Source organism: the organism of the source record quoted next, unplaced genomic scaffold, assembly GCF_019419815.1.
Source record: "Pyrus x bretschneideri cultivar Hongxiangsu unplaced genomic scaffold, Pyrus_bretschneideri_v1 Contig9, whole genome shotgun sequence".
In the NCBI taxonomy this organism is placed as follows: Eukaryota; Viridiplantae; Streptophyta; class Magnoliopsida; order Rosales; family Rosaceae; genus Pyrus; species Pyrus x bretschneideri.
The window spans coordinates 2043335-2150852 of record NW_025999831.1 but is presented as its reverse complement, the minus strand read 5'-3'; the positions used below and the strand labels follow the sequence as shown (position 1 = coordinate 2150852).

Here is a 107518-nt window from a genome sequence, read left to right as displayed (position 1 = left end):
AATATTAAGAAAAAATATGCACTTATTAAGAGAAATTGTTCACACACATAAAGTGTGTGCTCTCTGCTAGTATTAATATATACTAAGAGATAGGGAAGAATTTGGACTCAAAACACATAAACCGAATAAGAATACTCTAACCACTAGAGCAGTCCATCACTTACAAGATTTAATATAATCGGACTAATTAAAATTTGGACTCATATCCAGTTACAAATTAGGGTATTTTGGTTCCACAAAAGTTGAAGGCATATTATCGGACTTCCACCTTATCGGAAGTTTTATCATAAACAATAGACATTGAATGAAAACAGAAGCTGCTTAATTAATTAACTAATTAGTAAACGGGGAATCTTGTCATGCAACTGGCTGTACATCTTTTTCTAAAAAAATAAAAAATAAAAAATAAAAAAAATAAAATAAAATTTCTCATCTCATGACTTGAAGAGAGAGATAAAAATGTTCTACCAATTTACATCCCGATACTTTGCTCAGTAAAAGATAATAATTGAAATTTGAAACAAATCAAGCCGAAAAATAAACGGATAAGAACTGTTTATGAGCATATACAGAATCAAGCATCAGCCAAATCACCAACTGGAAAGAGAGCATGGCCATCAGTGCCGATCGACTTTAATTTGTAGAAACCTGTAACACAGACATACAATATGCCTTCAACTTTTGTGGAACCAAAATACCCTAATTTGTAACTGGATATGACAATTATATGAGTCCCCTTGGGTACTTTTTTAGGCCAATAGATTGGAACATTTTGATTTGAAGCACCACAATGTGAGCCTGACATGTAAAGAGGGGTACATGGTGGAACAATGAGCATGGGAAAAAAAAAATGGGGAAATGACTTGACATGTGTCATTGCTCCACACTGACTGTTAGAACCCTACTGCTCCAATCCTGTCTCTTAAAGACATGCCCCTTAAGTGGACCTCTCTTGAAAAGTTTAATCTCTTAATCTTGCTTTTTAAGACATTTTAGGGTTTAAGTAACTCTAGGAATGCCGAAATTCCAATTATTAGTGACTTTTTGTAACCTAGAAGGTTGTCCTTTGGTACAATATCTAGGGTGCACAGTGTGGGGATATAAGTTTGCCATTCTTACATTAGAAGTTGAAAGATTATCAAATGCTAATCTATGTATACGTTTATGATTGATCCAATCGGTTTAGGGTGCTACTAGCTACCATTTTTAAAGTTCCGATCTGAGTTTAATAGGAAAATGTGCCCTTATTTATATCGGATAATGCTAGAGAGACCTAAATTTAGTCTAGTTATTAGAGCATTGTAGTTTTCCATTTGCGTGCGAAGTTTAGTTCTCACTTCCCATAGTTTAAAATAAGAATCTTCAATGAGAGATCTAAACTACTGTGGAATGAGCACCTTACATTCTTTTTCGATGAACAAAATTTAAGAATATTCATCTTGACCGAAAAATATAATACAAATGTAAATTTACATATTGTTTACTTCTAAAGATGGGCTCTTCTAGTTAAAGAGATAATAGTAAATAAGATCTCAGATTAACCTCGAAATGAAACTCGCATTTACTTCCCATAGAAATGTAAATAAAATAGGAAACTTAAATGAAAAGCTCTCGATACTATTCACTTTAACGAAAAACTACATTTTAACACTAAAAAGTCAATTTTGGTACTATCTACTTTAGTCTTTATTTTGTTCTTTTCGTTAAAACTCAAAGTTTTCAAACCCTTTTCATTAGTTTTCCTAATAAAATATTGTGGTTTTACATCTCAACATTACATATTTCTATTAAATGAAATCATAAATACACACATTTTTAGCCTCTCACACCCTATATAATCATGTTCGTTGTTTTCGTTCGATTTGTTCAATCTTATGACTAAAAAATTAAAAAAGATTGTGTGAAAAATCATCTCACTTCTTAAAAACGTTCTAAATTATTGCTTGTACTACAAAAATTAAAACAAAGTTATCTTGTAGTGTCATCCCAAGGACGTTTCTCTGACCCTATAACATAATAAATTTGGAATAATACTCGCATCCTCTCATGACGGGAATGCACATATTCCACCATTTGAAGATCATTGAATTTGGAATAATACTCGCATCCTCTCTGACCCTACAACATATTAAATTGAAACCGTTCAATTTCTTAAGCTTTATTTGAAGATCATTCTTACATAAAAAATAAAAAAAAAATCTATTGAATCAGAGATCATTTATGCATTCAAATGTGTGGAACAAATTGATGGTGTGAGTATCCAGCAACATATTCATATTGAACTATCCATTTATTTAATATATTTGGATGATTAAACCGCATCTCCGATTTGAATGATTTTTTTGTCATGATTTTCAAACGAATATTAAGAAATTGAACGATTCCGTTATAAAATTTGTAGTAGAACAAAAATACATTATTTGTAAATAATGGAATGTGTGCATTCTCCCCATGGGAGAATGCAAGTATTATTGCCACCTAAGCTTGGGCCCGATCAAACATAATCCTTCATAGAGTGATATTGCAAAGTATCCTAGTTTACTAGTTGAAAAAAATTTGGTTTCTCTGCATATTTATTTCTTCTTGTTTCCAAGTAAAATCCTACAGTACTGTGATTTTTTTCTTTTTAGGGTAGTATTTTGTTTCATTGTCATTTTGTTGATTTTAAATAGTGACTAATAAGTCCAAGGCTTTTGAAACAATTGTCTGCAAAACAATACACCAGTGAAGTGGCTGATTTAGGGTTTAGCTAGGGTTTCAATTACTGTTGAATGCTGGAGTAGTCTCAAGAGGACGTAGCTAGTGTTCTAACACTACCATCTAGATGTATTTCTCTTTATTTATATACGGAAGACCTTAGGTTTGATTCTCATAGATTGTGGCTCTGATACGTAATTATCATTGACCTATTTTGTAGCTTAACTCATGTCCCTTCCCCCACAACGTTGTATCAAAAAGTGGACGAAGCGACTTGAATGAGTTACCCTTCTTTTTTCTATTGTTCTCTCCTATACATATATTTACCAAGCGTGTCTGCTGTTTATGTCCTCCTTCACATATCCTTCTTGCTCATGGTTACTGTTTCCTCCTCCTCTACCCAACACAGTGCAATTAGGGTTTGAATGTTCTTCTGCATGAACGTAATGAAAAGTCATGATGCAGGTGAGTATTGAATCCTTGATTGGACCTCAGTTGGTGTCAGGGCGTGTTTATGTGACAAAAGCTTTACATGGTTTTTTAAATAGCAAAGATAAAAGCCCAAATAAATGCAAATGCCGGTACGTAAATGGATTGATATGGGCCGTGGTTGGTAGTTGGGGTAAATAAAGCCTGTCCTCAATTACATCATGCTCCATTTAAGGTGCCTTAAATTGACTTGAATAACTAGGCCCTTCAAACACGAAAAGCAACTCATTGGTACCTCAATTTTTATTTTATTTTTTATTATTATAAACGATATTACTACAGTCCCATTCTCCTAGGCTATATGGTATAATGAAATTATACTCCCCTTTCGATTTTAATTCATCTATAAATGGTCATTTAACTTTGTTGTTGTACTTTCTTGTTCATTGTTGGACTAAGATAGAACAATGATTGACCATAACGTTCTTGCACCGAAAGGGTCTAGAAAAAAATGTCATTGTAAAGGAAAGGGTCTAAACAATAGACGTAGTGGTTTGAAGAGACTCATATCCATTAGGGTAATTCAACACTTGCAAATGATGTCTTTAGTATGAAATGAATAAATTACTCTCATTGTAATATAATAGAAAATAATAATCACATATCATTTTTCTCAATGAACAAACCAACAGAAACAACAAATAAAATTAAACAAGAGTGCATTAAAAAGATAAAAAGGGAAGTGGTTATTATTTTCACTAATGAACTACAATAAGGGTATTAAGTTTCGTTTTTCATAACATGAACATGTAATTTCTTGCTACTCAATTTAGCGATAAAAGTTAAAGAACAATCGCTCACACACATGTTGGTTCAGTTAGTTGTATATATGCTTGAACTTTGTCCAAAACGTGGCATAGAACAAATGTTCTATTCCAGCTTGCGCGTACTAAACGTTTCACGGAACTTCCATTTCATCCCATTCCATATCGTCTCACTGTCCCTTCTAAAGCCAAACGCTATCCTATTCCTTTGGCCTTTTTATGCTTTGTTTCCCTTGTTTATATTGGAATTCTGTATAATATTTGGATTGGCCTAATATGCATAGATAATGGAACCGAGCTATATACTACGTCAACTTTCAAGGTATATAATTTCTTCTCAGTCCTCGCCTCCCTCTTAGATCCACCTATCTCAACTTTTGTACCGTTTTCTCTTTTTAATGAAATTTAATTTTTCGGGAAAAAAGAAGAAGCAGGAAAATACGACAGGCACCAAATTCTATACTAATTTTTTTGTCCCAATTTTCGTGTAAAAATTAAATGTCCTCGGAAAATGAGGGTATTCGCGTGGTGGTTGTGTTTTTCTGTTGGGTGTTGGTTGGGTCATAATTTCACTAATTACCAAACTAATCATTAATTAGTTTCTGGGCAAACATGTGTTGATATTGATTTTCTCCAAATTTGACAAGTTAACGCCTGCAGGCTGTCTGTTTCTTTGTCTGCATGAACACTAAAAAATATGTTCCAGTGCAGCTATGAGCATTCTTACCCAGTGAGACATATTTCCTGATGTTGTTATGTGCCATCCACTTACTTGATCCTCTGAACATAACGCAGGGAGTTTATTTTATTTACACTCCACAACCAACCTAAATTCATCTTGCACAATTTGTTAACACCTAAAAATCGCAAACTCTGCACTCCGTCACCCTTCCTCCACCACCACTGTATGCTCCATCACATTGCTTTTAATTTCATTGAAATCGTTTTAGTTTGATCTCATTCAAATCCATTTTGATCCGACGAGGAGGAGGAGGAAGAAGAAAGTAAGACTGTAAGATAGTGGTGGTGAAAGAGCCGAAAGGGAGGACGATAGCTGGGGTGGTAGGTTTTTGTAAAGTTTAAGGGTAATATTGGATCTTTAGGTGTTAAAATTTTTTTGTCGGGTGAACTTAAATTAGTAGCGGAATGTAACTAGAAAAACTCCTATCGCATGGCTGATGCCGCCTTAAGTATATTGAAAACTCTCGGAGTTTTTAAATTTGGTCATTATATTTTTAACAAAGATTCTAATGAGTCTAGAATAAACTGAAGTATATTAGAAAATTCCTCAAATCAAATGCCATTAGTAATGTGCAACTTGGGCAGATTGGACGAGTTAGATGGTCAACCTAACCCTAACCTACATTCATAATTCGGTTTTGGATTGAGTTCGGGTTCATGCGGGTTATTTAAGTTCGGGTTTAAATCGGATTTGGGTTTACTTGGGTTGAATTCGAGTTTGCCCAATTTTATCAAGTTTAATCTTAAAACAACTTATTTTGCAAGATTTTCAAAATTTGTACCAAAAAACACCTATACTAGTCAAAATTTAATTTTACACATCATCTTTCACAACGAAAACTAAACCAAACAGTGTGGATACCATTTCTAATTTTTCAAGCATGCGAAGTTCAAAATAAAATAATAAGAGAATACCAAAGTTTTAACCAAAAGAAATGTAAAAAGCAACATTATCACTATAAAAACCAACAAAATTCAATTATAGTCCTAAAACTTGTATCTAATATGAAACATGATGGGCATGAGAGAATTCAAGCTAGATATCGAGTTGAGTTTGGATTGACATGGATGGGTAAGGCATCAACCCAACCCAACCTAATAAATAATTCGGTTAAGGTCACGTTGAGTTTGGGCGGATTTTTACTTCATTATATAACCTCCCAATTAAGTTTGAAAGCATATTTGGATTGGAGTTGACCAAATCCAAATTGCACCCCTAGCCAGTAAGAGATATAATGAGAAAGTGGGTAAACTGCCACACACCGTCTTGTATATGTTAGAGTTCTGCTGTTGGTGTTGTCTCTTTTCATTGTACCCAATAAAATGGGTAAACTTATTTTAGATTTTGTTTGTTAAGAGGTAAACTTTAGATTTAAATCGTGGGCGTATGCTAAAAATTAAGATAAAATATAAACTCACAAAAGTTGGATTTTTTAAGAAAAACTCTCAAAATTGTGCTATATTTAAATGTCATAAGACTATCAATAATGTTATTAATTGGACACATAAAACTGACTACACTACTTCAATATGATTAATTTTGTGTGTTTAAATAACTCTAATGTCATACTATATTATGAGGTGGACTAAAAATATTAGTGAAAATATCGTATTAAGTTACTATCTATATTTAATTCTAATTAATCAGAGCTAGAGAAGGCAACCACGCAGCTCAAATTACTCTAAGATTTAAAATTTTGAAATATGATCATTTTAAATATATCAACACTCAACTTAATTTGCTAATATATATAATCAGCAGTCATTATAAATTAAACATTATATTCATCATCCATCGTTTATTGAGATTGAGCTACGAAAAAGAGAAGTGATTTTGACACATTCTTTTTAGCTTCTTACACATCTGTGTATAATCATAGTCATTAATTTTGTTTAATTTATTTAATTCGATGATCATAAATAAATAAATAAAGTGTGTAAAAAAAAAAAAAAACAACGTTTGAAAATCACTTTAAAAAATTGAATGGCACAAGGTTTAGAATCTTCGTTGTAAGAGCAAGAATATTGAAGAGGCATCTATATGCTGATTGTTGAGCCAAAAGACTCGAACTTTGGAGCATTGACTAATTTTATACTTATTGGTAAATCACATAAAATTACTTCAACTATTGGGTTATTAACAGTTTCATATCTTATTCCTTCGTTAAATGCTGATGTGGCTTGTGATGTGGCACACTTTCTATTAAAAAACTAATAAAATATTATTAAAAATCATTTAATATTTTTTAATTATTAAAATAATAATTTATTAAAGAAAAGTTATTAAAAATTAAAATTAAAAAAAAAAAAACCATCCATGTTCGTCTTCGCCCCCCCCCCCCCCGCGCCCCCCGCGGGCGCAGGCTAAACCCGTGCAACCGATAAAGAAAGAAGAACCCCTTCTTCTCCCCCAACCCCCTGCAACTCAGAAAGAAAGAAGAAGAAGAAGAAAAAAAAAAACTCATCTTCATCTTTCCCGACCCCCTTCCTTGTAACTCACCCATTTCTTCCTCCTCCCGTCTTCCCATTCCCTCCTCCTCCGCACCCACTACTTGCAACCCAGAAAAAAAAAAAAAAAAAAAAAAAAACCATCTGCATCTTCCCTGATCCCCCGTTCCCTGTAACCTAGATCCCGTCTTCTGTCGATTCCACAGGTGGAGAAATTGGGCACAGAGAAAATGGGGGCAATGGGCGTGGATTTAAGGAGAGGGAAGAGGGTGTGTGCGGAGGAGGAGGAGGAAAGGGGAAGACGGGAGGGGGAAGAAAGGGGTGGGTTGCATGGAAGGGGGGTCGGGGAAGAAGAAGATCTTCTTCTTCTTCTTCTTCTCCTCCTTCTTCTTCTTTCTTTGGGTTGCAGGGGGTTGGGGGGGGGGGGGGAGGAGAAGGGGGTGGAGGGGGGGTGGAAGACAAACATGCGTGGGTTTTATTTATTTATTTTTATTATTTTAATATTTAAAAAATATTAAATGATTTTTTTTTTAGTTTTTAATAATATTTTTTTAGTTTTTTTTAATAGAAAGTGTGTCACGTTAGCATTTAACGGAGGAATTGACAGACAACTGACGGAAGGTATGAAATTGTAACAAATTCGTAGATGAGGTATGACATTGAAACTTTTTTAAGACAAGGTATGAAACTGTTCATGATCAATAGTTGAGGTAGTTCTGTGTAATTTACCCTATTTTTAATTAAGGTTAACTGCCTTTACACCACAAGATTTTGAAAACTATTTGTAAAATGAGCTACTAAGTTTTATTTTTGTATTTTACACCATATGATTTCTGGATTGCATTAAATTAATTTCTTCGTCAATGTTATTGTCTAATTAAATGTTATGTGCTGACATTGCATAGACTTGACTCACATTTTAAGCACTCATCGACAGTCAATTTCAATGTTTAGTGCTTTACTCTTTTACTTTTTTAATCTTTTTATAAAGTTGACAGTCATGTATGCTTAAAATGTGAGTGCAATATCTGCCACATTAGCACTTAACGTCTAATTTGACAATAAAATTGACAGAAAGGTTAAATTAGTGCAATTAAAAAATCACATGATGTAAAAGGCAAAAACTGAATCTCGTGACTTATTGCAAATGACCCGCAAACCTTATGTGTAAAATGCAGTTAACCCTTTTAATTACTATAATGTCGTTAATTTTCTTTTCTTTTTCGTTTTTACCTTCATATGTTTGCTATTAGTTAAGGTATACAATGCAAGCATTTTGAGTAGTAGGTTATCTACTCCAGCGTTACCTCACTTACAAGATATAAACACTATTATAATCAACTGACTTAATCAATATTTGTCTTTATATAGTTAATCTAGTCTAGCTCTTTCCCCTTTAAAATAAGGAGCTTTAACGAAAAGCTCATGGTACTGTTCACTTTAACGAGAAAACCACATTTTTACACTAAAAAGTCAATCCTGGTACTATTTCACTTTACCCTTTATTTTATCCTTATTGTTAAAACTCAAAGTTTTCAAACATTTTTCATTAGTTTTTCTTTTAAAATAAACCAGCTAAGGTGAGTTTAAGACTTGTTTACTTTGTTGAATAAAGTAAAAGATTAATGTCTTATCAGCAAGGTAATTAAACAAAGATTTTCATACTACCATCTATTCTTTTTTGTAATTAGTTTCTAGCGAGTGTAGTGGGATATATATTTATTGTTTGTACAACTCCATATTCGCAACGATGAGAACAAGAAGATAACATAAATCAACATGATAATTGGTAGGAATCAATAATTTTTTTTCAAATCAGACAATCAAACATATTATGTTATTAAAAAAAATAAATCGGTACGAGCAATTTAAACAAATACTATGTAAACGACGTTTAGAGTAACAATCCTTTTTCATAGTTAATTAGGTATGCCACAACATGAAAAATTGTAACTTCCTCATCTGCTTATTTGTTCTATATAATTAGCACTAGATTTATGGTTGCCTTGCCTAAGATACGAAGCAAAAGTGTTACTTGATAGTTGGTAGGACAATTTTTCTTTTAAAAGACATTTAATCATATTATGAACTGTTTGTTTTTAAAATAATTGAAAATACTTTTTGTAAAAGTGATTTTCGGTTACAAAAACACTATAGACATTTTTTTGGAAGAAGCACCATATATGTGTTCTTGCATGGAACACTTAAAGTACTTTCCTATGATCCACTTGGATTTTTACTAAGGTTGATTTCAAAAACATTTTCACCAAAAGCTTCTCAATCATTCTTAAAACACTTCTAAATGAGCCATATGTTATCAAAATACGATCATTATAAGCCACGTATATACATAATTAAATAAGAGTATAGTTAATTAATGACTCAGATTAACAATCTCACATTTGATTAGGTACCACAACATGGGAAATTGCACCTTCATATGTCCTTGCCTAACTGTTGACTCTAAAAATTACAGAACCTACGTGGCGCGCAGGCCGAATAACTAATGAGCTAACTACTGTCATTCGGTTGAATGCAGGGCGTGCCAACTCGTCGGCCGAGCTCGGCCGAGGAGTAAAATTTGATGCGGTCGCGTTGAGCGCGCTGTTGACTTCTGTATCTTGCGATTGCGACCGAGGAAGGAACGCTCTCGGTCTCTGGATTCTATAGCCTGAAGACAAGGCTACTAATTCTGCGGAGTTCACAACTCGTCGAAGCCTGATTCGGCCACTGTGATTATATTCGTAAGAGTATAAGCACGCCGAATTGAGACCAAACTATACGGGCACAGGTACTCGAATGTGATGTATGTCTTGATGGTACACGTAGTTCGGCCGTCGGAATGCCGAACCCTGAAACTTACTTGTGAGTATCCAATCATAAACTCACTCGGCCTCCAATGCGCCGAGCAAGGCAACTCGTAACACCCAACTATGCCGAAACGGCTTAGTAAGATGACCTCTACCAACAAAGGTTCGAAAACCTTCCTCGGCCGAGACTTAGATAGATAATCGATCGACCTCGACGCAGTGCTGTTTATCCAAACTGAAGGTGTGTCTCGGTCGGCTGATTCTGCGGCAGCAGTGCTGTTTATCCAAACTGAAGGTGCTCACCGGTTGCTTCCACAGTGCTGTTTATCCAAACTGAAGGTGTGTCGGCGGGAAAAGAAAAGGAAAAATCTCAAGGTGTTTGAGAGAATTTGCGCAGGGCAATTGTATGCTGAATTGAAGGGGTCCTTTCTATTGAGTAATTTCTTGTATTTATAGCACCTCGCTCCTTGATTCCCATTCTGATTTGGATTGGGAGTCCTTGTCCCATCTCACCTTTAACTCAAACAATCCCAGTCCTATTGGGATTCTGAATTCTCCTACTTTTGAGGTTTTATCCCTTGCCGGTCGAGAATCCTGGTTGCGTCAGGATCTCCTCGACCTTTCCTCGTTTATCTGGACTACTTAAGATAGGATCTGGCCGACCCTGCCAGCTGGTCCGAATCTCATTATTTGGCCCATAACATGCGTTATTACCTTGGGCCGAGCACATCCTGCTGCTCGGCCCAATCCTAATATTTTGGGCCCAAACACTAACATACAAAAAGTGTCACTTGAAAGATTTTAACAACAAGACATACATGCAAATACAAGTTATGGAGTATGGAGAAGATCAAGCATCGGATTTAGCATGAGTTGTTCCTATCCAGCATTAGATTTAACTTGGTGAGAGCTTCTTCTTTGCACCACTCAAAAACTGACATTCTTATATCACACCTCCAAAGAATATATATCCCGCCTTCTTGTTTTTTCCCGCAACACCTAGCTATTTGCATGACAGTCAGAAATTCAAATTATTATATGGGCAGGGATGTGATGATAAGGTTACCAAAACAAGAAAACACAAAACAAAATAAAACTGAAAACAAGCATACAAGACATATTCTCCGTCTGAAATTATATAAAGCTGAAGAAGGCAAATGCAGGTGGGTTTGTTTTCCTTTATTAAGCTTGTAGACTCTCAAACGGGTTCGTAATAATCCATCATGTTCGTGTCAATACCATGACTGATCAATTTTTCAGCATACTCGAACAATACCTTTTTTGAGAAGAAAATCTCAACGATATCAGAGGAATTTTATTGATAAGAAAATCTCGACGATATGACGGTATTAGTAGGACATAAACTTTACCCTTCATAAAATAAAAGGAAAAAACAAACATGAAAAAGACGAGAGGACATAAACCCTAGCCCTATAGAAATGAAAACAATAAAGATACAAAGAAAAGAGGGGGGACATGAAACCTAACCCTCTGAAGCCAAACAAAAAAGTCTAAACCTGCAAAATAAGTCGAACAACACCACAAGGTTAGGAAAAAACAAGAAAATGAGACAAACATGCATGGTTGAGATGTACATTAATTTGAGAAGCGAAAGTCAAGTAAGCCGACATAGCTCGAAAACAATGCAGCACGAGCCGTTGGCAGAGGATAATCATGCCATATTAAAGTTGGAGAAGACAAGCCCCTATTAGAGTATTATACTTAAACTATATTGTACGTAATGTTATTATTTCATTCAAACTATGATATGGATCTTATTAATATATATTAGAAATGTGACATATCAACTGCTTATATTATAACACATAAAATGATAATACATCGTAACTATATTTATGCTACACAATAATTTTCCTTGATCACTCAAGGACATTATTTTTTGACACAAAATTTCACAGTTTTTATTGGGGTTTACGACGATAAATGATAATTTGTGCAGGTGCAAAGAAATGAGTTTTGGGACCACGCCAAATTTCAGAGCTGGAATGGTACCTATCGTTGATAATGACGGTCCATTTTCAAAATCAACGACCTTGATTGCTTCAAAATTTCAGAAATTGGATTGCATAGAGTGGCAGTGGTGGAGTTCACTCATTCACAGTGCCCGTACACTTGTGTCATTGTTATCAGTTGCAGAAGATCATCTCTTCAAATTCTTGACCGTTAAATTTTAACAGTTGAATTTTTAACCTAGTTTCTAAGAGCTAAGAACCGCATTACGTAGGATACACTGGAGCATACGAAATAGTCCAACAAAATAATATATTTGGAGCTTAGCATATGTCCATATATAATTGACAGAAGATGCTTAATTTTCAGTGTACCTTTTTTCATGCAGTATATTTTAATTTTTAACAACAATTTGATGATGTCTTGACGGTCCACATAAAATTATTAATTTGTCTTACGTATTATGACATATTCAATCTGCCATCAAGAGTTACCAAAGATTTCCAATAATAGCAAACATGACTTTTAATAAATTATATCACATTATTCATCGCATCTCTTTTATAGGTAAAATTTACTCAGACAAGTAGGTGAGTTATAGATAGATTTTATTAACTTCGACGAGAAGTGTAACATAATGAGATAGATCTCAAATCTGCGAAAATTGTGACTGATAAATGTGGTATCTGACATTACTAAAATAGAAATTAACCCTCCTATAGTAATCCTACTCTAATTAACATGCATTTGGAAATGGGAAATGGGAAATGGGAAACTGTAAACTCACACACACGATTGCAATCTTCACGCGAAAGTGAGATTTTCAATGGGTTGGAAACACGATCTGGTACATCAAGTGTTATAATATAATTTGTTTAAAACTTAAAAAAAGATTAATCAATTATATTATGAAATTTAGTGTACCAAGTTATGTTATCATGAAAAATTTCTCTACAAAATTTGAGAGAGAGAGAGAGAGAGAGAGAGAGAGAGAGAGAGAGAGAGAGTTTAAGCTTTTTCACTATCATTTCTACTACTACTAGTATACATATGTTCTGATTTTCCATTGAATAAAAAAAACAACTAATTAACTGGCGAAGATGAAGCATCATCTTCGTCGTCCTCGTCAGCTTCTTCTTCCTCAATCTGATCTTCTTCACCTTCTAACAATGAAGATAAACAAGGAGTAGTGGCAGTACTTTCAGACTCTTCTTCTATGGAGGAAACACAAGGAGTAGTAGCAGAAGAAGAAGACGACGACAGCGACGAAGAAGAAGTAGTAATACTATTGTAAAAATTAGATAAGGGAGAAGAAGGAGAGTTAATAACACAAGAACAAGAATTACTACTAGTGGTGGTAAATGCTAGACCTACCAAGAGATCAACAAAAGCTCCAACAATATATCCATGATTGCCCTTACCATTCACCCTCAAGTACCAGCACAAAAGCTCTTCAAGATTTTCCCAGTCCTTCAAACCATGAGCTTCCACCATTTCCTCCATAGATTTTCTAAAATCCACAATCGGGTCTGCCGAGTCCATTGACAGAGCCACGCTCTCCTTGAATGGAATGACATTATTAACCCCATTACCACCATCATCATATGGTGCTGCCGGCGCCGCCTCCACTAGCACAGAGCTTGTCTGACCAGCTGGCTCAAAGAAGAGCCTCTCTGACCTCAACCCTTTAATCACACTCTCTATTGCGTCCCCTCCTCCTGCTCCTCCACCGCCTCTAGAATCTTTAGAGGCGGTGGTGAAGCTGGGACACTCGTAAGATGACGAGTTCGTGAAGACCGAGTCTGGTGTGCTATCCACCAACGCCAAATCTGTTGTAGGGTTTGTAGTGTCGAAGTAGGCTGAGTTTATGGTCTTGAAAATATCATTGCCAGTTCTGAAAGAAATGGTTCTGGTTTGAGTACAAGAAGGCCAAGGCCATGAGGAGGAAGAAGAAGAGGAAGATCTTGATATCTCTGATGTGTTCTTGGAGAGAAAAGGGAGCTTCATTTTCTTGCCCATCTGAAAAAAAAAATTCCTGGTTTTGTTGGAGGGATAGGGGAGAAGAAATGAGGCTTTTTTCAAAACTTTGAAATATGAATTTTTGGAGCTGTCAAATGTGGCATTGATGGAGAGTCAGAGGGGAGGGATGTGGGGGGTGGAAGATTATTTAAAGGATTGAGACAAAAGGAAAAAAAAAAAAAATTCATAGTACTGTTCACTTTAACGAAAAATCATATTTTTACACTAAAAAGTTAATTCTGATACTATTTATTTTACTTTTTATTTTGTTATTTTCATTAAAACTCAAAGTTTTCAAGCAATTTTCATTAGTTTTCCATAAATAAAATGGGGGTTGGGGGAAGTTGTGGAATAAGGGAAGAGATCCCCTCTTGGACCTCTCCCACCAAAACTTAGGGATCCTTAAAATTTGATTCAACGGCTACAAACAGGGGACCTTTCTAAAAGTTATAATAATTGTAGCCGTTGGATCAAATTTCAAGATAAATTTGAACTACATTATTATGGGTAGTCCGATGTGAGACTTAGTCCATTCCCCACTTTCTTAATGTAGATAATATAATTTATTAAGAAAAAAAAATAAAAAAGGGGAAGTGGAGAAGTTTTTTAGCATGTTGGAAGCACGACTCAATACACTAAGTGTCGTAATATAAGTGGTTGAAACTTTTTCTTTTTAAGTATTCAACCATTTGTATTATAACATTTGTTGTACCATACCGTGTTACACCGAAAAAACCTCTCTAACTGATGGGGTCATTTTACTCCTTTGTGTTATATTTATCTATATAAAAACAACTTTTAAATTTAATGTTTATTCCATGTTTGGTCATAATTTGTTGTGTTTCAGTTGAGCTCATTGAATAGTATGGTACAGGTTATGTAGAGTGCTTTTATTTCCTAACAGTCATTTATTAAGTGACTTGAAAGAAAAAGAAAGTCTTCTTTTAAGGACATTATTATTTAGCTGTTCACATGTTCGGAGTTATTACTCTCGGGTACCTATGCATATGTAACTCGTGAAAATCATAAAAATAAAAGTTTATACATAAGTGTTAAAACGCTACTTGTCTAGAAGGATTTGAAGTGTTTTCCCTTTTTCTTAGGTACGTTTGATGTAACTCCTTTCCACAACCTATCATGTTGCATATCCTTACACAAATTTGAATGTGTAACTACATTGTTTGCCATAGCACTTGAGCTACAAGCGATACTGGGTGAATTTCTAATTGAATACAAGGCACAAGCACATGCATACGAAGTCCTGTGTAGCGATATTGGCCTGGCTAGCATTACTCTATACGAAAATATCCACAAAGTAACTCTCTATCACGTGCCTTCGCCCCAAACATTACAGCGACAAGATTGAGACCCTAGAGAGAGAGAGAGAGAGAGAGAGAGAGAGAGAGAGAGAGAGAGAGAGTGAGAGAGTGAGAGAGTCATTTATTACTTCATATCTTTCTCATGGATTGGTGGGAATTCTCATCTCTCTCCTCACAACAATAAGGAAAGATCAATCAATGAGAGAGGGGAACAACTGCCAATTGTCATGGCAGGAGTTGTATGAACCCTTCAACAGTTGTTTATGTGCGTTTAATTTCTGTGTATTTAGAATCAGATTATCTGAGTTTGATAATTATAACACTGTTATTATAGTTGATTCTTATAACGTTGTTTTTGTAGCGTTGAGATCAATTTGATTCATGTAACATTGCTTTTGCTGTTGAAACTTAATTCTGAATAATTTTGTTTTTGTGGTGGTGGATAACACCATATAGCTGTAAGAAGTGTATTAGGTAAAGAAACACTCATAAGCAGTGTTTGAAATTTTTTCGATACAGTCGATATTTCTGTAGGAATATCGGAAAAATCAGAGAAAGATACAAAGGGGGTGTTGTAGTCTAAACTTCATCCCATATGGGAGAAATTTTTAAATTTCGCCTAAAATTGACAGATTTCGTCGATATTTCCAATATATTGTTTAAATATTGGAGAAATTGTTATATTTCATTTAAATCAGTATTTAAAATTCCTTAAAATTTCATTTTAAATTTACATCATTTGCATTGAAAACAACCGATATCAATATTTCGATATTTCTATCGATATCGATATTTTAAACATTGCTCATCAGACTCATATACTAAAGGGAACTTTAACGAAAAACTCCTGATATTGTTCACTTTAACGAAAAACTACATTTTTACACTAAAAAGTCAATCATAGTACTATTCACTTTACCCTTTATTTTGTCCTTATTGTTAAATCTCAAAGTTTTAAACCATTTTCATTAGTTTTTCTTATACTAAATTCACGACTAAACTAGACTCATAAATTTTGGCCCACAATACAGAAGAGTCCTGGACCCTTGAATTTAATGGTGCATTTGGTTTGTTCTACGCCTCCAAAAGTAGGTCACATCCATCGGTTTAAAAGTTTAAACTCATTTTCCTAAGTTGTACTTGTGCATAGGATTCAACTATTAAGTCAATCCTAAGGTTGACATCTACTGATCTTTGTTGACACACCATGCCCATATCAACTATATAGTATAGTATATGCTGGTCCACAACAACTACATATGCAATGCAAGCACCACAAATTCGATAGCTAGTTGTCATTGATTGAGAATGCTTAAAATTTAGTTGAGGAGATCTCAAATTCGACTCAAATGAATAAAACGGAATGTTTGCCTAGTGAAAAACGTGTTCATTCTCTTCGCTCAACGCGTGAGTTCGAGCCACCACCAAAGCATTCGGTAATGTTAAACCTAGGTATTTGCACAATTATGTGCGTAGTTGTTCTCTTGTTAGACTCAAATAGTACGTTAATTCAACGAACTGAAAAAAGTGGCCCATTACATTAATTATGGAGCCCAATGCTCTCGGGTGGGTCCGTAAGGTGTCTATCCTGCTTACCCATTGTAGCAGCGTAACTTTGTTATGAATAAACTTTCTCTTTCTAAATATCTGACCATTTGTTATGTAAAAAAAATAAAATCCTCGATTTAACATAACATGTTAAATTGTTTGATCCTTTATCCTTATATGGTATTGCACTGACAAAGAAATAGAGTATGCATAGGAGGGTCCATTGCATTAATCTGAATTGTGTAAGTGGTCCTTTAACTATATCCACAAAAAGATGTTTAACCTAACAATGATAAGATGCTCAATTCACAAAACTTTACCTACACCAAGCAACACAACAGTATAATACAGCTAATCATACCCCACTTTTCTTGTGACTCACCTCCCCCGTGGCCATTCCCTCCCCTCTCCCGCTCGCATGGGTCATGGACTCATGGCCCTGGTTCTTGGAACCTAATCCAATCAAGCGTGACATTGACAGAACTAAACTGCTGAAAGGACGCTAAGCAATTCCAAGACAAAACTAAGTACTGTTCTGCAGCTTTACATCTTCAATTATAATGCAAAAACAAGCATTTGATAGCATTTTTACTAAATACATCCTTCTTCTCCTCTTACATCCCCATTTAATCTCGACTGATATTTTCGTTTGATTTATTGAATTTAATTCTGACAAACGAATCGTATTTATCATGCTCGTGTCATATCATTTATCCTAATAGATTTTGTCGTGTCAAACTCGTTATCTTAACAGATTCTTAACAAGTGACGCAGTAACGACCCGATTCGTTAACGGATTGTGTCGTTTCGTGTCTAGATTTCGCAAACGAATGTCTTATCGGGTTCTTAACAATAACTCAATAATGACTCGACATGTTAATGTGTTCTTAACTAATTAACAAATAACGACCAGACTCGTTAACAAGTTGACCAGAAACCCATTGTGTTAGTGTCGTTTCGTGGCCTAATTGGATCTAATGGTTGATTGTAAAAGACTTGTGTGAAAGGGTAAAAGGGTGTGTAAAAGTTAGCTCCCTATCAAAGAGAAAAAAAAAAAAAAAAAACCTGAACCTTGTAATGAGAAAAGGCCACCAAAACAACTTCATAACTAAGAATCAATAACAAGGATGACAAAACAAACTTAAACCCTTTTTTTTTTCTCTTCGAATATAATTTGTTTTCGGAAAATTTTTCTGTGGAGGTAGGGTTTGGGAGGAGGGCCACCTTATCCTTCTGAATCCTTGTCTTATGGGGACCAAAATTTACAGCTTGTGGTGCACAAGAAATGCAAGAGCACATGCAGTTGATGTGGCTTTTGATTAAGAAACTCCTAACTGTACTTTGGCTGCTTTGATTTTACATTTCTAATTAATGGGATGGAGATGCATTGTGTGTGTGGCCATGTGGGTGGCTTCGCCATAATTTTCGAGTACTCGACGAAATAAACGGACAAGTCATAACACAACTGCAGTTTTATAGCAAAGAACAGGAGGACATCAATCATTGTACAATTTCATCCTAAACATCAGTAATGTTTTCTCTGTCTGTCTTTCCATAGAAACACGCGAGAATAATTCACTAAGTGCTGAAGGTAGGGCGTATGTTAAGGGTGCTATTTCTTGTCCTCCCGGCAAACATTTAGCTCAATAACTCAAGGGAGATTCAAGATACAGTACCATTGCTTCTGGAAAAGTAACAAAATAGCTAGGCTAAGTTAATTACTCAGTCCAGTTGTAGATTGTTACCTTTTTCATTTGACCGTCCATGGTGTTCATCTTCGCTGATATCCCTAATCCTAGCGCAACCAAACATCTTTCTTCAGAACAAGTCGCAAACATCTGATTCCACATCTTGTCTAATCTGGCCAGTGGAGAATAAAAAAGGATCATTAATCACAGATCAATGACAGTTCCAAGCGGAGGAAAACATCATTAAGCAAAACAAACAGAAAACAAGTGCCACAGTTGTCATGTAAGTTGATCGAAACAATTTCTTGATTACAACTGCAGCCCCACCCAAAATTTTTAGGGGAACATTCCCATTAATATCGGACCCTGTCCCTAATGGAAAAGACCGACCATCCCTCATCCCTCCCTTTATCCCCCACACAGCTCACTTGTGGCTTCAACTTATTCATAGGAAGAAGAAAAAAATCAAGTTATTCGTAACCAAAACATTTTTGTAAGCATATATAAGAATCCTGCAACAAATATCTGAGACTCAGCTTACCTTAAGGATCAAAGTGACCATGTATACCAATACGTCAAACCCGAAAAGTAATGAAAATGCTCTAATAGAAGTAAAAGTATATCCCATTTACGTAAACTGACTGCTGCTTATGTACCACAAAAATCAGTGACAGTCTACCGATATCTTTTTCCGTATAAGGAGATGGTCCGGTTCTCTGTAGTCTATATGCAGCACCTGCACAATTTTGGCATCCATTACAAACATGTCATCAATCATTTTTCACCCTTTGCACTTCCACATGAAAGCGTGCAGCTGCTGATCCCGTCCAATTCTTACTGCAATGTTTGGATCTCTGCATTTTGGAGAAACAAATAAGCATGAAAATAGAGTGTACAACTTAGCACCAGCCACGACTCTAGTGCCCTGATACTCCAGGCACCAATATAATTTGGTACCTCTGTTGAATGTGATGCGATATTGAAAGCAATACTACGGCAACCAACATGGCCACACTGCACATAAATACAAAAACATATGTTGAAAGACAATTGGAAGAATGGGATCCAGCTACTCTGCAGTTCCCATGCTAATGGAGAAAGCTAGTTGAATCCAAACAATAGAAATGTGGCACATCCGAATTCAACGGGCCAGCGCCTTGTGATGGTTCAACTTCAGCTAAAGAAATGGTCCTCTACATTTGTTGTACAAGTGGAGATTCTTTTCCAACTTAATACAGTTTTTCTTGATGCAATACTTACCCATGCAGGACAAGGCTGGTTGAAATCCAAGTGTGGTTGAATCAATGGGGCTGGCAAAATTTGAAGGTCCAAAATAAAGAACTGATCATTCTCATTTGTTGTCAAAGTGCAGAGTCATTTTCCATCTTAATAGATTAATGGTTCCGGATCAGCACAAATTTCCTTGGTGAGTACTGAGGCGCAAACCATCGTACCTAAATGAATCTGATTCTAAGTAGCAACAAAACCCAAGCACAAGCACAAGGAAATGGCTTGAATTATAACAAAACCTGAACTTGTGATCAGAATAACAGTCAAAACCCAACAGATATGAGGAAAAATAATTAACGCAAGGGTTTTAGTTACCTTCAACTGCTAAACCAAATTACAGGAACCTTTCAACTATGGGTAAAAGTAGCTGAAGGTTTTGAAAGTTAGGTAATCTACCAGAAGCGTAAGATCAAATCTGGGGTAAATAAATCCAAGTGTGCAAGAAAGGCTACCTTAATTTACCCTAGCATCAATATTTGACTGAAGAAGAAAAAAAGATAAATGTTTTAAGTCACAGATATGAACGTGCTGTGCAGAGTACTTCAAGATATATCCACAGAAGACAGTCAAGGACCCCTCAGAACAATAACTCTGTTAACAAGATAGAGATTACAGAAAGCAAGCAGACTATATATGAACTAAGATTTATGGAGTTAAATGTGACCATAAAAAGTAATAACAGTTAAAAAAGAACCGTCTGCATTTAGAATCAATCGAAAATAACCATGTTTATGGAGCTAAATGTGATAGAAAAAGATATAGTTGACAGGCCTGGTGGAAAAAGATATAGACTTGGGCTCCCTCCCGCTACTAAAACTAGACCAAAACGTAAAAAGATGTTGACTACAAATAGCAGGACCTGATAGAAGACCACATCAAATTTAGCTTCAAATTAAAAAAATATTCACTTCCTAAGTAGATGGCATGCTCAAAAAATCAACCTGTTTATGGTACAGAATTGACACACACAAATGCATATATGGATTGCCTGCATGGATAATCACACAGGTGCATGTGTATAGATATCATATATAAATTCTACAACTTTAGTCAGAAACATTCAGTGCTGTTGCTCCAGTCAAAACCAGTCAAGTCCACAACTGTCCATTTCATGTTTATTTTTATCAAGTGTTTTAATTTTCAATATAGGATACACCTGTATCGAAATATATGTGAATGTATAATTGTATGTGGGGGGTGGGGGGGGGGGTTACCTGAGGAAAAGGTACAGTGCTAGACGTAACTCAAAACCAATTGGCCACAGAAATTCAAAGAAAATTGACAGAATCCGAAACTACCATTCTTACAAGCCAAGTAAGAAGGATCACGAACTAGAAGGAAACCCCATGTGTCACAAGCCATGACCTTTTAACTTATCATGCTGATGACTAGAAAAGTCAGAATGCATATGTAACGTAAGTTAAACCCCAAGTACTAAACAATATACTGATATGGATGAAAGTTCAACACCAATTCAAGATGCGACAACAGATTTTTATTGATAGCAATAGCTAAGGGTATTGTGAAGTAAGGGGAGAGCCATTATCAGTTCTGAACACATCATTAGAGAAGCAATGATATATTTGCAGACATTAAAATCATGTGTCACAAGCAATGGTCTTTAACTGCTCATGCCAACGACCAGAAAATTCAGAAGGCATATTTATGGAAGTTAAACTCAACTACTAGACATCATAATGACATGAGGATGAGGATACAAACCATAAAAAGTGGTTATGTTCTTTCTTTGTGTGTATGGACAACGCAATAGATGATACAATCTGCATTTGTATATAACAGAAATGAGAATGAGGATGAGGAGGCAGGTAGACTATCACCAAGAGCCTTCATTTGCCTCCATTGTGGTATAACAGGACGTTGCTTTTGTAGTCAAAAGGAAACCTGTTAATAACTCATATCCCCAAATTCCAGATGCAACACTCCTGGAAAGATGATCAGTCATCAAACCAATCAAATCACTATCATCGAAGTTAGTTTTTATACTAGAGCTTTCTATTGCAGTGTTTTCATACTGGAACTATTGCTTTCGCTACTATTTCCAATTCTGCCACAAATCTAATCCTAGCTGCTGGAATGCATTAACCGATAAATTGCTATAGGAGTCAACATAAATATCAAATGTAACGCATCACAGATGTATGATCCAGATTAGTAACGAAACAACAATTGAAAATTAACTGTTATAGGACAATTTCATTGTAGGGAACAGGTGAGGTTTTCTGATACATAATAATCATTCATCTTCCAATAGTTTTGGAAGTCAATAGGCAACTGGAAGGAAAGAGCATATAATTGACATTACAAGATGTGGTCCATATAGAATGAACTATTACAACTACATTGTGAGCAGAGGCTGAAAGGCTGCTTGCTAGTCTTCTGGCCTTGATAGGAACCACAATATTGACTACGTTCAATGATTGACCGAGTCATACACATAATCTCACACTATGTTTACTGACGTCATTAACTAGCGCACTAAGTTCAATCAAGTATTAAATGGTTTAACTGATTTGTTCACATTACTGATAACTACATTTTCCCTTTTGACCGCCATAGCCATATTCCACTCTCGACAACCTTACCAAAAGTCCAAGCATTCTTAAAGAATTCAATCATCTAACTAGTCGACAACAATAGAGGTATACAATTCCTATGACAATGACCTGCTTCAGGAACCCATTTAATACTTGAAAAGTATTAACTGTTTCTGTTGTTTTTATGTACCAAGAGAATCCAGCTTCAGGAACCCATTCAACCCATCAGAATTCTCTTCTAATCACTTATATATACTCTAAAACAATTCATATAGAACCCCTACAAAAGACCAATTAACCTTCCCTTTCTCTATAATCCCGAATTCGACAGTCTACACTCCAGTGGAAAATTCCGAATTTGCTAAACCCACAACCCCACCACACCACAATCCTTTTTCCAAACATCTCCAAAGTTCCTAATTCTATAAGCTTCCAAACCCATCAATTATCACAAACAGATATGCACAAAAGTAAATTAAGGATCAGAAATACCAAAAGATCGAATGCAAAACCAACAACTGCGAAGAATTAATAAGAGCCTAATAATATTGATGAAACCAAGTCATGTGTACAAAATTTACTTAAAAGAGAGAGAAATCTATAAGCAATAGATTCCAATGAAAATATCAAGAAACCTCTAGACCATACAAAATGCCAGCATACTGCTCGATCCCATTCTTCGGAAAGTAGACCTCTCTGATCCTCTGGAACGCGTGCAGGGTCAGCAGGCTATCCGACCCGGCCTGGTGGCTCTTACCGGCAACCCGCTCCACATTCAGTGTCTGGCAGACCCGGTCCAACCCACCATAGAGGCTGGCGCAGAACCTCGTCAGGTGCTTCACGTCGTACACTCCAGACCCAAAGAAAATCCTCACGTAATTCAAGAACACCGACAACTCGTCCGGCAAGACTCGCTGAGTCAACACCTTGACCAGGTACCCAAAATCGTAGACGCTATGGAACGTGACCCAGTTAACGGCATCGTTGCAGACGAGCCCCGACGACATCATCAGCGCCGCGAACCGAACCGAGTCTACCCCGAAATCCCGGTTCCGCTCGAAATCGATTCCCTGCCGGCGAAGCAACTCTACAGAATCGTGCGCGTGGGCGTCCCGCGCGACGTCGAAGTCCCGGAAATTGAATTCCCAGATATACAGATTCTTGGTCCCCAAATCCGGCAGATTCCCACTGTCGTCCGAGAGGGTGAGGCCCACCTGGATCAGATTGAGGCGATCGACGTTGGCCTTGAGCATGAGGTAGTGCGCGGCGGGTTCGCGGTGGCGGAAATTGGGGTCATTAGGGTCGAGTCGGACCACGACGCCCGGGAACTCGGTGTCCATGGAAATCAAGGGGAAATCGTCGATGACGGATCGAATCAGTTCGAACTCGGACTCGAGGTTATCGGACCATACCGAACGGATCAGGATGTCTCGCGGCGACGGAGGCTTGGGTGGCGGGGGGCCGGATGATGACATCGCATAGGTTCGTCCAGATCGGATTGCGAAATCGGATCCGAATCGACGATTGTTTGTTACTGAAATTAAATAATCAATAAAAACGATGGCGGAATTTGGTTAGGGTTTGATGGATGATTTTGAAAGAGGAACAAGAAAAAAGGGGGCCGTTTTATACAGAATCGATAGTTTAGAGAGAGAAAGTAGAGGGAGGGAGACGTGAGACGTGGGGCAATCGTGTATTTTTAATAATTTATTAACCTTTGTTCTCTGATTTGTTGCGGAATACTAGTTTTTATTTATTTTTTATATTTTTATTAGAATTAAAAAAATGTTTGGTGATTGGTTAGTTTATATTTTATTTTGTGAATATTGTATGACTGAAAATTAGACTTGAGAGAAAAATAAATAGCTAAAGTAGGGAGGTGGTGGGGCCCAAAAACTGTGGGCCCACTTGGGTTTGTCGTGTTGTGGCTGAGTCCAAAGTGATTAGTATAGAGATTTTTCAATGTGACTAGAACACGAGGTTGTATACTACGTGTTACTATAGCAATAGTAGAATATGTATCCTAAAAAGTTAATAACTTTAAAAATACAATTTCCGACCAATTATATAAAGACACGTGGTCTACCATCTATATTCCCGTCACAATAAAAAAAAATCTGATTAGTGGGGTGAATTGGGTGACGTGGACATATAAAACAGGTGTGTAGTTAATTATTAAGTGCAATTTATCCAAATAATACATTGAAAATTTGAAGAATCATATGATCAGTCGTCTGCATGTTGATTATGTCTCGAACTTGTCTATTCATACTTGTGAGATATACAAAATAGAACGAAGGTGTTGCCCTACACATATGAATGCCACTATCATTTAGGCATATTGGTGATGTACATGGTGTCACAATAAAACCGACGATAGGATTGAAGTAAGAGTTATGGATCTCCTAAAAGAAACGAAAGCCGAACCTTCTGTTCAAAATTTTCCGTTAGAAGTTTTAGTAGAACGAAAATAATAAGAATCAAAATTTCCAATCCAACTTGTGTTTTTAATTGCGAATGAGAGTGGAAAACAAAACTAAGAGTTTATTCGGCACTAACAGAAGAAAGAAATAAAGACAAAACATACGTAGAAGAAGCTTTTGACTTTGACAAGTCGGCAGTGTGTTGGACAATGCAAAAAATGTGCTCAGAAATTAACAAGGTAAAGTCGGCACTGAATGTGAAAGACGTGTGCCAAAATTGCCAATTAATAAAATAAAGTATTTTTCCAAGTTGTCACATGCTTTGTTACCTCGTGTTTGAGCTGTTGCTGACTCATTCTTCATGGATTTGTACTTTTCCGGCTAGTTTATAACATAAAAACTTAAATAATATGAATTTAAGAGTTTTAACAAAAAATTCGCGGTACTGTTTATTTTAACGAAAAATCACATTTTTACACTAAAAAGTCAAACCGGATACTATTCACTTTACCCTTTATTTTGCCCTTATCGTTAAAACTCAAAGTTTTCAAGCCATTTTCATTAGTTTTCCTTATGAATTTACCATTATTGTGACGTTTCATGTGAATAATTTGCATCATGTGACAAAAAGCTTACACATACTATTTTTTTTATATGAAGCGCCACAATAACGGTATACTGTTGAAATATCTTACATCGACCGTATATATGAAAAAATAATAGCTTAAATATCCTAACTCCACTCTAACTATATCATGCAAGTAGGGCCTTCTGTCTCTCTGATAATTCTACATGTACCAAGGCCACCGAATCAAGTGATTTATGCCTTTAAAATTTCATCTAACGGCAAAAAATTACTATAGCTTTTAAGGGATCAAAACAAGTAGGCTGTTAGATGAAATTTCGAAAGTTCGTATCACTTCATCCGGTGACCTTGGTGGAAGAGATCTGGAGATGATCTCTTCTCTGAAATGGAGAGCATAAGTCCAACACCAAGCAACAAATACTAGATATTGGAAAAGGATACTCGTTGGATCCTTTTCCTAAAGATCTCATGATCATGGCCGTATATCGTGCGATCAGTTTTCGTTAGGTATTATTTATATTTAATTTTAAATTTTAAATTTTAAATTATTTCTAATTGCACAATGTACGATAAATGAACGAAGAAAAATGATCCGTTTTCCCTATATATTTGCCAGCAAACAAGTTGTGATGATTGGGTCACCTAACTGTACACGTTTTAGGATACATCCCACTTAGTTGCAAAAACCCAAATTCAATCAATGCTGACCAAAATTTTGAATTATTATTCACAGCTAAGCTCTTGATTCACGTATAAGCAACAATACATAAACATATATATATATATATATATATGTATATGTCCAGAATAAATTGAATAATTTACTAAATTCAGGTTATATTGATATTTTAAGAAGGAAACAAAGACCAACATCTAAATTTTATTTCAAGTTAAAGCCGAAAGACGAATTACTTAAAAAGTGTTGATATTTTAACGACTAATATATCTTCCACCTATAATACACATTGAATCTAACGAGTTTTCAATACATGCCTAATCACCAAACGTTGCATGCTTCGGATCAAATTTGTGTCGAAATCCAAATCCATTATTTTAGGAAAGTGTTCATCTCTGGATCCCTTTCTCCTAATCCACCAAGTCCGGGGATACGGGTCATTGAAATTTGATTTAACGGCTAAAGTTATAACTTTTAAAGTGAGCCCCTGTTGGATCAAATCGGATTCTTGAACTTGATGAATTAGGAGAAAAGGATCCAAAGAGGATCCCTTTCCATTATTTTAAATCCTTTAGTATCCAAAAAACCTTTAACCTCCAACACTAGTTGAGATTTGAACAACAAAAAATTTGCGTCTTGATATTTTTTTTTTTTAAATTTGGAAATGAGATTTGAACAAACAAAATCTGTCAATTTCCCTACAAAACAGTTGAATATCCTACATTAGTTGGCGTCATTGTCGAAAAACACAAAACATATACCCTCAGGTTAGCTCGAGTGGTGAGGGAGAGCGAAGGACGAGTTAGAACAATGATAGATCCAGAGTTCGAATTCCTTCAATATAACCCAAAAAAACACACAAAACACATCCTAAAGAGACCATTGGAATCTACAAAGTGACATTACAAGATTTTCATCGAAACCTCGAAAAAAAAAGGATAAGGGAGGACAAAATGACTAAAGCAGCCGCAAGGGAGTAAACAACCAATTCAGAAAATTGTTGAACGCATCATCTGCAAGTTACAATTGGCAATTGCTAACCAAATGGAGGCTCAAACTGATTACAACAAGATCGTGGTAGATGGTGATCGGACCTCAGTTGTCTTGAAATCCCACTACTATACATCTCAAACAATTTACTTTGGACTAACGCACAGATAACAGACGAAATATACAGTTACCTTTTAACAACACAATGAGTACCCGATTCAAAGCTAAACACGCTTACAACCGCAATTTTCATTCATGGAACAAGGTGTTTGATTTACCGGCCCACTTTTAAAACATACTGCTTGCAATTTGATAAATTTTACCCTCAAATTAACAAAAAGAAATAGAAAAAATCAGAACGAATAAGATGAAAGATGAGTATATATACAGATAAAGGGTAGAAGATTCCACTTAAAGGGTATGTTAAACGTTTGACACACACCAAATCCCATTAATGAAACAGCATCCCTTCAACACAGTTCGACAAAACAAGAAATCAAAACAAAGGCGAAGCCATGGAGAGGTAACAGGAGAAACTTTTTGGGCACTCCCCTGCGTGTTCTTAACATAGGATCAACGAGGGCATTACAAGCTATATATTGCATATTGCAGATGCAATTTGATCCATGATGATAACTATACGGTCTTGAAAGCTAGAAGTAGGTACCTTCTGGAGGCTGGACCAACTTCCGGTTATGTGGGGCAGCCATCTCCTTTTTCAGTTGTGTAAGTATATCCTCCATGGTGTACTCTCGCTGCCAGTTTGCAAGAAGTCCAAACTTCTTCGGTTCCACCTATCAGATATGATGCACTCAGATATTGTCAAATCAAATATCACTAATTATATCCATGCAGACTGAATTTTCAATAGTCAGACACCAGGTCCAAAAGTCACAGGTTTACTGTTCTTATAATCATACTCAAAATCTTTACAATCCCGTGATTGTTTGTGATAGTGATTGTAAATGACCATAAAGTATCTTAATTCTTCTTTGCCCCAAAACAAAAGACAAATATACATGACATAATGCATGGGCGTAACCCTTCTATCTCCTTTTGTGCTTGTGAAAAGGAGAAGGGGGTTTGACCACCAGAAATGGGTGTGAATAATGCCAAGTGTAAATCACTAGATGTTGTGAGAAAAAGACAATGCGAACCACGAAGCAATAGATTACAAGCCAAGTATGTAATAAAATTTTAACCATACCACTCCAGTTTCATGGTTAACACAAGTCATGTTAACCCGAGAATGAAAACGAACAGTTGGTGCCTTCTCTGGGTAATCTTTATCACAGAACAGTTTCAACTGATAGATCCGACCTTCATGTACAGTCTGGAAAAAAGGAGGAAATATTGCATTAAACAGAAAATACATAGAAAAGCATATTTTTATTGTTTTGGTATGCTAAAACACCTTTGGGAAAAGAAATGTTGCCTGAATAATAGAAAGAATCATCTCCAAAAGGTTTTCTGTTATATTTAAAGGTGGCCAAAAAAGGGCTTCCTTCTTTTATTTGCGAGATTTGAAAAGACCATGTCCAATTCCCGCTCCCAGAAATGCACCTTCCTTTACCAAAATAGATAAGTAAAGAAAAAAGAGACTGGACAAGTAAAGTCGGTTTTTAAGCGGGAACAAGTAACTTGCACCAGCTGTTAAAACAGTGATTTGTACTCAGCATTTGCTGAAATATGCAAATATATTAGTTAGTTTAGCCCAAGCTGAACACTAAACAGAGATCCTATCACTCAAATTAGTTGGTAGAATCTGGTCTGCTTTCCACAACCACAAGTCCTTTCAAAGTCTTAAAGCAGGGACTACTTCCACCAAATTTAAATAGACTTATCTTAAATTTGGGAGAGATCACAAATGCAACACAATCTTCTCCGATAAGCACACATGAAACACATAATCTGCCAAAACAAACTTTAAACAGGAACATGACATAATCTAAAAGAGAAGTGAAATTTACATTGTGGGGACCGATGATGGTGCCAGTCCAAGAACGCATGTAGATGTCATCTCCGTCATCCATCCCATAGCTGACAGTGCCGTCCCCAATACCCTTTTCTCCACGTTCAAGTTCCTCCAGCAATCTGAAGTTTCGTGGAACTGCAAGAAAACTCAAGGGTTATACACGGTTGAAAGTATAAGGGAACATAACCTAGCATTATGAATTATATATTCCTTTATTCACAGTTTTCGGAATGATAAACACAAACACAACCACAAACCTATATGCAGAGAAAACAAATCATGCTTGGATTGAGCGCAAACTTAGTTGGAAGCCTCAAATTTCAATGGATAATAACTAGAAAAAAAAGTTCAAAGACAAAAACTACTTTGGTTTATAATCTACACAAAATATAAATTGAATATACAAAAAAAATTGATTTTTCCTCATAAATGCTCTAGACAAAGGCGAACACAAAGTTCAATCTTACATTTCAGGGTTAAAATACTGCAGCCACAAAATTATTCAGAAATGAGCTTAATATTTTGATTGCAATAACACGAATGAATAAACATTATAAAGAAAAACACACAATTAAATGAAATTTAACAAAAACCCCAGGTGAAAAATCAATAATTTAATCAACTACAGGCCAAGGTCACCTACCCACATGCGAAATCACATCAAACGGGGCATAAACCCCAAAATCAACAAAAACCCATTTGCACACTCGGTCAAAATTACACAAGAACAAAAAGATCAACGCAGAATTCAATCAAACGACGACATGGGTTTTGATAGACTCACCCACGACACTCGATCCTCCTGAGCCCAGCGTCATAGATGATGATCAGTTGGGTGGGTGGGTGGGGGTGGTTTCTCAGATGGAGGTGCCGAGATCTAGCGGAAGGGAGAGATAACGGAGGAGGGCGGAGGGGGTCGGACCGGCGGAGGGTGAGGAATTTGAGAGAATCTGGAGAGAGACTAAGGCGACGAAGGCAAAGTGGGAATAAAAGAGAGTCGAGGGCAATAGGGATTTTGTTAGGTTACGAAGAAAGATGATGGGTTGGGATTTTATGCATTTTTGGGAATTAAGTGCGACTCTTTCTTTGCAACTTTCTTAGAGAAGTATTATTAATATTTTAAAAATCTTATTATATATTTTTTGTGTATTTTTATTTTCAAATATAAAAAATTTAAAAATGTATAATGAGATTTTTCAAATACTAATAACAATTCTTTCTTATTTTGCATTTTGAAAATAAAATAACATAAAACAAAAGTAAAATATTGTTTTGAATCACAATTTTACATAATTTGAGAGCATCTCCAATATTAAAATTTAAATAAAGTTCCCACAACCATATAATTCTTAAATAGAAAAATAAAGAGCAATGGATCGAATAGTTATTTATTATTTTAATATGTAAAGAGATTCGTAAAGTACTTTGAAGTTGTTATGTTTGAGGGATTAAATTGGAGGCGACCGATCCAATTTTTAATGGAAGAAGATGCTCTCCTTGCGCAAGCTGCAGAGCAGACATGACGAGAAAGCGTCAAAAGCAGCCATGACGAGAAATTTAATTCTCAAATAAAGTTACTATTATGGTAAAGGATTACTCGTAAGACGTTAATTAATAATATTATTTCACGATGGATTAGCGAACGATATTTAAAAGTCTCTTATTATGAAGGTAATATTCTTTAAATGCAAGATGATCTTTTGATTAAAGAGTCCTCAAATGCTATTACAGACTTTATATCAATGTGTCAGTCATTTATCCAAAAACGGTTATAACGGTAACAAAAGATAGTATTAATGTTTTCTAATCGAGAAGCCAAATCTGATGTGGCATGACATAGATTGACATCTTTCTCCCTTGTTGCCAAATTTGACAGCACCTTCGGATTTTTTTAATTAATTATTAAATGCTTTTTATTAATTTTTTATTGGTTTAAACCATTATCCTTTTGTTTCTTTTCATTCCCAATGTAATATATATGAATTATTATTTTATGTTTAAAATTTGACATATCGGTTGGAGATCAAAAGTTTAAAAGATACCAAAGTGCCACGTAAGCCTTCAAATTTAAGGGGGTGTATTTAATTGGGATTTTAAGAGATTTTAATTCTTTTAATGAATATAGGGGTATTCAATCAGGATTTTAAGTGATTTTCTAAAATTCAAAGTGTATCCAATTAGAATTTTAAGATAATTTATTAAAATCCTTAGAAATCTAGTTGTATTCAATTAGGATTTTAAAGAAGTTTATAACATTTTAGGTGTATTCAATTAGAAATTGATTTTAAAGAATTTGTTAAAGTTGAGGAATTAGAAGGAATTTGAGAGAGTTCGTAATGTTTTTTAAGCATCCACAAATCTCACATCTCCTCATGAGATTTTGAGGGAATTGAATCGAAATTTTATATAAAATCTTTATAAATCAATTAAACTGCATAAAAATCCATGGACTTATAAATCCATTAAAATCTCTCAAATTCTCAATTGAATACATCCTCTAAATTTTAGATTTAAAATTTAACATCTCTTTTGAGATGATCTTATTATTGAAGGCAATATTCTTTTAAATGCAAGACGGTCTTTTGATTAAAGAGTCCTCAAATGCTATTACAGACTTTATAAACACGTGTCAGTCATTTATCCAAAAGCGAGTGGCGTTATAATTTTTGAGCCTTTGGATTAGACTGACGGCTGAGTTTTGGTTTTTGCTGTGTCGCGGAAAAAAAAACCTTTCAGAGCATCTCACTTTTAAGTTTGCCGTTTGCCGCCGAAAGCCAAACCGTCCACGACCTCACAGTCCCACTCTCTCTCTCTCTCTTTCTCTCTCTTACAGTAAGAGGGATGCTCGGTCTGACTGCCTCTCTGGCCGCCGCAACGCCACCCAACGCCACCGCCACAAATTCTTGTATCATTCCAAACACCCGTCCTCTCCTGCTGTCCTCCGACGCGCAAATACGAACCAATTCCTCATCGTCTTTCACGGTTGCAATTTCTCTGTTTTCATCATATTGTTATTCACTTACATATATATATATATCCATGAAAATATATATATATATATATCATATATGTGTGCTTGTTTGTGTATACAGTGTTGCTCAGTGAGGAACTTGCACTCAAGTTGCAGAATAATTAAAGCCATGGCGGCGGCTGAGGAGACCCTTACGGTCACTAACCCTCCCTCACCCCTTTCCGGTATGCTCCTTGCTCCTTTTGCGTTTGTTTTGATAGTTTATTTATTTATTTAAGAGTATTCTGTGTTCTTATTTAATTTTTGTGCTTTACAAAAATAATTATGCACATATTTATTAATAATATGTTTCAAGAGAGATTATTTGTGGGAGTTTTACGTAATTAAATATTGGTTTCAGGTAATAGGCAGGCTCTTATATCATTGTCAGACAAGAAGGATCTTGCTGTTTTAGGAAATGGGCTTCAGGACTTGGGGGTAATTTCAGATGTTCTACTTTTTTCGCTAAATATTGATAACGTTTGGCGCAGATCTTTAAGAAGATCGCTTTGTAATGTTTCCAACACTTTTGTCTCAAGGAGCTCTTGTTATGAATCATTGTCTTTACCTGTTAGTCTGCTTTCAAATTATATTTTCAGTTGCATTATTTGAGTAGGATATATCAAACGCTGATATTTTAGCTTAAATGGTGAGTGCGATATGTTTTTCATGATGGTTGTTTTCTGAAACGGTAGATATAAAATTGTTTCGACTGGAGGAACTGCATCTACCTTAGAAAGTGCTGGCCTGCCCGTCACTAAGGTGGAACAACTTACTAGTTTTGGTAAGCCTGTTATTTTTCTTGTTTGGAAATTGCATAAGAGAGGTTTTCCTTGCTTGAAAACTAACACTGTGAAATATCTGATATTGGGGATATTAACTCTATTGTGTATTAAAACATGACTAAGATTTCGGTTGCAGCTTGATGGTCGTGTAAAAACTTTACACCCTAACGTACATGGAGGTATCCTTGCTAGAAGAGACCAAAAGCATCACATGGAATCTCTTAGTAAGCATGGAATTGGTGAGTTCTGCTGTAAACTCCAACACGCACATGCAGTCTCTCTCTCTCTCTCTAATGCTCTGTTTGTTGGGAATAAGTTATGACAATAAAAATATATCTCCACAATATTGTACAGGTACATTTGATGTGGTTGTGGTGAATTTGTACCCCTTTCACGAGAAGGTTACTTCAACAGGAGGAATAGAGTTTGAAGATGGAATTGAGAATATAGATATTGGTGGTCCTGCCATGATAAGAGCAGCCGCAAAGGTTGTTTATCTGAATGAAGGTGCTTTCATGAATCAAGTACTTTCATCGAAATATCATTTTGTAATTCTCTCTTTTATTCCATCAATGTGAATCTCATTATTTTGTAATTCTCTATTTTAATCCATCAATGTGAATCTTATTTGTAGGTACCTAGATATGAACTCTGTACTGCATCCTTGGTGCTAGTCTCCGATCCAACACATCCATAGAAATCTTGATACATATTGATCCCAGAAACAGTGATGCAGAATATATCGGTTATGCATTTGGCTTAGCAAGGAAAGTGAAATACATTTTAACATTATGCCTTGTCCAATGTATTACTGCTTATTGTTGTTTGATGTAGTTACACTTTATTTTTGTTGTTCAATGTATTTCCCATTTTCCCAACACAATCCTTGTATCACGAGTAGTACCTATACTTGTCTGAATATCTTTATCTGATATTCCAAGTTAAATATGTTTGTCAATCAGAATCACAAAGATGTCTTGGTGGTGGTTGATTCAGAAGACTATCCCGCACTTCTTGAGTTTCTTAAGGGAGACAAGGATGATCAACAATTCCGAAGGAAGCTTGCATGGAAGGCTTTCCAACATGTAGCTTCTTATGATTCTGCAGTTTCAGAATGGCTTTGGAAGCAGACTTCTGAAGGTACTACGTCTTTGATGATCTTGCTTTTATTTATAAATTTTCTTTGATAAGGCAAGGATTAACGATGAACTATACAGTCTAGACTCTAGGTTGATTTTTATTATGTGTATTTGTGCATTTAATGTCTAAGTAGACAGTAGAATCATAATTAACATGCCCCATCATCAGTTAGGTTGCAATCTGTTGAGTCAACATTTTTCTTTTTGAGTACAGATATTGTACACTAATCTACACTAAGGGGAGTGGGGATGGTTTGAACTTGAAACACAGTGGGTTGAAGATCACCAGGGCAATCCACCACTTGCAAGTCAACAATTTGATATTCATAAAAATGAATTATGAGTTAGCTGGAAAGGACCTTGAAGAGAGAGGAGGGAGGTTCATCTAAGTACATTGCAATAATATCTTTGATCACCATTTTGATGTTCATGATAACCTTGCGGCATTGAGGGGCAAAGACCATGGTGGTGAGGGGGGACGGAGAGGGAGGCTGGGAGATCTTAGTTTCTATGAAAATGCACTTAAATAAATTTGCTTCTGTCACTTGTTGTGACTTGTGATGGGATGCATTGATGGACAAACTCCCTTTCTTTTTTTTTCCTCAAGATAAATTCCCTCAGAGCTTAACAGTGCCTATGTTGCTTAAAAGTCCCCTCTGTTATGGTGAAAATCCTCATCAGAAGGCTGCATTCTACGTTGACAAGAGTCTTTCTGAGGTGAATGCAGGTGGTATTGCAACTGCTATCCAACACCATGGGAAGGTAAGATAGACATCTTCCTTTAGCTATTTGATTCCACGTAAAGTAAGGAATTGCTAGGGATTACCCTGCATCCTTATTTTACTGAATCATTATCAGCATTTATGTTGATGAGGAAACCTTAATATATTTTTATTGAAAGTATCAGGCAAGATTGGAATAGAAACCCACTCACTGAATTTAGTCTCGTATTATTGTTGTTGTTGTGGACATGCAAATCATTCAAAGTAGCATGTTAAAAGGAGTGAATTCGTTCACCATATTTGCTTTTGAATATAGATTTTGGTGGAAGTATTTGCTTTCCAATATATAAAATTTTGACAGTATTGAAGTACATGAATATAATATTCACTCAAGCATAATTATGATGCGGCTGTCAGTGCATGTGACTGATCTTTTCCCAGTAGCACCATATGTGGAGTTCTTTGATATTCTGAATGTTAGTTGGTGGGAGGAAAATATTTGAATTGGTCTTTGTAACTGGTCCCTCTTTTGAATGTTTACAAAGTAATCAGTCTCATCCGCTTTAAACATTTTAGTTTCTGCATGCAGGAAATGTCATATAATAATTATTTGGATGCCGATGCGGCTTGGAATTGTGTGTCAGAGTTTCAGAATCCTACCTGTGTAGTTGTAAAGCATACAAATCCTTGTGGCGTAGCTTCATGTGACGATATTCTTGAAGCATACAGGCTTGCTGTCAAAGCAGATCCCGTGAGTGCATTTGGTGGCATTGTAGTGTTCAATGTAGAGGTTGATGAGGTGAGTTGGAGTTATCCGGGTCTGACCTCGAATTTATATATGAGACGAGATCCAATTTACTATGTACCTTTCAAAACGTTGGTTCACCAAGTTTGTTGAAGTGCAGTGGAAGTAGTTAGTCTGGCACTGATGTCTTTTAATGAAAAACTGTCACTAAATTGCTATTCTCTTATTTATAATTATTTTACTGAAAACAAAATTGAGAATATCACCTAAGATAATTAAAACTTATACCACTTGAGCCAAGACTTGAATGGCTAGCTAAACCACTTTCTTTTCAGTGATAATTGTGCCGTGCACGTTGAAAAATTTGATTGGCAAATGATTTAGTTGAAAAGTTAGCCCTGAGAAGTTTAAATGTTTACCTGTTTTGTGGTTCGCTCTGTTTCTAAGTCCTTTATTTCTGTTATTCTAGGCTGTTGCTAAGGAAATCTGAGAGTTTAGAAGCCCAACAGATGGCGAAACCCGGATGTTTTATGAGATTGTGGTTGCACCCAAGTACACAAAGAAAGGGCTTGAAATCCTCTGCGGAAAATCAAAGACTCTAAGGATCCTTGAGGCAAGAAAAAATGAGAAAGGAAAGCTTTCACTTAGACAGGTTGGTGGTGGGTGGTTAGCTCAGGACTCGGACGATTTGACCCCTCTAGATATACAGTTTAAAGCTGTTTCACAGAAGGCTCCACAAAAGAGTGAGCTTGCTGATGCAGAGTTCGCATGGTTGTGCGTCAAGCATTTCAAAAGCAATGCAATTGTAATAGCAAAGGTTGTCTTTCTTTGCTTCTCCTTTAAAACCTCGGCTTGCTAACATTTACTATATTTTTGGTATGCCACTTTGAGTGAATTGATTGGTACTTTCTGAACAATATTGGATCCTTGACTTATGAGCAGAATAACTGCATGCTGGGCATGGGAAGCGGGCAGCCTAACCGCCTGGAGAGTTTAAGAATAGCCTTGAAGAAAGCTGGAGAAGAGGTCAAGGGTGCAGCTTTGGCCAGCGATGCCTTTTTCCCATTCGGTAATTACTAGCACATGCATTAATTTTTGTTTATGTTATTTAAGAGTCGAGTGCAAGCGGAAGTTTAATGAGGTCAATTTCGTATGCATGCAGCATGGAAAGATGCAGTGGAAGAAGCTTGTGAAAGCGGAGTTAGTGTAATTGCAGAACCCGGTGGGAGCATTAGAGATGGGGATGCTATAGACTGCTGTCACAAGTATGGAGTTTCACTTCTTTTCACAAACGTTAGGCACTTCAGGCATTGATAACGATTTTTGCCCTTGGTGCTTCCACCTTAGGACCTTAGGTCTGAATCTGTTGTTTCAATAAGATAACTAGGTTTTTCTTGTGGAGTAGTTCCTGTAGACATGTTTGTTTGATATCGAGGCAAATCATAATATATGTTTATGTAATTTGAATGCTGATTTCAGGTAACATAGATTTATAAACTATGTATGCTTGTTATATATTGTTGATCTTCAGGTGTAGTTGCATGAATTTAATTTGTTTTCGGTATATTCTTTTTGTTGGGATTGTTTGCTAGAATCAATGTACTCACAGAAGATACTGTCAAAGAAATTCTCGTGTCTACCTAGAGGGTAACGCTATTCGTAGGCCCACACACAACCAAGTGAACCGTCTGCATGAGATTGGTAAAATCGGGCTAGTGTGGTCCCGAGTACAAAGGCAGTCTTGCTTAGTTGTGTGAGTGGGTGTATGGATGACATGATCCTCTAAGTGGACACAAGATTTTCCCGTAATGCCATGGTTGATAAACTGTCTGCATTGGGCTTTCTGAGACTTTTGGGATGATACAAGCTTGAGTCTCTGCTGATATTCGGTGACAAATTGGTCTGTGAAGATATTTGTAGGGCTCTTAAAGGATGGCTGTAGTCCTTGTTACATTCATAGTCTGATTGAAAGCTAGAAAAATATTACAGCCCCAAAGTAAGACTTATTCTTAAGGGTTTGCAAGCCCATCAGCTGCAATATTTTGTTCACATCTCTTTTACGTGCATGCGAATACGTCAAGAAAAAGATAGAAGTGCTCTCTCTGATGTGAGATTTTTCAAGATATATGATATGTAGGTAAAACATTATCTTATGATTGGCGCTGAGTTTCTGAAGGCATTCGCAACAACGATTCTTGGAAAGACAAGCGAGTATCTGCATTGGTGGGTAATTAAAGTTAAAGGCCAATCATTTTATAATTTGATCTTTCTGAAAATGAAAGTTAAGACAAGTGAGCATCCGCATTGGTGGGTATGAAAGTTGTTACTCAGTATTACGATCTAATAGTATTTATTTTCACTTGGAAGTGAGAGTTTTTAGGTTCGAATCTCGTGAATGGCGAATTTGATACCAAATTAGGCTGCCCATTGTGTAACTTTGCCAAACTTCCCCTCTTCTTAGTATAAAAATATTGATGTACACAAAAAAAGAAAAAAAGGAAAGTTAAGCGCTTTGTTTTTACCAAATAGTTTGAAGCATTATTTCAAAATAATATCTTTATTTAATCATTCTACACATTTTACAACACTTTGCACAAAAGTCCAAATCCTTCCCATCAACTAATTCGGACTTTTAAAATTTGATTCAACGGCTAAAAATTGGGGGTCCACTTTAAAAGTTATAATAACTTTAGCCGTTAAATCAAATTTGAAGGGTCCGAATTGATTGATGTGGAGGATTTGGTGGAAGGGATTCGAAGATGATCCTTTTCCCTATAAAACTGCTAATTGTACTTACAACAAATTTAAAATGGAGTTTACGACGCAGCACGAAGCAATGAAAGAATGACCAGCGTAATCCCTTATAGAACAAAGTCTGGAGTCCACCAGAAGTTGAGAAAATCCCAAAGGATAACTTGATTAATTGATTGAAAGATGAAAGATGCTTACAAATGAGAAGCCAAATGGCTTAAATAAATAAATGCAACCTCCAGCAACATCTCAAAAGACTTAGTAATTAACAAAAACTAAAAGAGATAATAATGCCCTTGAAACCCCAAAAGACAAATAATAAAAAGCTCCATTTATTAGTAAGCTGCTGCTGTTGACGAATTTTTGCAAAAGATGACTCAAGCCACTTTTGTAGGAGAATTGAACACCACTTCTATGACCACATCACGGTCCCAATTCTGACACCAGAATATTTGTTGCGGCCTTTTATGTCGCCATATCGAATGAATCCATCATTTTTTCAACTTTAATCCTTGTTTTCCAGAATTTGAAACATTTTATTTTATTTTTCTTTCTTTGTTGAAAGTGACCCGTATATTGTCTTACATCAGATTACCAAACGCCAGACCTTTTTTTTCCACAATTAATTTCTCACACTGCACTTTCAAAAGTGATTTTTCTCACAGCACAGTCGAACTAATTTTATAATATTAAATAATATATAAAAAATTTATTTTAATTAATTAAGATGTTGAATGTAAGCAATCGAGTCATACTTGTCTACCAAAGAGAAAAAAAGAAAAAAAAAATTGTGGATGTGAAGTCCTTTCTTGACTTGTAAGTCAAGTCTATTGTATTTTGATACAGCATATGTGGTTAAGATCCAATCATTCAAGGGAAGGATCACTTTTGGCTTCTGCTTGCAGCAATCTCTCTCTTTTGTTGCAATTTTATAAAGAGATGGATACGAAAATTCTACTCTGCTATACGTTGAGATTTTTGTTATGCTGTACCTTCATTGCTTGTATTTCCATGGCGTCTCACACCATCTCTCCAGGTCAATCTCTCTCCGGGGCACGAACAATCACTTCTCCAAGTGGAGCATTTGAGCTGGGTTTCTTCACACCAGGTAATTCTCGAAACAGTTACGTAGGCATTTGGTACACAAATGAAACCATTAAGACCGTAGTTTGGGTCGCAAACAGAAAACAACCTGTTTCTGAACCGAAACTTTCAGTATTAGCACTTGTCGAAAATGGAAACTTGATCTTAAGTAGCCCCTCCGAAGTTGCAATATGGTCGACTAATTCAAGATCAAAGGTCTCTAATTCGAGTGTAGCAAAGCTTCTTGACAATGGGAACTTTGTCATAACAGATGCATTTGATTCGTCTGTTGTTATATGGCAGAGTTTCGATCACCTGTCGGATACTTGGCTGCCGGGTGCTGAGTTGGGATACAATATCGGACCGAGAAAATACTAGTTCTTACATCCTGGAGAAACGTGGAAAGTCCTGCACCTGGTCCTTTTTCTTTTGAGCTGGATAGTTACCCATTAATTTGCCTGACTATCGTGGTGCCTTTATTAGAGGCACACTTGAAATCAATGGTCAGCTCAGGTTTTATGCCATGCACCAAGGCTATGGGGGATGGACCTTGATTTCAGTTCAACCAGTGAACCAATGTGAGGTCGATGCTTTGTGCGGTCCTTTTGGTTCTTGCTACCAGTTCGGTTCTCCTGCTTGTGGTTGCCCCGAAGGATTTGAACCCAAGGTCATGGAAAATTGGAGACTAGAAGACTTCTCAGATGGCTGTGTGAGGAAAACTCCTTTTCACTGCAGTCCTGGGGAAAGATACTCATTTTTGGCAATAACTAATGTTGCATATGGATATCCTAATAAGTATGAGACAATTTCGAATGTAAGCAATGATCAATGCAGATTAGAATGCTCAAGAAAGTGCTCATGCGCTGCCTTTTTTTATAATTCTTACGATAGTGGTCGGTGTTACATGTGGATAGGGGATGTATATAATGTACGGGGAACATCCGAATCAAGTTATAATTCGGTACGGCATAGGATTAAAAATACCGCTTGTGCATCCTACAAGTGAGACGAAGAGAAAGACTACTTGGATTGTACTTGGAGTACTTGCAGGGTTCTTTTCCATCTTAAGTGCTGTCACTCTCATGGTATTTTTTAGAAGGAGATGGTCAGCGGCAGCATTGGCGACTACTAATGATTCTTTGGTGCTTTACAAGCATAGAGATTTAAGAAGAGCAACAAAGAACTTCTCCGAAAAACTCGGAGAAGGAGCCTTTGGTTCTGTATTCAAGGGGATGCTGCCTAACTCAACAGCCATAGCAGTGAAACAGCTGAAATGTATGGACCAGGGAGAGAAACAATTTCGTGCTGAAGTGGGAACTATCGGTGTAATCCAACACAATAATCTTATTCGCATGCGGGGATTCTGCACGAATGCTTCAAAGAGGTTTTTGGTTTATGACTACATGCCAAATGGTTCTCTGCAATCTCTTCTACTTGGAAAGAACCCGACAATGTTAGATTGGAAGGCTAGATATCACATTGCAGTAGGGACTGCCAGAGGATTGGCTTACCTCCATGACGAGTGCAGAGACTGCATAATACACTGCGATGTTAAGCCGGAGAACATCTTGTTGGATTCAGAATACAGTCCGAAATTGGCAGATTTTGGTCTTGCGAAACTTCTGGGGAGACATCACAGCCGGGTTTTGACAACCATGAGAGGAACTGTGGGCTATCTCGCACCAGAATGGTTTTCGGGTGAAGCCATCACGCCAAAAGCCGATGTGTTTAGCTATGGCATGTTGCTGATTGAGGTCATATCAGGGAGGAGAAACAGAGAAGGGTTAGATGACGGGATAGAAAACTTCCATCCTATCCGCCTCGCGAATGCAGTTAATAAAGGGGAAGATGTTTTCGCCTTGTTGGATTGCAGGTTGGAAGGCAAAGCTGACAGAGATGAACTAAGTAGAGCGTGCAAAGTGGCTTGTTGGTGCATTCAAGAAGATGAGAAGGATAGGCCAACAATGAGGCAGGTGATTCAAATTCTTGAGGGAGTTTCGGACATCGGTGTTCCGCCAGTCCCGCAGTTCCTCCAGCGCCTTATCGGAGGTCCATCAGAAGGCATTAAGTACCAGGAGACTACGTCCGGTTCGGGTTCATGGTCATGCTCCGATGTCCAAAGTGCATTTCAAGCCCAAGTCAGCAACTGTGCAACTAAAAGTCATGAGGATGAGATGAAGAACGTGAGGGTTCTTGTATTATGATTGTATGTTTAACGTTGTGTTGAAGGTAGTAAGTTTTTGAATATTTCCAGTTCAACAAATGTTGGTAATGTAATGAGATATTATTAAATAAGGGAAACGATTTTCGCGTTCTCCACCGACCCCCCTTTTTGTTTCTTTTTCTTCCGAGTCATTTCTTTGTTTCCCTAATTTTGCTTGAATTTGTTCAATTTAACCGCTAAAAGATAAGTTAGCAGCACAAAGAGAGCGCAAAAATCATTTTTCTTCGTTGAAAAAGAAATTTCTTGATTAAAGATGGGTTATTGGAGTTACAAATCCTAGACAGACATGAAATCAGAAATCATGTCTTTATCAACTTTGTCAAAAAGTGCCATGACTTTGGCTGCTCACGTCTTTTCCATCGTAAGTGTTGCCACTGTCATGGTATTGTACAGAAGGAGATGGTCAGGACTGATACTGTTGAGTAAACCAAAGTCTGTCATCTGTCCCTTGATTTAAGGAGTCCATTTCCTTGATTACTGTATCTCAGAATGCTTTCCGTCTACTTAGGGGTCTAACTCACGTAATAGCTTGTATAGGCCTTAATTTCAGGATCTTGATTGATCCATGTATCTGTATAAGTCTCTCTTTGTACCAATTACTTTTTACTCAATTAATGAAAACAAGTCACAAAGCAGGTTTTCACAGATACCCTTCTCTATCATAACCTTATAAAGCTTGTTTGCCTCTTCCAATTTTCCGTCTTTACAATACGTGTTAATCATCGTGCTAAACGTGACCACATTTGGCTTCGGACCAACCCTTAGTAATAGAGTAAAGAAATCTCCGTCGCCTCCTATCTGATTTTCTTTACAAAGACGTTTTAAACTCTTGATAGAAGCAACAATGTCAAGCACAAAGCCTCTGTCAATCAATCATAACAAACTCATACACAGAAAACTGTTGGCCTCTCAATGCATTACAGATTTCTCCATATGTATGGAGAATCACGTGGACACGGTCCGAATCAACCAAACAAGTCAGCATTCTTGACAACGCATAAGGAGACACCGGCACTCCCAATTTATACATACGACCTGAATACATCAACAGACGAATCCAACATTCCATTTCGACAAAAATTCTCAATCAGAAAGCTACAAACAAGACTAAAATCGGAGCTATGGTTCTGAAAACAATCAGAAAATGCATCAAAGAAGTGAAACTGAGTCCCGAACTGGCCTACCGATGTTTTGAAAAGGCGGGAAACCGGTGCGAGCATCCGGTGGCGGAGCAGCAGGTGAAGGAGGGCGCAGAAGGACTGCGGGTGGTGGTGCAAGCCGAGGGAGCCGCAGGCCCAATCGAAGAAGCCGAGGGCGGTAATGGGGTTGGATTGGAGGGAGAGGAGGATGGGGTGGAGGTGGTGGGGTTGTAATTTGGAGAGAAAAAGAGGGTTTGAGAGTTTGGGGTCGTCTTGGAGGAAGGCGTTGGAGATGTAGTGGATCACGGTTTTGGATGAGAATAAGGACAAAGTCGATTAGGGGAGGAGAAAGCGGCACGCGACGTCGAAATTGTCGGCGTTTGGAGACTTGAAGTCGATAAAGTCGATGGGGGTTCAGAGGAGAAGCACTTGCCAGCATGACATACGTTGATCAGGCCACCGTCACCACCATCACCAAGGGCCAGTTGCATGGTTATAGGTGTGTGCCCATTACCTGTTTGATGAAATGCCCAGAAAAATTATATGAAGTAAATAGTATCAGATTGATTTTTTAATGTAAAAATATAATCTTCGTTAAATTTTAAAATTTACCCCCATAAACTCAAAAAAAAAGAGAAAAAAAAAGAAGAAGGTTTAAACCATAAAAAAAAAAAAGGCAAGTGATCATTTTTCTGGCGTTGAATCACATGACTGCCCGGAGGAAGATGTTACAAAATTCTGCTGATGGTTATTCAAAGATTGTAGATTTGCTAAGCCGGTTTGCAATTCATCATATGAATGCTAGCTTCTCCTGCGGATAGGTGGGTTGCTGTTAAACTAAGAAACTTGTCTTTCTTACTTCACCGATCTTTTTCATGGCTAGAACTAGCTGCAAATTCACAAACTAAATCTTTTTGTGTACTATTACTATCAGCACGGAGCTGCCAGAGAGGATGTTAATTCTGCTTCCACAACATCACTGATTGATGCAATTCGTTCTGTTTATATGGGGGTGTCAGTTGCTCAGAGTCTGACGAAAGTAGATGGTTCAGGTAAAGATCCTTCTAGCTCAGTTTTGAAGATGGATGGCTTTATCTCAGATTCCAATGATTATGAGTACTGAAGCAGTCCCAAACAACCTAAATTTAAATGACGGAGTCATCTCTTCAATTGTTGTTTACTTTATAGATCTTCTTTGAACAATCTTTAAAGATTGGGATTGAAAGAGAATTAGATTTCTTGCTTCCTTGAGGCCGTCTTTGTTACAACACTTTTACAGATTTCTTTTGGTGCCATTCATCTTGAGTAGTCTGTAGCTTTGTAACGAGTGTGGCGGCCTGTTCTTGCATCTTTTTGTTTGATTTGGTTTAAGCTTTCCGTGTTTTGTTTTGTTGTACGTTTGTTTTTATGGATTTCTTGTCCTTCCCTTGTTGTAGTTTATACTTTCATCTTCTATAAATTTTCGTTTCCTATCGAATAAATTGTTTCTGAAGACAAGTTTACTAATACATGAATTATTTCTCAATGAAATTACAGCTAAGAGCTCATGTATCAGCAAGTTCTGCGTCGGTTTGCCTATCTTAATGCTATACAAATAAGTGAGCCATCCCCACTGAAGGAGTTGATCGTGTTGGCACTAAAAGAGGGGGAGGATCCAGAATGCAGTGTGAATAATGAACTGAATGAGAAGATTGCAGAGGTAATGTATGTGCTCTCTGTTCCAATATAGTAATATGTTAAAGTACTGTTCAGTCCTACAAAATGATCTTAAATTTTTGGAAGTATTTATACCAAGTACAGCTAGATAGTAAGAAAGGATCTGAACCATTGTCCAGCATTAAAAGGAGAAATTGTGTATATTCGAGGCTGATCGGAATCTTGATGTAGTTTGATTAAAACCAATGACACGAATAGATTGAAGATTTATCTCCTAGAATTCTACCTTTGCTTTGTGCTTGGATTGGAAGGTGTCTTTTACTGCTGCTCAAGTCAGCAATCATGACAGTAAGAGTGGGGCTGTAGGGGTACGTTTCAATTTGCAAAACTGCATTCAGCATATCGATGGAGGTTCCTAGGTATCTCTACGGTTGTTTTATCTTCCAAAACGTCATACCCTTTTCCTTCCATTGGTGCTTTAATATCCGGCCACAGGGATCTCCAGGTATTTGATTGATGGTATTCAGTTTTGGGATTAATTTTTTCAATTTGAAAAAGACCAAAACTTGATCAAATAAGAGTTAACTTGTTTGGTCAGGGAATTAGAACTGAATGAATCAATTCGGTTGAAATAAGTTTGAAAACATCTCGTTTGAGCCAGACACGGGCTTGTTTTCCACAGTCGGTACTGCTGGGAACAAGGATGTCATTTCTTGTGATTTAATGCCAGTCTGGAATTGATTCGCAGAGTCACCGGTTATTTCTCTCAAGTACCTTGGAGTGATTTTTGGTGTCGCAGGAGACGACGTTGTCATGACAGAAAATGAAATTGAGCATGAACTAGTTGCGGAGGCAGAGAGTGCATGGGCTCTGCGCGAATGGTCAATCCAGCATGTTTTGTTTCCATCAATGAGGTTCTTTTTCAAGCCACCAAATTCCATGGCTACAAACGGAGCATTTGTCCGGGTATGCTGCATTTCTTTACGATCCAAAGATGTACCTTGACTAATTACTCCTGAATTCTTGAGATTATTTCATGAATGCAACATGTTAGGCTAGTTCGGTGACTCCCCTGTACGTTTAATCTTGTATATAGGTAGCTTCATTGGAGAAACTATACAGGACTTTCGAAGGATGCTGACGCCATTCATCAGTGGCAAACGACAGTACACAGAAGGCTCTTGGTTTTGTATAGATGTTAGACGCCATTCATCGGTATAATTTTGGGAGAAAATACTAGTTCTGTCCATGCCAAGGGGCATTTGTTTTCTTCTCTGAAGGGTGTATATTACAATTAGTAAAATCCATAAAATTACTTGAGTTTTGAAAGTGGCCTTCATTTTTCTTAATGCCAAAATGCACGAGTTGATCAATCTGACGTTATTCTGCCAATCCCGGAGTTCCTCCAGCGCCTTACAGAGATTAGAACTAAAATACTCACCCGCACACCTGAGTTGTGCGCACAACCCGAGTAGATAGTGTATTCAAGGCCAGATGCACATTGGGATCAAGGTGGTTCCAGGACCACTTAAGCCAAAAAACAAGCATGTGAAGGTTCTTCAAGGACCATCTAAAAATATTTATGAGTTTATTTGTTTCCCGGGAAACAAGTCGGGAAACAGATGTTGGCATTTCTTAACAACACTCGATATGTTGCGTTGGCAACAGTCGACAAATGCTCTTAATAACACTCATCAGATTGTTTTGGCATATGTCAACATCTGTCGACATATGTGCAATATCGTTCAAGTGATGACAACAAGCCCACCAAGTGTTCAATGAAATGCTTCCACGAATAAACTGAAATTTGTTTTCGCGCTTTGCACTACGTTTCTATTTTAAAAACTTGGACCTTAAACATTGAAACCTCCAAAGTTCAAATCCTGAATTCGTGACTGAGTGTATTGACGACGTATATTCCCCCTATGCTGACAATATAATGAGAATACACTATCTATATATTATCTATATAGTAGCGATATATTGTTAATACAATATCTACTTGGTTCATAACGCAAACCATGTGACAACACAAGTGGGCGGGTGAGCAAACCTCGAAATTACAATGTGTAGCAGAAGACCAGGAGACTAGACAACTTTCCGGTTCGGGCTTGCTCGTGAGGATCACATGAAGGACGTGACGTGAGGGTTCTAGTTCTTTCTACCACGATGCATGACGTTGTAGTATCATGTATTTCATGCCTGTATAATGTATAATGTATTAGTATTACCTTGTCTTGAAGGTAGTAAGCTTTTGAGAGATTAGGCTTCTTTTGATGTCCTTCCGATGGGGTAAAACATTTTCAAACTCATAGGATCATTTGGCCCAAAATAAAAGTTGATTTTACAATCATATTGTTAAAAACTAATTACACATCTCTAATAAATAGGGTTCAACTTCTATGTTACATAGTACTAAATGTTTCGAGTATTGAATTGTTTGGATTTACGGGATCACGATAAAAACAATAATCTAAGTCATCCAATGTTGGTAGCATTTAATGCTACATAGCATGAAAGAATATTCATAAATATGTATAAGATAAAAATAGCTGGTAGTTAAAATTTATGGAACACAAGTGAGAATTATAACAAAGAGTGCCACTTTAAATTGAAAATGTTTTTGACAAATTTATCCTTTCAGAAATTGTCGAAGGACCTAAACAAAGTTCGGCAAAAAAAAAAAAAAAAAAAAAAATAAAATAAGGCTACATTTATGGTGCAGCCTGACAAAGAGAAAAATACATGTATTTATTAAGAACAAGAACTTTGAAATATCCACAAAAAAAATAAAGTAATAAAAATATCGAAGATGACAAACCTAAGGCCAAAACGACATACTTATAATGTAATTTAACTCTAGAAGTCGAAATCCTAAAATAGGACATAAACAAATAATAAAATACCAAATGTCATAAAGTATCAAAATCTCGTGAGTTTGATGTGCATAGCCATGCTCTTTGAAATGACGTATCATGGGCTAAAATAAGGTACTTGAGCCCAAATTTGCAAAGGTTTGCTCTTTTGACCCGATTTGTGCTTGTCGACTTCATCTTCAATACTCTCAGCCATTTGATCTATCTCAACTTAAAACAAAATTGACAACGCATGGCTGGATATGATGCAACGAAGTAAACATGAGAAAGAGAAAAAATGTATTCTAAGCAAATGTCTTAGAGTAGATTTGAGAGCATTGTACCCAAATGTCAAAAATGATTGTCTCACATGTAAAGTTATCAATAATGTCAGATTCTAACACTACGATATAGTATTATTTCTCTTCGTTTGTCGTTTATTGTTCTACCATTTCATTCCTTCCAACCTTCTAGACCTAAAACAGAAGAATCCAACTTGGCATAACGAACTTTTTACATCTCTCTTTAATTGCTTTTCTTGTGTGACTTGCAGCAAGTTTGCCCACCGGACAGGTATCAGAAAATTCAGAAAAATCGTGACATAATTTCCGCGTAGGTTCGCATACACTGGATATGTGTTCAAGTTCTTGCCCACACACTTTCTAATTTTAGATTACATTTCAATTTCATTCGTTTAGATCGCAGCCTTGTGCTTCAATATTTGGCCCAAAAATTAAATTGCATTGATGGTTTGATGCTTACCATACAAAACTTTGTCCTCCTGCAGTCACCCTAGCCCTGCCTTTGAAGCTATTGCCAACTCAGGCAATGGCCTACAGAAATCAATTTTTCTTCAATTTATTTCCTTGTAAACAAGTTCTTCCATTTTTTTAGAGGTTGGCTCTTCTTATTTTTATGAAAAATAGAAATTTGGACATATATATATATATATATATATATATATATATATATATTCCTAAAAGATGAAGTTGGGCCAAATTCTGTTGAATACTTTAACTGAGAAGGTAAACGTTGATCTTCGTATCAAATACAACAATTTTATATTGTTCTAGAACAAATTAAAAGTAAAAGTAAAGGAATTGCTATTGGAGTTTGACTTACTAGCAAGTAGTAAAAAAAAAAGGTGTCAATCTTATAAGATGATTTGTGGCGTTTTTTTTAGAGTGTTGTTACTGACATTTTAAAAATTTATCGTTCAGTTCTTCTTATACATATTTTCATATATTTTTATAAATATACAGTGCATAAAATAGTTTTTATAAGGTGTTAGAGTGAGTCGTTTCTATCCGAGTCTGATTCGGCATCTCACCTCTTGTCACTTGAGCTAACCCTAATGCTCTTATGGACGTTTAAACTATTATAAAACCCTAATACAAGATCTTATTGTTTTTATTTAATTGTTATTAATGCGAGGAAGGAGGGTTTGAAAATATTACAATAATTTAGGAGAGGGGGAGTTTCGAATTCGGGACTTATGGGTGGAAATCTTGCTTCATTGAATAGTTCCGTACCAGAGTGGGAATGTTCTTTGAGCAGAAACATCATTTTTTCCTTAGAGTGGTGCTATCCACACATCCATGTTTACTATCCTTCTCAATTTTCAAATGTCAGATCGAATGAATTGGAGATGATTAATGGCCAAAATTAATAAGAGTGTATGAGAAGTAAAAATAGATGTGTGAAATCAAAAATAAACTTACTGTGGAGGAGAAAGTGGAAATTAGATCCTTCTATAAATCATAAAACAGTGGAAATACAGGAAGAAGATAAGACATGTATACTTTTCTTGGTTTGAATTGTACAAGTCCATTTGACCATATTAATGATCCTTCGTATTGTCAATAATCCACATGAATTCCTTTCCACCTCATGTTTGTGGTCTGTGGACTCCTTTCTTTCATGTTTTTGTGTCCCACAATTTTTTCTCTGCCTAGATATTTGAATCCATAACTGATTGTTGGTATGCATCACATTTAGATGGATTGTTGTGGTTCTGCTACATGATCGAGCAGAATACAAAATCGAAGGGGTATTTTTTAGCCATGAAAATTTTGTCGAGGACTCTTTTGACTACAAAGTGGCAACCCTAAAGCTATAAATTTTTTTATCTTTTAATTAAAGGGGGACATGCAAGGTGGCGAACCACGGTTATCTATCCCTTCCGGGCCCGAATAAGGCTAGTTAGGAATTGCACTCTACTTCTGGCCACAATCAGGCATATTCACAGCTTACAAAGTTATATTGTTGAATTGCATATTGATAATTTAGCATAATATGTCAGATTGTTGGTTTGACTGTTCATGACAGGAATAAATCTTATGATTATTTGTATACTATATATATATATATATATATATATATATATATATATATATCGTCGATGTAATATTGTGGGGTTGCTTTTGTAGGAAAGAATTAAAAACTGAATACAAGCTCTAAGTGTGGAGAAATCAAATGACAAGAAAAGAAGAAATTGAGTACAAACCCTAATTTTATTCCATTTGACTAAAGCAAAGAAGTATACAAATGGCCGGCAACGTATTACCAAAACAACTATATAATGTAAACATTACATCTTGTCAAGACTTAATTCATGCCAAATTTAACTCAAGGAATGCAATTATAAAATACCAAAAATATCCTAACACAAAATAAACTGTTAACTTGCTAACTTTTCCAACAAGTGTTTCTATTGGAAGTTTTCATTATAAACACGTAGCAATGTTGATAAAAATTCAAGTGCTTAGTGGAAAAATAATTAGTGGTGCTTCTTGAAGAAGCACATGTATAGTAGATGCTTCTCTAGAAAGTGGTTTTACAACCTAGAAGGGTTTTTAATTTGTTGTGTCAAACGCAATCAAAAGCGTAACAACTTTAACTCTTACAGAAGTAATCCTAGAAAGACCTTGAGTATATTTTACACTAAGGCGTAATGAATTTGGGATATGTCAAACAATGGATCTAGTCATAACAATTTAGTATTGAACTCATCAACTTAATACCTCTCATTTACAAGCGAAGAGAAAAATCACTAGACATAGTACTAATAGTAGTTTTTAGGTCAACCTTTGGAAGTAGGAATATTAATTTTTTTACAACTATATTCCACAATAATTAAGAGAAGGCAAGATTCTACTAGAAGGTAGATTAGCTGTGCCATATAATTTATATCTGAAATCTCACATTTATAAATAAAAAGAAATATTATTAGAATGTATAGTACGATTCGATTGGAAGCAAATGGACAAGAAGGATAGAGACAAGAGTTATACCAACTTACCAAAACAGAAAAATTAATATTCAGAGGGCAATAAATAAAATAGAGAGAAAAATAAATAAACTAAGAGAAGTGAGTGAAGGTGGAATTAAATTTATATTTATTATCTGACATAATACCCTTCTTTATGCTCAACTGTCTCAATTACTCTTGCATTTATGTGATTTTAATGGTCTGTCAATCTAATAATATAGTCTCTCATTATTTTTCAATGCTCGAACTACCCAAACCACCCCCACAATCTTAATTATAATCTGTTAGAAAACAGATATGAATTATTTGGAAAATTTGTCAAGTGTTATGGATGCTAGAAGTTAATTAACCAACTAACAAGTTATCGCTTCTTTGATTAAAAAAATTATTGCTTCACCGCCAAAATTGATATCTTTCAAACTTTGATTGTTAGGGTTTAATGTATACAATCACGTCATACTAGTCCTGATAGTTTGTCGTTGTGAAGAAAAAGCGAGAGTCGAAGTTTGGTTATGATGTGTAAACAATTTCTTTACCACTACTGTTTTGATTGTTGATTTATTGTTGTTTTCAAAGAAGACTCTGAATCAAATATTGGTTATGCATCAGAAACAATTCCTCCGTCACTAAAATTCTGATGATTATTGTTGTTTTGAAAGAGAAGAGCAAGAGTCAAACTTTGGTTGTGGATGTACACAGAAACAAATCTTCTATACTAAAGTTATGATTATCGTTGTTAAATTTAAAAGGAAAGAGCAAAAGTCGAACTTTAGTTACGGAGCAAAAGTCGAAATTTAGTTATGAATGCAAAAGCGAGTCATCTATCACTAAAGCTATGCGCTATCGTGGCAACTTTATATGATTTGGTTATGGAATGAAGGATCGTGAGTCGTATATTTGGGTTAAGGTCCCAGGTTGCAATTTGTCCATAATTCGAACAGAAGTCCAGCAAGTTTATATATGGACCCAGTGGCGACCAAAATTCGTACCCTCTTGCCTGAAAAGCTCGATCTGCAGCTTTTAACCAGAAATCAGATTTCGCTTTCAAGCTTTCAAGCTTTCAAGCAAACATTCACTCCAGCAGCAAAAATGAAACACAGAAAAATCTACCTCATGCACGTGGCTGCAGAGAGCTAGGTTTTACCCATGCATGTGCAATCACCTGGCAAGCTGTGATTGGATATGGTAAAACCATATGAAGACAGAAAAAGGTAAGGGCAAAAGACAAATATGACCTGACATTTTTTCTCATATGAAAATGTTGGGCAGTTACAGTTAAAACCGTTGTCATTGTCTTTCTGCTAAAGGGTTAACAAAAGCAGAAACAAACACCTTCCACCCCACCTACCAAATCCCATGGTGCAAGCCCAATTGCCCATCATCCATAACCTAATTTCTGAGATTAGCAAGGTAAATAAAAAAGGTAAAACCAAACAGGCAATGATATTCGCGCTCCACTCATTTCAGATACCTGATTAACAAGGCTCAACCCAATTACCTAAGGATGAATTGAGCCTTGTCCAGGTTAAATATTTTCCGCTATTTTTAAATAGCAAAAAATGTAGTTAAAATGGAGCGCCAATAGCGCTGCCCCCAGAAGGGAAAAAAGGGTTGGAAATAGAAAGAGCCTAACATTAAGTCCTATTAAATTTGAAAAAAAAAAGCCCAAAAAAGGAAATAAAGGGATAGACTACTCTAGCACTTAGCTCTTTTAGCACTTTTTTTTAGCTCCTCCTTGTCTTTGAGGTTGGAGTGGTGGTGGTGGTGGTGTCATGAAGAAAGTCTAGCAAAACAGTGCTCTTGCATTTAGGGCATTTAGGGTCGTCCTCCGAGAGCATCACATACATGAGGCACCTAGGGCATCCGACTAGCATCATGGAAGTGGTCTCCGGGCTGAAATTGTCGTCCTGATTCAGCTCCGACGACACGCATGAGCTTGGCGGTGACGTAGGTGAAACAGTTGCTGATCTTCGTGGTGACTCTGCCAGTTGGTGATTAGCCCTCGGAGGTGATAGGTTCAGCTTTAGGTCAAGCTTCGGACCGCCTCCGTTTCGCCTACTCATGGCTTTGGCATCAAAAAACAAAAAAAAAATAAATAAATAAAAACTTCAGCTCTAATTTTAAATCAAGCACAGCCAAAGTTAAAACATGTAAACACTATGGAATTAAAGAATCATCTATTATGTGAACAAAATAGTGAAAATAAAAAAGGGATGTGTGACACGTAATATTACCGCCGAAATTTAAAGTAGTAATATCGCTTGTACCTTACAATTGTCGAGAGGGCTTGCGAAAGGGAGAAGGAGGATTGGAATATTGGATAACTTGTTTTTGGGGTTGGGAGAAAGTTGGATTAGGCAAAAACCAGAAAAAGATGAGGGAACAAAAACATGGTCATTGGGGAGAGGTGATGTATGGACCTCAAAACACCATATATATATACACACACACCCACACAAAGGGAAGTGAAGGGGAGGGAGAGGAAGATGGATTTGCTTTAATGCTTAATTAAATTATGGGGGAGAGGTGGAGGGTATAGGATGAGAGAGAGAATTGTTTAGAGAGAGAGAGAGAGAGAGAGAGAGTGATAGGAATTAAATTGAATTAGATTGAATTAAAGTATTGGGGTAGAAGAAGAGTGTAAATTGAGGCCAGGAAATGTATTAATTGTTGGAAAGATCCCAATAAGAATGCAGGAAATGGAAATTTGCAGTAAATATTGCTATTACAAATAGTGCAGCACAGCAGGGGAAGGAAGGGAAGGCATTACCTTCATTCATTGCTTAGGCTAGTCGGTGTTTAATATCGGAGAGATGGCCAAAAAAATACAGCACAGGAAAAACCCAACGACTTTAAAGCTAACCCTCCTTCCTCCCTCCACCAAATTTTAAATTAACAAGCAACACACCAAAGAGAATTAAATGGATTTCTTGGAAAATTGAATTGTAACAACTATAAACTCGATTTGATCTCATTTTGCCCCTATAATTCAAAAGTAGTCAATTTACTTCCTAAAATTCAAAATTCGTTCGACTTTACTGTGTTTTCGTTTCTTGTTTCATAGCCGTTAAAGACTAAATTGGAGTGAATTTTGAATTTCATGAAGTAAAGTGACAAGTTTTGAATTTTAGAGGGCAAAGTGGGATCAAAATCAAATTCCAGATGCGTATCTAAAAAAACCCTATTATATACAATTTTACCCATCTACGTTAGCAACTTTAACGACTATTTGATAGAAAACCGGAAATATGGTAAAGTGGAACGAATTTTGAATTTTAGAGAGTAAAGTGACAGTTTTTGAGTTACAAGGACTAAAGTGCAATCCAAATCAAGCGGTAACTAAAAATAAGCATAAAAACTATATCTCAACAACATATCATAAAATGTAATTAAACACTTAAAAACACAAAGGGCCATTTAATTTTCACAACCTGAAATAACATTTCAAGATACAGAAAATTAAATGACAAGCCATGTATCTCCTTCTCTTGTTTTGGTAGCTCAGTAAATACTAAATACCATGGACCGTCTCTCAACTTTAATCTAATTGGAGTGATGGTTCTTCAACTAAAATTTTGTGACCAATGGTCCCTTATCTCATCAAAACATGCTGTTATGGTCAATTTTGTCAACTCCGTTAGAACTTCTATCAAATTAAGTTATGTGACACGCACGTAAAGCTGAATGAAAGGACAAATAAGGAAAACCAAACGAGAAAAATTGTAGCAATGATCCTACAACTTTAACCCAATTAAAGGAATGGTCTCTCAACTTTACCTTATTAGAGCAATGGTCGCAACTTGAACCCAATTGTAGCAATGGTCCTTCCAACATGACTCATTTTAACAGAATTCTGACGAAGTTGACGAAAAGGACCATATATGCACGTTTTGATGAGTTAAGTGACCAATGGTCATGAAATTTTAGTTAAGGGATCATGGCTCCAATTGGGTTAAGGTTGAAGGACCATTGCTACAATTTTCTCCCATGTTTTTATATATTAAAAGTCCACTGCATTAGCTCATTTTATTTGAGTATAGTTACGTTGGTAAGAGCGGTGTGTTTCTTCTCTGCATCCAAATTTGAATTTCTTTCTTATAATTTAAATTAATTTAGTGTAGAACGTATAAAAAAAATCTATATAACATTCTCTTCCTTCTTTCTAGAAAACAAAGATCAAAATAAATTACATTACATCACACGTCTAAATTGAAAGCTCCCCAATTAGCTTAGCTAGTGATATACATAATACATGTCAGGTGTGGTTGGCCAACAATACCTATCACAGAAGTTATGTTGTTATCAAATCTCATAAAACTACTAAATTTACAGTGCCAGGTGTGTTTCTAGGCCTTATTTCATTGATTTTCGAGAGAGAAAGGAAACTGATATATATTAGGGTTTCTTTTTTAAGTCTAAGCTTAGCAGTGGACGTATCTAAATAGACTTTCTAAGTTAGGTATTCCCTACAAATTAGGGAACCCCTTGAATCTTCAATTTAATAATATATACACACACTCGTGTATACTGCTCAAACAAATATGTACGTTTCAGACATAAGTTAGTTAGAGGCTTAGAGCAATGTGTTTCATCTCCTACGTACATTCAAAGTTTGAATCATCTTTCCGTTGTTTAGATAAATTTAGCATATTTATGTTAATCGTATGTTCAAAAATACAACAACAATTATGTATGTTACTATCTGATTTTATTTTTTTTTCCGTTATTTCTTCAATTATGCAGAGAGGGGTAGACTATGTAATTTCCAGTTCATATATTAAAATTGGGTTTAGCATGGTCAATGACTCAATTTGGATGCAATATTGAATGGGTGGGGTGCATTGAGGTGTCCCATCTAAATCAAATTTGCATCACTGTTTTTGAAAAAATGACTCAATCTGGAAATTGCTTGTATAGAAGGATAAAACAAAAAAGGGTCAGTATTTATAAATTTGAAAAGTTCATTTTATTGATTTTTATTTGAAAAAAGTGAAAAAAAAAAGTTGGAAAGGAGATAAAAAAAAAAAAAAAAAACATATTTGTGAAAGTTTAATTTTGCTCATTATGAAACTTCAAGTTCTCAAATTAAGTGTAAGAGTGCAGAAACTTGGGTTGAGTTGTCTGTGCATTATTTGGCGTTAGGCGAGTTTATATTCTTGCTAAGGGCGAGTTTTGTGTTCTCGTTACGTTATAGGCAAGTGTGACTAGTTCTCAAATGTGCTCTCATTATAGTCATATGGATATGTCCTGTTATGTAAATTTGTAGCTTATCTGTATCAGTAACAATTATACATTGGTGGCTGATTTATATGGTTTTAATTACCGTAGGTAGTGTGTTATTCTCTCCAAAAAAATTATGTTGAAATTGGTCACTAAAAATTATTTACTTATATTCAATAATCCATATTATATATTTTTTTATATATAAAAAAAGTCGAGTATTATGTGGTATAGAGCAAATGGTAAATGATGATTTTAAATAAATATTAAGTTTCTCTTATGAAATTCTTATTGAGTATTGATGATATTATGAAATCCAATTCCTATATGGTGTTGTAAATTGTAAGAAAAGAAATGGTTTGAACAAAAAATGAAAAAAAAAAAAATCCGTGAGAAAATTGGCTAGTGATCAAAACATAAGAACTGGCTTCTAATTCTATGTCATATTCTTGATGAGCTTTTGTCTACTTTTCTCATTCGTTACTTACAACATCATTACTCCAAAAACAAACACGTAGCTTGATAAAGTTGCTAAATTACTAATAGGTATTATTATTGGTACTTTAAAAATATCATCACGCCCTCCCCTCTATACAAGTTTTCACTTAAGCACAATATGATTCTTTTGGAGCGCACTCTCCAAGTTTGAGGGGTTTCAAAATGAGTCATGAAGTTTCAATTTTCTCATATTGTACCATGACATTTTGAACTTGTATCAGTTTGTACTTTTCATACATGGTTGATTTAATGAAATTCCACCTACAAGAGAACAAACACCATTACCCTAATTGATAAACACCTTGAAGAAAGGAGAGGGTGTCAGCCAAAGGGCCTCTGATGCCCAAGTCAGAAAAGTAATTTGAGAAAAAAAATGAGAACTTGATAGAGGTATGAGTAGTAAGTTGCGATTACCGTTTCCTCTATTTGACTTGGCTATTTATAGAGACTAAAGCCTAGCAGGCAGCTAGGAGGGGAGGCTGCAGATCATACTAGGCAATCCTTGATGGTGCAGGCTAGTCTCCACAATCTTTTTAGCAAGTAGTTCCAAAGGTCCATTTTGGTAGAAAACCTGGTTCACCGAACATGTAAGGGGAGACTCTGAAGAGTTTGCTTATTGCCACCATTGGGCTAGGTATAACCTGATGGCAAGACATATCATGGAAGGCCCGAAGTGCCCTTGATACGTTGGTGGCCGAAAGGGCTATTACCTACAGATAGACGAATGTCAAATACCCTTGTGGTAATGTGTGGTCTACCCACAACATCAAAGGTAAAATTATCATAGTGAGCCTATGGTCCACGTGTCATTCTCGTATTAGATGTGGTTATGTCTCCCCATAATCTACCTTTAAATTATGTAATAGGTGGGACCCATTCATGGGTTGGTGTCACATTTGAACTATTTGGACCAAATTGTGCAATTGGTTGTTGTTTTGAGACATAAAACATCAATTTAGTAGAAGTAGAAGTAGAAGTTCTATTACGAGTTTTTTATTTCCACATTTGTCTTGCACATTAGCTCGTAAACAGGTCCTAAACTTGTCAAATCCTCAATTTAATAAAGGATCAAACATTCAAATAGCTCAAATGCAACTTTAAATTTTTATTGGTGTAATATGAGAAGATTGAAACTTTGTGGTCCATTTTGAATATCACACCATACTTGAAGGGTGGAAAATGTTAAATAAATAAGACTCAAATTTTTTTGTTAAATATGTAATTTGATTCTCTTGATTTTTAATATAAGTTGTAGAGGTAATTTCTAAAGGGGTGTGCTATCCACAAATATCTTTTTATTTTTCACACAGTTCTTGTTAAATTCTGTCATTTGATCTTCTTCAATTCATCTGATCTGACGGCCGAAAATTAAAAGAGTGTGTAAAAAGTAAAAATGGTGTATGAATATCACACTCCTTTCTAAATTGTAGCAAATCTTAGTAATTGTGAGATCTACATGCACCTCATGTGAGCATATTGATGAAAATTCTAATAGAGTTAGTCTTGAGGATTAATGCTACTAATTATATAATAAAAAAATTAAGTACCTACACATCCGATAATTTAGTTTGAGGACCAAATTGAGATTGCGTCACAGTTCAGAGACTAATTCACCAACTTACTTAAAAATTAACATATCTTCAGGTGCAGAACTGAAATTATAATGAGCTTCAATTTTGCTTAGTCATGCACGCGTACAAACATGAAAAGAAAGAAATTACCCGAAATAAAATAAAGGGTTAATCTCAGTTTATTACCCTGAAGTTTATGGATTTCAACATTTGGTACATAAAGTTTTTTTCATCCCAGAGTCATACCTCAAGTCTTAATTTTGGGACAAATTCATACATCCATTAAGTTTTCCGTTAAAGCTTCTGTTAACTGATGATGTGGCGCTCACGTGGACAATAATTGAGCGTCACATGCCAATTAAAAAACCCACCCGTCCTTTTCCCCGATCCCTCCCACTTCTCTTTCCCGATCCCTCCCACTCTTCCCTCTTCACCTCTTTGACCCATCTCCTTCCTCTCCTCCACCACATCTGAGAACAACATAATTCGAGTCCCCAGAATTCCCAAAATCCCCATAGCCTTCGTCGTGGTGTTGGTGGCCGCCAGTATACCCACACTACTGCTAGGGCTCGACGGCCCATCAATCTCCAGCTCCGAATTAGTCCTCGCCCACACAACACCACCATCGACTCCGCCACGTGGCGAACCCTCGCTCGCCTCCTTCACCTCAGCTAAACCAGAAGGCCTAGACTTCCTCCTCGTCGTTCTCGATCTCCTGGCGATTGTTCTCCGTGACCGATCCATGTGCAACGTATTCCTGCAGCTATCGACCTCCGGCAATGCGAGGGCGGCCAATTGGTCTTCTAGGGGTTTGGGAGTATGGTCAGGGTTAGGGTTTAGCTCGAAGGCTTCACCGTCGGAGGTCGAATCTCCTTATTTGGAGGACATGGAGAACCAGAAAGGTTAGGGAATCGCGGTGAGCTTTGGTGAAAGTGAGAAATTAGGGCTCCAATTGACTGTGCTTGGAGAGAGAGAGGTGAAGAGGGAAGAGTAGGAGGGATCGGGGAAGAAGGATAGGTGAGGTTTTTTTTTTTTTTTTTTTTTGATATTGAACTGAGCCTATATTGATACGTGGCGCTCAATTATTGTCCACGTGGGCGCCACGTCATTAGTTAACAGAAACTTACCGGATGTACGAAACTGTCCCAAAATTAAGACATGAGGTATGACTTTGGGATAAAAAAAAAAAAACTTCATGTACCAAATGTTGAAAATCATGAAACTTTAGCGTAGTAAACTGATATTAACCCTAAAATAAAATTACTCACATGTCCTTTTCAATACCGTTTATACCTGAACAGTGTGGTTTGGTGCACCCCTACTCCACGAGTCCGCATCATCTTCCGCATTATTTGTTCGGTGTTCGGATGGACGTCTGGAAAATAAATCTAGACTTATTATAGACTCCTTAAATTCTCAATAAGATACTGCATAATATGTTTCTCGTTATCAAAGGAAGAGGAGGGATCTAAAATTGAAACTCTTTCAAACCTAATATTAAAATTGAAACTCTTGCAAATTGAGCTATGCATAAATTAACTTAATTTGCTAACAAGATGAGTTTATCTTGAGACCTCCCACTTACAAGAAAAAAAAGCAATATCACTGTACTATAGTGATTGTGGGCTGCAAAACCAATATTTATTTGGTAAAAATCTACACTATTGACCACTCTTTTAAAGAATGAAATCACCATTCAACTATATAATAGATGTGATGAGATCATTTAGAAAGATAATACTTTTGTTCTCCTCTTTGGGATGAGCTCATTTCCATATTTGTAAATAACATATCTTCATCATAGAAATTTTAGAATTAGAACGGTTCAATTCATTAAGCTTCATTTAAAAACCATCCCTACAACAAATCATTCAAATTAATTGGAGTACGTTTAGTCATTCAAATATATCAAATAAATGGACGGTTCATTATGAATATGGTACTTGATACCTCCACCGTTAATTCATTTGATAAACTTGGATGACTAAGCAAATTCCGATTTGAATTATTTTTTGTAGGAATGATCTAAAATGAAGATTAATGAATTGAACGGTTCCGATTCTGAAACTTCTATGGTGACTATACGTTATTTTCACGTGGAGAATGAGCTCATTGCTCCTAAGGACAACACAAGTATTATCCAATATAAATTAAGTAATTATTTTTCTTTTTTTCGTAATTCGTATAAATTACTCTATGACCATATATCTTGTGGACTACATAGAAACATCATGCTCTTCACTTATATGTAGCAGTCCGTAATATTATTAATTTTTTTTAGCTGCATATATAGCAGTCAATATATTCAATAAGCAAACAGATTTTTGTTTTAAAGAACTGGCCATTTGGTTGTAGTAAATAATAAGCTGCGGTTAGTTAATCGTTATTAAGTAGGGACTTAAATGAGAACCACCAAAGGCCAGAACTAGGTTTTGTCTTCATTACTCTAGTTTTTAAGGCATTCATGGATAACTATGTATTTATATCTTTGAGAATATGATGGGAATTGAATATCTAAGTACCCATGACAAACGAACGAAACTATGAAACCATGAATATAAAGAAGAAAACAAATAAACTAGATTAATGTCGAGACGGCTATCATTTGAGGTCTACATTTTGATTAATTAGTAACTTGTTTTTCAAACTAAAGTACAAAATATATATATGGAGACCTTAATCTAAGAAACCCTAATATTTTCTAACAGTAGCTACCATGAGCACTTGTAGGAAATAAGGAAAACCATATCTAATTCCTGAGGCTGAGGTTCTTCACGTAATCCGTGATTCCTTGCACAAGGAATTTGTATATCTATACTCACATATATTTTCCTCTATACAAATAGGTTTATACCAAGAGCGGCAGCTTCGACGAGTACGTGAAGCCGTCATCGAGCAGCAGGTGACGGAGTTCGAGTCGGTTGTTTCGGTGCTCGATAGATACGCGTCGATGTTGGAGTCCAAAGTTGAATCTGTTTATCAGAATCCATCGGCTTCCTGAATTACAACGCCTTTGTGGAAATTGGGATTTTTGTTTGTTTTGTTTAACTTCTGTGGCAATGTCTACTTTTTTGTACAAATGAAAAGTTCCCTGCTTGTTATTAATTCGTAATTAGAATCAAAATAAAGAGTTGGATATCGATTTTATTTTTACATTTTGACTAAGCACAGATTATTTTCGTTTATTAATTATGAAGTTGGATATTAATTATGGATTATTCATATGTTTATTAAGCACGGGTTATTTTTGTGTTTACTGGGTATGGAGTTGGATTTTGATTACGGATTATTGGTAATTTGCTAGAGAGGAGTAAGCTGGATTAAAGATTGTGTCTTGGTTCAAGAGTTTGGGAACAATTTGTAAAATCTTATGAAGTTAAGAAAAGGGGAGTATAAGTCTTTGTCAAATTGTTCGGGCTGCTGGAGAAAAACGTGCATGCAGAAAATAATTTCCATGCATGATAAACGATTTATTAATACAAATTATACAACTTTGTTTTCTTTAGGCATGATGCATGTTTTATTTGAACTTTCAAATTCAACTAATTAGAGTTGACCCGGATTGTGGATCTTTCTGTGGAATTTTAGTGCACTGTTTTTGTTTCGGTGAAATGTACATGAACCCTTAAAAGACCCCAATATATCAAGAAGGAAAAATGTTTGACTAGTATTCCATGTAATATGTGTGTGTGTATATGTATATATAATGGAAATTGATGTCTTCAACTGTAAAATAATAGTATTTCATGCAATATGCATATATTGTAAATGTTATTAACCGAATCAAAAGTGCAAATCCTTTAGCCAGGTATCATTATTTATAGATTTATTTTTAGCTACAATACTTGTATTCTTCACAAAATATCACATTACTCCTTTCACTTAATTTTGTTTCACTTTACAACATATACTCTTGATTTGTGTCTCACGTTACACTATTCGGTCAATTCCGTCATAAACACCGTTAACTTCCTGATGTGGTAGGACTATTTTGGTACCTTCAGCCATTAGAAAAACTATATTCAATCAATTTAATAACAAAAATTGATTATAAAACTGGAAAAAGAAAACTAACTTCAGCCACCACCATAATCATCACGGCGATCCCCCTTGTTCTCTTTGATTGAGTGACGTTTCTTTCTGTTCTATATTGATAACAGGATTAATACTAAATCGAGATATGTTTCTTCCTTCATTTCCATTTTGTATGATCACTGAAATTTATTTTAAATATATAAAGAAAAAGTTTAAATCCACTGGAAATTTAACAGTGGTATCCTCTCACTTTCCCTTTTTGTTTTTCTCTTTTTTTTTTTTTCTTTTTTTCCCCATCCTCCAGCAGAATTCAGAAATGATAAGAGTTTGAGACTTTGCCGCCGTCACATTTGGGTCAACCGATCGATGAGAGAAAGGGAGAGAGGTGTTTATTGGTAAGGATCAAGGTCTTAAAGGACACTAGGTACTAATTGGTGGGAGCTAGGGGCTAGGGCCTAGACGGTTAGGCAGAGTCGAAACGGGGACTTAGGCGAATTTAAGTAAATTTAATATATATCATATATCTAAATGTCTGCTTATACTGAAAAATACATAATTTCATTGGGATACATAAACTGCAAAATAGAATGACATATAGATTATAAAGTATTAGAACATAATGAAAATATGGGAACAAACGAACAAACATATAATATGTGTTCATCTAAGTGTTTAACAAGTCTCTTACTAATTGTGAAAAAAATAAAATGAAAAATTAAAGTTATCTATTTTCTATTTAAGTGAGAGTTGCGACCTAGGAAGATTTAGCGGATTAGGTGGGCAGCTAAGCAAATCTAGAAGCCCTTTCTTAATTTTTAAACATCTAGGGATTAATTTGGGACGGTAACCAGCTGCCTAGCACCTAGGCGTGCACTAGGCAGCGGTAAGTGGAGATTTTTAGAACACTTGTATGGGTTTAACGCTGGTGACGGTTCGATGGAAGTGAGCGGTGCGTGGGTGGCTATGTGTCTAGTTAGTGCTGGATTCAGGATGAGAAAATTAAGGGGTGTCAGTGTTAAAAGTTTAAATTTTTTAATAGAACCGAACTGGACATCTGCAACATCCCTCAAATTTTGACCATCGAAGAGTTTTGTGGCCAACAAAAATATTGTTTTCAAAACATTTTGCATATTTTATTAGAGATGCTCTTATAAAGTGTGACATCCCACATCGCCCAGGGGAGTGATCTTTAAATGTATATTCTCATCTCTACCTAGCACGAGGCCTTTTAGGAGCTCACTAGCTTCGGGTTCCGTAGGAACTCCGAAGTTAAGCAAGAAGGGGGCTAGAGCAATCCCATGATGGGTGACCCATTGGGAAGTTGCTCGTGAGTTCCCAAAAACAAAACCGTGAGGACGTGGTCGGGGCCCAAAGCGGACAATATCGTGCTACAGTGGTAGAGCGGGTCCGGGAAGTGATCTGCCCCGGACTGGGATGTGACATAAAGTGCAAACATACTCACATGTACATAAACGGAGAATGTCTTTGTTATTGATCCCTCTATGAAGATAGGGACCCAAAGTAATGTACTAACAGTGACCTATATACGAGTCTATATCATTATAAGATTCATAGTTCCACAAATCTGGTTGGGAGCATACATTAAATTAAAATGGACTTGAAAACATTTTCTTCATTACACCTAGGAAACTATTACTAAATAAGAGTTTTTCTAGTTTCCTAAATAAGAGTTTTTCTTTTTAGTTTTAGTGATTAATATATGTTTTTACACTTTATGCTTTGCATTTTAAATTTGTAATAATTTCAATCTCTCTCTTCGTTTTTTTTTTTTTTTTTTTAAGAACAAACAATATTATCTATACTAAGGGGTGGGGGAGTGGGCTAACCTCATAATGGGCAATAATGCAGTTCAATCTCTTATCTTATTATCAATGGGACAACGAGGAGTTGAATTTAGGATTTTTGAAGAATGAAATTTTACATTAGAAATTTGACAAAATAAATTACAACTTACAATGAATTGTTCCACTCTTAATTACATCCAAATTTTTTTTTTGTGAAAAATCAACACCTGTTGAGCCATGCATGTGATTACGTTGGGCCAATATTAGTATGACTAGTAGTAGACTGATCTGACTTTAAAATCTTGACATCGTATCGTAGTGAGTTCCTTCTGACCCAACCCAAATGATGACCCAAACCTAGAAGATGAACCAAATGAAGACCAGATGACCCAAACCTAAAACAAAACCCTAACTCGATGACGAATCTTTTGTTGCGTTAAAAAAAACAATAAGCGGTTATTGATGTGGAATTGGTTGTATGTGTGACCCACTAAATGTGTGGTCCCACATGAGGAAGAGTGTCCACGAATGCAATCTACATTGGAAACTTGACAGAATAAATTACAACTTATATTGAATAGTTCCACATCGAAAATTTTTATGATAAAACTCGTCACATGTTGGATTGCACGGGTAATTAAGTTGAGACAATTAGGTTGACTAGTAGTTAACATTGACCCAAGTTTGAATTCTTGACAAGGACTTATTTCAATATTATTGGTGGATAGAGAGTTTCACCAGGGTGCACGTTAATTCCAAAAAAGACCGACAAACTAGATCGGTTTGGACAGCTTGGGTTGGTTTTATATTAGAAAATGGATACTTCGGTGGAAAACGATTAGACCGGCGGTGAACTTGTTATTTTTAGGGGTAAGTTTGGTACAGTTACCACATTAAAATCCTCGTACCAATTACCGTATCAAACTTTCAATTTGACAAAATCTATTATCATTACTGTACTAAACTTTCGGTATACCGAAGTTCGGTATTACCAAATAGTTCGGTTGGTATGGAATGGCAATGGTAATTCCCACTTTGTTTTAGGACAAATTCTATTTTTGTTTTTTTAACCCAATTCAAGGGCAAAACTTTTTTTTGTACCTTTATCTTATACATTGTGACCTAAATTCATCTATTATTCATAATTCACAATTCACACACAATAATTCAAATGAGGCATCAAGATTCATGATGAAAATTAAGCTTACAATCCAAATAGAAGTTACAAACCAAAACAAATAGAAGTTAATGATCCAAATAGAAGTTAAAGTTTCAAACCAAATGAAAATTGGAACTAAACTTCAAAAAATAAAATTCATCGATCAATTCTTCAAGCTTGAGATGTCGAAGCTTTTGGGGGAAGCATTGAATTTGTAGAAGATTGAGCTTGTGTCAAGCCTACATTACAAACAAAAAAAACATATTAGTAATAAGAAGAATTAAAGTTGAAAACCATTTAATAACAAATTTACTAAAAAAAATTAAAGCATAACTTACTTGTTTCCACTTCTTCCTTTTTCTTGTGAAATTGAAGCGCATCTTCCGTTAGTTCCTTGTAAAAGTTCACTTCATCCGCCCTCGGTCAATCACTAGTACACACTAGTGCCTCTACCATTTTAGGAATCAAGGATGCCCTAATAGGGTCCACAACCCTCCTCCCTAGGCTAAATGCATTTTCACTACCAATGGTAGAAGTGGGAGTTGCAAAGATATCCTTGGCTATTTTTGAAAGAATTGGGAACTCTTTTGTGTTTGATTTCCACCAACTCAAGAGATCAAAGTCACCAGCAACAATGCTAATATAAGTGGGGTTTTATTTTCAAATTATTGGAATATTATATATATATAAATATGCGTTATATAATTATATATTATATTATATTTTCGGCACGGTACGCTAATACCGTGGTAATGGTATCCATTACCAATACCATACCATGAAATTTCGGTATGGTACAATACCTTACCATTACCGATTGGCACAAAATCGGTATGGCACGGTTGGCACGGCAATTTGGCAAAAAAAATCCACCTCTATTTTTAGTTTGAATGGTCTTGAAAATGCATTTAGCCTAGGGAGGAGGGCTGTGGACCCTTTTAGGGCATCCTTGACTCCTAAAATGGTAGAGGCACTAATGTGTACTAGTGATTGGCTTAGGACGGATGAAGTAAACTTCTACAATGAACCAACAGAAGATATGATTCAATTTTACAAGAAAAAAAGGAAGAAGAGGAAACAAGTAAGATATGCTTTAATTTTGTTTAATAAATTTATTATTAAATAATTTTTAACTTTATTTCTTCATGCTACTAATAGTTGAATATATGGCGAAGATGGTTGAAGAATGGGGTGAAAGTTTGTACATCAAAAGGCTCATTTCCCCCACCCCACACCAAATAACTCTAGGTTCTAGTACCCTCTTATCCTTCCCTAATTTTGAGCCCTTGGAGCACTGCACCTTCCTCCTCTCCACCCACCAAGTTTGCAAAGATATTCACAGATCTTCAACCTTCATTACAATTTACGGAACTTTAAAAAGAACTCAAAAATTTGACTATTTTGACTGTTGGATTATGCCTCGAAAATATGATGTCCTTATTTTTCTTAAAAATAGACACCCTTACTTAAGAAAAAGGTAGTGCTAACCACACATCAATTTTTATCTCTCACACACCCCTCTCAATTCTCGACTGTCAGATCGAATTAATTAAAGAAGATCAATGGACAAAAATTAACAATGATGCATGAGAGGTTAAAAATTGTGTGTGAACAACACTACCCAAGAAAAATAAGTGAACAACACAGTTGATATATTTTTTTTATCCAAATATTGACACTCCACCGCTAGTTATTTTTACAAAATTTGTCGATAAAACTAGACAAGAATGAAGAAGACAATGACAAACTTTCGTTGTTATAATATTAGAACTCATGTCATTATTTACAACCCTATGTTTCAAAAGGGTGAAGATCTGTTCTTAAAAAAAATATTTTGGGACATTGGATTTTCTTTTTGGTTGTAGAGATGAGTGTGAAGATGAAGAAGATGAAGGAAAATTATTTACAACATACTGACGACATAACAACCTTGTATTGACAACTATCTATAGCTATTATCTTATTAAAGAAATAATATCTCCTAAGGTTTAAGAATTAATATTGTAATTTGATTTGGATTATTAGAGGTTTTGAGTTCTCTGAGTTCAAATCACCTCTGCTTCAATTTCGTTTGCAAAACAAAAACGAGTGCCTGTATTTTTACTAATATATAGGGCAAAACCTAATTTTACGGTGTGGCTTGGCCGATATTCTACTGTTCGAAAGCAGAAGTTCGATCATAATAAAGATACAAATCAAAGCACAGTGTTTACTTGGTAAACAAATCATGTCATATATAAATGATATATACAAATCCTAACAGTTGCAGGCTATAAATTTTGATACTCTATTCATGAAACTTGAATTGAATTCTCTCAACCTCCACCTTATTGAAATGCATGCCAAAGCTAGCATTTAGTGGCATACCTACGTGCGGATAATTAGCCTCTAAATCTGGGAAAAGAGATCAGAGGATTCTCTCAGAAGCCATCGAGGAGAAAGCCCGTATTCAAACTCCATGAGCAGTCGTTCTATTGCTTGCCTGCAAACCAAACTCCATTCAAGAAGCCATGAATTCACGATCAGAAAATTAAGTACATCTTATTTATGGCCACATTCAATTTTCCTCTGCCTTAAAACCATTCAAGAAGCCATTCCTCTGTTTTTTTTTCTTGTACAACGAAACACAGACCACAGCAATTATATGTGAATTTTAAAGCAAACCCATCAGTAAATTTGACTTGCTCGTAGATATTTATGCTATTAGATTTTGCAACCACAATTCACTGAATGTTATGGGATTTTATTATGGCCATGTAAATTTTTTACCGCTATTACATCTTGGACTCTACATGCATGCAAGAATGATAAAAAATCTCTGATGCACATGTAAATGTGCGGGGAGTAATGCTATTCATACCATGTTTTTATACCATATTTTTATACCACTTTAGGTGGCATCTGATGTGGATAGGCACATCATTTGAAGAATTTGCAAAACCCATGGAAAGTAAGAAGAAAGACTCCTCATATACCACAATCATCATTTAATTAACTAGTTTCTCTTAATTATTAGTTTATTAAATAATGAACTAAATTTAAAAATATGATTAACTCAAATGATGGTCCACATCAAATGCCACCTAAGGTGGTATGAAAATGTGGTACAAAAACATAATAAGAATAACATTATTCATGTACGAGGGTTTAGAGTTTAGGGTTTTGAGATTGCCACCACTACTCATCATGTTTGTTTTTTATTTTTTTTATAAAAATGGGCGGTGGCAAACCACGGTTATCCACTATTTTCAGGCCAAAGTTTATAGAGAATTTCACTCTACTCGTGGTCATAGTCAAGCAGATTCATCAGCTCGGAGCATTAAATTCGTGACCTCCCATATTTTTTTGTTTATTGAAAAGCCGCAGTCTGCGTCCTTACCACTGGACCACTTGAGGTGGTTACTTGTGTTTGTATTATTCTTTTATGTAAGGAAAGTGTCTCGTTCGTAAAGAATCATGAGGAAGTCCTCCTCAAATGTTATGTGAAATGGATTAAAAATAGGGGTGTGCTATCCACACACCCTATTTTACTTCTCACACACTCTTTGTTAATTTATGTTCGTTGATCTTTTTCAATTAATCCGATCCAATGACCAAAAATTAAAAGAGTGTGTGAGAAGTAAAAAATGGTATGTGGATATCATATCCCTAAAAATAATAGAAGTTATCTGAAATAGGAAAATGGGCAGGTGTCGGTTTATGAATAAGACACAAACAATTGAGGATGATGAGCAAAGCAATATCCTTTATGAAACTAGATATTTTAGGTCGTTTTGCCATGAATGTATCAAATTAAAATAATGTTCCATGTACCACGTTTACTAAATATCTCTAATTATACGTGTTGCAAGTATGAGTTTGAGATTTATATAAGACTTCCTGTTGTATCATAGATTAGGCATGAGTATTGGGACCTCATTACTTAGCCCATGATTTATGTAAAAGATGAGGGAAATCCTTGTTATATAAAAAGGATCCTTCATCCTCATTTTAGGAGGATGGCAAACTTAGGCTCTCTAACAACAAGCCCCAATTTATACAGTAAAAATCAGATCTACACCAATGTAGACATGATCCTAACTTGAGGTGAACCATGATATATCAATGTATTCTTATGTGTCTGTGATTTAGATCGGATTTATGTTGTTCAGATCAATCCGAATTTTTGTACATCAACTTTTGGCGGGTATGTGCATCAACTTATATCGGGTTGATAATAAACATAAGAGATTTACTTTGTGGACAAGGATAAATCGTTTCACGTGACATGAGATTCTTCACATGCACAAATGCACGAGTGGGTTATGCATTTTCTCTAATTTTATATAAAGATTGGATCTTCTTACATGCTAAATTTAGGGTTTTATTTGCAATTGAATTCAAAGTCGATCTGTAAGTTCTAACCCAAAAAATAATGTCAGAGAAGAAAGGGGTTTGACTGGGCATTACCTAAGAATCCCATTTTTGTTCAGCACCAAAAACTTCTAGTACACATTAGACTTTGATGAGTTTAACAATATCTATTAGAAAATTGGTCGCTAAAGCCATTCATAATAATACATGGAATAGTAACAATACATAATCGTATTGCTGGCACACACAAACTTCTCATGTTTTAGGCTTTAGGGTTTAGGCAAGTTGTTACATAATTTTCAGACCAAACAGCCAGGTGCTGAGGGGGTAGGGTTGGATCAATAAATTTGGTGTTAATTATCTTTCAACCAAGGTTGGTTGTCTGTGCTTCCTAATGCGGAATATATGTGGTTTAATCATAAAGCTGGTGAGTTACTGAGGGACTGAGTTGAAATGTCATTCTTAGTTGGTTTCTCTTTAAATTAAGCAGCATATGGAATGAAAAATTGGAGGAACCAATAAATGTGCCTCCATTAGTGTGTGATTAATATCGAAGGCTACAGATTAGCGACCATGATTAATTCTTCCGACTCCAACCATATAATCAAGCCAATGCATGCATGGCAACCAACACATGCATCTTTTCTAGAGAACTCCATTTGATTTTGATTGAGAGGCTTATGGTTTGGAAAAGAATTGCACATGCATTGTTTTTTCTTTCTTTTTCTCTAGGTGTTTCTGATGTAATTGTTTATGTTGAGAAGATTAATAAATAAAATGTTTTTGACATTCTATTCAATCGAGAGAGCTTCTTGGGTATCATCAGTTTTTATAACTATGTATTCAGTCATGTGATAAAATAGATTGACGCATGTTGTATACTATGTTAACTGGCAATATGACAAAAAAAATCAATGGAGAGCTTTTGTGAGACATTGTGTGGAGGATTCGAAGACATTGCTACATAAGATTACTGGAGCTTCTTCTACCTATGTGTGTTCATCGCCTAGCTTACCATGCTCTTTATTTTTAATAATTGTTGAACCTGGTTTGAGGAAACTGCTGACCTCATTTTAGACTAATTGTTAGAAGAAAGTTGTAGTGGGTTGTTGCCACCTTGTTATATTGTGGTGTTCTTCTTTTCAATAAAAACTGTCTAACTTTTATAATAATAAAAAAAATGGAGGGCTTATTGGGTGTCTGGCTGTATATAATTACGTGTTCAGTTACGTAATGAGAGAGATAGAAATTTAGTTTCTGGTTAAATACATTACGAGATGTTTTCCATACTTTTCGCATTCAATTCAAGCTATTGCTGTGCCTTTTGATCAACCTGAACAACATATACAGATCCCTTAACCCTTTTTTAATTACTAATGGACTATCCTTCACTATTTTAATAAAAATGGAACGTAACGATCTTGTTTTGTTTTTCAGTTGAAAAGATCTCTTAAACAATCGGAGAAGCACTTTGATAATAGACCTATAATTATATACAACGTTACTGAAATGATGGATTTTCTCCAATGGGTGGTTGAGACTCCCATTTATTGATGATACGTGCAAGACATAAATATGAAAACAGTTCCACCTTTGAATCACAATGAACACAAGTTGACAGAAAATTTACTTATTTCTGTGTGACATTAGTTAGGACGGCTTCAACCATTTTCAGAACCAAGAAGGTTGCGGATCTCTGTTTCGAGTGTCTTGGGCTACCAAGAAGGGGAAATTAACCTGGATATGATTGGCCTAAACTTGCAATGTCTATTATTTTGCAGAAGTTACAGCATTTAGATCGATACATGGACCTAAAAATAGTTTCTCAAGAAATTCTTATTTTTATGGGATTCATTTTACATTTTTATAGGTTTTCTGAACATATAAAGTGAAAGGGAAATCATATCAAGCAAAAAGCATAGGCCATGTTCGGTATTGCCTTTTTTCACTGAAAAGCGGTTTTGATTTTAAAGTTAGGTAGTAAAAACTTCAAATAAAATTAAAATATTATGCTTATTTTAATTACTAGTTTGGTATTGAGGTGCTTATATATATATATATATATATATATATATAAAATGGGTATAAAAAAAAGTTAAGCTCAAGGTGTTTGATAAACACTTAAAAATAATTTATTTTCACACTTTTGAATGAAAAAAAAAAACTGAAAACGTGAAGCAACAAAAATAAGCTTATTCTCACAGTACAATAGAAACAATTTTTTTTCAAAGTACATCAATACCAAACCAGCCCTAAAACCAATGGCCTTCGGAGAACAAATGAACAAAACATTAAATGAATATCTCAAATCTCATGATACCCTCACTAGTGTTCAAGAATGACATGTTTTCACCATTCCTTGTGTTTTACGTTCTTTATCTAACTACCAACGAACAAACCACCACCACCACCTACCATTGCCACCACACCATGACCACCATCGCCACAAATAACACCCTCTCCACCACCGCCATTGTAGCCACTACCACTTCGCTGCCACCTCGTCACCATTGTTGCCCTTACACCCCACCATTACCACAACCACCACTACCTTACTGCAACTTGGCCAGCAATCTAAAAGTACATACTGATTTTCAAGGCCCCTAACCATGAACGTAGGTTGACTTCTGACATGTGGGAGCAAGGCCCCTAACCATGAACGTAGGTTGACTTCTGAACTTAGGTTAACTAGAATCATGCAAACATCCCAATTTCTCACCTGCCCATGATTGTTCTGGAGGATTTGGGTTGTAAATCAGTTTGATACAATTTAAATTCGTGCTAGGCTCAATTTTTTCTTGAACCCTAATACCCAACTTGACTGTTTTCTTCACAGTTTGCCAAAAGTCGACTGTGCAATATACTGTGACATATAACGCTAACTTCACAGTAGAGCATCAAAGAAGGCCTCAAATTGTATTCAGGAACCGTGATGACCGTGACTTTGATACGGAGTTGGAGCTACTTACTATGATGAATGCGCTAACTATGGATATAATGCGAAAAATAGATTGGAATAATGTAAAAGGCTTGCCCCTCCTATAAAAAATATAAAAACTACAAACTCTGAATCAGCAGCAGAGAAGGACTCATGTTAAAGTTTCAGTACCAACTTGTGAGAAACTGGGACCATCTTACAACACTGATAAGGGCTGGTTTGGTATTGCTGTGCTTTGAAAAAAAGCTGCTTCTGCTGTGCTGTGAGAATTAAGCAGCTGTGAAATAAAGCAGCAGAGTGTTTGGTAAACTTTTTTGTAAAAGTGCTTTTGAAAAAGAAAAAAGCAGTATTAGAGTGTTTGGTAAACTTTTATGTAAAACAGATGTGACAAAAAGCCGGTTTTTCAAAGCTGGGTTTTGCAGCTTCTTGTTTTTGGCTTTTTTCATCCAAAACTGTGAAAAAAAGCTGAAGCTAAGTGTTTACCAAACACAAAAACAGCTCCCAGCTTTTTTTTATAGCAGCTTTTTTCAGAATCACCTTAGTACCAAACCAGGTCTAAATAAGATAGGTTGAGGAAATAAATCGGAGAGACGGAAAGAGAAGTAAATTGCCAGCCTTGGTCTTCTCAATGGTAAAACTTACAACAGTAGGAATGGAAAAGAATACAGAAGTGCATCTGGTATGATCGTAGACATTTGAAAAAGATGGAAGAAAAATGTAGGTAAGAATGGCTACTCAAAATACAATAATGGCGTTTCCAGAAATAGTACCAAAGAGTGAAAACACATTGAAAAACCTATTCACCATAATCATAAATTGAAGTGTCAGACATTGTAATCAAGTTCAGATCGAAATGTACCTCCTACAACTCATCAGCCCGATGAGTGGGTTATACAGCGATGTCTGTTCACCTGAATTTTAAATCCAAACATGAATGTCAGAAGGTTTCTTCACAATAATTTTTGAAGGACTTGCGAACAATAAACTTTGAGACGAGAGCTGCAAGGGACAATCCTGTACCAACTTCACACACTTATGAACACTTCCCACTGGGACCTCCTGAACAACCACCATGTCGGCAGCTATAACTTAATGCAGAAACTTAATAAATCATAAGACAAGATTTCTAGCTTAGAACTCCAGCCAAGGTATTGGTTCATGTTTAAGTTTGGTAAGCTGCAGAAACCAATCAATTTACCAGGAATCACTAAAGGGCTGGACAACAGACAATCTCGGACTAAGTGTCTACAAAATTTTCTAAAGTAATCCCAGTGTTAGATATTATGTTTAAGTAATAGGTAATATTAAGTTATAACATGATGCTTTTACAACACAAATAATTGAGAAGTATTACAAAGATACAACCAAGGCCATACTATTGATTCACCAGTTTACCAAGACATCAAATACCGAATCAGTTTTCTACTATGTACTACTAGAGAAGACTCAAATGAAGCAGAAAAGTAAAACAGCAAACCACAAAAAAGTAAATATCCATAGCATGCTGGCAAAAGACAAGATAAGAATTTGGTAATGTGATTTGCAACGAAATGGATGTAATTTCACGTGAAGCTAAACAATAAAAGGGAATTTGGATTCCCTACTTGCAGATACAAAAATGCTGAAATTAACATGTATGATCCATGACTAATCCTCCAAAGCTGGATGCCTTTCAAGCTCAGAAAGAATTTCATTAAAAGATTGAATTCTTTGTACGCAGTTGTGCAGATAACTTCCACAGAAAATAGGACCTCAGAAACTATTTCAATTAAGTAGATGAGATTACTACAAAAGCTCTTGATTAGTTCTTCGTATATCTCCTTTAATCTATATTAAGGAAATGGTTTAGTCTTTTGTTTCCTCCCCTTGGTTTATATACAGTTGCATCATTTACATTGGTAAACCCTAATATGATGGCACTAATCTGTCTCTGATTATGCAACTGAAGAAATTCCCAGAGAGTCCCACTTTCCTAGCAGTCTAAAGATGAATGCGGTAACTATTGTTTCGATGCTAAAATAGACCTTTTTGTATCACCCTTATAATACAGGGGGAAATATTGTGGACTAATTGGAACAATATAAAAGGCTTGCCCTCCTATCAAAAATACAATACTACAAACTTTGAATCAGCAGCAGAGAAGGCTTCATGTTAAATTTTATTACCAACTTGCAAGAAATTGGGACCATTTTCACAGTAACTACTAAATAAGTAAACACTAGCCTTAAATCTTCTCACAGTACAAACCACTATAGTAAGAACAGAAAAAAGAACCATCTGGGATGATCATAGACATGTGAAGGAGAGGGAAAAGCAAAGGGAAGACAGACAGGGTACTAAGATCACAATAATGGTGATTCCAGAAAATGGTACTAAAAATTAAAACACTGTTGCAATTAAATGCCTCTTCGCAAAAATCATAAATTGAAGTGTCAGGCATTGTAATTAAGTTCATCTAAATATTAAATCCAAACATGAATCTCAACACAGGTTTCTTCACAAAAAGTTTTGGAGTTCAAACGTGAGACGATGACAGCAAGGAAGAACCCTGCACCAACTTCACTCTCTTACTGAGTACACTTACAAACACTCACCATTTCATGAGAAAATAAATTAACAACAGTTTAAATGCCTCTGCCCCAACGCAACAACAGTTTAATATTGAGAGGACAAATTTCATGAGAATATTAAAGGAAAATAGCTAATAAAGAATGTTCATGATACTTAGCATAACTGTTAAAAAGGTTCAGCCCAGCAAATATACCATTGGGGGTCTCCTCAATGATAACCCGTTAGGGACTGTTAACTCAATGCAGAAACTTAATTAATCATTAGACGAGCTTTGTAGTCCAGGACTGAAACCGAGGTGTTGGTTCATGTTTAAGTTTGGTAAGCCGAATGAGAACTGATTCACCAGGAATACTAAAGGGGTGGACAATAGGCGATCCCAGCATACAGCGTCGAGGAAGTTCTCATCCCTGTGTTTGGTGTTAGGATGTTGAAATAATAGGTAATAAGTACAAACATGATGCTTTGAGGATAAATATTTCTCTACAGTTATTGGTTATGTTCCTCCAAAATATTTGAACCTTGGTTTTCATTTCATGCCACCAAACCATTTACTCAAAATTCACCAATATACAAACTTTATATATCCATAACATACTGGCAAAAGATAAAGAGTTCTGGTATTGCACTTTGCAACTAAACAAATGTAATTTCACGTGATGCTAAGCAATAAAAAAGAATTTATATTTTCCTACCTACAGGTACAAGCATATTGATGTTTAATACGTATGATCCATCATTAATCCTCCAAAAGTGGATGCCTTTCCAGTTCAGAAAGAAGTTCAGTCAAAGGAGCTGAAGTGCCATTGACAATCTCATTTTCACCTCTACATTGTAGCAATTGTTCTCGAAGACTCCGCACAAGCTCATTAAGTTTTTGTATATTTTTCTCTTGGGAGAGGATAATCTGCAGTGAAGATAAATTCAATGAGGTTAAAGAACTTATCTACCAGTTGCAGCCCACCATAATTTGTAGAATTAGGCCATTATGCTACCGCAGGTATATAAGATGCAGGTAACTGAATAATACATTATCACATAACTCATAAGTAGTAAATTGTGTACGCTAAGAGAAACTTAGAATATCCAATGTGAAAATTAGCCTTTTAAGTACTTAATGCAACAAAATTCAAGAATCAAAGCCCAACCCAAAAAAAGAACAAAGGTATATAATACTGCATATTTCCTTCTCGCTAAACAAATTCAAAGCCCAACCCAAAAAAAAATCAAAGATCGGTCATTTAGAGAAGGGGATTGCTGTTTGTGAGCACTTCAAAAAGCCCATCCATCCAGCAGTACCCCCTCCGTTGTTGAGTTCATGATGACTTTTTGCAGTGCCAATAATAACTCCCATACAGAAATGGGCAAACACTTCAGATATAGAGGTCATTAACGGAAGAAGCCAATTATTAGGGGCCGTGGCATCAACTAAAGAATTTTTATCTAGATCGTTCATGCATTGTAGTAGAACACTTACTCTCTCTGGACAAGAATCAAAGCAAGGGTATCATTATGTATACAGGGCAATGTGGAGATATGAGTTTGTTATATTAACTGCTATTAAAAGTTAGAACTTAAGTCCCGAATGAAGCAAAAAAATGACCCAACTCAAAATCACACGATAGGGTAGGAAAGAAAAGAATCCGTACGTTATACATTTCCAAAATTAGCACTCACTTTTTCTTTCACGGCCTCTTCCCTTTCAGACATATATTGTTGTTTCTTGGAGGTACTTGGACTTGGTTCATCATTCCCATATTGCTTCCATTCAAACTGTGATGTAAACACAATTAACAGGAGCAGACAAACCAACACCCATGGTCTGGACATTGTCACAGACTCAGATGCAGCGCTCACCGAAATCTGGTATACATTTCCAGAATTAGCATATCAAATATTTCATGAATGAAGGGAACTCACAATTCACAAAAAAAAGTGAGAAATTATTTAATTTGACAGCATGCTCTCATTTTATAGTTCGGTTGGACACCGATAACCATTAGCAAGAAACGTTGTCTTCATTTATCCTTCTACATTTATTTCATGTAATCATGTTTCATAACTGAGTTTGTGAAGATTTAAATTTCTAACCATTAGCAAGAAACGTTGTCTTCATTTATCCTTCTACATTTATTTCATGTAATCATGTTTCATAGCTGAGTTTGTGAAGATTTAAATTTCTATATTACATAAGTATTTCTGGACTTAAAGATGGGTCTATTTTTTTTTCCATGGGAGCATGAAAAAAAGAACAAAAACAACAACAAAAGAAAAATGGCTTCCTTTCCTAAACATCTGAATGCTTCAGCAATTTCTGCCTTTTTTGGTTGCTGACAATACAACCCCCGCAAAAAATGGTGCCTAAATCTCAAGCATTTCACCTTAAATACACAGTAACACAAAAACCAATAGCAATACAAGTAGTGAAACACAATATATGAAAGGGGGAAAAAAGTAAGAAACTTTGCAGTTAATTTTCTGTTTCCAACATTTTTCTTAACAACCAAACACGGCCTAAGAAGCAAGAAAGAAGAACCCCGTTACCCCAATCCAAGATACTACTAATAAAGTTTAAAAAATCAGTGAAAGAGAAAAGCATGGAACTTACAGATCTGAGTTGAAGAAGAAGAGTTGCTGTTGAACAGCTTGAAGTTTAGAAGAAAACCCAGATGGGTTTTGCGTTCTGGCTTTTGGCTTTTGGCTTTGGCTTTGGCTTTTGCTATAATAAAGTGTGGATTTTTCGGTTGGGTCCTTGAGTTGAGGCTCTGAGTATAAATTCCTTCACTAAACTTGCGTATAAACCTCTCTTTTCTCTTTAGTTGTGATTAACTTTACAGTCTCCAATTTCTGCAATTCGGTCCCTCAAGTTTGTAAAAGCTTTCAATTTAGCACCTCAAAGCTCAATTCTCACAATTTTTAATTTTTTTATATTATCCTTGCTATTAAAAAAGGCTAAATGTTCTTTAGATATTGATTCCTTGCGGACACAAAATAGTTCTTAAAGGACACGTACCAGAAAAAGAGTTGAAGAGAAAATGGAAAAGGAATAAAAATCTTGATGATTTTGGCAACAAAATAATTTATTTCATGATTTAATCCTATGACTTTCATATCATCGTGAGGTCATTACTTACTGAAAATGACCTTCGTACTTGTATGTAGTTTTTTTTTTTTTTTTCCTCCAAATCAATTGAAAAAAGTCCAATTTTTTTCACTTCTAAATTGAGTACAAAATTGACGTAAAATAAATCCTACCTGTAATTACTCGTAAAATAAAGTGTTGGTCTAAAGTAAAAACATAAAATTAGATGATATCTCAAATTTTAACTCTAAAATTGTAAAAAAGGAAAAAAAATTTTGAAAGAGGCAAAAATGATTTTTTTTTTCTCGATAAGTGATTTTTATAGACTGTTTTTTAATTTTCACACACTTCTTCGTATTTAAGGCCACTGAATTGAATAAATTAAACAAAATTAATGACTAACATTAAACAAAGGTGTGTAGAATACATGTAATTACCAAAATGTTTGGGGGAGTTTGAACATATTAGTAAATTACAAGCACCTACTTCAAAAAAATTGCCATGAAAAAGTATAAATATCAATCTAGATTTTTTCGGAGTCCACACTGCAGAGGGAAGAAGAAAACCAGAAAAAAATGGGGAACTCTCAGTCACCTCCTTCTCACAATCCTCGCTTTGCTTCCTCCTCTAGGTATCTCTCTCTCTCTCTCTCTCTCTTTAATTATCTGCATATACATATACATATACATAAATATATATTTGATTGATTGATTTGGAACTGATTGCAGAGCTTTTACTCATACGGAACTCGAAGATCTCAAATCCCTGCACGCGTCTCTGGCTGCTAAGTCGCAGAGCGGTGGTCCGTACATCTCCCCCTCAGTTTTTAAGGTAAATTAGCTTCACCCATGTCTTCGGCACTTACAATTTTCATGGAAATTCCATTTCTTTTGCTGTAAAATGATCTTTCCTCTGTACTTAGATATAGAGTTTGTGCTTTCGCAGACTTATTTCGGACTAAAGGGAGCTCTCGGAGATAGGATGTTCGACTTAGTTACCCAGCAACGCAAAAACGGAAAGCTCACCTTTGAAGACTTAGTTATTGCCAAAGTAATTTTTTTTTTCTTGAAAATCTTGTGAATTTTGCACTATTTGTTTTGTATTTTTGAGTTTTATCATATGCCCATTTGCTTTATTTTGCTTCCCTTTTTGTGGGTTTTCAGGGGATTTATGAGAAGGGAACGAAAGATGACATTGAAGAATTCATATATCAGTTGTTAGACGTATCCGGGGATGGCATTGTGGGAAGGTAGAATTGGAACTCCAACTTTATCGAGAATATACGATATAGATTCATATTTTGATTGCAATTAGTTGAAGTATGTGGTTTTGTTATATCCTGTCTACAGAACCGATTGTTGTGTCCTGTAGTTTAGATTCTGTTGGTATAGTTTTCGTAAGTTTCACAGCGCGATTTTCTTCAATTTCGTGGAATAGAAACACAACTAGCATTTGAATGATTTAAATTTCATAGAAATAAGAACAGATAAAGTATGGCATTGTCGTATTACATGACTTGGGTTATACTTGTTACTGTGGCTTGCAATTCATAGAAGTATATGGGTGCTACGTTAAGTAGTTTAGTTACTGTTGTTTACTTTAAGTTCACAGTGTGATATTTCTTCAGATTCATTGAATAAAAACGTACAAGTAGCCCTCTCAATAATTTAAAGTAAATAGAGATAAGAACATATGGCATATTGCATGACTTTGGATTTACTTCTTGTTGTGGCTGCAGTAAGGATGGAAGAGTTTCGTGATTTCTATTTATAATGTGATAAGAAGTACCCGTCTTTGTATTCTTTTTATGTCTTGTCTGATGTATATGATATTAGGAATTTAAACTCAGGTCGGATTTGGAATGTGTTCTGGGTGCATTGTTTGACAATATATTCAATATGGACACCCCTGAACGTGGATCAAGTGCACATCAGGGCAGTGTCGATGTATTTCTTAATGCTGCAAAGTTTACTAAGCATGACGAAGGACATGATCAAGAAAGTTTGTCTCTTGAAGATTTCAGAACTTGGTGTACTCTTCTCCCATCTGTCAGGAAGTTCCTTGGAAGCTTATTGATACCTCCTCATCAAGGTTTTCTGATTTCTTTCATTTTTATCCTCTGGATTTGTTGGTTTTGCATTATAAACTGTTATCCCAATTAGTTTGGGAATCTGAATTTTGATTTGTATTTCCAATACTTTTGACATTGCCGCTCTTTGTAGGAAGACCAGGTTCCCAAGTTCCTCGACTAATGCATGTGGAAAACATCGATTCAAATATGGTGTTACTGAAGGAGGTATATGCTTGGCATATAGGAGGAATCCTTCCACAACAAGAGCTGGTGGAATGGAAACTGCTATACCACAGTTCTTTTAGCGGTCTGAGCTTTAACACCTTTTTGGGCAGCGTGTCGTGAGTATCTTGTTTACACAGTTATTTTTTATTTTATTTTATTTTTTTAATTTCATTTTGAATCTCTTAAAGTAAATTATATTTCTATTGTGAAGTTGAATATGTCCTTGTCGCAATGTGAATTTATCACTGTTCTCAAAACGAGGATTTAGATTTCTTGATACACTGTTAGAGTCAAATGGATGGGTGTTCATGGATGTGCCTTGTTAGATAGGCAATGAGCACAAATTCTGTATAACGTAGCCTGTTTTGGTTTAGATGCACATCTAGCTACTTTGGTTTTGTTTCATTTATCTTGGGTTGAAGGGGAGATCATGTATAAAGACCACTGAAGTGTTCCATTAAATGGTTATACTTTGCCACTTTCCCGTCTTAGATAAAATGCTAAATACATTTTTTTCCACTTTAGTTTCAGTCTTGTCAGTTGCTGCAACTAATTTGGGATGGAATGGGTAATTGTTCAATGAACTGCAGAAATGATAAAGGACCAACTGTCTTAATCATCAAGGATAAAGATGATTATATTTATGGGGGTTACGCTTCCCAGCCATGGGAGAGGCATGGTGGTTTCTATGGAGATCTGAAGTCTTTTCTTTTCCAGCTGTATCCGAAGGCGTCAATATTCAGGCCAACAGGGGCAAACACCAACATACAATGGGTGAGTTCCCACTCGATCTTATAATTTATATTGCTCTCGAAATAGAAGACTTGTTTCTTTAATACGATTTTAGCATCCATTTGGTTGATCAACCGAACCACATCACAATGTAAAAGCTTGTTTATTCAGATGATCAGCTTCGTAAATCAGTCGAGTCTGTTTCCGATTATGATGTTTTGAAGTCTTCTTGTTTTGTATGCTGGCAGTGTGCTGTGAATTTCAGTTCAGAGAGCATCCCGAATGGTATCGGTTTTGGAGGAAAGGTGAATCACTTTGGCCTTTTTCTTTCAGCCAGCTTTGATCAGGGGCACACTTTCTCCTGTACCACATTTGGCTCCCCTTGCCTCTCCAAGACCAACCGGATACACCCGGAAGTTATAGAATGCTGGGGAGTTGTTACCAAAGTAGCAGAACAAGAAAAACACGCCGGTGGAAAAGGTACTGTACTGGAGAGATTTAAGGAAGACCGCCATATGCTTAACATGGTTGGGCTTGCTAATTCAAGTGAGTAAAGAATTATACGTACGTAGTTCGTATCTCCAAAACTTCGCGTTGAAAACACTTGTAGATTGAAGAGGCAGCTTGTGTTTGATGTGGTGTATGCTGTGCGAATTCATGATCGCGATTTCCCTGTATATCGAACTTTCGTTTTTCTTGTTTTGGTCTAAACGCTGTATATTTCATTTAATTCTGTAATATTGGCGGCTCTTTTACCAGTGACTGAGCTACAAGCCACCGGGTGCTGTCGATTTCTACTTGTCTATATCCTCGTTCCTTTCGAACGAGGAAAACATAAGCGACACTCATTTCATCAAAGCTCCTTTTACATGGAAGATGTTGATTTTTGTTTTGGGATGGATTAAGTACTAGTTTGGTACTGAGATGTTTTTATAAAAAATGGGCATAAAAATAAAAATAAAAAATAAAAACATGAGCTCAAAAAGATGTTTAGTAAAAACTTAAAAACAACTTATTTTCGAGTTTTTACTGAAAAAAAGCAAAAAGCTGAAAACGTAAAGCATAAAAAATAAGCTTATTCTCACAGCACAGCAGAAGAAGTTTTTTTCCAAAGCACAACAATACCAAACCAGCCCTAAGCAAAAGCATAACAAATTCTAACAAGTCGAAATTAAAAACCGATCTTCCTAATAACCTTTTGAAGCTAAGTCGCTGACAACAAATCTTAACCATACATCTTTTGTTCAATGGATAGAATTGAGTCATAGATTCCAAAATCACCACCATGCAGCAAACATCAACCCTAGGTTACAGGGCAAGTTTCGCATTTCCTAAAATTTTGTCTAGGGGATGTAGAAGAGGGCTTTTTTCGTCTAAAGGCAGGGGCTGGCTATCTCACTATACTACGAACGAGGAGGAGCATATGACGCAACAAGAAGAATTGGTGAGAGAGGAGCAAAGTGGGCATCATCGTGACAACAAGACCTGCTTAAGTTATTTGCTAGCATTGGAAAGCCATTGTAGGACTAACTCAAAGGTCCACAATGGCGCAAATCACACCAGATGCAGTGGTTCCGGGACTTAATTCGACAATCTTTGGACAGTATAACAACCCAGTTAACAAGGAGGACATGGCAAACAACCAAAGACACTACTGCTTATGTATTTACGGGAAGGAAAAAGCAAAACCGGCGCTGGTATGGAAGCATGAGACATGACTGAACCAAGCATACAACAATGATACTGATAGCGCTAACTGATTAAACTAACCATTTTAGGAAGTAAATTGAACAAATCACTACAGCCTACATGCTGAATGTCGAAGTAGACTGAATAACGCATGAAAAATCGAAGATAAGCATCAAAATCGGAATCATAAAGGTTCCAAATTCCAACAGATCAGAACCAAAGCCATAACATTGTTTCTGAGATCAAACTAATCATTCCCAACAACAGCATAAACCAATACCAGGACCATAAAATTCGAAACCAAATCGTAATCGAATCACACTCTTGAAGCCGAAAGCAACAGTGATATTAACCGAAAGAAGCAACAATCATCACCAATACGATTCATCCGACGAATTCAATAAAATGCAACATTTTCCATTCTAAATGCAAATTTGACATAATCCCATAACAAAAATGTCACACGCATTACTTCCACAGTAAATTTAAACACACAACAAACTTCTTCCTAATTCAAAAACCAAATGTAATATAGCATCAAAACCCTATCATTCTCCGGTTTAGTACCTCCTGGGTGCACCACGCCCGTACCCGAGATTCTGAGTCTGAGCTTCCGGGTCGACCCGCTTGACACCAGGCATGTCAGCCATACCGAGAGCGGAGAGCATGTCGAGGGTCTCCTTGTCGACGGAGATCTCGTCGATCTTGATGGCAGACTCCTCGGGGACAAAGTCCATGCGGCGCTCGCGCTCCTCCTCCTGCAGCTTCAGGGAAATGCCACGAACCGGGCCCTTCTGGATCCGCTTCATGAGGTGGGTGGAGAATCCGGCAATCTTGTTGCGGAGGCGCTTGGAGGGGATGATGGCGACTTCCTCGAGGATCTTCTTGTTGGTGTGGAAGTCCAGGGTCATGCGCGAGTAGTAGCGCTCGATCACCTGGCGGGAGGATTTCTTCACTGTCTTTGTGCGGACGCGACCCATGGTGGTGGTGGAATTGTGCGGCGGAGCTAGGAGGAGACGTAGCGGCGGGTGAGTGTGTGCTCGTGAGAGAGGCAAAAAGAGCGTAAGGGCAGGGAAGGTAGGGTTTTGGGATATTTATAGGAGATCTCTGTTGGTGGGTTTATGAGTTTATTGGGCTAATGTACTGAATTTGGGTATGAAATTGGGCCACTGTATTGTCAAAGTCCTGGGCTTTATTTGTTAAATTGAGTCTATTTGAGAGAAAAACTTACATAAAAAAACTTTGTTGTGACATTTCGATCAAATAATGCATTGTTATGTAAAAAATACTTACACATTGTAATGCAATATTGGATCGAAATTTCATCTGGCAGTTAACTCGTTCATATAAATCATTCTCTTGTTTGGAATTTGCTAAAGGAATGGTTAACAATCAAAAGCTTTTCTAATTACGTTTTACTTAAAAACGCTTTAGGTTATAGAAACTATTTTTCTGGAACATAATCTATAAGCTATTGGGGCTAGCAAGTGCTTATTCTAGAAAAAAAGACCTAGATTTTTAATGGAAAAAGAAAATTCAATATGTTTTTAACTAAAAAGTACTTCTAGCAAAAGCACTTATCAATAGAAATACTTTGTACAAAAGCTGGCTCAAACAATCAAGTGGATGAGGGTGGGGAATATAGATTAGAATATTACTAGAGAGACCACATAGTTACACCATATTCATTCACTGACATATGTATACTCATCACTTGACGCATCATATGGTATATTAGCTAATACAGTACAAAGTTTCCCTAGCTTTTTCTTATGTTAAAATTAAGCTAGGTTCTTCGTAATGTGAGTTTAGATCAAACTATTGTTGTGTATTGTTATGATATCTATTGTAAGACTTCCATTTTATTTATGTGTATATTTTATGAGGGTAAACTAGAGAGTTTAGGTAACGACTACTAAAGTTGAGTTTAGGAACAAGAAAACTACGTTTCGAATAAAATTTCTCTGCGTAATGGACAGTTGTTATTATTGGACTTAGTATGGATTAAATCTAATTTAATCATAATGGAAGGAAATTATTTGAACTCAAGTTTTGAAGTAAGAGGTAGTTTTGTTTATTTTATTTGTAGATGACACTTTAGTAGTGGTGGACAGCAATTATGTCCATGTAGCCTGCTAGAGTTTTGATCCTCACATATCCCTTAACAATTCAACCCGCTAACACCATGCATGTTTGTTAAAAGAAAGAGATGTAGTTTATTTTGATTAGAAAACTAATGGTAACTGCTACCTTGATAGGAGGAGCAATTATCAACCTCTATATACACATCTTTGGTCTCTCTTCTCAAGTTAACCAGTTCGACAAATATTCGTCCTATCTACAGTGAGAACTATGAGGAACTATGAGAGAAGAAGATTGAATACCACTGTTTCAAGATGGCTCCTTGGAAAATCTTATATTGAAGTAGTCTTTTGTATTAGGGTTTTGCTGCGTGTGGTAGTTTTGCAGACAAGAATTACTGTTTGTATAGAAAGCTTTATAGCAAATGCGGTTTATGCCTTTATTGGATTATAGGGTTTATGATTTATGGCTTTCATCTATTATATTGTAACAAGAAAAAGAACAATTTATTTTACATTCATTAATTTATGTTACATAAGAAACTTTGGAATAAAAGAAAGGATATTGCTTGAATCTTTACATACAAGGAGAGATTTAATTCTCCTTTAACGACAATGTGACATTGATCATTTCTCAATACAAATATTGTCAAAATCAGAATCGTTTACTAATTATCTTCATCATTGTCAGAAGACCATCTTTTAAAAAAGTTAATTTGATTTTGAAACATTTATTAGTTATCCATATGAATCAAACAAATTAAAACTCGATGATAAGACTGCTCCTATAATCGTCAAATTGAGGTCTCATTATAATAATTTCAAAAGGTTAGGTTTGATACCCTACGCTGCACATAGGCTTGCTCCTGTTGGACTTGGTCACCAACTGGAGGTGCAATGGCGGGAACACCCACCTGATATACTCTCGGATGTGCTAGTGCAAGATAGTTCTATTTGATTCCCCTTAGTCCGATTATTTAAGCGTTTCGATGAGGATAGTTACTTCTAAGTTTGTAAGTGCGGGACACTCTTTTTCTCTTAGACCGGAAGGAATCTCTGGCAAGAATTTTATTGAGGCTCAGTTATGCACCCTATCCTCATTTTGCATTGTACGTTTCTCTCTTTTCAACGAATATCGTATTTTCTCTCAAAAAAAAAAAAAAATTGATACTATAAACTGATATTTCACTTAAATCATAAAAGTGCAAGTGTAATTAACTCGTTACAACTCATTAGGTCAGTGTTTCATAAAAGAGAGGATGACGAGTTTTGAAATGAAGATTCATACTTCAAAAAGAGAAAGCGCGAAGGATCAAAACATAGCAGACTAGCTAGTAGTAGCACAATAAATGAATAATGCTTACAAAGCCTGGCTTGAGGCCATTAAATTCCCCAAAACCATACTAAGAGACTGATTAGTGGTGCTATAACCTCCATCCACAAGAAGGTTCAGTCCGTTCACAAATTTAGACTCCTCACTCGCCAAGTACACGGCAGCCTCCGCCACATCCTCCGCCCTCGGCACCGCTCCTTTCAACACCGCAGAAGCGCAGATCAACTTCTCGACCGTATTTTTCTCAATCCCCATTAGATTTGTCAGCAACGGGGTTGCCATGGCACACGGAGATATGCAATTGACTCTAATCCCATGCTGCCCCAACTCCACACACAAGCTCTTCATAAGTCCCACCACCGCGTGCTTTGACATGGTGTACGCGTGTGTAGACTCGCCGCAACTAGCTGATGCCACGCTCGAAGTGAAAAGAATGACACCTTTTTTAGCAGCGATCATTGCCCTAGCAGCATGCTTGGCGCCCAAGAAAGCTCCGTAGACGTTCACATCAAACACTTGCTTGAAGTTCTCGGCATCAGCTCCCAAAATCGATGGGTCCAATTTGCCGGATATGCCTGCATTGTTGTACATGATGTCAAGCTTTCCGTACTTTGACAGAGCCACGTCTACAACATTTTTCACATCCAAATCGATAGTGACATCGCAACGTATGTACGAAATGGACTCTCCGTCTGAGTTGAGTTCTTTGCAGAGGGACAGAGCTAGTTCATCTTGGACGTCGGCTATGACGACTTTTGCACCATGGAAGACAAACAATCTTGCAGTGCTCTCTCCAATTCCACTAGCACCTCCAGTAATAATTGCGACTTTGCCTTGTAGCCTGCAAAATCAATGACAACAAATGAGACGTATGTTAATAGATGTAAAACTTAGAGATTCGAGCTCTGGACCTCAAGTGTAGGGTTATAAACAGTAATATATTAACCACTTGACCCTATAAACACCTGCTCGAACTCTAGATGTTGAAACGGGACGAAGACTAAGCGTACCTTTTGGGACTCGGAACCGGAACTAGTGAGGAAGAACCTGCTCATCATCTTAGAATTCTAGTGACTGACGCAAATGTATGGTGATACTTGAGGCATGAATCAAACAGTGTATGTGATGTACGTCTATAAATAGCATGGAAGTATTGGATGGAGTGAGAAATGCTGGTTAGGTCGCCGACAAGTTAACGCAACCCGATTTGAATGCATGTGACAGACAAATTCTGGGTTTGAAGCTTTTAAATTTTGTTTGGAAGTGTTCTTTCTTTTCATGCTTAGGTTGCATTTTTTTTTATTTTAGGATTCCAATTGTATATACAAATCGTAGGGTTAAGTACGTTTGCTTTAAACAAGAAAAAACTTAGTCAGATATAAAAGCCGAGCAGAAACGTCCCAGTTACTACCAGATGAGGAGATATTGCAAATCAAATTGCCTGGCAAGGATCACAGGGTATGGAGGATTATATTTGTTTTTTCTTTTTCCTGGACCACATTTTGTCCTGCATAGGATTAAAAAATAATGGGTTTGACTTAATTGTCGACAACCCTTGGGATGAATTTAATTTTTTTATATTTTCTGCATGTTAAATTTGGGGTAGATTAATTGCATTTGGAGAATCAGAGTGACTTTTAGTTCAAATATTATAGTTTTTGTTGCAGTATTCAGATACAATATTAGGATAGTGCAGATGCATAAAAGGCTGTCTGTTAGTGGATCGAATATTTTTTGTTATTTTATCTCAGTGCATGCAAATTAAACAATTCAGCAGAGTCAGACTTGTAGTGTGATTAACTTTAAAGGTCTAGAACGGTTCACCGCTAATATTATTGGTATTATCTTCAATTTAACCGCTTATTACTAGATGCGGAATTTTATCTTAAAAAACCTTGGTGATATTAGAGGTGGAAACTCCTATATATTAATCATATATTATTTTGTTATATTCTAATGTGAGATCATATTCTTCAACACGCCTCTTCATGAGTGGCCCCACATGGGATCGCTAGGGAAACCAATTCCTACATTAGGAGCTGGTCAAGTCATTATACTTGAGCTAACACGAATCTTTTCGAGAGTAATCAATCTGCATTCAGTCACTGGAGCTAACACCAATCTTTTCAAAGTCCCATTCAATATTCAGTCATTGGAGCCAATGTCAATCTTTTGGAAGACACAATTGTTCAACCAATACTTTAAGCTGGAGCTAGCAAAACTTTTCAAAAACCCAATTTAAGGAAGTAGATTCAAGCCTAGTAACTCAAGCCCAAGACTGTGTAGAAAGAATAGCATGTACTATGATAAGCTTTATAAGCCTAATCTGGTTCACCATCAATATTGCTGATATTATTCCCAAGATCACATTCATCAACTGCATGCATTAGTAGCTTCACTGGAACAATTTGCTCCTCTTATGCATTCAAGTTCGAACATCCTTGTGTTATGTAGTTCATGGAGTTGCTTCTTCGCATCATTATTATTTTACATTCAATTGTCACATACTATAGCAGATTATTCAATTATTATGACGAATGAGCGCCGTCATTTCCTATGACCAAATTGAATCATGTTCTCAAGTGATTGTTCAAATGTAGCCATGGCCTAATTAATAAGAAGCCTCGGCGTCTATCTATCAATCTCTAACTTGAACAAATAAGGAAGGAAATGATTTCTGCTCTCTTTTCTCTTCATGCTCTCAAGTGATTGTTCAATTGGTACACAAATCTAAAGCCTGAGTCCATTAACAGTTGGTAGCAATTAGAGTGAAAGTTCTTGAACTTCTTTTACAACACACATCGCACCGTCAGCATGTTGGAGCTCACAAGTGCAAAGCTATGGAAGGACGAGCTAGTCATTGACTACATCAACAGATGATGCACTCTAAGTCTCAATTGCAGAGACAGACTCTCGGAAATCTCCTTGATCAAGATATGCTTACAAGGCATGCATTAGGGATTGCACTACATTCTTCAAGGTATCAAGCCCTAGACTTTTGAAGAGTTAGCTACTCGCACCCACGACATGGAGTTGAGCATCGCCCATCATGGGAAGAAAGACCCGATTGCTGATTACAGAAATGACAAATTCTTTGGGCAGAAAATGGACAAATCCGTGAGGGAACCTATCAAGGAAGCGATGGTGGTTAACATAGCTCCCGTTAAAATCTCTACACGAGACAAGGTGAAGTGGACCGAAGCTTTTTGTGACCAAGAGAGGCATAAACGCACTTTAAAGGAGTTTGAGGAGAAGACTTATCCATTCCCCGACTTCAATGTGGTTACCATGTTAGAGGACTTGTTCAACAAAAAAATGATCAATTTACCTGAGTGCAAACGGGCGGAAGAGATGAATTGCACCGACAACCTAAGATAATGTAAGTACCACCGCGTCATCAGTCACTCGGTTGAAAAGTGCTTTGTGCTGAAAGATCTCATCATGAAGTTGGCCCAAGAAGAAGTCATTGACTTAGGTCTTGACAATGTGTTGGAATCAAACAATACCACCGTCACTTTTGGCTCATTCAATTCAACATCTTCACCTCAATTGTTGGGGGCATACTCCAAAACCATGCCAATCAAGCCGAGTGAAGTTGAAGGATGGACTCATGTCACTCTAGAAACACCACGCAAGAAGCATAGTTACACGGGCTTTGAGTAACTTTTATTTGGATCTTAATATGGAATTTGAGAGAGTTTGTGAGACTTAGTATGATTTTTAATAGATTTGCATAGATGTCAATGTTTTTTTTAATCGGCTGTTAAAATGGGTATTTCTACTAGTTTCAAAGTTTTAATTTTTTTTTAAATAGTGGTGGGTCATCATGTGTAATATTGGTGGCGGTATTAGAGGTGGGTAGTGGGAAGTGGTGGTGGCGGTGGCGGTGATTATGTTTCTAATAACGATGGCAGGATAGTGGTGATGGTAGGGAGGATGGTACTGATGATGGTCACAACAAAGTGATAGTGATTGTGACGGTAACAGTAATACGGTTAAGTTGATTAGGGTTACATACTTTCTTATTCCTATATTTTAAATTTGGTCAATTTGATTCTTGTGTTTTAATCTATTAACAATTTTGATTCTTTCGGTTCAATTTGGGTTAATGTATACAAATGACACACTATGCTAACACGACAAAGTAACGTCAAAGTAGTTACAAGGGACAAAAATTGTTGATGGGATAAAATATAAAGATTAGCCACTTAGTACTAGAGTTCAGTAGTATTCATCTTCACTTGTAAGTGAAATGTCTTAAGTTCGATTTTCATCAAATGCGAATTTCAACCACATTATTGCATGTCAGCTCATTGTGAGGCTGAGCTCACCTCCTCCCCTTAATGTAGATAATATCGTTTGTTAAATTAAAATAAAATAATATAAAAAAAAGTCAATTTCAAAATATAGGGATCACATTAACAATCAAATATTAGGAAATGTACATAGATATCAAAATATAACTTGAACGTGGAAGTCTCTTTCATCACTCTTCACCACTCAAACTTGTAGCAAACGAAGATGATGTACAACCTTCTAAAACGTACAATAACAAGATTGCTTATTGGAAGACCCGAATATTTCTACTCCGATAGGGGTACTTAAAAACCGGTCCTTTTTTTTTTTTTTTTTGTATTTTTTGTTTTGTAAAGGATGAACTTATAACAATTAAAATTAATTCAAACTCAAACATGTAAAAAGAAAAAAAAAAAATCTATAGCAGTTGAACAGATCAAGGCTTTGGAGGATAAACTATCATGACAAGACCATCAACTGATCCCTTTTTTGAAAAACCAAAAAGAAAAAAAGATCAAGGCTCTTGAGGGTACTGAAACATTTCGAAAGAGGGATTAAGGATGCTGAAACCCCCATCTATCAAGAGATTATGCCCACTAATATACCTAGCCTCATCACTTGCCAAATATAGAGCTGCATTTGCCACATCCACCGCCTTAAGTGTCACGCCCTTCAAGTTGGCTAGAGATCCCATCACATTCTCAAGCTCCTCATCCTCAACCCCCACAAAATTCCGAGCCAACGGCGTTGCGAGCGCGTACGGCGACAAGCAGTTCACTCGGATCCCGAACTGACCTAACTCAACGGCTGCATTTTTTGTCAAGCCATTAACTGCATGCTTGGAACAACAATATGCATGTGAGGCTGCACCACCAACATATGAACTTATACTAGCACTTGAAATTATGCTGCCCGTCCGCGCAGGAATCATGGCTTGGGCAGCATGCTTTATGCCGAGGAAAACTCCGGTGACATTTATGCTAAGCACGCGCTCGAAATCTGCCTTTTCATTGTCGATGATTCGGGCTTTGTTTGGGTCAACTACGCCTGCGTTGTTGAACATGATGTCTAGTTTTCCGTATGTGGCAACGGCTTTGTGTACGGCATCTTTTATTTGGGCTTCATCTGTGACATCACAGTGGACGAACGTGCAGTCCGATGGCCCGATGGACTCGCGAACCGAATGGCCCAGATCATCTTGGATATCTGCAATGACGACTTTGGCCCCATGCTGGACAAAGATTTTGGCTGTGCATTCTCCAATGCCACTGGCTCCTCCGGTTATCAGAGCCACCTTTCCCTCCAGCCTGCATTCAGTTACAAAATAATAATTACTTTTGAAAATTTCAACATACATAATCTCCGAACAGTAGGATTTGCAATTTACAGAGTTAGATTGATGGTGATCTACATTTCGTCACCACATAACTTTTTATAATTTTGTATCAATCGCAACGTTATGAAACTCATTCGCTTATCCATAAGGCTGGTTTTAACGGAATCACAGTAATAAATCGCATTAGTAGACCTAAGTTTAGTCAAGTTGACTAGTTACGATAACATTCTCTTTTATGTGCACACAAATTCGAATCTTCCTTCTAGCGTTATATGTATCTAATGAGGTTCTTTCAAAGCATCATGTTATTAATTTATTAATATACACATTGGTGTTCGCATAATGTACAAAACAGATGATGCAATAATTAGGAGGAATGAGCACTTTCACCATAAGAAAAGTGAGCAAAACTTACCCTAATGAGTAACTCTTTTTGTAGCTGTTGTTTGGGTCACAACAATGTTACCAATGAGAAAATAATGATGAAAAGAAAATTAATGCGTTTGTTACATTTGAGACGTAACTATTACCTACTCTCTTTTTTTACACCTTTATTTCCTTGGACATCGTTTTTACCTCAGCAACAAAAGTTACCAAAATGGTTACTAATTAATTAGGGTTGTTGTTGCTCACTTTTCTTGTAGTGATTGTTTCCAATGACCGAATTGAATCATGTTCTCAGTGGCTCCTCAACCAAAGAGTGGAGGAACCAAAGATTTGCCTTAGCCGGCTTAGCGTCTACATATCTCTAGCTTGGATAAATTAAGTAAATGAAATGATTACTCTTCTCTATTTTTAGTCAATAGATTGAATAAATCAAAGAAGAATCAAGAGAGATAAACAATAAAGATGTGCTATAGGAGAAAATAAGAGGGTGGAAATCATTTCCCATTAGAGGATAGGCACCATGAACTTGTATTTATGTGAAGCCATTTTTATTGTGAGTATACATTTGCAAAGCTGGGTCAGCAATCAGCATCTTAAGGAAACTAGCTTCATTCTATCATGAGAAAAGTTTTGTTTGATAATTTGGTATATAGCTTGGATGAGGCAAGACTCAAGAGAGGTTGCAGTTCGTAAGTTTAATTAGCGAAAAAAGTAAAACTTGATTAATCATAGAAAGTTAGAAACTGATTAACTAGGAAAAGATACACAAATAGAGGCACAAACTGAAAACTAAAAAACTTCGATTGATTAAGCATGTTCTGCTAACCTTCTTGGGACCGCCGAGAGTACTGAGGAGAATGCCATTGCTCAGAGAGAGAGAGAGAGAGTAGGGAGGAGGAGGGGGGGGGGTGGTGGAACTGATTCTCTTTTGAAATGGGAAGAAAACGTGAGAACTGATAAAACTCCTCCGCACATCCTGAATTTATTAGTTCTCACAAGTTGAGTAGTGGCATATCTACTGTTGTTTTTGTAACGGTCTAGAGAGATTATGACCTGTCATCAAATGTATACACTCGATATTGCACCACACGAGATTTTCTTCCACGATAAACAAAGCAATAGATAATTTTATATGTGGATCATCATGACTCATTCAAATTTGATGTATGTGGATCTTGATTAAGGAATGATACGTTAAGGTAGTCCTAATTTTATATGTAGGACGATGTAAATGGACCAGTCGGAACCTGACACACAAACCAGAACATAAAATATAAAAATATTGCCGCATATATAGTAATAGTACTATGAACAAGCACCGTTTTAGGCAGGGGAAGTGCATGAATGATTACGCTAATTAACAGATTAAAGATTGGATATTCCATAAACAAATGGGCGGTTGGCTCTATCCCTTGTCTATATATTAGTAATTAGTACGTAATACTAAATGATTCCCTATAATCTTTATCGTAGTTAAACAGTTTTATATTACATAATAAGGTTTATAAATAAGGTCATTGCAGGCACCAAAACAAAATATCTAATAACGACACAGATTGTTGAGTTCGGAATCATTTCATTGAGCCCTGGGAATCTTCATAGTTCCTAACCTCCTGGCATAACGGCAAACCTAATCTAGTTTATTTTTAAATAAATATTTATCTACTTAAGTAATTTAGAGTTTAGGAATAATTAATGTGCAGTGGTGGAAAAATTCAACATATCATTCAAAAACCAACCACGTCAAGCCAGTTTGGGCAGTTTAGTTTGATCTTTACTAATTTGGTATTTTGCTTGGTGTTATATATTCACATGGCACTTATTTTTTTGTTATCGCCGTTTGTTATTAATTAAGTTCTCTCTCACATATTGATATATTAACATTTTAATTCAAAGAACAAAGATTCCTATTCCTTTGAATTCGACAAATTCTCTACAAACTTTCTCTATCTTCTCTAATATTATCTACAATGAGAGAAATAGATAGATTTGAACTCGAAACGCAATGGTTAAAGCTATGCTCCAACCACCAGAGCAATAACCCACCACTATTTTTCTTTTAACTATTGTTTAATTAGCAATTTACAATTCCCTTTGAAATATTAATATGATATTATCAATTTTTTAACAAAGAGGAAATCTTCAAAACTAAATGAATAATGGATTGCTTTGGTTTGACTAGTATAGTAGTCCGGTTCGATTTAGTTCCCTTTTTTTAATGTTGACTTTCTTTGTCGACATAATTTGTTTTTCTTGGTTTAGCGGTTTTTTTCCCACCCCAAGCATCAACCACATCCCTGATCACTGTAATGGAGTTGCTCATCTTGGCCAAGTTTGCACTTACTGTACTGTCGGCTATAGTTCGGTTTGAGGATCGTCTTTTTTCCTATACATGAGGCCCTTCTCCAGAAAAGTGGTTGATTGTTTTCGGCCTATATATTGAGCTCTTTTCTAGTTCTGGGCCGGTCTTGTTCCATGTACTTGTCTTCCAGAGCGAGGCTACTTTATGCATGCCTTAGTGAATTATTGTTTTAACCTCAAACATTCAAACAATAATAATTTAGAGTTTATATAAGAGTTGAATAATCCATTCACATAACAATCCTTAAACCGATCGAACTCATCTTGTTGTCATGGAGTAGCAACCACTCGTGGGGTTCAGAGGCGGCTGGTTCGTGGTGGGAGGTGAGTCAACTCACTCGGAAGAGGGTGGACTCGGCTCTGGTGCCCGAGTTCTTTGGTTGGTTGAGAGGGATTAGGAGGAGGAGAATCCACGAGAACCTGGAACTGGCCTTTGAGGAGGACGAGACGAGTCGACTCACTTGCGATCGGGTAGACATGGCGGAGGCACCAAGGGACCGTGGTGGTCCTGGCCTATCCTGACCTTGAAAAAATATATCTATATCTATATACATATTTGTATGATACTTAGCTATTCCTCTTCTTCTAAAACCCTCTTATTGTTTGAAACTTCAAATAAATCCAATCATTATGTCTTGTTATGGTCCTTTATCACAAATCAACCATTAAATTAATCCCATAATTCACCTTTATTTATAAGAATAAAAAATCTTGCCTCACATTCTTATCTCTGATATTTCACGGTGCAACCCAGAAATTTGAGAGCTATCCACCATCTCATCCTCAAAATTTTATATTTTTTGTCATTCCAAATTCCAAATCAAGTCAACTTATTGAAAAAAATTGCAAATCCATTCAATATGCAACAATAAGATTTGTAAATCTCTATTATTATTACAATTGAGATCTTTTGATATAGGCACCGTACTTTTGAATTTTTTTAAACTAAACATCTATGCCTTTTAGAGATTTGATTAAACTTTTTTATTTTATAATTTCGGTGCTTTATGTATTAGAATTAATTATTTCATGTACCTCCCTAAAATCTAATGACAAAAAAACACATCATAACAAATTTCCTATTATCTAGCCATTTGATTACCCTCTCTCCCTTTCAAGATAATTGTAAAAAAAACGTGGTTAGATTCAATTTGACACACCCCGACCCGGAATGTCCACTAAGACCCCAAATCGAGCTGTGTTGGCCGACACCTGAAAGGTGACGAAGCCATAAAGTATGATAGTGTATAAAATGTGAATAAATTTGAACCTAACAGTGTCTAAATACCAAAGTGCGCTACGAGTGGGAGCGAACCCATTTCACACGCGATGTCAGAGCATAAGTAAAGTACAGTAGTGTGGGTAAGAATCATACCCTTAAAAGTAGCCACCAATACTAAGATTAGCCATATATCCTTGTCGATACGAACTCAACAGTTAAAACTTGAAGAAGTACAAAACAGAAAGTGTGAGTACACACTAAAACCAAGCTTCCCAAAACTATTACCTTTCTAACAGTAATAACCCCTCACTGTAATTCCCTTATCATTTTCTATAGGACTGTACTACACACACACTTACACACACACACACACACACACACACACACATATATATATATATATATATATATATATCTATATATCCACTCATGCTCAAAAATGGCCAAAACAACGGGTATGCCGTGTCCATAGACTCTACAATGCATTAACAAGTAGGCCAAATGAACTTAATCAATATAAAATGATACATCAGCCGAAATCACCTAATGTGACCCGTACGACTGTACTCATATCTCATCAATCAATGCTAGCATATAAGTCGGGAGTCATCTCTAGTAACCTGTACGACTTATCCATATCTCATCAAGCATCCCTGCACACGAGTCGGAACCACCTCTAGTGATCTGTACGACATGACTGGGTGTAAATAAGTACGTTCAATCTGTACGATCACGTGAAGACTAGGCGAATAATCGCGGATCACCTACGAGTTGGAACCACCTATAGTGGTCTGTACGACAGGCATGTGCACCTACCTTGAGTTCAAGCTGAGCGTAAGGTGCAGAAGGTGAACATCACGTGAAGGACTGTGCCCTGGCCACGGACGGGAGCACTAACAACGGGATGCAGGTATCCATATCTCATCAATCAATACTAGCATACAAGTCAGGAGTCATCTATAGTGACATGTACGACTTAATCTATAACTCATCAAACATCCCTGCACACGAGTCGGAACCACCTCTAATGGTCTGTACGACAGGACTGGGTGTAAATAAGTACGCTCAAGTACTACGATCACGTGAAGACTGGGCGAATAATCGCGGGTCACCTACGAGTCGGAACCACCTATAGTGGTCTGTACGACAAGCATGTGCACCTACCTTGAGTCCAAGGTGAGCGTAAGGTGTGAGAGGTGAACATCACGTAAATGACTGTGTCCTAGCCACGGGCGGGAGCACTAACACCGGGGTGCAGGTTTATGAGCTCTCAATGCATCTCAATATAACATGTGCAACTCATGGCAACCAGTACGACAGTATCGGAGTTGCCTAACACATAAATGTAGTCATGCTATAACTCAATCGATTCAACTAATACCATAAACTCACCTGAACTTACCTGGGTGTCCTGCGTTCACCTTTGCACTTGAAAGCATTCCCAATAATTATGTGCAAGTAATATATATATGGATATACCATGATGCAATCTAATACTCAACCATGTCGTAGCATTTTCAATTATAAACAATACGGTGTGAAATGTACAATCAATAACGCCCTACTCCCGAACTACTTATTTTCAGGGATAATTATCCATGACAACCCAATTAACACTAATTTAACTAACTAATTCACAAAACTAAAACTTGCCCTTACCAATTTCCTTCACATTACTCAATTTCCCAAATAAGACTTTTGTCTCAAATATATTATGGCTGCATCTAACGTCTCGTTAGACTACCTACGTAGCCTAAACAGGGATCAAGCTATTCGTAGTTCATATTAGTACTTCAAGCATTCACAATAATTATATGAATGTAATATACCTAATCAATTTAAAAGTGTCAATAGAACTCTCAATAATATGTACGATAAAAAGGAAAAGATCTACTCACTTGGAGTCCACGCTATGATTCTCTAGCGCATGCATCGAGGCGTCCTGAATGATTGGTGCCTGTGACCAACTATCGAATCACATCTCAGAACTCTTATCAGTAGAATATGTAATTCACATAAAACACAACCTTAAGGGCATTCTAAAATAGTTTGAGACCCATTGACCACAAGTCAACAGTCAATCGAAGATAGACGGTAAGGTCTACAACCTTGCATAACTCAATCCGGAAGATCCGCATATCATATTTCCAATCCACAACTCCCAACGATCCATAATATGTTTCTAGAATAACATATTAAAATTTCATTACGATCCAACGGTCGGATCTCCACCAATTGCCCAAAACCAAGTAGCGGTTAACATTTATTTTACTAACTTACAAATCCAATTCAAGAAGATCCGTACGTTGGATTCCAGATCCATAAATTCCTATGATCTTTAAATATTACGTATTATAATGTATCCAAGTTTGGTGACGATCCCACGGTTGGATCGTCAATTCACATTTTTATCAAGTAACGTATCATAACAAATTTAGGTTCCAACGATCAACCTACGTCATTCAAATAACAAAACTGAATTCAAGACATTCGACATAGCCTAAAAATAGCATTGGCGACCCACTGGCCACGCGCCGCTGCACGTGCCGTCGCGGGTGGCGGTCGGCCGCCCCAACTCGCCGGAAAATCCAACTATTTCAAAAATTCTCAAACTTCACAGAAATGAAGATCTTAGTAAGTGGAGCAACTTTCATACCTGCCACGAAGTCCAAAAGTGGACGGAAGATGGTCAATTTTGCCCACAAAGCCGGCGGGTGCGTAAAACTTCTCGGTGTCGATTCGTCTTCTACAGTGGTCCAACGGGGTCAAGGTTGGTTGGGTTTTGCTCCTGGGATGATGGGCTACAAAGCCCAAGTGGTGGCATCGGCCATCACTTTGCCGATTTGCCCCAAAATCAAAAAGGGTGCCTAGAGTGTGAGAATCGCCAACTTTCGTGGCCTCAAACCGCCACATACCGTGGTTAATCAAGGTGGTTCTTAAGTGGGTTTTGTAGAGGGGAATGAGAGCTTCAAGATGGTGGTGGTGGCGTCGAAAAAATCCATCGGAGTTGGCCGGAATAGGCCTTGGAAAATAGGTGGTCGCGAGGGTAAAAATGCATGGGAAAGCTGAGAGCTTTCGTTTTTTTTTTTTCCTTCTTTCTTTCTGATTGGCTGAAGGCTTTCCTCCTCTCTTCTAATTGGTTCCTTGTCCCTTTAATTTAATTGGTCCACTGTTCCCACAAGGTGGGAATTCAAATAATTTATAACTAAACTTTAAATAACCATTTTCAAACGTCCATAGCTATACCGTTATAATCCGGACTCGCAAACGGCTCTCGCCTATGCGTTCACACCAATGAGTACTACGAGAATATGTTAAAAGAATAAGTCAAACGTCTCTCTAGACGATGGTCAACATAAGTCAAAATCTTTGCCTATATGACATTTTCGTAAATTCACGCTTTTAAAATAAAATAAAAACGTAAAATTTGGAACGGGTTGTCACACAATTTATTTTCACAATAACCCTTGCAATATAGCAATGATTATATACGATTTAAAACATTATTTTTAAATCCCACAAAACTAAACGTACCCAAATAAAATTTTACTATATTAAAAGAAAATAGGATTGAAAACAATATAAACGTGCCAATGAACGATGTATGTGAAATCGAACGTACCTAAATGAAAAATAATGTTCCAACATTAACAATATGTACCAAATCAACCGTACCAAAATTTGCAAATAAACGTACCAATCAACGATTTTACAAATTTAAACGTACCCACGTAACCCACCGATAATATATGCAAAATGTATTATACCTAATAGTAGTTCTATCAACAACTATACGTAATAAAACATCAAAGAAAAATAGTTTCACAAAAAAATTGAAAAAATTACACATAACTTGTTATGGTGGATCACAACTATTTGAAAACAATCAATAAAAACAAACCATTTGAGAAAAAAGATAATATTAAATGTTTTCAAAAAAAAAAAAAATGTGATCGAAGAAGCATATTTGAAAGAATAAAAAATATAGTTAACAACAAATATCTCTACTGAATAAGAAAAAACGAATCAAGCAACTAAGTGGATAAATTTATAAGTTATTTTAATTACAAAAATAAAATAATGACATGTAATTTAATTTAACAAAAAATGCTGACGAATGGTCAAAGAACTTTAATCAAATTTTAAAAAGACACAAATGTTTAATCTAGATGATATAGAAAATTTGTAGGGGATTCTAGTTATTAATTTTCGCCAAAACGAATTTGAACCATATTGTTGCTAACTCATTGTGAGACTAAACTCAACCCTCTTCCTCCTTCATGTAGATAACATCGTTTGTTCAAAAAATATTTTAGTTATTAATTTTATTAATTGTGAGGTTTAAAGGTGATCAATAAACACGCACAAATAACCCATTAAACAAATCGAACGATAATTATCATAACCAAAAAAAAAAGGGATAACTAGCTATAGATCCAATTTTGTGAGCCACTAGTAGAATTAGTCCACTTCGTTGAAATAGGTCCAATAATTAAGATTCCATGTATGCTTATTTGTGGTTTGTACCATATTTACCCATTAGGCTTATGAATTGTTATATATACACAAAATTTCTTAATTATGAGATTATTTGTCGTTTAACTAAGCCCTTAATTGTAGGATTAGTTATAGCCATATAATCACCTCAACCCCTAGTCCGTTTCATCCCACCTTTTTTCCTTCTTCCAAACAATTCCCTCTATCAATCCTCCTCTTTTTTGTCTCTTCCTTTCATGGGTGATATTTTTGTGTTCTTCCCTCCAAATTCGTTCCTTTAATGGAGGTATATTATATCATATTTATATTTTTATGTTCCGCCATGTAGGTTCCTAACATTTTTCTTCCAATACAATAGGTAGTTTATTTTTGTTTTGTAGGTAGATTATATTTGCTTTATAGGTATAAAGCATTTTTCTTCCTATACAATAGGTAGGTAGTTACTAGATAATATTTTAGTTTGAGTATTTAAATATTCAAAATTTAAAAACTGAATAAATGATAAAAAAAATTAAAGAATTTAAATATTTTTATCTGAATGGGCAAAATTGATATCAAAATATGTAATTGAATAACTGGACTCAGTCCCAAAAATTACCTACGTTTTTGGACCTAGATCTAAAAGCCCAAAAAAAAATAATAATAAAGCATAAATTTGCAGGCCAAATACAATAATTCAGGAGAAAAAGCTTATCGCTTTTTGTTGCTCTCTGGTCTGGAGTGATTCGCTTTCAAATTTCCACAAAAACCCATAAACATATTTTCATCCGACTATGGCTGCGTTGATGCTCTTGTACCTATTGCTGCCAACGATTTTGGGCCAGTCTTGGGCTTTGGAACCAACTGAGTCAGAGCTCGAATTGCTGACTCGGGAGCTCTTGGAATCGGCGAAGGAGGCCGAGTTCTTTGCGTGGATGACGGGAGTGAGGAGGAGAATCCACCAGTACCCAGAGACTGGGTTCCAGGAGCACAGGACGAGTCAACTCATCAGGACCGAGCTCGAGTCGCTCGGAATTGAGTACACGTGGCCTGTTGCCAAGACTGGTGTGGTGGCTTCCGTTGGTTCTGGCTCCAAACCAGTGTTTGCTCTCAGGGCTGACATGGACGCCCTCCCTCTTCAGGTCCTCTCTGTCTTTTTCCGTTGATTTTAATCGAAAATTTTGAACTTGTCATCTCTCGGATAAAAGTACAAAACAACATGTTTCCTAATCCGTATCCATAACCGCATGCCCATTTACCTATAATGGCATACCCATTTACCCATAATCCTGTACCCATTTACTTTTTTATTTTTTTTAACCGTCTACATATTTTTTTTTAACAAATTTAAAATTAAAAAGAAATTTGTCATAATTTTATTTTTACTAACTATTAAATACTGTTATAAGTACATTTAACATGTATTATATTAACGACAATATTATTTATGAATATATGCGATGCCTTCCAATTATTTGACGGTCAATCTATTACAAGAATCATACATGGCTGTAGGTTAATTAATATTTTTATATACATACATATATATACATATATATGTAAGTACGCATTAGTCTGCTAATAAGCTAATTTGATAAATATTTGGATTTTTATTTAGAAACATATGTTCATCGATCCAAGCCATTTAATCGATTTCTAATTTTGGGGTCAAATATTTATTGAAAACTTGAGGCCAATTAAATATATATAGGTAGGCATCATCTGATAATAACATGTTTCTAAATGTCGAATGTAATCATTATCTTGAATTGGTCAAAACTCCAAAAGACTTCAAAACAAAACTGTCGAACACTCTAATGCTTTAGTACATTCAATCATATATATTAAATATTAGCCCCTTCTATCAACTATAGTTTTTTCTCAAGTGAGGTATATATATATATTTATCTTATATGGCTCTTTATAACCAAATATATCTCCGGATACTAAAGCTAGTTAGAAACTTTTTTTTTATTTTTTTAGTTTTACATATATTAAAATAAACGGTTAAATGGGTGCCCGTTTATAACCGCGGGTAATACTCATAACCGTCCATTTAAATTTCAAGGGTAAACGGTTATACCCATAACCGTTTATTTATCTAAATGGTTACCCATAACCGTAACCGTCAAATTTAAATGGGTGGATAACTGCAGGTTACCCATAATCAATGCGTATTTGCCCATCCCTAGGTATGAGATAACGTAGATGGATCGGATATCCCACCAAAGTGATATTGTGATCTAATAACACAGTATTTTGTGTTTATCTCACCCTGCATGGTTTCGTTTTAAGGACTAAGACACCGCTATGCGATCTACGTGATTCATCTTAAGTTTTGAATCTTTAATAACATAAATAAATAATCAACAAGTGGAAAAAATTCTCATTGAGACTGGAACATGGAGTGATGGAAAATTTTATTTTTAAATATTAATTTTTTAACACACATATATCATCATTTGTATAGAGACATGTGGTGTGTCATCCCGTATTCCGATCACACTGAAAAATCTCTCCAACAGGTGGGATCAAGATTGTTGACTTGTAGAGATTTTTCAATGTACTGAGAACACAGGATGGTTCATGTTATTATACAAGTGAAAAAAAAAAAAATTCAAATGTTCCTCTACTTATATAATGGCACATAGCTGAAACACATTAAAAAATCACTCGTGGGTCTGGGTGGGAGATTTGTGTGCGATTCATAGGAATGAGGTCGTCCAGAAGGTGACTTGGACCCCATGATTTCCCCCCTTGGTTAATCCCAAACGTAGTTTTAGGTACTATGTACTTAATCATAACATGTGGCCCTTCTTTAATGGAAACCCTTCTTTAATTCCTTGTGTGTTAATAAATGCAAAACTAGGAGCGGAGAGTGATACTCTTAACATCCGTTTCTGGCATGTAAACATGAATTAAACTGTTTAGGAAGGTGATAAGTTCTACCAGACCAAATGTCATCGGCTATTATGGAACTTTGTTATTGACCAGAAAATGGTAAATTGGGTAAATGATTTATTTCTGGTCACTGATGATCAGAATGTACCCATTGAATTTTGAAGGAACAAGTAGAGTGGGAGTTCAAGAGCAAGATAGATGGCAAAATGCACGCATGTGGTCACGATTCTCACGTGGCAATGCTGCTTGGCGCAGCCAAGTTACTCACAGTAAAAGAGACATTCTAAAGGTATATATATTCACTTGTCGTATATTTGTCATATATCGTTGATAACTTGATATGCAGTTGAACAACGTAACTTATCTGATAATTAATTCGGCAAACCCAAATTGTAATTGATCCATGTCTTTATGTTGCTTTTGAACTTTAAAGGGAACTGTGAAGCTGGTTTTTCAGCCTGGAGAAGAGGGTTATGCCGGAGCTTACCATATGTTACAACATGGCATTCTTAACGATATTGATGCCATCTTCTTCATACATGTTATGCCATCACTGCCAACTGGTGTCATTGCTTCCCGGCCGGGTCCAATGCTAGCCGGCGCTGGCCTTTTTTCAGCAACAATCAAAGGAAAAGGTGGGCATGCAGCTGCTCCACATAAGAATAAGGACTCAATTCTTGCAGCAGCATCAGCTGTTGTGGCTCTTCAGCAGATTGTTTCAAGAGAGACAAATCCCCTTGAGGCTGGGGTAATTTTTCTCCTCGCACCGAAATAAGACCTCAGATTGACATCTTGATACACTAATTTACCATAATAATAATCACTAAACCAACTTGAATCTGAACTACAATTAAGATCAAGTCTTACTGAAATCGGATTTCCTTTTCGTGCCATATGTGCTTAGACTTACTTTACCCCTTTTTATTCCAAATTGCAATAATCGCGGATTATTAGATATGATTAGTGTATCAATTTCATGTTGAACCGGTTACGTAGGTGGTGACAGTTGGGTACTTAAAGGGAGGTGAAGCAGAAAATGTGATCCCCGAGTCCGTGAACTTTGGGGGAACTTTTAGGAGCTTGACAATGGAAGGACTCAGCCATATCCAAGAAAGGATCAAAGAGGTAAAATTGCTAAAATTCTACAATGCACCGGTTTATGAGATTCTATGCTTCAGCGGATGGTTGGATTTGGGTTACTTGATTAAAAACATTCCAATCTAGCCTGTTCATTAAATCGGTGCATCGCATACTGTAAAAGGACTTGGTAAACTAGTTCATTTTACCAAACTGAGTGGATTGCTTGTATAGCTTCTCTTACAGTTATGTTCCACTTGCAGGTCATAGAACTGCAAGCAGCCGTGCATCGGTGTGAGGGTACAGTGGACTTCATGGAGGAAACACCGCTGCCTTATCCAGTGATGATTAACAACGAAGCATTGTATGAGCACGCAAAGAAGGTTGGTGAGGTTCTACTCGGGGAACCTAATGTGGAGCTTCACCCATTGATCATGGGAGCAGAGGATTTCAGCTTCTACTCACATAAGTTTGCGGCTGCAATTTTCGTTCTCGGGATAAAGAATGAGAGTCTAAAATCAGACCAGCCATTGCACTCCTCTCTATTTGTCATTGACGAACAGGCTTTTTCTGTTGGAGCAGCTCTCAATGCTGCTGTTGCAATATCTTACTTGGATACACATGACGTTGGGAACTCATTAAAAATTTGAAATGCTTCCTTCAAAGTTCTGCAACGTAAATTTTTGGATGCAGAAACAAAAAGAACTCGAGTATGCCAGAAGAATTTCAGTGTACATTGATTGCTAATGGATTTTCACCTCACCCTCAAGGCTTGCACATCAATAACTTATTTATTTTGTTACGACTGAAAAGAATCAAACATTCGACCTAGTTTAATTCTAACTCATTTCTCCGCCACCTTCGTCATTTGGGCTAACTCTTGGGGCTTGCAAATCAGAATCTGCCATGAAGTTTAAGATTTCAATCTCTGTAATATATTTTGATTTGGCATTTTAGCCTTACTATTTGAAGCTAAATATAATCTCTCACTTTTCTCCTTCTAAAAAAAATTAATACAAGAAGTTGACGTGGCTTAATAATAACCGTTCAAATAGAAAAGGACTGGAGGAGAGAGAAATTTGAAAGGAAGAGAATCGTACTTCATCCATAACCTCTGTAATTTTATTCTGAAAGTAAATATTGTCTAAGAAAATGCTTGGAGTGGTCGTGTATACATAGTTTGGCTGACGACAACAAGGTCACCAAGTATTCGAAAAGAAAATATTTTGCGTACTTCTCACTCAGTTTCTATTAAAAACATTTAAACCCCAAATGTTTGAATCCTAGATCCGCCACTAGTGACGAGGATCAACTCACACATGTATGTGCCACTAATCCTGTCTTGAGAAATGCTAGGATTAGTTGTCTAATCGGCGTGCAAATTGATCTTGACCATTCATGATTATGAAACCACAAAGCAATTTCATCACTTGTACATTCAACTTATCTTTTGTGCTCATCTCCTATTTATCTAAACAGAAAATGATTTTCCCACTCATCTCATTCTTTTTCTCCAGTTGTTGAATCGTGTAGATTTAAAAAGAATCAAAGAATACAAATAAAGGAAAAAGATCATACCAAAAAAAAGGTAAATGTGAAAATCAGTTCTGATTTAAGAAGTAGAGTTTCCCAAGACACTCTTTTGCTCCATTATTTTGTACCCTTCCCAAAACTCACACATTCCTTGCCCTTCACATTTAAATAAAAACATTAACAAATGTGAGATTCTAGTTGTTTAATTTAAACCTTAAAAACAATTCTGAGTAGTAAAAGCGATTTCTCTAACTTTTATACAAGAAAATTTTTCCAATGGAATTTTTCACTTTCTTCACCTCCTTGTTATTTTCATCAGCTGCTGCTGCTACACTGTTTGATCAGCATTCTTGTGCTACTGGAGTTGGACCAGACCTAGAGTCGCTGACTGGGGTGGTGGCTTCTATTGGCTCTGGCTCTGAACCAGTCTTTGCTCTTGGAGCTGACATGGATGCCCTCCCTCTCCAGGTTCTCTCTCTCTCTCTCTCTCTCTCTCTCTCTAGAAATTAGGCTAAAACACTTTTATTTTTATTTTTATTATAGCGATAGTCTATACTAATTGTGCATCAAGGGAAAAGAAGACTTGAACCCGGGACGCACTCGTTAAAACACTTTGTTTTAACCTATGTAGTTTGCTCAAAGTTCCACTTCCGCGCCTGTATTTTCAATTTCATTGAATTTGGTCCATGTATTTACAATTAGTGTATTTTCAAGTTCCACATTACGTGTCATTTGTGGACTGCTCGCAACTGTTTCTGCTGGAAGTGTCTTGGAAGTGCTTCATGAAGAAATAACACGACAAGTCTTTATCTAAGAGCAAGTTCACCTTTAAAAAAATGCGCCAGCATCCAGCCTATTTAATCCACTTAGTGAACAATGATAGACCCCAATGAACAATAATAAACCAAATGCATGTCCACCCTTGATAAAAAATAGTCTAGTCAATTTTATTAAAATATTATTATTTTTTATTATAAAATAATAATCAAATATTTTTATTTTTAATTTCTGACTTTATAAAAAAAATTATTTTTTTTTATTAAGTTTTTTGGCGGAAAAATCTGGATTGTTGATATGAAAATCGAACGGTCCTCATTGTGCCACATCAATAGCCATTATTTTTAATTTTTAATTTTTTTTTACTGTTGGAAATCCAACGGCCCAGAACGAGCCACGTGGCCTCTCCGTCTGAACCGTAAGTGCGCCTACGCATGCAGGCCCCACGCCCTTTTTCTATCAGGGACGCGCCCCCACTCGAGCGTGTATCACATGCGTCAGATGCAAAAAAAATTCAGTGGGCTTTGACGTCAGATGGCCCGACTGTTGGGTCTGTTGATTCTGGGCCGATTTCTTGCCTGGCTTGGGCTGGGGTTAAGTGATTTGGTTGAGGGCCGGCCTATTTTGGGTGCTGGGTGCCGGGTAATCCACTCTCAATGGACTTGCTCTAAAAAACACTCGATCCAAAATCACTTTTTTTTTTCCCACCAAAAATAGTCCGAAGTGCTTTTGACTAGGTATTATAAATTTGGGTAAATTACAAAAAACTACTTCAATTATTGGTGTCACGACATTTTCATACCTCATCTTTTAAAATTGACAATGGCATACCTCATCTTACAAATTTGTGCCAATGTCAGATATCTGTCAGTTTTTCTGTTAATTTCCCCGTTAAGTGCTTACATGCTAGAGACATCACACTAACGAATTGTTTTTCTTGTGCTTTTTTTTCCTAAAATCAACATCACACTAACGAATAGAATATTAAAATAATCCATTGAATAATAAATTATTGAAAAGCAAAATATAAGTTCAAAGTTTTGATTACCTTAAAATCCAATCTTCAAGACCATATAATAGTTGATTGAAACATTCAATAGAAATTGAGAGATTCGAATGTTGAAGGAAAAAACGATTGCAAATGGACTTGATTTTTCTAACTTTATATGCATTTGAACAAATGGATTGGGAGTAGATTTGAAAAACAACAAAAAACTAGTAACTAAAAAGGCAATCCCATGTTTCGAACTTAACACCCCAAAGAGAAAGGAAGCTGAACATTTCCATTGCACCAACAAATGAAATTATGATATTTCTTACTTTTTCTATATTCATATGTTATTTACAGGATATATAAAAATTTTAGGGCCTCTCTGAAGTGAAGGCCCTAGGCGGGCGCTTACAAGGACTACCTTCAGGGCCA

General features: G+C 36.2%; 10 protein-coding genes, 1 long non-coding RNA gene and 2 pseudogenes across 15 annotated transcripts; 5 read left to right on the top strand and 8 right to left on the bottom strand.

Moving 5' to 3' along the window:
• Positions 1 to 12922: 12922 nt before the first annotated feature.
• On the bottom strand, positions 12923 to 14083 carry LOC103941318 (transcription repressor OFP15-like). Its single transcript, XM_009351508.3, has one exon. The coding sequence runs from the start codon at positions 13937 to 13939 to the stop codon at positions 13004 to 13006; it is 936 nt and encodes a 311-aa protein (XP_009349783.1). The 5' UTR covers positions 13940 to 14083; the 3' UTR covers positions 12923 to 13003.
• An 8782-nt stretch (positions 14084 to 22865) lies between these two features.
• LOC103941298 (probable CCR4-associated factor 1 homolog 11) lies at positions 22866 to 23998 on the bottom strand. Its single transcript, XM_048576572.1, has one exon. It carries the CDS (start codon positions 23812 to 23814, stop codon positions 22966 to 22968), a length of 849 nt encoding a protein of 282 aa, XP_048432529.1. The 5' UTR covers positions 23815 to 23998; the 3' UTR covers positions 22866 to 22965.
• Positions 23999 to 27377: 3379 nt separating this feature from the next.
• On the bottom strand, positions 27378 to 30005 carry LOC103940818 (ubiquitin-conjugating enzyme E2 variant 1D-like). The gene is made up of 4 exons (XM_009351001.3): positions 29774 to 30005; positions 28985 to 29124; positions 28222 to 28347; positions 27378 to 27808 (listed from the first exon to the last, which is right to left on the bottom strand). Exons 1-4 carry the CDS (start codon positions 29805 to 29807, stop codon positions 27668 to 27670), a joined length of 441 nt encoding a protein of 146 aa, XP_009349276.1. The 5' UTR covers positions 29808 to 30005; the 3' UTR covers positions 27378 to 27667.
• Positions 30006 to 31731: 1726 nt separating this feature from the next.
• Positions 31732 to 36926, top strand: LOC103941690 (annotated as a pseudogene).
• A 1959-nt stretch (positions 36927 to 38885) lies between these two features.
• On the top strand, positions 38886 to 41538 carry LOC103941680 (G-type lectin S-receptor-like serine/threonine-protein kinase At2g19130). Its single transcript, XM_048576652.1, is given in 4 exon segments — positions 38886 to 39579; positions 39582 to 39775; positions 39847 to 40038; positions 40139 to 41538. Coding segments are annotated over 4 exon segments (2265 nt in total). The 5' UTR covers positions 38886 to 38990; the 3' UTR covers positions 41429 to 41538.
• Positions 41539 to 41925: 387 nt separating this feature from the next.
• Positions 41926 to 45572, top strand: LOC103941290. Of its 3 annotated transcripts, XR_007255366.1 has the most exons (5): positions 41926 to 43408; positions 43522 to 43639; positions 44124 to 44286; positions 44555 to 45209; positions 45340 to 45572. It is a non-coding gene; the product is annotated as an uncharacterized LOC103941290 (long non-coding RNA). The 3 variants fall into 3 exon arrangements; XR_007255365.1 differs by having other exon boundaries at positions 41930 to 43086; positions 44124 to 45209; XR_001952676.2 differs by having other exon boundaries at positions 41933 to 43408; positions 44124 to 45209.
• A 6026-nt stretch (positions 45573 to 51598) lies between these two features.
• On the bottom strand, positions 51599 to 52946 carry LOC103940841 (protein GL2-INTERACTING REPRESSOR 1-like). Of its 2 annotated transcripts, none has more exons than XM_048576404.1 (2): positions 52604 to 52946; positions 51599 to 52434 (listed from the first exon to the last, which is right to left on the bottom strand). In XM_048576404.1, exon 2 carries the CDS (start codon positions 52430 to 52432, stop codon positions 52094 to 52096), a length of 339 nt encoding a protein of 112 aa, XP_048432361.1. In that variant the 5' UTR covers positions 52433 to 52434; positions 52604 to 52946; the 3' UTR covers positions 51599 to 52093. The 2 variants fall into 2 exon arrangements, with proteins under 2 accessions (XP_048432361.1, XP_009349304.1); XM_009351029.3 differs by having other exon boundaries at positions 52637 to 52936.
• Positions 52947 to 72649: 19703 nt separating this feature from the next.
• On the bottom strand, positions 72650 to 77280 carry LOC103941255. 2 transcript variants are annotated; one of them, XM_009351465.3, is made up of 4 exons: positions 77125 to 77280; positions 76194 to 76379; positions 75212 to 75423; positions 72650 to 72859 (listed from the first exon to the last, which is right to left on the bottom strand). In XM_009351465.3, the coding sequence occupies exons 2-3, from the start codon at positions 76344 to 76346 to the stop codon at positions 75256 to 75258; spliced, it is 321 nt and encodes a 106-aa protein (XP_009349740.1). In that variant the 5' UTR covers positions 76347 to 76379; positions 77125 to 77280; the 3' UTR covers positions 72650 to 72859; positions 75212 to 75255. The 2 variants fall into 2 exon arrangements, with proteins under 2 accessions (XP_009349740.1, XP_048432326.1); XM_048576369.1 differs by lacking the exon at positions 72650 to 72859 and having other exon boundaries at positions 75029 to 75423.
• Positions 77281 to 78070: 790 nt separating this feature from the next.
• Positions 78071 to 81380, top strand: LOC103941242 (MTOR-associated protein MEAK7). Its single transcript, XM_009351437.3, has 8 exons — positions 78071 to 78229; positions 78327 to 78429; positions 78544 to 78648; positions 78762 to 78847; positions 79448 to 79689; positions 79821 to 80010; positions 80485 to 80668; positions 80875 to 81380. The coding sequence occupies exons 1-8, from the start codon at positions 78174 to 78176 to the stop codon at positions 81178 to 81180; spliced, it is 1272 nt and encodes a 423-aa protein (XP_009349712.2). The 5' UTR covers positions 78071 to 78173; the 3' UTR covers positions 81181 to 81380.
• A 1331-nt stretch (positions 81381 to 82711) lies between these two features.
• On the bottom strand, positions 82712 to 83395 carry LOC103941232 (40S ribosomal protein S17-4-like). The gene has a single exon (XM_009351431.3). The coding sequence runs from the start codon at positions 83293 to 83295 to the stop codon at positions 82876 to 82878; it is 420 nt and encodes a 139-aa protein (XP_009349706.2). The 5' UTR covers positions 83296 to 83395; the 3' UTR covers positions 82712 to 82875.
• Positions 83396 to 85662: 2267 nt separating this feature from the next.
• Positions 85663 to 88590, bottom strand: LOC103940909 (short chain aldehyde dehydrogenase 1-like). Its single transcript, XM_009351094.2, has 3 exons — positions 88530 to 88590; positions 86740 to 86776; positions 85663 to 86570 (listed from the first exon to the last, which is right to left on the bottom strand). Exons 1-3 carry the CDS (start codon positions 88588 to 88590, stop codon positions 85757 to 85759), a joined length of 912 nt encoding a protein of 303 aa, XP_009349369.2. The 3' UTR covers positions 85663 to 85756.
• Positions 88591 to 90429: 1839 nt separating this feature from the next.
• Positions 90430 to 92634, bottom strand: LOC103941648 (secoisolariciresinol dehydrogenase-like). Its single transcript, XM_009351856.2, has 2 exons — positions 92575 to 92634; positions 90430 to 91332 (listed from the first exon to the last, which is right to left on the bottom strand). Exons 1-2 carry the CDS (start codon positions 92610 to 92612, stop codon positions 90540 to 90542), a joined length of 831 nt encoding a protein of 276 aa, XP_009350131.2. The 5' UTR covers positions 92613 to 92634; the 3' UTR covers positions 90430 to 90539.
• Positions 92635 to 100487: 7853 nt separating this feature from the next.
• On the top strand, positions 100488 to 104547 carry LOC103941213 (annotated as a pseudogene).
• Positions 104548 to 107518: the final 2971 nt, after the last annotated feature.

Coding starts and splice junctions, on each gene's coding strand:
- LOC103940909 (XM_009351094.2), bottom strand. CDS start 88,590: ATGACTAGCTCGTCCTTCCATAGCTTTGCACTTGTGAGCTCCAACATG. Junction 86,777..88,529: donor CAACATGCTGACGGTGCGAT/GTGTGTTGTAAA, acceptor GATGATGAGCAG/GTTCTTCCTCACTAGTTCCG. Junction 86,571..86,739: donor CCGGTTCCGAGTCCCAAAAG/GTACGCTTAGTC, acceptor TTGATTTTGCAG/GCTACAAGGCAAAGTCGCAA.
- LOC103941648 (XM_009351856.2), bottom strand. CDS start 92,612: ATGGCATTCTCCTCAGTACTCTCGGCGGTCCCAAGAAG. Junction 91,333..92,574: donor CTCTCGGCGGTCCCAAGAAG/GTTAGCAGAACA, acceptor AACTGAATGCAG/GCTGGAGGGAAAGGTGGCTC.
- LOC103940818 (XM_009351001.3), bottom strand. CDS start 29,807: ATGACGCTGGGCTCAGGAGGATCGAGTGTCGTGG. Junction 28,348..28,984: donor CCATCATCGGTCCCCACAAT/GTAAATTTCACT, acceptor CCTTTTTTCCAG/ACTGTACATGAAGGTCGGAT. Junction 27,809..28,221: donor TTAACCATGAAACTGGAGTG/GTATGGTTAAAA, acceptor CATATCTGATAG/GTGGAACCGAAGAAGTTTGG.
- LOC103941298 (XM_048576572.1), bottom strand. CDS start 23,814: ATGTCATCATCCGGCCCCCCGCCACCCAAGCCTCCGTCGCCGCGAGAC.
- LOC103940841 (XM_048576404.1), bottom strand. CDS start 52,432: ATGAGTAGGCGAAACGGAGGCGGTCCGAAGCTTGACCTAAAGCTGAAC.
- LOC103941255 (XM_009351465.3), bottom strand. CDS start 76,346: ATGTCCAGACCATGGGTGTTGGTTTGTCTGCTCCTGTTAATTGTGTTT. Junction 75,424..76,193: donor AAGAGGCCGTGAAAGAAAAA/GTGAGTGCTAAT, acceptor TCTTCACTGCAG/ATTATCCTCTCCCAAGAGAA.
- LOC103941318 (XM_009351508.3), bottom strand. CDS start 13,939: ATGGGCAAGAAAATGAAGCTCCCTTTTCTCTCCAAGAACACATCAGAG.
- LOC103941242 (XM_009351437.3), top strand. CDS start 78,174: ATGGGGAACTCTCAGTCACCTCCTTCTCACAATCCTCGCTTTGCTTCC. Junction 78,848..79,447: donor GGGGATGGCATTGTGGGAAG/GTAGAATTGGAA, acceptor ATTTAAACTCAG/GTCGGATTTGGAATGTGTTC. Junction 80,669..80,874: donor CAAACACCAACATACAATGG/GTGAGTTCCCAC, acceptor GTATGCTGGCAG/TGTGCTGTGAATTTCAGTTC.
- LOC103941232 (XM_009351431.3), bottom strand. CDS start 83,295: ATGGGTCGCGTCCGCACAAAGACAGTGAAGAAATCCTCCCGCCAGGTG.